This window comes from Pelobates fuscus, chromosome 7 (genome assembly GCF_036172605.1).
Source record: "Pelobates fuscus isolate aPelFus1 chromosome 7, aPelFus1.pri, whole genome shotgun sequence".
Lineage (NCBI taxonomy): Eukaryota > Metazoa > Chordata > Amphibia > Anura > Pelobatidae > Pelobates > Pelobates fuscus.
The window spans coordinates 82,226,937-82,371,115 of NC_086323.1; the positions used below are offsets into that span (position 1 = coordinate 82,226,937).

The 144,179-nt window shown below is 41.1% G+C and overlaps 1 protein-coding gene across 1 annotated transcript; it reads right to left on the reverse strand.

The window, feature by feature from the left end:
• Positions 1 to 45,199: 45,199 nt before the first annotated feature.
• Positions 45,200 to 102,472, reverse strand: AGL (amylo-alpha-1, 6-glucosidase, 4-alpha-glucanotransferase). The gene is made up of 34 exons (XM_063426142.1): positions 102,397 to 102,472; positions 101,927 to 102,076; positions 90,060 to 90,270; positions 82,385 to 82,551; positions 81,558 to 81,761; positions 80,892 to 81,073; positions 80,286 to 80,397; positions 78,444 to 78,567; positions 77,762 to 77,864; positions 76,351 to 76,448; positions 75,586 to 75,725; positions 73,068 to 73,255; positions 68,168 to 68,291; positions 66,683 to 66,846; positions 66,417 to 66,518; positions 66,038 to 66,193; positions 65,417 to 65,567; positions 64,559 to 64,683; positions 64,353 to 64,465; positions 63,841 to 63,975; positions 62,953 to 63,083; positions 61,043 to 61,179; positions 57,871 to 58,004; positions 57,229 to 57,404; positions 56,516 to 56,618; positions 54,422 to 54,647; positions 53,185 to 53,296; positions 52,022 to 52,157; positions 51,706 to 51,818; positions 50,383 to 50,594; positions 49,232 to 49,329; positions 47,864 to 47,951; positions 47,641 to 47,774; positions 45,200 to 46,160 (listed from the first exon to the last, which is right to left on the reverse strand). Exons 2-34 carry the CDS (start codon positions 102,006 to 102,008, stop codon positions 46,043 to 46,045), a joined length of 4,599 nt encoding a protein of 1,532 aa, XP_063282212.1. The 5' UTR covers positions 102,009 to 102,076; positions 102,397 to 102,472; the 3' UTR covers positions 45,200 to 46,042.
• Positions 102,473 to 144,179: the final 41,707 nt, after the last annotated feature.

A 144,179-nucleotide genomic window follows, 5' to 3' on the forward strand; every position in this document is an offset into this window, starting at 1 on the left:
CCCCCATCCCACGTCGCTGAAGGGTTAAAACCCCTTCAGACACTTACCTGAATCCAGAGCCAATGTCCTTTGACGCTGGGTAAGGCTCCGCCCATGCTCCTCGGCGTATGTCGACGGGGGAAACCTAATGCGCAGCAATGGCCGCGCGCGCATTAGACCTCCCCATAGGAAAGCATTATTCAATGCTTTCCTATGGGGATTCCAGCGACGCTGGAGGTCCTCATGCACAGCATGAGGATGTCACGAGTGGTGTACCTTGTCAAGCATGTGTGCACCCAAATTCAAGACAGAATTGTTCTCTCTGTCCCCCCATTTAGAACATAAACTGCTCTTTTGCACCAGTTTGTGTTAGCTCATTATTTGTCTAAAAATAAGAAGAAAATATGAAAATTAACCATTTTTACACTCTATATCATCAGAAAAATATATATTTTATATAATTTTTGTATTTTTAGGTTAAGGTTAGTTGGCAAGAATTAAAAAAAGGCATTTGGGTGGGCGGGGCCTGACTGCAGAGCTGGAAGGATGCAAGCCCTTGCAGCTCCAGCTACTCGAGAAAGAAAAAGTCGAATTTCACAGCTAAAACGGCGATTACTCAACACAAAAAGGCCACCAGGTTAGAGATGACATTCAGGGGCACAGAATTATGCCACACAAGCGACAGCCAAAGCAGCATGCACCTGGAACCATGGTAAGGCCTACCACCAGTATAGGCGCAGGAGGGACGGCCGGCCTCACGCTGCCGTAACTCATCGAAAATCAGCACGAGAGCCCCTCTTCCCCCCCTTTGGACCGGTGGGGGTTATCCGGTCTACCCCCATGAGTCCCCCCCCCGCACAGCTATGACCAAGCAACAACACAGCGAAACCCCGCAAAAACTCCCTATGTGACTCACAAAATGGCGGATGGCTGCTCCACCTATGACACAAGCAATGCGGAGCATGAGACGGAGCTCTGGCTAAACAAAATATTCCAAGCCTTCTGGCAGAAACTAGAGGCACGCATGAACCCTTCTACGCCAGAGACTGTGCTCAAACCTGTCACACTGCTCACCTCGAAGAGACAAACGGACGGCCACCATGACCCACCTTAATAACACCACCACAGCAGACAAGCACCCACAAGGGGCCACCTCTGGAGCACGCTCCCGGAACCGGCCTAACAGAAAGCGCCACAGACCTCCTCATCCTCGAGACTTGGGGCGGCAGGAGCTCTGGCGGGGCGAGGCTGACCCGAGCCGGCTAGAGGGGCAGACAAGCACAAGGCCCTAACATGCGGCAGAACACAGCAGGCCCTCCCGGAGTTTGGGCAGACCGCAACAGTGCCACGTGGCGCGTCAGGCAAAAGAACCCGCTGGGAGGATTCTAAGCTTCTCACGGAGAGCACTCCCGCTCGACACAGAAGCACAAGCAGCATCGAGGCACCCAACGAGCCGATACGCCGACCCACTCTGGGTTCAGCGGTCCCAGGGAATAACCTCGCAGACATCACTAAACCAGAAGTGCTCACCCCGCTTGCCTGGATGTCGCCGGACAACAAGTCTCTCAAAGCTGGACTCAGACTCACCCTGGCGGGGAATTGGCTGACCAGGGTGCAGAGCATTGCAAATTACCTTGACTGGCATTATACCCACCGTTACTTGATGAGTATATTTCTGTTGTTCTCTGTTGGTATATTCTCCCATGAATGATACATTTATGACATACCCAGGGGCCTAGTGGGGGGCTTTCTCACACTGTGAACAGCTCATTGCACCAACGATTTTCTATTTACCGCCTGTTGATAACCTGATGTAGTCACGCAAATAGCATAAAATCGACTAGACATAACTGCCCAGCTTACTATGCTTTCGATAACCCAAATGTAGTTAATGCATAATCATCGTTTAGTTAATGCATAATCGTTTAGACAAAGCTGACTAGCTTACTATGCTGTTGATAACCCATTGCAGTTAACGCAAATAGTTTTTAATCGATTGGACATACCGTATTTGCCTAGCCTACTATGTTTCTTTTAAAACAAAAAATGTGCAAACCCTTCATGCCATTGTTTAGCCTATGTTTATATACAAAAGCACGCTGTTGTGACGTATGACTATGTTTTGTAATCACCTGCACGGCAAAAATACAAAATTTACAAAAAAAAAATTAAAAAAGTAATTTGAATTTTAGTTTATTGGATCGGTAAAATAATAAATATGAATAAAATGACTATACTCTGTTGAGTGCAGTAGTGGAATAACAGGGAATAGTTGAGTGACAAGGACAACCCGGTCTCTCACTCTAGCATGGTTGAATAGTTGTAGTGGTAACATTATCTATCAGAGAAAAAAAAATTATACTGAAGAGGGATAAATAAAATGAAAGAAAAATATATGAGTATGCATAAAACCATTGAAAAGCGATATATACACTCCAAAACAATGGGTGACTCACTAGATTGTAGACCAACAAAACTAGACACATATAGTGGGGTAGCGCTAATTACACTATCAATATCATATGGATTGAAAATGTATTAAAAGAACAGTTATTAAAAACACACACTAATAAAGATAATGTTGAAACATAAGTAACCCAGACAATAGTACATTCGCAACAAAAATATTGTACTGGGGAGACCTGTCAGTGCTGTTCTGTTTTTTTTTTTAAATTGATGGAGAATCAGTATTACGAGACATAAAAGAAGTAAAAGGCTCAGAGATAGTGAATAATCAGATCGAGAAAAAAAGGGCCACATTTAAAAGTGAGGAAGACAACCACAGCTAGATGTATAGAGTGGAGCACATATAACAAATTAGCTATAGATGTTTAAAAATAAAAAATATTAGACTTCCGAATTCAGATCGACAGAATTGAATTCATATAACTGTTTATTTCAGTTGAATTATGTTAATGAAAAATAAATGGGAAAGCCAATCAGAGATCCAGAACAGCAGGAAATAAAGGGATTATAACTTTGCTGACATCCTGACAAAAACAGCTATAATATTACCTGGCCAGTGGCTACATAATATGAGCTATTTTTGCAATGACAATTGTGAGTTGACAAAATGACATTATTATATATCTGGGTTTTAAAAACAATAGGAAGTGAGAGAACTTTTAGAATGATTGACTGTAATTGGTTTCACTATGCTATCTTATATTAACCTCTTAGTAACCAGACCGTTTTTCAATTTTCTTACTGTTAAGGACCAGGGTTGTTTTTACATTTCTGCGGTGTTTGTGTTTAGCTTTCATTTTCCTCTTACTCATTTACTGTACCCACACATATTATATACAGTTTTTCTCCCCATTAAATGGTCTTTTTAAAGATACCATTATTTTCATCATATCATATAATTTACTATAAAAAACAAATATTAAAATATGATGAAATTATTTTTTCAAAAAAACTTTTTCTAACTTTGACTCCTAAAATCTGTTACATATCTACATCCGCCAAAAAACACCCATGCTAAATAGTTTCTAAATATTGTCCTGAGTTTAGAAATACCCAATGTTAACATGTTATTGGCATTTTTTGCAAGTTATATGGACATCGCCAGATGATATGCTATGATGTAGATTTAGTATTTGTTTAAGACACATAGGTATGTGCCTAATAAGAGGAATTTTGATCTCATACTTAATGGCGTACTGACTTCCTCCTACATTCAGCAACTGAGATTATGATGTCTGATGCTTCTCCTTTAACTAGAAAGATAATGACACATATGCATAGAATATAGATATATTTTTTATTTTGAACAAATATTATTGTATGTAGAACTGTTTGATATACAATTCCATATGATATACAGTGTATGTTTGCAGTCTATTTCACTGCTCCTCAGATATTCATTGATCTGACTCTCATTTTATATTTAGTTTTGTTCACATATTTTTCACTGTTCATGTATTCTTTGCACTTATGCACAGTTGTTTCACTGACAGATCTTATGTATCTTGGGGTCTAGAATGATTCTTTCCTCCATAATTAGTGTTCATTTCCTACTCTCCGTTTTCGTTGGAGATAGGAGTATCTGCACTGTTTGTCGGGTTGCTTAGCAACCCGGTCACATGCACGTCCTTGAATGTCATGTGTAAGCCCCCACGTGGTTTCTCGACTTCCGGGTACCTCGGCTCGTCGGGTGCCGGATCTTCTTATTGGAGTATAGACACTGTCTGTAAGGTTGCTTAGCAACCAGGTCACATGTACGTTTTCTTACGCACTCTCCATGTGGCTTCCTCACTTCCGGGTTCTTCAGCTTGTCGGCTGTCTGATTTTCTAATTGGTAAGCGTTATTACACTCATATGTATATATTGCTCACGATAATAATGTTTCACTGTGATCTTGATAAAGACCCCAGGAGGGTCGAAACGTCGATTTTTTTGCACAGGATTTGCATTATGCCTTGATACAGTAAATACTATTTTTCCACTGAACATAAGTCCTAGTGTGCTCCCTTTATTTATTAGTATATATTTTTGACGCGGGATTGCACCTAGGCAGTTTTGATTTTGTTAAAAGATTTACAGGAGGAGTGCCTTGCTTATCTATTTTTTTGTATTATTTTTTAAATTCTTTATTTTTGAAAGTGCGTAGATAATTACAAGTTTCAATACCGGCATAGAATGTTACAGTAGTCGACAATTGGTGACATTTCAGTGTCAGTTTCAAGATACGTTGCACTTTTTTTTTAAGTAAGAAATTCGAGAGTTAGCATAGATAGGCATAACAGAATAAAATAATAAAATAACAATCAGGTTATACATGCTTGTCTAATAACGATTTTGCATGAGATCCTAATGCTAGGGTTAGTCGTGAATTGCGAACGATCAGCACAATTTCTAAATGCCTAGTCCCTCGTGGGTTACCTGTAGGGTGTCAATAAGCTTTAGGGGACAAGCCTGCAATCACAGGGTAAACCAACATGTCTGCTTATTAGTCAGGTGCTTTGCGTCACAGGTTTTATGTCACAGGTGAAAAGCTAAGCATGTCGAGATATAAACAGGTATATAATATGGTTCTTTTCTAACCTGCGTGCGGGCTAGTAGGCCTGTGTGCGTGATGGTTGTCAGGCTGGAACATGGTGTATATGTGTTGTATGTCAACAAATAATGGAGTTTAACCGTGGTATGCGTAGTCACACAGGTTTTTCTCTATGATTATTCCGGGGTCAACAGTTAGTCGTCTGGCTAAACAAAACATCCAACTTAACTAATACGACAGCTAGGGGAAACAGGCTAGTCGGTTCGATAGGGCGCAAGGTTGCTATAAGAAATAATAATGCAATAGTGTTAGACATATCTAATAACGTCTGGCGTGAAGTCAGGCTCAGGTAGAGATGCAGGGAACTTTGCATTGAACACATGCTAGGGGCTACGGCTTCATTCATTAAAAAGGTGTTGTCAATGGTAAAGACCTCAAGCGAGACAGCAGGTAGAGACATCCCCCTGTATGTCTGCTTGATTTTAAGTCCAGGGTTAACCTATACCTTCCGGGCAGGCTGCACAGTCCAGTACCATGTTGATCTGGCTGCATGGGGCCTTGGCGTCGCGGATCATGGATGTAGCAGGGACTATGCCTTTTCCTCCTGGTCCGGTGCGAGTGCCTTGGGCGGTGGGGATGCATTCTTTGTAGTGTGACAGTTTCTTTACTCTCCATGCTGTTTGGCGGGTATGAGACTCTCTGTGTCCCCCTGATGTAGAGATATGGCCCTTCAGAGTGCTGTATGCGGCTGTGTATCGCTGCACTTGGGTAGAGCGTCGGTAGGTTTTCTTGCTGTCGCTTGGTGCCGGCCATGTGTAAGCCCCTCGAGTGTGCTGTTTCAGCTTGTGGAGCGGCTGGCTGAATTTGGCTGCTTTCCGAGCTTGGGGGTGTTGCTGTCTCCTGTGCCCCTTGCTAGTTCCTTTCAGCTTGGGTGTTGTTTGTTTATGGTTGGGGCTGTGTGGTAGCCCTTTGGGTATTTTCACCCCTGCCTCCTGGGACTGGGCCTGCTGCATCTTGTCAGCTAGCTTTATCCAGAAGGCTGCAAAGGTATGTTCTAGCCGTGTCATTATATTGGGTACTTCTTCCTTCCCGTTTGCTTTACACGTGGCGTCCGCCATTTTGCTATGCTCTAGAGTTGTAGGCCTGCTGCGTTGGTCCGTCGTTTGTTTCCTGGGTAGCCAAGCTTTCTCCCAGGGTTGGACCGGGATAACCCCCACCGGTCCGGGGGGGGGAGGGAGCTTCATGCCTCCTGGGCTGCTAGCGAGAGGACGGGGAAAGCGGCCGTCTCTCCCCAGGTCCGGTGCCTGCAGGCCGCGATCACGCATCTTTGGGTTCCGTGCTCCGATTTTCTTCCGAGTGGTATCGGAAGGTTCGGTGGGGCACACTGATCTCAGGCAGGTTAGTCTCGCGGGTGTGAGTGCCCGTTTTGTCGCTTTTTGTGCGATTAATCTTGGTTGTCTGCAGGAGCTCTGTGACCATGCGTCTAGTCAGGAAGCTGGTCAGGCTCCGCCCCCCCTATTTTTGTATATATATATATATATATATATATATCAAAATATATGCTGTACCTTGCACACAAGCTATCAATTACTGCCAAAACCGGGTGCATTACCACGGCCAAAAATATCCAAAATACAAATAGTGTGGCTGCACTCACGGAAGTTTTCTTGTTAAAATATAACTTTTATTGAAGTTCCATAAAAATCGACGTTTCAGTCCATCATGTGGACTTTCATCAGGATATATATATTTTTATATTCAATAAAAGTTATATTTTATCAAGAAAACTTCCGTGAGTGCAGCCACACTATTTGTGTGTGTATGTGTGTGTAATTTAATTCTAAGTATATTTTTATATTAATATACGTATATATTAATATATAAATACACTTAGTATGACATTATATATACACATATACATATATATATATATATATATATATATATATAAGATATATTTTATAGAGATATAAGATATGTATATATATATGTTATACATTTTTTTTTATATTTACTAACATATATTTTTTTATTTTACAGATGCAGGGAGACTGCCTGTCAGTTCAGGAAGTCCCCCTGCAGGCAACACTATGGATGCCTATTGCGGCCATGTGACTGCTTTTTCAGAGCGATAACATGGCCCGTGGGGACCTAATTTGCCCAGGGGAGACTGTCTGGGCTGTCAGACAGTCCCCTCAGACCGGGAGGAACACCGATCGGCGGTGATCGGGTAATTAAGAAGGACTGTGAAGACGTACTAGGTCATTAAGGACTATTTTTTGTCAGACGTACCTAGTACGTCCTCGGTCCTCAGAGTGTAGGAGTCATTTAAAGTCCAAAATACGGGATTTACCCATAAAGGAAAGAAAGAAGTCAGTAGCCAATTGACCACCACCCAATCACCCCTTCTACCCTGACAAGAACAAAGATTTCCCACACATCCAGTATGTAGCGTCAATACACAGTGCGCTATAAGCTTCTCCCTGCTGTGTCTGTAGGGGGAGTAGGCATGCAAGAGTCAGCCAGCCAGGACAAAACCACTTTAATGAATGTCATTTGAAAAAGGGAAAAAACAGCAGGAGAGGCAATTTACTAAAAACATTTTTAGAAACCACTTTGAAGGGAGAGGTGGGTGGCCAGTTGCGGAGACATTTGTGAGCAATGGAGATTCAAAATGTTCCCTGTAACATAGAACACAGAACACTTGCTTACGTAGGAGAGTGGTTAGTAGACATGACAATACCTGCTAAACATCATACTCTCTGTCTCATACTACTCAGTAGGAGGCAAAATAGGTACAGACAGGTAAGATCTGAACATTTCACAGGATCAATTCTACTTTTGTGTGCTTCTGCTTCACTTTCAGCCACCAAATTGTAAAAAACATAAAGGCAAAGTGAACTCTGTAACGAATGTGGACTCACAAGTAAAGAAAAAATTGTTTGTGGTGTGGTGTGTGGGTGTGAAAAATATTGGCCTTTTATTATTGAACCACAAGAACTTCAGTCTAGGCATGACACATTTGCTAACTGTGGTTTTAAAAATGTCCCTGCAGCCTAATTTATGTTGGTGAGATCACATATAAAATTACAGATCATTTATCAAAATATAGTTCAGACATTCGCAACAAAAAAGCTGAAAAAACAGCACAAGCTCATTTCCTTAAGTGTAATAATGCAGTTAAAATTATTGCCACAGTTCCTAACCAAAAAAAAGGGAAGTGGATATGCAGAAATGACTTAAAAAACATAAAGCCTTCTGGATTCATACGTGGGACTGCCTTGAACCAAAAGGCTTAAATAGGAACCTATTTAAACCTGTCATTATAATAAATTACACGTTTATTATGATAACATCAACTAGTTCATGTAATTTTTCTTTCTTTCTTTCTTGAAGATTTGTAATATGCCTAAATATGTACCATGTAAATCTCTACTTTAATATAACATTAAGATTATGACTAATAAAGGTCAATAAGAGTCTAAATCATTAGCAATCAATGAATGATGGCTTTGCACCCTACAAAATACAAATTAAGGGATAGCACAAACACAAAAGAATTCAGTTTTTTTTTTTTTAATTCTTTATTTTTGTTGTGCTTGATGGTGACAACTGTGAGACAGTATACATGAGAAATTTTACGATGGGTCAGACAAGTCAGAATAATTTAAATGTATACAGATTTCAGCACATTTTTTCTTTTAAACACAGTAATAAACTATGGTCACAGCGCAGGTAGCGTCTAACAATTAAGCACAATTATTGTGTGGACAGGTCATGTGTCTATTATAATGAGTCGAAGTACATGTGTCGGTAAACAAGCTAGGTAACATGCTCAAGTTGAGTACTATTAAATGGTGAAGATAAACAAGGCTAGTTAGATTATCTATCGATATATATCACTGGGTTCTGACGAAATAAACATAAGGTGATAAAATTTTAAAAAATAAGAGGGTAAGTAAGGAGGAAATCCCTAGGCATAACATTGCTAGTTAACATCAAGTAACATGCTAGGTCTGTTGTGCTTGGTAGCTAATAAGGAGACGTACATCATGCTGTCTAGATAGAACTAGTGTTTGCTGGTCGATGCTACGGTGGGGAGTTATACTTATGCATGGTATGTCGCTGAGTGGGTACGTATTCGTATTGATAAATCTGGTTACACATGCTAACAGTCTTTTTTCAAGAGGTAAAAGTACTTGCTAGATAAGTGCAGCGGGTTGTCCCGGTTGCAGATCTCCTTGCTTGGTGTGGTCGCGGGCTGCTGGTTTTCCTGTGCGGTCGGTCTGCTATGTCCGCCATGTTGGGTCTCGTGCTTCGCCGGTTCCTCCATCTGTCTCGAAAAAGGCTGTGCCTCTCTGGGATCTGTGCTGAGTTTTGGTAAGTAGGCGGGGTAGCTTTTGGTGTTTGCTCACTGGTTGCCCCCCGATGGTCTTTTTGGGGCCTTGTATGCTCTCTGTGAGGTTCCATGCTTCTGCCTTTGGAGCAGCCCGGTTCGGATGCCTGCTCGTCTTAGGAGTGGGATCCGGGAGGATAATTATGTCCATCCCTCCGACTTCCCCTTTTGGGTCCTGTGTTGTGCCGTCTGGTGGCGTTCCCAGTGCTGATGGCCATAGGAGCGCTTCCAGCTTCTCCAGCTTCTCCCAAAAAGCGCTGAATATGCCATTGAGACGGAGCTCGGTTTCTTCTCTGGCACTGCACATGGCTGCGGTGTGTGGGCCAGACGCCATTTTGTAGGCCTCATTAGTGTGTCAGGTACGCACCGATGGAAACGTCGCTTGATGGGTATCTACTTGTGCACCCCGTTGTCCCCTTGCATTTGGTGGTCTTTGTGTGGCTTTGGGTCGCCTTTATAGTACTTTAGTTTTTTGTTTTTTTTACGTCTTAGACCGGAGCTGCCGAGGCAAACGTCTATCCAGCACAAAAGAATTCAGTTTTAAATTACAAAGTAACTTTAAATCATCTATCTTAGCAAACTAATATTGGGATTTGGTTACACCATATCGCCATGTCATGTAAAGCCTACCACTACCTCGCAGTATCCTGATATCAGTACACTAATACTACACTAATACTACACTAATTTTAACATATATTTTGAATGTATTGTGGTCTTTACAGCAGTACCACTGTTCAGAAATGCTTGTTCTGGACTTTGCATTATATCATTCTACACATGAAGATTCAGTTCAGGCAGAATTGCAATTCATATTCAGTTTGATCAATCTGGTGCATTTGAATCACAATTTATCTGAATTTTGATTAAACTAAATAATGTGATAGCTGGTTCATTTGGAATTCAAAATGAGCTTTGTGGTGGCTATTGTGATCAGATACTAGTAGTTACTGCGTGCTAGCAGCTACTGGCACTTAGCACCAACGTTGAATCACTGATTTACAATGGAGGAGTTGTTTTTTTGTTGTTAAAGGGAAACTATAGGCACATTCTTCCTGGCTTCCGCTGGTTCCCTGTGTTATTATACACATTACTGATTGACTCTTTAAGATGTCTCAGTAGAGTTTGTGGAAATTGTATATTTATGCACTCTAACTTCTGTATCATGCAGCTACTAGCATTCACAGCAAAGCTCTGTCTGCCTTGGAGTGATTGTAGTTCCTACATGATTGCAGTTCACAGTATCTGCAGTTTGCTCCGTTTACTGTAGTGCAGTAGTTTGGGATGTCAATGTGCTACTTTCAAAAATAAAATGCAATTGGTATGTTTCTCAACAGAGAGTGATAATGGAAGCAGTAATCATCATATGGAGTTCACAATCAAACCCTCACATATACTCAACCAGACATGCGTAAAAATGAGTTTTGTCCATAATCAAACCGATTAGTTGAAATCAAAAGCCTTTTAATCCAAACTTGAATGAATCAATATGTCTGGGAAATAATGATTTTGACGAATCGATTAGTTTATGGATGTAACAAAATTTTGCACATGTCTATTCTCAACTTAGCTGAAAGCGATGCACTTACTCACTGCTTACATTATCTCTGCAAGATGAACCGGTGTGGAGGCTTAGTGAGTTTTCACGATAATCTCGTAAAATAGAAGCAAAGCTACATAGAATTCTTACTCATAAACTACTATGAACACTAGTGAATTGTATTGAGTAAGCACGTTAGGCAGTGCGCTAGCAGACCTAATTGTGAGTCTTCCACAACATGACAACAAAACATACATAATATATACTTCTGGAATGATTGTAGGATAAAATAAAAAAATTGAGTATTATGTGTACAGGATATGAAGTAAGTAATCACTATACTGTACACACAATGCGGAAGAACTGACCAGCGGGCTGTTGCTTTATATTAGCAGCTTGATAAATTAACAGCGGATATTTCACCATTGTATACACATTGTATATTGTTCTTTTGAAGTGATGTGCAAATTCCTCCATGTCACTTGGAGAGTAATTCAATATTTCAAGCCTTTTTTATGAGAAAGAACATCAGCATCCTGTTCTAATTCATAGATAATGAACTTGTTCACCTTCCCCATTCAGACTGTGAAATGCATACCTCCATTGGTAGCTGCAGTTTCAGAGCTCACACCCTAGACAATAACAACGAGCTCTTGTGACATATTCTCAGGTGACAAACCTGGATAGATACAAACCAGGCAACAAGGCACCATACAATAAGGCAAGAGTTGGGTTGGTTGGCAGAAATTAAAGGAACACTCCAGACATAAAGTTTGCTAGAGTGCTTTATGTGTCTGAAATCTGTCATATTTGTGATAGTTTATAAAAGTGCCGATTTGGAACTCTTATAATTGGGGTGGAAACACCTCCCTTGCGGTCACTCAGAGAGCCACGGAGGTTTTCTACTGCTTCTGTTAGCTCCACAGAGCATAGCTAGAGCTTGCCTGCTTCTCAAAGAGCTGTCCTCTCTTATTGACAGTCAGGCAGGTGTTGCGTAATTTAATTATTAAAAAAGTGAATTTCTCATAGAAATCTGCCCTTTTATCAACTGAGATGAAAATAGCATACTCCTCAGCAAGCTGAAGTGCTTTACGGGTGTGGAATGGTCGTTTAATTGGCTGTTAGATACATTTACTGGTTTTGTGGAGTTTGGCCACTTTGGCTTGATGGCTGGTTAGACTGATGGTATGAAATTCCAAAATAGAAAAAAAATAAAACGGTGGAATAATTATGTGTCACATGTGTGTTCATTGTGATTTGTATCTGCCACTGCAAACATGCACACAAGTGAGTGTAACCTCAATAAGCAATAGAATACAACCAAATAGTACATCTTAAAGTAGACCATTGTTTGGTAAACGAATATCTTTGGTCAAAGAGCAGATATACCATGGCTTTTGTTGATGAATAGGTTTTTAAGAGGTCAGTAAATTGACTTTTTTTGTGGTTTTAATTCATCAAATGCTTAATCAAATATTACAAAAAAAATATACTAATACATTAGAGATTAAATTATTTGTGGTTTCATGCCAAGGTGAACTTAGTTACTTTTCTCATTGAGTGAGGAATTTCAGTGACATGTTAAAGGGACTATAGTCACCTGAACAACTTTAGCTTAATGAAGCAGTTCTGGTGTATAGAACAGGCCCCATGCAGCCTCACTGCTCAATCCTCTGCCATTTAGGAGTTAAATCCCTTTGTTTATGAACCCTAGTCACACCTCCCTGCATGTGACTTGCACAGCGTTCCATAAACACTTCCTGTAAAGAAAGCCCTATTTAGGCTTTCTTTATTGCAACTTATGTTTAATTAAGATTTTCTTATCCCCTGCTATGTTAATAGCTTGCTAGACCCTGCAAGAGCCTCCTGTATGTGACTAAAGTTCAATTTAGAGATTGAGATACAATTATTTAAGGTAAATTACATCTGTTTGAAAGTGAAACCAGTTTTTTTTTTCATGCAGGCTCTGTCAATCATAGCCAGGGGAGGTGTGGCTAGGGCTGCATAAACAGAAACAAAGTGATTTAACCCCTTCAGGACCGGCCTGTTTTTGCGATGTTTGTACGTTAAGGACCAGAGCAGTTTTAACACTTTTGTGGTGTTTGTGTTTAGCTGTAATTTTCCGCTCTCTCATTTACGGTTCCCATACAAGTTATATATTGTTTTTTTCAGGACAAAAGGGGCTTTCTTTACATACCATTATTTGTATTATGTCCAATATTGTATTTAAAAAAATAATAAAATATGGTGAAAAATTTAAAAAAAAAACATGTTTTTGGACTTTTACTTGAAAAATCTTTTACTTATCTACAAAAGCTAATGAAAAAAACAGCTAAATAGATTCAAAATTTTGTCCCGAGTTTAAAAACACCCAGTGTTTACATGCTTTATTGCTTTTTTTTGCAAGTTATAGGCCTATAAATACAAGTAGGAAATTGCTGTTTCAATATATATATATTTTAAATGTATCAATAGTGACCTTGTAACACCGTTATCTGTCATAAATCCCCGAAACACACCTAACATGTACATATTTTTTTTAAAGTAGACAACCCAGGGTATTCAAAATTGGGTATGTCCAGTTTTTTTTAGTAGCCACTTAGTCACAAACACTGGCCAAAGTTAGCATTTATATTTGTTTGTGTGTTAAAAATGCAAGAAACGCTAACTTTGGCCGGTGTTTGTGACTAAGTGGCTACTAAAAAAGGCTGAACATACCCCATTTGCAATACCTTGGGTTGTCTTCTTTTGCAAATGGTATGCCATCATGGGGCTAATTCTCATTCCTTGGCTACCATACGCTCTCAAAGGCAACCTAACCAATCCGACAAATTTCAATAAAAAAAAAAAGTAAAATCAAGCCTTATATTTGACCCTGTAACTTTCACAAACACTATAAAACCTCTACATGTGGGGTACTGTTATACTCAGGAGACTTCGCTGAACACAAATATTAGTGTATCAGAACAGTAAAATGTATCACAGCAATAATATCCTCAGTGAAAGTGCTGTTTGTGTGTGAAAAATGCAAAAAAATTCACTTTCACTGACAATATCATCGCTGTGATATGTTTTACTGTTTTGAAACACTAATATTTGTGTTCAGCGAAGTCTCCCGAGTAAAACAGTACCCCCATGTACAGGTTTTAGGGTGTCATAGAAAGTTACAGGGTTAAACACAGTGCTAGCAAATTAAATTATCTGGACTTTCGGCCTGGGTTGGCAGGCAGGTCCCTCAAATTGCAATCATTAAAATTACTTAATTAGGTAAAAATATTACATAAATACACATGTAGAATTTTAATATATATACATATTTATATATTTGACGTCTACGTGTATATTTATGAAATTATTTATGTAATTATGTATATGGACATATGTATATTTCGTATTGTTTTTATTTATTTATTTATACATAGATATATATATCATTACATTCTAAGTATATTTTGATATAAATATATATATATATATATCAAAATACTGTTAGAATAAAATTGCATATATAAATATTTTTTTATAATTATTAAAAATTATTTTTATTTTTTGTTATTTATTTTTATTAACATATTATTTGTATTTTATAATAATATATATATACCATATATATAGCAATTATATATATATTGTATATATTCGTGTGTAATTTAAATATAAGTGTATTTTTATATTAATATACGTATATATAAATATAAAAATACACTTAATATGACATTATATATATATATGATACATATACATATATTATATATAGATATAATACATGTATATATATCATATATATATACACATATTATTTATTTATTTTTACACTGATTTTACACTGGTTTTTTTTTTACTTTATTTTTTGGATTTTTTACTTGCAGGGAGACTGCCTGTCAGCACAGACAGTCCCCCTGCAGGCAGATACAAAGACCCCTATTGCGGTCATGTGATCGAGTGATCACATGGCCGTGGGGTCCTGATCTGCCGAGGGGGGACTGCCCGGGCAGACAGGCAGTCCCCCTGGACCGGGTGGAGCACTGATCGCCGCCGTGGGACCGACGGCGATCAGGTAAGTAGCCCCAGACCGTTATGACGGTTCAGGACCGTCAGCGGTCCAAACGCACGTTTTACCGCTGACGGTCCTGAACCGTCAGCGGTCCTGAAGGGGTTAACTCAAATATGTCCCTAACATGTTCTTCTTACTTTGCCTTGAAATGGATGGCAAATGTTACCAAAACTAGAGATAAGAGTTAACAGTAGACTACGCACTATAAGAATATATTCAAGGCACCATGTTAAACACCAAATGTAATCAGGTTTATAATCAAAATGTCAAGGGGCTCAATTTATAATGACGCTTTGATATCTCCTGTGTAGTGATGTACCGAACTGTCCGCCGGCGAACAGTTCCCGGCGAACTTAGCGTGTTCGCGTTCGCCGCGGCGGGCGGACACATGCGCAGTTCGATCCGCCCCCTATTCGTCATCATTGGGCAAACTTTGACCCTGTGCCTCTCGGTCAGCAGACACATTCCAGCCAATCAGCAGCACTCCCTCCCTTCCACACCCTCCAACCTCCCTCCCAGCATCCATTTTCGATTCATTCTGAAGCTGCATGCTTAGTGAGAGGAGGGAAAGTTTAGCTGCTGCTGATTAGATAGGGAAATTGATAGCTAGGCTAGGGTATTCAGTGTCCACTACAATCCTGAAGGACTCATCTGATCTCTGCTGTAAGGACAGCACCCCAAAAAGCCCTTTTTAGGGCTATAACATCAGGCTGCTTTTTTTTTTCTTTCTTTCCTGTGTAATGTAATTGCAGGTGCCTGCCTGCCAGCTTCTGTGTGAGGTTCACATTGGATACTGTGCCTACTTGCCCAGTGCCACCACTCATATCTGTTTTAACAATAGGTTAAGCTTTATATTTAAAATAAATATTTTTTTTTCACTGTAATAGACGAGCAGTTGCCTGCCTGCCAGCTTCTGTGTCAGGTTGGATGCCTTGCCCATTTGCACAGTCAGTGCCACCACTCATATCTGTTTTAACAATAGGTTAAGCTTTACATTTAAAATAAATATTTTTTTTTCACTGTAATAGAAGAGCAGTTGCCTGCCTGCCAGCTTCTGTGTCAGGTTGGATGCCTTGCCCATTTGCACAGTCAGTGCCACCACTCATATCTGTTTTAATAATAGGTTAAGCTTTACATTTAAAAGAAATAATTTTTTTTCACTGTAATAGAAGAGCAGTTGCCTGCCTGCCTGCCAGCTTCTGTGTCAGGTTGGATGCTTTGCCCATTTGCACAGTCAGTGCCACCACTCATATCTGTTTTAACAATAGGTTAAGCTATACATTTAAAATAAATATTTTTTTTTCACTGTAATAGAAGAGCAGTTGCCTGCCTGCCAGCTTCTGTGTCAGGTTGGATGCCTTGCCCATTTGCACAGTCAGTGCCACCACTCATATCTGTTTTAACAATAGGTTAAGCTTTACATTTAAAAGAAATAATTTTTTTTCACTGTAATAGAAGAGCAGTTGCCTGCCTGCCAGCTTCTGTGTCAGGTTGGATGCCTTGCCCATTTGCACAGTCAGTGCCACCACTCATATCTGTTTTAACAATAGGTTAAGCTTTACATTTAAAAGAAATATATTTTTTCTCACTGTAATAGAAGAGAAGTTAGTTGTCTGCAAGCGTCTGGGTGTCAGGCCTACTTCAGCGTGTGCTCTGCAGACCTGTGCCAGCGTGCTTTGACAGTTGCCAATCATATCTGGTGTCTCTTTAGCGTGCTTTTACAAAGAAAAAAGGTTTATAGTGTAAGCTAATAGCAGCCAGTCAGTGTCCTTCAAAACCAAAATGTATTTTTCACTGTTATAGATTGAATAGCAGTTACTTGTCTTCAAGCGGGTGTGTCAGGCCTACAGTGTGTGCTCTGCAGAACTGTTCAAGTGCACATTGCCAATCATATCTGGTGTCTCTATAGCGTGCTTTTACAAAGAAAAAAGGTTTCTAGTGTAAGCTAATAGCAGCCAGTCAGTGTCCTTCAAGCGGCTCTCTCAGTCCTTCCTTCAGCGTGTGCTCTGCAGACCTGTGCCAGCGTGCTTTGACAGTTGCCAATCATATCTGGTGTCTCTATAGCGTGCTTTTACAAAGAAAAAAGGTTTCTAGTGTAAGCTAATAGCAGCCGGTCAGTGTCCTTCAAGCGGCTCTGTCAGTCCTTCCTTCAGCGTGTGCTCTCCAGAACTGTTCCAGTGCACATTGCCAATCATATCTGGTGTCTCTATAGCGTGCTTTTATAAACAAATTTTTTTTTTCACTGTTATAGATTGAATAGCAGTTACTTGTCTTCAAGCGGGTGTGTCAGGCCTACAGTGTGTGCTCTGCAGAACTGTTCAAGTGCACATTGCCAATCATATCTGGTGTCTCTATAGCGTGCTTTTACAAAGAAAAAAGGTTTCTAGTGTAAGCTAATAGCAGCCAGTCAGTGTCCTTCAAGCGGCTCTCTCAGTCCTTCCTTCAGCGTGTGCTCTGCAGACCTGTGCCAGCGTGCTTTGACAGTTGCCAATCATATCTGGTGTCTCTATAGCGTGCTTTTACAAAGAAAAAAGGTTTCTAGTGTAAGCTAATAGCAGCCGGTCAGTGTCCTTCAAGCGGCTCTGTCAGTCCTTCCTTCAGCGTGTGCTCTCCAGAACTGTTCCAGTGCACATTGCCAATCATATCTGGTGTCTCTATAGCGTGCTTTTATAAACAAATTTTTTTTTTCACTGTTATAGATTGAATAGCAGTTACTTGTCTTCAAGCGGGTGTGTCAGGCCTACAGTGTGTGCTCTGCAGAACTGTTCAAGTGCACATTGCCAATCATATCTGGTGTCTCTATAGCGTGCTTTTACAAAGAAAAAAGGTTTCTAGTGTAAGCTAATAGCAGCCAGTCAGTGTCCTTCAAGCGGCTCTGTCAGTCCTTCCTTCAGCGTGTGCTCTGCAGAACTGTTCCAGTGCACATTGCCAATCATATCTGGTGTCTCTATAGTGTGCTTTTAAAACCAAAATTTATTTTTCACTGTTATAGATTGAATAGCAGTTACTTGTCTTCAAGCGGGTGTGTCAGGCCTACAGTGTGTGCTCTGCAGAACTGTTCAAGTGCACATTGCCAATCATATCTGGTGTCTCTATAGCGTGCTTTTACAAAGAAAAAAGGTTTCTAGTGTAAGCTAATAGCAGCCAGTCAGTGTCCTTCAAGCGGCTCTGTCAGTCCTTCCTTCAGCGTGTGCTCTCCAGAACTGTTCCAGTGCACATTGCCAATCATATCTGGTGTCTCTATAGCGTGCTTTTATAAACAACATTTTTTTTTCACTGTTATAGATTGAATAGCAGTTACTTGTCTTCAAGCGGGTGTGTCAGGCCTACAGTGTGTGCTCTGCAGAACTGTTCAAGTGCACATTGCCAATCATATCTGGTGTGTCTACAGCGTGCTTTTACAAAGAAAAAAGGTTTCTAGTGTAAGCTAATAGCAGCCAGTCAGTGTCCTTCAAGCGGCTCTGTCAGTCCTTCCTTCAGCGTGTGCTCTGCAGACCTGTGCCAGCGTGCTTTGACAGTTGCCAATCATATCTGGTGTCTCTATAGCGTGCTTTTACAAAGAAAAAAGGTTTCTAGTGTAAGCTAATAGCAGCCAGTCAGTGTCCTTCAAGCGGCTCTGTCAGTCCTTCCTTCAGCGTGTGCTCTGCAGACCTGTGCCAGCGTGCTTTGACAGTTGCCAATCATATCTGGTGTCTCTATAGCGTGCTTTTACAAAGAAAAAAGGTTTCTAGTGTAAGCTAATAGCAGCCAGTCAGTGTCCTTCAAGCGGCTCTGTCAGTCCTTCCTTCAGCGTGTGCTCTGCAGACCTGTGCCAGCGTGCTTTGACAGTTGCCAATCATATCTGGTGTCTCTATAGCGTGCTTTTAAAACCAAAATTTATTTTTCACTGTTATAGATTGAATAGCAGTTACTTGTCTTCAAGCGGGTGTGACAGGCCTACAGTGTGTGCTCTGCAGAACTGTTCAAGTGCACATTGCCAATCATATCTGGTGTCTCTATAGCGTGCTTTTACAAAGAAAAAAGGTTTCTAGTGTAAGCTAACAGCAGCCAGTCAGTGTCCTTCAAGCGGCTCTGTCAGTCCTTCCTTCAGCGTGTGCTCTGCAGACCTGTGCCAGCGTGCTTTGACAGTTGCCAATCATATCTGGTGTCTCTATAGCGTGCTTTTACAAAGAAAAAAGGTTTCTAGTGTAAGCTAATAGCAGCCAGTCAGTGTCCTTCAAGCGGCTCTGTCAGTCCTTCCTTCAGCATGTGCTCTGCAGACCTGTGCCAGCGTGCTTTGACAGTTGCCAATCATATCTGGTGTCTCTATAGCGTGCTTTTTACAAAGAAAAAAGGTTTCTAGTGTAAGCTAATAGCAGCCAGTCAGTGTCCTTCAAGCGGCTCTGTCAGTCCTTCCTTCAGCGTGTGCTCTCCAGAACTGTTCCAGTGCACATTGCCAATCATATCTGGTGTCTCTATAGCGTGCTTTTAAAACCAAATTTTTTTTTTTCACTGTTATAGATTGAATAGCAGTTACTTGTCTTCAAGCGGGTGTGTCAGGCCTACAGTGTGTACTCTGCAGAACTGTTCAAGTGCACATTGCCAATCATATCTGGTGTCTCTATAGCGTGCTTTTACAAAGAAAAAAGGTTTCTAGTGTAAGATAATAGCAGCCAATCAGTGTCCTTCAAGCGGCTCTGTCAGTCCTTCCTTCAGCGTGTGCTCTGCAGACCTGTGCCAGCGTGCTTTGACAGTTGCCAATCATATCTGGTGTCTCTATAGCGTGCTTTTACAAAGAAAAAAGGTTTCTAGTGTAAGCTAATAGCAGCCAGTCAGTGTCCTTCAAGCGGCTCTGTCAGTCCTTCCTTCAGCGTGTGCTCTCCAGAACTGTTCCAGTGCACATTGCCAATCATATCTGGTGTCTCTATAGCGTGCTTTTAAAACCAAATTTTTTTTTCACTGTTATAGATTGAATAGCAGTTACTTGTCTTCAAGCGGGTGTGTCAGGCCTACAGTGTGTGCTCTGCAGAACTGTTCAAGTGCACATTGCCAATCATATCTGGTGTCTCTATAGCGTGCTTTTACAAAGAAAATTTGTTTTTCACTGTTATAGATTGAATAGCAGTTACTTGTCTTCAAGCGGGTGTGTCAGGCCTACAGTGTGTGCTCTGCAGAACTGTTACAGTTCACATTGCCAATCATATCTGGTCTCACAGTAGCTTGCACGCATAGTACCACTAATCCCAAAAAAAATGACAGGCAGAGGCAGGCCACCCCGCAGGGGCCATCGTGGTCGTGGTGCTGTGATTCCCTTTTGCCCTAGAATAATGCCCAGTTTTCAGAAGCCACGTACCCTGAACTTGAAAAGTTCTGAGGACATGGTTGACTGGCTAACACAGGACACCCAATCTTGTACAGCCTCCGCTCGGAACCTTGACGCACCATCCTCCTCCAGCTTAGCTTCAGGCACCTCTCAAGATACCACTCACCCGCCTGCCGCCACCACCAAAACTAGCACCACAGCCGCTTTACTTGGTATGTCAGAGGAGTTATTCACACACCCGTTTGAAGAAATGAGTGATGCGCAACCATTATTGCTAGAGGATGTAGATAACAGGGATATGTCTCAGGCAGGCAGCATTAAACACATGTAGGTACGGTGTGATGATGATGATGTTGTACCCGCTGCTGCTTCCTTTTCTGAGTTGTCAGATACAAGCGAAGCGGTTGATGATGACGATGCGTCCATGGATGTCACGTGGGTGCCCGCTCGGCAAGAAGAAGAACAGGGCGAAAGTTCAGATGGGGAGACAGAGAGGAGGAGGAGATGAGTTGGAAGCAGGGGGGGGTCGTCGCAAGGAGCTAGTGGCACAGTCAGACAGCATGCATTGGCACCCGGGGTCAGCCCGACAGCACGCCAATCAACGCATGCTGTGTCCACCATCAGAATGCCGTCATTGCAGAGCTCAGCAGTGTGGCATTTTTTTTGTGTGTCTGCCTCGGACAACAGCGATGCCATTTGCAACCTGTGCCAAAGGAAACTGAGTCGTGGGAGGTCCAACACCCACCTAGGTACAACTGCTTTGCGTAGGCACATGATCTCACATCACAAACGCCTATGGGATCAACACATGAGTACAAGCAGCACGCCTACTCTAAGTCGCCATCCTCCTCCTGGTCCAGCATCTTCAGCCACGTCAACCACTGCTGTCCTTCTTGCCCCCTCTCAACCATCCGCCACTCCGTCTCCCGCCTTGAGCAGTTCCCGCTCATCTGCCCACAGTCATGTGTCTGTCAAGGACATGTTTGAGCGTAAGAAGCCAATGTCACCAAGTCACCCCCTTGCCCAGCGTCTGACAGCTGGCTTGTCCGAACTATTGGCCCGCCAGCTTTTACCATACAATCTGGTTGAGTCTGAGGCGTTCAAAAAATTTGTAGCTATTGGGACACCGCAGTGGAAGGTACCCGTCCGGAATTTCTTTTCACAAAAGGCAATCCCCAACTTGTACTCGATTGTGCAAAAAGAAGTCATGGCATGTCTGGCACACAGTGTTGGGGCAAGGGTCCATCTGACCACTGATACCTGGTCTGCAAAGCATGGTCAGGGCAGGTATATCACCTACACTGCGCATTGGGCAAACCTGCTGACGGCTGACAAGCAAGGAATGCGTGGCATTGCAGAGGAGTTGGTGACACCGCCACGAATTGCAGGCAGTCCTGTTGCCACCTCCTCTACTCCTCCTACTCCATCCTCTTCCATAACCTCCTCGGCTGAGTCCTCTTGTGCTGCTGCGTCTTGCTCCACATCAACGGCACCCCCCCAGCTCCCCAGGTACTATTCCACATCCCGGATACGGCAGTGTCACGCCGTCTTGGGTTTGACTTGCTTGAAAGCAGAGAGTCACACCGGACAAGCACTCCTGTCCGCCCTGAACGCACAGGTGGAAAAGTGGCTGACTCCGCAGCAACTGGATATTGGCAAAGTAGTGTGTGACAACGGAAAAAAATTGATAGCGGCATTGAAGTTGGGCAAGTTGACACATGTGCCGTGCATGGCACATGTGTGTAATCTGATCGTACAACGCTTTGTGCATAAGTACACAGGCTTACAGGACGTCCTGAACAGGCCAGGAAGGTGTGTGGCCATTTCAGGCGTTCCTACACGGCCATGGCTCACTTTGCCGATATCCAGCGGCGAAACAACATGCCAGTGAGGCGCTTGATTTGCGACAGCCCTACACGTTGGAATTCAACACTCCTAATGTTCGACCGCCTGCTCCAACAAGAAAAAGCTGTTAATGAATATTTGTATGACCGGGGTGCTAGGACAGCCTCTGGGGAGCTGGGAATTTTTTTGCCACGTTACTGGACGCTCATGCGCAATGCCTGTAGGAGAATGCGTCCTTTTGAAGAGGTGATAAACCTAGTCAGTCGCAACGAAGGCACCATCAGCGACATCATACCATTTGTTTTCTTCCTGGAGCGTGCCCTGCGAAGAGTGCTGGATCAGGCTGTAGATGAGCGTGAAGAGGAAGAGGAAGAGTTGTGGTGACCATCACCACCAGAAACAGCCTTATCAGCATCACTTGCTGGACCTGCGGCAACGCTGGAAGAGGATTGTGAGGAAGAGGAGTCAGAGGAGGATTGTAGCTTTGAGGAGGAGGAGGAGGAGCAAGACCAAACACAACAGGCATCCCAGGGTGCTCGTTGTCACCTATCTGGTACCCGTGGTGTTGTACGTGGCTGGGGGGAAGAACATACCTTCAATGACATCAGTGAGGAGGAGGAACGGGAAATGAGTAGCTCGGCATCCAACCTTGTGCAAATGGGGTCTTTCATGCTGTCCTGCCTGTTGAGGGACCCTCGTATAAAAAGGCTGAAGGAGAACGACCTGTACTGGGTGTCCACGCTACTAGACCCCCGGTATAAGCAGAAAGTGGCGGAAATGTTACCGAATTACAACAAGTCGGAAAGGATGCAGCATTTGCAAAATAAATTAAAAGGTATGCTTTACACAGCGTATAAGGGTGATGTCACAGCACAACGGGAATCTAACAGGGGGAGAGGTGGAAGTCATCCTCCTCCTCCTCCTCCCAAGACCACGCTGGCAAGGACAGGACGCTTTAAAGACGTGTTGTTGATGGAGGACATGCGGACCTTTTTAAGTCCTATGCATCGCCACAGCCCTTCGGGATCCACCCTCAGAGAGCGACTCGACCGACAGGTAGCAGACTACCTCGCCTTAACTGCAGATATCGACACTCTGAGGAGCGATGAACCCCTTGACTACTGGGTGTGCAGGCTTGACCTGTGGCCTGAGCTATCCCAATTTGCGATAGAACTTCTGGCCTGCCCCGCTTCAAGTGTCCTGTCAGAAAGGACCTTCAGTGCAGCAGGAGGTATTGTCACTGAGAAGAGAAGTCGCCTAGGTCAAAAAAGTCTAGATTACCTCACCTTTATTAAGATGAATGAGGGATGGATCCCGAAGGGACTGACACTGGGCGATACATTTGCTTAAAAAAGGCCTGATGAGATGAGCTGCCTTGGGCTAAAAATGGTCCACACGCTGCTGTATTTTAGCTCTGAATGACGTTTGACTTGCGTGACTTATCCGCCACCAACTAGGGTTCAAGCCGCCATGTTTTAGGGCTCTTTCTGCCTTTGAAACAAACATCAATTTTTCTGGCCTCTGCTACAGCAGCGGCTGCAACAATACCAAATTTTTCAGGCATGTATACATGCCTAATTTTTAGGCCCACTGGTGCAGCACTGTGGCTTCAAAAACCAAACCAAAAAAAAATCCTCCAAGATGGCACCAATATACCAGTGGTCTAAGCATCTTCCCACCTTGGCCTAAAAAGGGGAGGTGATTCAACAATTAAAAATCTCTGCCATTTACACGTCCACTGATAGGAGACGCGGAAGGTATTAAACTGATATGAACAATACTAAACTCACCACTCCTATCTGGTGGCACATTAGCTTGCCCGCGCAGTGCCCCAAATTTCAAGTAAGAGGACCGACCAAGCATCTTCTTCCATCTCCCTGTTACATAAATCAATGCCATATCCATAGAAATTGTAGAGAATATCCAGGATAGTTTTACAGGGCCAAATCATGTCGCCTGTTGAAAGAGGTGACCTTGCTCGGGTCCCAGGTGTGCGGTTCCTAAAATGGCTGCCATATACATGTCCTCTGATAGGAGACGCGGAAGGTATTAAACTGATATGAACAATACTAAACTCACCACTCCTATCTGGTGGCACATTAGCTTGCCCGCGCAGTGCCCCAAATTTCAAGTAAGAGGACCGACCAAGCATCTTCTTCCATCTCCCTGTTACATAAATCAATGCCATATCCATAGAAATTGTAGAGAATATCCAGGATAGTTTTACAGGGCCAATTCATGTCGCCTGTTGAAAGAGGTGACCTTGCTCGGGTCCCAGGTGTGCGGTTCCTAAAATGGCTGCCATATACATGTCCTCTGATAGAAGACGCGGAAGGTATTAAACTGATATGAACAATACTAAACTCACCACTCCTATCTGGTGGCACATTAGCTTGCCCGCGCAGTGCCCCAAATTTCAAGTAAGAGGACCGACCAAGCATCTTCTTCCATCTCCCTGTTACATAAATCAATGCCATATCCATAGAAATTGTAGAGAATATCCAGGATAGTTTTACAGGGCCAAATCATGTCGCCTATTGAAAGAGGTGACCTTGCTCGGGTCCCAGGTGTGCGGTTCCTAAAATGGCTGCCATATACACGTCCACTGATAGGAGACGCGGAAGGTATTAAACTGATATGAACATTTACTAAACTCACCACTCCGAGTGCTGTTATTTATTAAATTTTTTTGTGGTGAGGCTTTACAGGACAGAGTGCTTCTCCACGGGACATGTTAACTCACGGGCAGCTGGCTCATCAAGGAACCAGAGCAGCTTGAACGAGGTGACCTTGCTCGGGTCCCAGGTGTGCGGTTCCTAAAATGGCTGCCATATACACGTCCACTGATAGGAGACGCGGAAGGTATTAAACTGATATGAACAATACTCCACTCCTATCAGTAGGTCCGTCCCATTGTGATTTATGCCCCCCACCCACCGCGCAGGGATGGGGGCCGGGGGGGAGGAAAGTAGGCCCCCCCATTGTGATTTATGGCCCCCACCCACCGCGCAGGGGTGGGGGCCGAGGGGGGGAGGACAGTAGGTCCCCCCATTGTGATTTATGGCCCCCACCCACCGCGCAGGGGTTGGGGAGGACAGTAGCTCCCCCCAGTGTGTATCATGGGCTTTGAGGACAGGTGTCAATCCATACCTGCCAAGTGACCCTATGTAGGGGTAACAGTCCCTATTCTGCTCTGTGTCAGTGTGTATCATGGTCTCTGTGGACGGGGAACAGTCTCTATTCTTCTCTGTGTCAGTGTGTATCATGGTCTCTGTGGATGGGGAACAGTCTCTATTCTGCTCTGTGTCAGTGTGTATCATGGACTCTGTGGACGGGGAACAGTCTCTATTCTGCTCTGTGTCAGTGTGTATCATGGTCTCTGTGGACGGGGAACAGTCTCTATTCTGCTCTGTGTCAGTGTGTATCATGGACTCTGTGGACGGGGAACAGTCTCTATTCTGCTCTGTGTCAGTGTGTATCATGGTCTCTGTGGACGGGGAACAGTCTCTATTCTGCTCTGTGTCAGTGTGTATCATGGTCTCTGTGGACGGGGAACAGTCTCTATTCTGCTCTGTGTCAGTGTGTATCATGGACTCTGTGGACGGGGAACAGTCTCTATTCTGCTCTGTGTCAGTGTGTATCATGGTCTCTGTGGACGGGGAACAGTCTCTATTCTGCTCTTTGTCAGTGTGTATCATGGACTCTGTGGCCGGGGAACAGTCTCTATTCTGCTCTGTGTCAGTGTGTATCATGGTCTCTGTGGACGGGGAACAGTCTCTATTCTGCTCTGTGTCAGTGTGTATCATGGTCTCTGTGGACGGGGAACAGTCTCTATTCTGCTCTGTGTCAGTAGTGATGTACCGAACTGTCCGCCGGCGAACAGTTCCCGGCGAACTTAGCGTGTTCGCGTTCGCTGCGGCGGGCGGACACATGAGCAGTTCAATCCGCCCCCTATTCGTCATCATTGGGCAAACTTTGACCCTGTGCCTCTCGGTCAGCAGACACATTCCAGCCAATCAGCAGCACTCCCTCCCTTCCACACCCTCCAACCTCCCTCCCAGCATCCATTTTCGATTCATTCTGAAGCTGCATGCTTAGTGAGAGGAGGGAAAGTTTAGCTGCTGCTGATTAGATAGGGAAATTGATAGCTAGGCTAGGGTATTCAGTGTCCACTACAATCCTGAAGGACTCATCTGATCTCTGCTGTAAGGACAGTACCCCAAAAGCCCTTTTTAGGGCTATAACATCAGGCTGCTTTTTTTTTTTTTTTCCCTGTGTAATGTAATTGCAGGTGCCTGCCTGCCAGCTTCTGTATGAGGTTCACATTGGATACTGTGCCTACTTGCCCAGTGCCACCACTCATATCTGTTTTAACAATAGGTTAAGCTTTACATTTAAAATAAATATTTTTTTTTCACTGTAATAGAAGAGCAGTTGCCTGCCTGCCAGCTTCTGTGTCAGGTTGGATGCCTTGCCCATTTGCACAGTCAGTGCCACCACTCATATCTGTTTTAACAATTGGTTAAGCTTTAGATTTTAAATAAATAATTTGTTTTCACTGTAATAGAAGAGCAGTTGCCTGCCTGCCAGCTTCTGTGTCAGGTTGAATGCCTTGGCCATTTGCACAGTCAGTGCCACCACTCATATCTGTTTTAACAATAGCTTAAGCATTAGATTTTAAAGAAATAGTTTTTTTTTCACTGTAATAGAAGAGCAGTTGCCTGCCTGCAGCTTCTGTGTCAGGTTGGATGCCTTGCCCATTTGCACAGTCAGTGCCACCACTCATATCTGTTTTAACAATAGCTTAAGCTTTAGATTTTAAAGAAATCTTTTTTTTTCACTGTTATAGAAGATCAGTTAGTTGTCTGCAAGCGTCTGGGTGTCAGGCCTACTTCAGCATGTGCTCTGCAGACCTGTGCCAGCGTGCTTTGACAGTTGCCAATCATATCTGGTGTCTCTTTAGCGTGCTTTTACAAAGAAAAAAGGTTTCCAGTGTAAGCTAATAGCAGCCAGTCAGTGTCCTTCAAGCGGCTCTGTCAGGCCTTCCTTCAGCGTGTGCCCTGCACAACCCTGCCAGCGTACTTTGACAGTTGCCACTCATATCTGGTGTCTCTATAGCGCGCTTTTACAACCAAAATTTTGTTTCCACTGTAATAGAAGAGCAGTTGCCTGCCTGCCAGCTTCTGTGTGAGGTTCACATTGGATACTGTGCCTACTTACCCAGTGCCACCACTCATATCTGTTTTAACAATTGGTTAAGCTTTAGATTTAAAATAAATAATTTGTTTTCACTGTAATAGAAGAGCAGTTGCCTGCCTGCCAGCTTCTGTGTCAGGTTGGATGCCTTGCCCATTTGCACAGTCAGTGCCACCACTCACATCTGTTTTAACAATAGCTTAAGCTTTAGATTGTAAAGAAATCCTTTTTTTTCACTGTAATACAAGATCAGTTAGTTGTCTGCAAGCGTCTGGGTGTCAGGCCTACTTCAGCGTGTGCTCTGCAGACCTGTGCCAGCGTGCTTTGACAGTTGCCAATCATATCTGGTGTCTCTTTAGCGTGCTTTTACAAAGAAAAAAGGTTTCCAGTGTAAGCTAATAGCAGCCAGTCAGTGTCCTTCAAGCTGCTCTGTCAGTCCTTCCTTCAGCGTGTGCTCTGCAGAACTGTTCCAGTGCACATTGCCAATCATATCTGGTGTCTCTATAGCGTGCTTTTAAAACCAAAATTTATTTTTCACTGTTATAGATTGAATAGCAGTTACTTGTCTTCAAGCGGGTGTCTCAGGCCTACAGTGTGTGCTCTGCAGAACTGTTCCAGTGCACATTGCCAATCATATCTGGTGTCTCTTTAGCGTGCTTTTAAAACCAAAATTTATTTTTCACTGTTATAGATTGAATAGCAGTTACTTGTCTTCAAGCGGCTCTGTCAGGCCTACAGTGTGTGCTCTGCAGAACTGTTCCAGTGCACATTGCCAATCATATCTGGTGTCTCTATAGCGTGCTTTTAAAACCAAAATGTATTTTTCACTGTTATAGATTGAATAGCAGTTACTTGTCTTCAAGCGGGTGTGTCAGTCCTTCCTTCAGCGTGTGCTCTGCAGAACTGTTCCAGTGCACATTGCCAATCATATCTGGTGTCTCTATAGCGTGCTTTTAAAGACAAAATTTATTTTTCACTGTTATAGATTGAATAGCAGTTACTTGTCTTCAAGCGGCTCTGTCAGGCCTACAGTGTGTGCTCTGCAGAACTGTTCCAGTGCACATTGCCAATCATATCTGGTGTCTCTATAGCGTGCTTTTAAAACCAAAATTTATTTTTCACTGTTATAGATTGAATAGCAGTTACTTGTCTTCAAGCGGGTGTGTCAGGCCTACAGTGTGTGCTCTGCAGAACTGTTACAGTTCACATTGCCAATCATATCTGGTCTCACAGTAGCTTGCACGCATAGTACCACTAATCCCAAAAAAAATGACAGGCAGAGGCAGGCCACCCTGCAGGGGCCGTCGTGGTCGTGGTGCTGTGATTCCCTTTTGCCCTAGAATAATGCCCAGTTTTCAGAAGCCACGTACCCTGAACTTGAAAAGTTCTGAGGACATAGTTGACTGGCTAACACAGGACACCCAATCTTGTACAGCCTCCGCTCGGAACCTTGACGCACCATCCTCCTCCAGCTTAGCTTCAGGCACCTCTCAAGATACCACTCACCCGCCTGCCGCCACCACCAAAACTAGCACCACAGCCGCTTTACTTGGTATGTCAGAGGAGTTATTCACACACCCGTTTGAAGAAATGAGTGATGCGCAACCATTATTGCTAGAGGATGTAGATAACAGGGATATGTCTCAGGCAGGCAGCATTAAACACATGGAGGTACGGTGTGATGATGATGATGTTGTACCCGCTGCTGCTTCCTTTTCTGAGTTGTCAGATACAAGCGAAGCGGTTGATGATGACGATGCGTCCATGGATGTCACGTGGGTGCCCGCTCGGCAAGAAGAAGAACAGGGCGAAAGTTCAGATGGGGAGACAGAAAGGAGGAGGAGACGAGTTGGAAGCAGGGGGGGTCGTCGCAAGGAGCTAGTGGCACAGTCAGACAGCATGCATCGGCACCTGGGGTCAGCCCGACAGCACGCCAATCAACGCATGCTGTGTCCACCATCAGAATGCCGTCATTGCAGAGCTCAGCAGTGTGGCTTTTTTTTGTGTGTCTGCCTCTGACAACAGCGATGCCATTTGCAACCTGTGCCAAAGGAAACTGAGTCGTGGGAGGTCCAACACTGCTTTGCGTAGGCACATGATCTCACATCACAAACGCCTATGGGATCAACACATGAGTACAAGCAGCACGCCTACTCTAAGCCGCCATCCTCCTCCTGGTCCAGCATCTTCAGCCACGTCAACCACTGCTGTCCTTCTTGCCCCCTCTCAACCATCCGCCACTCCGTCTCCCGCCTTGAGCAGTTCCCGCTCATCTGCCCACAGTCATGTGTCTGTCAAGGACATGTTTGAGCGTAAGAAGCCAATGTCACCAAGTCACCCCCTTGCCCAGCGTCTGACAGCTGGCTTGTCCGAACTATTAGCCCGCCAGCTTTTACCATACAATCTGGTTGAGTCTGAGGTGTTCAAAAAATTTGTAGCTATTGGGACACCGCAGTGGAAGGTACCCGGCCGGAATTTCTTCTCACAAAAGGCAATCCCCAACTTGTACTCGATTGTGCAAAAGGAAGTCATGGCATGTCTGGCACACAGTATTGGGGCAAGGGTCCATCTGACCACTGATACCTGGTCTGCAAAGCATGGTCAGGGCAGGTATATCACCTACACTGCGCATTGGGTAAACCTGCTGACGGCTGACAAGCAAGGAATGTGTGGCATTGCAGAGGAGTTGGTGACACCGCCACGAATTGCAGGCAGTCCTGCTGCCACCTCCTCTACTCCTCCTACTCCATCCTCTTCCATAACCTCCTCGGCTGAGTCCTCTTGTGCCGCTGCTTCTTGCTCCACATCAACGGCACCCCCCAGCTCCCCAGGTACTATTCCACATCCCGGATACGGCAGTGTCACGCCGTCTTGGGTTTGACTTGCTTGAAAGCAGAGAGTCACACCGGACAAGCACTCCTGTCCGCCCTGAACGCACAGGTGGAAAAGTGGCTGACTCCGCAGCAACTGGATATCGGCAAAGTGGTGTGTGACAACGGAAAAAATTTGATAGCGGCATTGAAGTTGGCCAAGTTGACACATGTACCGTGCATGGCACGTGTGTAATCTGATCGTACAACGCTTTGTGCATAAGTACACAGGCTTACAGGACGTCCTGAAGCAGGCCAGGAAGGTGTGTGGCCATTTCAGGCGTTCCTACACGGCCATGGCTCACTTTGCCGATATCCAGCGGCGAAACAACATGCCAGTGAGGCGCTTGATTTGCGACAGCCCTACACGTTGGAATTCAACACTCCTAATGTTCGACCGCCTGCTCCAACAAGAAAAAGCTGTTAATGAATATTTGTATGACCGGGGTGCTAGGACAGCCTCTGGGGAGCTGGGAATTTTTTTTGCCACGTTACTGGACGCTCATGCGCAATGCCTGTAGGCTCATGCGTCCTTTTGAGGAGGTGACAAACCTAGTCAGTCGCAACGAAGGCACCATCAGCGACATCATACCATTTGTTTTCTTCCTGGAGCGTGCCCTGCGAAGAGTGCTGGATCAGGCTGTAGATGAGCGTGAAGAGGAAGAGGAAGAGTTGTGGTGACCATCACCACCAGAAACAGCCTTATCAGCATCGCTTGCTGGACCTGCGGCAACGCTGGAAGAGGATTGTGAGGAAGAGGAGTCAGAGGAGGATTGTAGCTTTGAGGAGGAGGAGGAGGAGCAAGACCAAACACAACAGCCATCCCAGGGTGCTCGTTGTCACCTATCTGGTACCCGTGGTGTTGTACGTGGCTGGGGGGAAGAACATACCTTCAATGACATCAGTGAGGAGGAGGAACGGGAAATGAGTAGCTCGGCATCCAACCTTGTGCAAATGGGGTCTTTCATGCTGTCCTGCCTGTTGAGGGACCCTCGTATAAAAAGGCTGAAGGAGAACGACCTGTACTGGGTGTCCACGCTACTAGACCCCCGGTATAAGCAGAAAGTGGCGGAAATGTTACCGAATTACAACAAGTCGGAAAGGATGCAGCATTTGCAAAATAAATTAAAAAGTATGCTTTACACAGCATATACGGGTGATTTTACAGCACAACGGGAATCTAACAGGGGGAGAGGTGGAAGTCATCCTCCTCCTCCCACGACCACGCCGGCAAGGACAGGACGCTTTAAAGACGTGTTGTTGATGGAGGACATGCGGACCTTTTTAAGTCCTATGCATCGCCACAGCCCTTCGGGATCCACCCTCAGAGAGCGACTCGACCGACAGGTAGCAGACTACCGCGCCTTAACTGCAGATATCGACACTCTGAGGAGCGATGAACCCCTTGACTACTGGGTGTGCAGGCTTGACCTGTGGCCTGAGCTATCCCAATTTGCGATAGAACTTCTGGCCTGCCCCGCTTCAAGTGTCCTGTCAGAAAGGACCTTCAGTGCAGCAGGAGGTATTGTCACTGAGAAGAGAAGTCGCCTAGGTCAAAAAAGTCTAGATTACCTCACCTTTATTAAGATGAATGAGGGATGGATCCCGAAGGGACTGCCTTGGGCTAAAAATGGTCCACACGCTGCTGTATTTTAGCTCTGAATGACGTTTGACTTGCATGACTTATCCGCCACCAACTAGGGTTCAAGCCGCCATGTTTTAGGGCACTTTCTGCCTGTGAAACAAACATCAATTTTTCTGGCCGCTGCTACAGCAATAATAATTTTTTCAGGCATGTGTACATGCCTAATTTTTAGGCCCACTGGTGCAGCACTGTGGCTTCAAAAACCAAACCAAAAAAAAATCCTCCAAGATGGCACCAATATACCAGTGGTCTAAGCATCTTCCCACTTTGGCCTAAAAAGGGGAGGTGATTCAACAATTAAAAATCTCTGCCATTTACACGTCCACTGATAGGAGACGCGGAAGGTATTAAACTGATATGAACAATACTCCACTCCTATCAGTAGGTCCGTCCCATTGTGATTTATGCCCCCCACCCACCGCGCAGGGATGGGGGCCGGGGGGGAGGAAAGTAGGCCCCCCCATTGTGATTTATGGCCCCCACCCACCGCGCAGGGGTTGGGGAGGACAGTAGCTCCCCCCAGTGTGTATCATGGGCTTTGAGGACAGGTGTCAATCCATACCTGCCAAGTGACCCTATGTAGGGGTAACATTCCCTATTCTGCTCTGTGTCAGTGTGTATCATGGTCTCTGTGGACGGGGAACAGTCTCTATTCTGCTCTGTGTCAGTGTGTATTAGGGGTTTTGAGGACAGGTGTCAATCCATATCTGCCAAGTGACCCTATGTAGGAGGAACAGTCCCTATTCTGCTCTGTGTCAGTGTGTATCAGGGGTTTTGAGGACAGGTGTCAATCCATATCTGCCAAGTGACCCTATGTAGGGGGAACAGTCCCTATTCTGCTCTGTGTCAGTGTGTATCAGGGGTTTTGAGGACAGGTGTCAATCCATATCTGCCAAGTGACCCTATGTAGGGGGAACAGTCCCTATTCTGCTCTGTGTCAGTGTGTATCAGGGGTTTTGAGGACAGGTGTCAATCCATATCTGCCAAGTGACCCTATGTAGGAGGAACAGTCCCTATTCTGCTCTGTGTCAGTGTGTATCATGGGCTTTGAGGACAGGTGTCAATCCATACCTGCCAAGTGACCCTATGTAGGGGTAACAGTCCCTATTCTGCTCTGTGTCAGTGTGTATCATGGTCTCTGTGGACGGGGAACAGTCTCTATTCTGCTCTGTGTCAGTGTGTATTAGGGGTTTTGAGGACAGGTGTCAATCCATATCTGCCAAGTGACCCTATGTAGGAGGAACAGTCCCTATTCTGCTCTGTGTCAGTGTGTATCAGGGGTTTTGAGGACAGGTGTCAATCCATATCTGCCAAGTGACCCTATGTAGGGGGAACAGTCCCTATTCTGCTCTGTGTCAGTGTGTATCAGGGGTTTTGAGGACAGGTGTCAATCCATATCTGCCAAGTGACCCTATGTAGGGGGAACAGTCCCTATTCTGCTCTGTGTCAGTGTGTATCAGGGGTTTTGAGGACAGGTGTCAATCCATATCTGCCAAGTGACCCTATGTAGGAGGAACAGTCCCTATTCTGCTCTGTGTCAGTGTGTATCAGGGGTTTTGAGGACAGGTGTCAATCCATATCTGCCAAGTGACCCTATGTAGGGGGAACAGTCCCTATTCTGAGCTGTGTCAGTGTGTATCATGGTCTCTGTGGACAGGGAACAGTCTCTATTCTGCTCTGTGTCAGTGTGTATCAGGGGTTTTGAGGACAGGTGTCAATCCATATCTGCCAAGTGACCCTATGTAGGGGGAACAGTCTCTATTCTGCTCTGTGTGAGTGTGTAAGGGATCATTAGGATAGGTGTCAATCCATATCTGCCAAGTGACCCTATGTAGGGGGAACAGTCCCTATTCTGCTCTGTGTCAGTGTGTATCAGGGGTTTTGAGGACAGGTGTCAATCCATATCTGCCAAGTGACCCTATGTAGGGGGAACAGTCTCTATTCTGCTCTGTGTCAGTGTGTATCAGGGATCATTAGGATAGGTGTCAATCCATATCTGCCAAGTGACCCTATGTAGGGGGAACAGTCCCTATTCTGCTCTGTGTCAGTGTGTATCATGGTCTCTGTGGACGGTGAACAGTCTCTATTCTGCTCTGTGTCAGTGTGTATCATGGTCTCTGTGGACAGGGAACAGTCTCTATTCTGCTCTGTGTCAGTGTGTATCAGGGGTTTTGAGGACAGGTGTCAATCCATATCTGCCAAGTGACCCTATGTAGGGGTAACAGTCTCTATTCTGCTCTGTATCAGTGTGTATCATGGTCTCTGAGGACGGGGAACAGTCTCTATTCTGCTCTGTGTCAGTGTGTATCAGGGCAGGGCTTTGAGGACAGGTGTCAATGTTAGGTGATTTCTGCCCTTTATGGATTAAAAGCAGACTCTGCATCAACTGTGCAATTTTCCATGGGAGTTTTGCCATGGATCCCCCTCCGGCATGCCACAGTCCAGGTGTTAGTCCCCTTGAAACAACTTTTCCATCACTTTTGTGGCCAGAAAGAGTCCCTGTTGGTTTTAAAATTCGCCTGCCCATTGAAGTCAATGGCGGTTCGCGCGGTTCGCCGGTTCGCGAACATTTGCGGAAGTTCGCGTTCGCCGTTCGCGAACCGAAAATTTCGGGTTCGCGACAACACTATGTGTCAGTGTGTATCATGGTCTCTGTGGACAGGGAACAGTCTCTATTCTGCTCTGTGTCAGTGTGTATCAGGGGTTTTGAGGACAGGTGTCAATCCATATCTGCCAAGTGACCCTATGTAGGGGGAACAGTCCCTATTCTGCTCTGTGTCAGTGTGTATCAGGGGTTTTGAGGACAGGTGTCAATCCATATCTGCCAAGTGACCCTATGTAGGGGGAACAGTCCCTATTCTGCTCTGTGTCAGTGTGTATCAGGGGTTTTGAGGACAGGTGTCAATCCATATCTGCCAAGTGACCCTATGTAGGGGCAACAGTCCCTATTCTGCTCTGTGTCAGTGTGTATCATGGTCTCTGTGGACGGTGAACAGTCTCTATTCTGCTCTGTGTCAGTGTGTATCATGGTCTCTGTGGACAGGGAACAGTCTCTATTCTGCTCTGTGTCAGTGTGTATCAGGGGTTTTGAGGACAGGTGTCAATCCATATCTGCCAAGTGACCCTATGTAGGGGGAACAGTCCCTATTCTGCTCTGTGTCAGTGTGTATCAGGGGTTTTGAGGACAGGTGTCAATCCATATCTGCCAAGTGACCCTATGTAGGGGGAACAGTCCCTATTCTGCTCTGTGTCAGTGTGTATCAGGGGTTTTGAGGACAGGTGTCAATCCATATCTGCCAAGTGACCCTATGTAGGGGGAACAGTCCCTGTTCTGCTCTGTGTCAGTGTGTATCAGGGGTTTTGAGGACAGGTGTCAATCCAGATCTGCCAAGTGACCCTATGTAGGGGGAACAGTCTCTATTCTGCTCTGTGTCAGTGTGTATCAGGGATCATTAGGATAGGTGTCAATCCATATCTGCCAAGTGACCCTATGTAGGGGGAACAGTCCCTATTCTGCTCTGTGTCAGTGTGTATCAGGGATTTGACTATCTTTATTCAGATTGAAAAATTACAATTCCAGGAAAAATTTAACAAACATTTACAAGAACATGTTATGCACATCATAGAAACAACGTAAACCTCTTTAAAGCCACAAACTTAAGACAAAAAATACGTACACACAATGTGTAAGGGTTTGAAAGAATATTCTGAATCCTTACACGTTTACTTTATCGTTTGTTTGATTTTTGTGAACCATATATAAACTACAAGCAGCGTGAAAACTATAAAAACTCAAGTGGCCATGCTGATCAAATTAAATAGTATGCTTTACACAGCGTATAAGGGTGATGTCACAGCACAACGGGAATGTAACAGGGGAAGAGGTGAAAGTCATCCTCCCCCTCCCACGACCCCGCCATATCTGCCAAGTGACCCTATGTAGGGGTAACAGTCTCTATTCTGCTCTGTGTCAGTGTGTATCATGGTCTCTGAGGACGGGGAACAGTCTCTATTCTGCTCTGTGTCAGTGTGTATCAGGGCAGGGCTTTGAGGACAGGTGTCAATGTTAGGTGATTTCTGCCCTTTATGGATTAAAAGCAGACTCTGCATCAACTGTGCAATTTTCCATGGGAGTTTTGCCATGGATCCCCCTCCGGCATGCCACAGTCCAGGTGTTAGTCCCCCTTGAAACAACTTTTCCATCACTTTTGTGGCCAGAAAGAGTCCCTGTTGGTTTTAAAATTCGCCTGCCCATTGAAGTCAATGGCGGTTCGCGAACATTTGCGGAAGTTCGCGTTCGCCGTTCGCGAACCGAAAATTTCGGGTTCGCGACAACACTACTCCTGTGGTTCAGCTAACATTAGAGGTGATGTTTGAGTGTTGATCGTGGTTGTGAAAACAATCCGGTGTTTTATAAAACTAAAAATCACTTGTGCATGCTTACTCCCTAATAAATAGTATAACACTACGTCAATATTTGTCATATCTATTTAAGGTGGTCGGCAGGGCCGGTTGCTGTTTAGATGATAATTTCAGGCAAGCAGTTTCACTGGGAACTGAACATTCTTTTTTTCAAAAGATTTTATTTTAGCCTCTTTGTTATAAAATTTTAACAGTTACCACTTATATGAGAACTGTTTCCTAACAAGTATATTGTATCATTTTGAGAAGACTTGATACTCCTCCCCACCCCAGCCCCCCCCCCCCCCCCTACCCCTCTCTCATTTGTAAGCAATTGTAGGAGATTATTAATATATTTTTTTCTCCACTGACTACCGTTCAATTTACTTATGTACTGGTCTGACCAGTTTTCATAAGTTCTTAGCGCTACCGGTATTGTTTATGTTTTATATAACTATGCAGTTCATAGTAACTGAATAAGGTTTACTGAACAGACTGAAAGCGGCATAGTAGCTTGTAAAAGCCCTTGGTGCAGATGGGACTTGATGATACACTGGATGCAAATGATCTTTTTACTGCAAATACTGCAACTTTCCATTACACATCCATGGACCGAAAACAGTGTGGAATTACTGTGGCATTGCTCACTTAAAGGGACACTATAGTCACCTGAACAACTTTAGCTTAATGAAGCAGTTTTGGTGTATATAACAAGCCCCTGCAGCCTCACTGCTCAATCCTCTGCCATTTAGGAGTTAAATCCCTTTGTTTATGAACCCTAGTCACACCTCCCTGCATGTGACTTGCACAGCGTTCAATAAACACTTCCTGTAAAGAGAGCCCTATTTAGGCTTTCCTTATTGCAACTTATGTTTAATTAAGATTTTCTTATCCCCTGTTATGTTAATAGCTTGCTAGACCCTGCAAGAGCCTCCTGTGTGTGATTAAAGTTCAATTTAGAGATTGAGATACAATTATTTAAGGTAAATTACATCTGTTTGAAAGTGAAACCAGTTTTTTTTTCATGCAGACTCTGTCAATCATAGCCAGGGGAGGTGTGGCTAGGGCTGCATGAACAGAAACAAAGTGATTTAACTCCTAAATGACAGTGAATTGAGCAGTGAAATTGCAGGGGAATGATCTATACACTAAAACTGCTTTATTTAGCTGTAATTTAGGTGACTATAGTGTTCCTTTAATCATGAGTTGGATCTGAAACGTGTGCTTACATGCATTTAGTAAGGTGACCAGATTCGATTTTTAACATGGTGCATGGAGAACACTTTTTCCATAACCATTGTTAAAATATTGCTGGTCCACCTATATTTCAGAGCAATTCTGATCCACTCCCTCATGCACCAATAATTGTTGGACTAAACAGCATATAATTTGTATAGGTGTAGTCAAATCACCCTGTTTGTTGTTTGCAAACTAACAAGAAGTACAATATATTTCGAAATTCAGTTTCATGAAGCAAGTTGCATCCTGTAGATTTTGCAATTTAGCAAACAAGTTTAGCTAGTGTTCCATATGTTAGCAAATGAAATCTAATAAAACCTCAGTTGTAAGTTAAAAGGAGGGAGGGGGTGGTGTAGTGTTTGTGTGTCCTTCTTAAATACCTGAGTTAGATGTTACAAGTGGCAAAGATATTAGGGACATTGGTGAGGACCCCAATCATTATATCCATAAGGCAGCAAATCCTATAGATGATTTTACATGGTGTTCTTCTATAATGATTATAAATTCTCTGGTTTGTTACAAAAAGGTTTCTCTCTGTAACCAGAGGGGTTTCAGTCACACTTTACTGAATAGGCCCACCAAGACTAAAACAATGGTTTGAGGTTGCTCTCTCTCTCATGCAAAGGGAGCTTGCAAGCATTTCCCATCATTCCTGCCCTTTAGTGGTATCAGTATGATGTGTAAATAATAAATGGTTTATTTATAATGGTACTAAGTTAGTAAAAAGCTTAAGATCTGAGTGGAGATTGAGTTGTTATTGTTCAGTGATCTGTTTTGATTTAATTCCATAATGGTCATACCATTTAAGAGTATCACATGGTAACTATTTATATAACATAATATCACCTACACACCTTCAGCCATATTGTTAACAAACAAAAACTGATCAGCCACAATATTAAAACCAGCTGCCCAATATCCCCCTAAGGTCTCCCTTGTGCTTCCCAAACAGCTCTGATGAGTCAAGATATGGACTCTACAAGATCTCTGAATGCCCTGTGGTACCTGGCACCAAGACATTAATAACATATCCTTTTAGTCCTGAAAGTTGCTATATGGGCTCTCCATGGATTGTATTTGTTATTACTGTACATCCCACAGACGCTTAATTGAATTGAGATCTTGGCAACATCATGACCTCTTTTCATATCCCTCAAACTGTTACCGAGTAAACTAGCAGAAGCCAAACACAGAGAGATGGATGCAGGTCTTCAGGAAGTAAGACGTCTTTATTAACATATCGATTGGGCCTCAGATGAACTACTGTTCCAAAAATATTTGAGAGACCAACACATGGTGTACATTCCTTATATAGCTACACCCACATATACCTTTAACCAATCAATGAGCAGAATATAGACTTGTACATCTGGTCAAACCACATGGCTCATCCAAGACAAAGGAAATAAGTGCAATTTCAGTTCCTGCATTCCTGCACATGCTCAGTACATTGATGACAGTATCCTAGCTACGTGTAGCTAACTGACACAACACACATATGCCACATGGAAATCTTGGCCTACTAAATTTTGACCATGCTGGATTCCCATCACAAAACCATTCCTGAACATTTGTTGCAGTGTGACAGAGTGTATTATTCTGCTGTAAGAAGCCACTGCCATCAGAGAACACCAGTGCTATGAAGGGGTGTACATGGTCTGTAACAACCTCTAGGTAGGTGGTATGTGTCAAATTAACATCACCTGAATGCCAAGACCCAAGGTTTCCCTGCAGAACATTGGCCAGAGAAAAACAATGCCTCTGCAGACTTGCCTTCTTCCCACAGTGCATCCTGCTGCCATCTCTTTCCCCAGGTAAATGACGCAAATGTGCAAGGCCTTCCACCTGATTTAAAAGAAAGTGTGATTCATCATACCAGACAGCCTTCTTCCATTATAAAGGGATGAAGGGAAGCAGCACTTTCAAAGTGTTCTCAAATCTGTATAGTGTTGAGGTATTGTGTAATGAGAAAAAAAAAAAAAATGGAATATAGTGTAGTATCTCTTGAAGCTGATGAAAAAATAAGTAACACCATTTTTTGGCTTATGATCAGCTCCAGATATTCGCGTTTGTGAGGTATGATCCCTGTCTGTGGATATGTGGATGGTTCCAGGGAAATCTGCCACTCTTGATGCCAAATGGGATGAAAATAAATGGGGTGAAAATAAAAACAGAAAAGAGCGCTCTCTGAATAATTAAAATAAAATAAATAAAAGTAGTTTTTTCTCAATCCTACACAGCACAGGTGGTATCTTTCCCACAAAGGAAATAAAAGTGTGATTAAAGCAGTAAAACTAGTTTTATTTAAGACAGGAAATAATAAAACCTATATATATATATATATATATATATATATATATATATATATATATATATATATATATATATATATATATATATATCATAAAAACACAAATGTGTTTCACCATATAGGGCTTTTTCAAAGTGTTCTAGCTCAATGGACCAGTAATGTTTAAAAAACAAATGGCCAGATGATGTCAAAGATCATGTGACCAGCATATAATTACCTTAAAACATAAAATTAAATATTCGACTACAGAAGGGTATGATAGTATATGTATAATGTGACCCGATAATTCAAAATTTAAGTTTGAAGCTGAAATAAAATATATAGGAGAGAAAGGGGGCTTGGTGACCTTAAAATTGAAAACCAAGATGGCTGCCGAGGAAGTACCAATATGAACGACGCCAGCCAAAAGCACATGGCTGGTGCGGCTAAAATTACAGAAAATAGTGATAATAGGTATGATGGGTGCATAAAGGAGTAGGGAGGTGCCCTGTGTGCAAAATTGCTCTAAACGAATTAGAGGAGAGCGGGGGCGGCACATAGAACTTGGTATCCATCTTAGTTTTCAATTTTAAAGTCATTGTAACAGATCACCTGGCACCCCAACTGGGCACCTGCTCCGACAGATGCTTCCTAGCTGATGCTGAGGACTATAAGCACTGGACACCACACGCACCAGAGACTCCACAACCGCCATAGCTTAACTGGAATCTCGCCGTCTTCCTTCCACCTCTGGCATCCAAGACCGTGTGGGAAAGACCTCTCCTCCAGGTGAGCGTAGCAGGAACAGCTCTTAGAAGAGCTAGGAATTAGAGCCCAGGGGAGTATACAGAGTATAGCAATCCCCAGTGTGAATATAGCAGTTCCCCTCCAATCATGAGACAAGACTACGTGTTGAGGGTCAAACAGGAACGCTTTTCCTGTTTGACCCTTTTACACAAGTTTCCCAACAAGGTTGACGCCCAGGTGGACCTTGTTGGGCACAGCAAAATTGATCACAGGAACCGCACTCACTCCCAGCGGCCACAGGTGCTCCGGAACAGGACCAGCAATCCCAACACGTCAAGGCAGCAAGAAAGATTCCCAGGCACTCAAAACGTGAAAGCCCCAGGCAGATTTATTGCAACAAAATAGACAGCTGTCTATTTTGTTGCAATAAATCTGCCTGCGGCTTTGAGTGCCTGAGAATCTTTCTTGCTGCCTTGTTGGGCACAGGACACAAAACATGCAAGCCAAAAAAACAGCGTAACAATGAAAGACACTCCAACATACATTACACAATCCCTCCCCTCTGCCTGTGATACAATTAAGGTAGATAATACAATAACTTAATTATCCCTAGAAAGAAAAAACACACATTTACACAAAGTCTAAAAAACACCCCAAATCCCATGATAGCCCTGATCTGAGTGAACAACATATCCAAAAATCACCCAGATCAGAGCAGGGGTTCAGGAAATTCCTGGAAGTCTCTTTTTGACTGACCGCACGCATGGTTTCATGCCCAAAACAGCTCCAGAGAATCAGGGCTTGTGGCCTGTCAAGTTTGGTAGTTTGCAAACGAACAAACTACCAAACGGAGTCAATAGTCTTACCCTGGAGCTTGTTCCCTTCACCTAGACCATGGGTCCTCAAACTCCACCCCCCCAGATGTTGCTGAACTACAACTCCCATTATTCTCTGGCTATCTATGTAATTCAAAGAATCATGGGAGTTGTAGTTCAGCAACATCTGGGGGGCCGGAGTTTGAGGACCCATGACCTAGACGAATGATCTCACCGAACAGTGCCCTTCTAAACTGAATAGAAATGAACGCAGGCGATGATGGAAGTTCAGCAGTTTTCGGGAGTTTCTGTATCCGATTTCAGTTCCATGAGTTTCATGCCCAAACACCACTGTGTGCATTCATGCGAACAAGATGGCCGCCACCTTGTGGTTGTTCATAGGAATCGCGGCCACCCAGACGAACAATTAGAACACTGCGGTGAGAAACGTTCCAAGTTGTTAATAGATGTTAACAAGCTTGCTCGGTTTTTCGGTAAACGAACCATATAGTCCCAATTGCACAAACATAGCCTGTTTAAAGTATATTAACCAGTTCTGTTGCAGGGGTCATAGTCACAGGGTAAAAGGCTGGCAAGTAGTCCCCTCCAAACACCAGTGGCGAAGTTTCTTTCGTCACAGTCATCTAGTCCCCTTTTAAAATTGAAAACCAAGATGACACCAAGTTCTATGTGCCGCCCCTGCTCTCCTATCTGTGACATCTGACTGTTTTGTTTTTTAATTTGTTTTGCTAGTTTTTAAACAGGACAGGTCTATTGAGCTTTTTTGCTATATATTAGTTTTGTTAAATAAATAAATTAAATAAAACTAGTTTACTACACTTGGACCTGATTTTATCTCTGAAGATTTATCCAGAGGATTCACACGTTTATTTCCTTTGTGGGGAAATACTACCTACTCTGTGTAGGATTGGGCAAAACCTACTTTTGCTCTCCTTATATCTATTTTATTCTAATTATACAGAGAGCACTAAAACTATTCGGTTTTTATTTTCATTCCATATACTGATGAACTCCTACTGCCACAACGCTGCACACTAATGATAAAGATCCCTGCATGTTTGGCATCAAGAGTGATGGATTTTTCCTGGCAGAATCTTCATTTAAATGACTAGGACCATCCACATATTCACAAGCGGGAATCATATAGCCCAAGCGCACATACCTAGGGTGGATCATAACTCAAACAAATTGTAAGTGTTACTCTATTTATTTTTTCATCAGCGTCAAAAGATACTACACTATATTCTGTTTTTTTTTTTACTCATTACTACCTCAACACTATATGAATTTGAGAACAATCTGAAGGAGCTGCTTCCCTACACCCCTATATGGACAGTACCAGGTCACGGCCAGAAAGAAGAGACTCTGGGAAGCTGCCACATTCATAGAATAAATTTGCCAAAATCCTATTGTTTTATCAACATTCTTCCATCACTTCATAGGCCAGTTCTGACACTCATTGAAGGTGATTTCGGTGGTGGACAGGTATCATCATGAGCACTCTGACCAGTCTACACAGCCTCATAAGCAGCAAACTGTGATGCACTTTTCTAGCATGACCGGCATTAACTTTTTTCAGCAATTTGAGATATAATAAGCTCTTCAGTGTGATCGGACCATATAGGCTAGCCTTTGCTCCCCATATGCATCAATGAGCCTTGGGTGCTCATGACCCAGACGTTGGTTCACTGGTTGTCCTACCTTGCACCACTTTTGGTAGGTACTAACCACACTGCATATCAGAAACACCCCACAAGACTTACTCTTTTGGATATGCTCTGACCCCGTCGTCTAGCCATCACTATATGGTCCTTGTCAAAGTTACTAAGATCTTTATCTTCCCCATTTTTACTATTTCCAACACATGAAATGACTGTTAACTTGCGGTCTAAATATTCAGGGCCAGATTAAGAGCCCAGTGGGCCTCATGCTGACAATTATGAGGAGCCTTAATACAGAATTTTATCGATCAAAAACACTAAAACAGTCATACCTCTGAAGCGTTATGTATCTGGAGGAGATGTTGCCGGAGGGAAACTCATAGGATGCAGCGATAAGAAAACTCAGTTTCTCTTAAAATATGCTAATCTCTCTCTAATTCATGCTTTCATCTTTCAAGTAAATCCATACCCCCTAACAGCAGTGTCTAGTGAAGCAGGAAGTCAATGGGCGGTGTAAAAGGGTGGGTCAATGACGCGGATCATGTAACCAGAACTTCCAAAAGGCATGAACATGCCCATAAAGGAAGCGTGTCTGCCCAAAGAATTGGAAGGTTAGTCTGGCATGAATGCATGTCAGGCTACCTGTCAATCATGCATGCTGGCCAACAGCATTGTGAGCTTGGCATAAATGCGCCTAATGATGCGCTTGCTCCATGCTTTCTAAAGACTGTCCCCTAGCACTCACATGTCCACTTGTCTCCTTACCTTCTTACTAGCAGGCAGAAGCTCCTGTTATACAGTCTGAGACAGAGAAAAGGTGGATGTAGTGAGTGTAGAAGTAAGGGAAGATGCCACAGTGTTAGAGAGACCAAAGTCAGCATTACCTTAACTATATTCATTGTCAGCCAGTCCACACAAGTTAGGGTTGCCACCTTTCTTGGAAAAAAATACAGGCGTTACTAATTTGCATAACTAATTATGTATGCGTGACATCATAAAATCACCAAAAAACTACTTACAGTTTGATTCTGATGTATAGATGGATTGCTCCCAGTGTCCCCTAGTGCCTGTTTCCCCATGTCACTAGGGGACACTGTGAGACATGGGGACACTGAGACACTTGGGGACACTGGGAGACTTGGGGACACAGACTGTGTATTACAGTGTCCCTATGTATCACAGTGTCTCAGTGCCCCATGTCTCCCAGTGTCCCCTAATATCTGTGTTCCCATGTCTCCCAGTGTCCCCATGTCACTAGGGGACACAGAGACATGGGGACACTGAGAGACATGGGGACACAAACACTGGGAGGCATGTGGACACTGAGAGACAAGGGCACACAGACACTAGGGACACTGGGTGACATGGGGACATAGACACCAGAGACACTTTGGGACATTGTGTCCCTATTGTCTTAGTGTCCCTATGTCTCCCAGTGTCCCCAAGTATCAGTGTCCCATTATGTGTCTGTTTCCCCATGTCTCAGTGTCTTCTAGTGTCACCATGCGTGTCTTTTCCCCCATGTCTCCCAGAGTCCCCTAGTGTCTCAGTGTTCCCGTGTCCCCATGCGTGCCTGTGTCCCCTGTCTCCAAGTGTCCCCAAGTGTCTCAGCATCCCAAGAGGTCTCCCTGTGTCCCCATGTCTCACAATGTCTCCTAGTGTCTCAGTGTCCCCATGTCTCCCTGCAGCCTTTACCCCATCCCTCACTTCCCTGAGCTGTAGGCTGCCTCTGCAGGCTGGGAGCTGCTGTCTGGACTCTGTGCTGTGTAGCTGCTCCCCCGCAGATCAGTAGAGAGATGCAGGTATATGCTGTAACTTCCTATCCCTGCCTCTCTCCACACACATCGGTGCTGGTATTGCAGAGTAATCTCTATTTATACTGAGAAAAATACCGGCATTTTTTTTGCTGGTATTACTGTAATATCGGCACCGGCCAGGCAGCCTCAAACAAATACCGGCCAGGTGGCAACCCTAAGGGTAGTGTGTAAATCAATAGGCCTAATTCCATTGGCCTGGGCCTGGAGCTGCAGCTCCATCAGCCCCTATGTTAATCCGGCCCTGAATATATCCCACCCCTTGACAGGACTGGTGTTATTCACATTACCATTCAGTGGTTTAAATGTTGTTGTTGTTCAGTATTTAGTGATAATAAAACAAAACAACATTTTGTGTTTTTAAAACGAGAAAAGCAAAATTAGGTCAAATAATATCATACATTTTATTCTGGGTATTGCACAGATACAGACTGGACAATAAACAAACAGTAATTTGCAACATAATCTAACTTAACGATCACACTGTGTCTATTCTACAAACATCCTTCCTACTAAAATACTTATTACAAGAAAACAGTCATATATTCTATGTTTTAAATTATTTATATTTTATTTTACTGTGCACAGTTTGCAAATAATTCCTTTAAAATGTTCAGACAAACTATTGGCTCAGCTCCCACTTACACACGGCAAAATCCAATCCTATATCCAAACACATGTATCTTTCTTCTTACAGTGGTAAAAGGGAATTAAATTTGCTTAATTCTCACTTAGTATCTGAGCTCATAACTATATCTTTCTAAGTTACACAAGGAATATGACATGATCCATAACTAGACATTATCAGCCAAGACATTATTGGCATTCAGGTTTTCAGAATTGTGTTTTTGTATTGAATAAGAACAAAGGGAAAAAACAAAAAAAAAAAGATTAACACTAGAGTTAAAGTGAGGTGTAAACTCATTCAAATGCAGGTAAATGTATGACTGTTGAATATCATAGCTAAACAGTGTTCCATGCAGAATAAACAAAGCAACACATAGGATGCCATCTGTCTCAGTGACTAAGTATTAACAAGTAGAGGTTTGGAGACAAACAACTTGCTGTGATGTGTAAGTCAAGTTCCAAATTATGTCATCACATAAAACACAGTTCCTCCCCTAGAGGTTGCTATTATCTATGCCGACCATCTGCTTCTCAATAGCATCTTATTTTCACGAAGGACCTGGGACATGATGAATCGATGAAGCATGGAGAGAAGAGTGATTTACAAATCATACAGAACCTCCAGCACTACAGAAAGTGACCAGGCCTGGGTTTCACAGCTAAAAGGACAATATTGACCGTTCTCATTGGTCAGTTCCGGGAGACCTTTCCAGGAAGATCTGATGAGAGAAAGCAATAATTAATCTTTGCAACACACACACAAGTATACATTACCTGAAGCAACTAAAGTATTTTATGATCAATTAAAGATAAGATCAAGATTTCTTTCCTCAGCTAATTTGTACTTGATGTCACCTTCATTTCCAATGACGTATAATTGAATCTTTCATAACACAAGTCATGTTTTTAATGTTATTTATACTTTTGATGAGGTATAAACAAATGCTGTTTCCAATACAAGTTAGGGTATGCTTAATATTAAAATGAAGTATGACAACTTTAATTCAGGTGATTAGGCTATATAAATAAGTGTGTTAATAAATCTGCTCTGAGTTTGCTTGTTTTTTGGTATCCTGAAATATATATATTTGTGGCATATTATTATTTCACACAATCAGCTTTATAACTCCTTAACTCATTTTCACCTAATCTATGTAAGCTCCAGCAGCACTGTAAAATAGGTTAATAGCATATCTGAGTCACATCTCGAAACACAGTAACACAGCAATTACAATTAAAGGTGGTTTAAGTTTTGTTTTTGAAACATTCATGCTCATTCTAGAGTCATTTACTTTTCTTAAAAAGTTTTACATAACGGTCTTGTTCTAAAAGAAATTAAATTAAAAAAAATGTGTCATGGTTACTCCAACCCTTTTTGAAAATTATAACGTTTGACTTTGAAGCACTTCTAACTAGGTCCCTCCTGGCGATCCTTTCTCAAAGAGGAGCATTTAATTGGACCTTTCTCACCAGCTCTGTGCACATGCGCATGCTCATAGCCATGGAAGGGAGGGAAGAAGGATGGACATCTGAGGGCTTTATTTAAATATAAACAAAAATTATTAGATTACAAAACAAAGGGAGGTAAAAAGACCAAGACCAAGCTTCCTCTTGCAGGCAGTGGAGAAGCTGACCACATCTGTCGCCAGCGCTGACGAAAGATGTAATTGTTTGCCAAGAATTTACATCAGACAGCCGGAACTAGCCCCAAGCACATAGTGTAAATATTCAGTATGTGCAGGGTTTCAAGCAACAAAACTACACATACAGACTCCTACCACCATGACCACATTTAAAAGGAAAAGTGGTCTTGGTGATTAGAGTAACTCTTTAATGTCAATGGGAGTTTCAGATGTCCTTTGTGTTGTATTTTACAGTGAAAAAGGTATACAGCAACTTTATGTATTCAGTAACAGCACATAAGACATCATGTGGATAAGGGTTAACAGGAGTTAATATATTAGCCTTCTGAGGGTCATGTGCTTGCCTTCATGCATAGGATATCCATTACATCCCATATAAAGGGTCTCAAAATTACAAAAGAATGACATTGGAGCTAATCTGCTTGTCACAATATACACAAACGAGTTGGGACCAAGCATATCAGCTGTGTCTCGATGAATGTAGTGCAATACAATATAAGTGCTCATATTTAATAGGGGGTCAATCGCCCCTTCTCAGTGTAATGTGTTTTCTTACCTTTCTAGATGCGTGTAATGACGAGATAGGCAGTTTTTCACTAAAAACACTGTCTTTTGATACGATTCCTGGCTGATCTGCTTTGCAAAATACAACTTAGCACGCAGGAAATACCCAATGGGCCAAAGCCATTCCTAGAAAAAAAATATGAAACCATATATTATGTTTACTGTTCTTAGCACTTAATGTTTGAACGCACAAATAATTTTGAACACAGTCTCACCGGTCCTTGATGGTAGTTAAACCCTTTCGCACGATTATAGTTGTCATTATCCAAATTGTTGTCATAGACTCCACAGTACACCATGTCACTGAAAGAACAAGGAAACAAAAACCTCACTCATCACCTTTTAGAATAATAACGGATTTCCCAGAATTTCAGAGCTTGACAGTTCATAATCCAAATTAAGCAAAACACCTGTGCTATTAAGTATCACTCCTTTCAAAATTCACAGCAACAACTCCCAACAAGGCATGACTTAAGGATCGCTAGTCAAAAGCACACATAGATAGTTTACTATCTCAGTTTTAACTATGCTAATAAAACATACCAATCGAAGACTGGATTTATTATGTCTTCTAGAAAATATTTGGATTGCCGGACTGTGGTGATTGCAGGGTTTGCGCTGAATTTCGCTGGATTTGTGGCAATCAGATTACGATACATTTTAGAATGAAGAACAGTGTTTACTTTTCCGACCAACATCTAAACCAATCCAGTGTTAATCAGAATATACTCTGTGCACTGGAATGAGTTCTTGACTGGTCAAGTCAGCATAATACCAATATAGAAATGATTATAATTAAAAACAGAAACATATATATATTTTATTTTATTTTTATATATATATATATATATATATATATATATAATATATATATATATATATATATATATATATATATATATATATATAAAATATATATGTTTCTGTTTTTAATTATAATGTTCCTTTAATGTAAATATGTTTTCTTTAGTTGGCTGAGCTAGAATAAAACTTCTATTTCCTTATCTTTGAGGTTTAAACTAAGTTCTCCACAATATTTTTCATAAAAATATATTTTATGTAAAATATAAGAGTCATGTAATAAGGAATTAAATCAACCCTCACCCACTGGAAGAACAGTTATAGAGAGTGAGACAGAGGGAGATAACGTAACCAACTTGCTCATAATGTAAGTCTGTATTTGCCAACCAGCAAAAAAAAAAAAAAAAAAAAAACATTTTTAACTAAAATGTTATTTTCTCAAATTCTATAGACTTCTTAAGCACACTGGTTGGTTTTAGGAATGGAGTTAAATGTGTTTTGCTTCTTATTTTTCTGGATATTTAAAATGACAATGTATCTAAATAATACAGTGAGGTGGATAATAGACAGTTAAGTTTTGCTTGTGCTATTTCCTTAAGTAGTTTCCATCATATGTATAACTAAATCTCATATTCACTCTATTACATCTTTAATAATTTCTACTTTTCTTTGAAGGATCTATATTCCAAACAATTCGTCACTGAATACAGCATAATAATAAAAAAAAAAAAAAAAACTTTGTAAGGCAAGAAAGCTTTGAAATGAGTAAGAAATCCACATACTCTGGGTCCAGTGTTTTCATTCCTAAAGGACCCAGTAGCTTTTTCTCAACCACCTCCAGCGCTTTCCATGCTTTTTGTGGAGTAAACAGCTCTGGGGCCTAAAATACAAAAGAGAATGGTTAACCTTCGTCAAGTGAGATCCTGTTGTCCAAGTTAATATTTGAGCCACAAGTGATGGCTGCAAGGAGGATTAGAAGAGATGCACCTGGCACCACATGTGTATCAACAAACTATAGGCATACTTGGAGGTTTAGTGGAGATGTTTGTAATTGCATTTGTTTCTATACCTATGTGAGCAGAGGATTTAAATAGTTGTTGGATCAGTTTCTACAGTCCCCTAAGTGTAGCCCATTCTGTATATATAGTATTGTCCTTTGTGTCTTTTTGCAGCCTGCTACCTTCCGACAGCATTTAAGATGGCATTCCCATTTACAATTTAAAGTCAGGTGGTGATGTAATGCGACATAATTTGTAGGGCACCAAAATAAAAATGCAGAAATAAATAATATCCCTACATCACAAAGATAGATGCTACTTGAACATACTTTCAAATTTGGATTTTAAATAAAAATGTATTGAAAAGATGAGACGTTGCACTGAATGTAAATTAGATACAATTAGTTTACTTTTGCCCAATGGAAAAAAAAATAAATATATATATATATATATAAATAAAAACAAAAACTTTGCAAATTAAAATAATTTATGTTTGTGGCACTTGGGCCCATCCCTCATTGTATTTCCCAATTCTATTTCCAGCTTCCCTCAGAATCTATGATGACATCAGATATATGTAAAATTCTCTACACGCATTCACCCACTTCTATTGATTTTCTTAATTCTCAATTTAAAATAATATTGTGTGATAATGCTAAATAAAAATAACATTTCTATTCACACCAAGGCCAAACTGGAAGAGTAACCTTTCTTGTTCCTTAACTCTGGGTTATCATGAAACTGAATTACAGGGTTTACCTTCATTGTTAGACTGCACTAAATAGTAAATTGGTATTTCCTATTACCTTAGTTTTATCATAGCAGTGACTACAGGTTCAATCTGGTTACGTTACTCAGCTTTGTATAGGTTTAATCTAGACAAACATATTTACATTTACAACAGTGATTTTTGTACAATCCCAAAGTACACTTACCACGACCATGGCAATAGGGAAGTTTGGACGGAGTTGATAGTCACACCAAGGGCTTGATGCTCCATAACTGTCTTTGTAAATCTCACGCTTATGGACCAGATCAGGACGTTGCTCATTGGGGTCAGATGGATTATCGGACACATAGAAAAGCTTCTCAAAGTGGTCTTGGATTTGTTGGTTCCATTCAGAAAATGTCAACATAACCTCTTTTCCTAAGTTCGGATGAAAAAATAAAGATACAATAGAAAACTGCATACCGTGGGATTTGTGGCAATCAGATTACGATACATTTTAGAATGAAGAACAGTGTTTACTTTTCCGACCAACATCTAAACCAATCCAGTGTTAATCAGAAGATACTCTGTGCACTGGAATGAGTTCTTGACTGGTCAAGTCAGCATAATACCAATATAGAAATGATCCTCCAGTGTTACGAGAAGAATAACTTGGCAAAGCAGTCTTCAAACACTTAGCCTTACAATAAACGATATTATGCCACAGGATATAGGATGCACTGCAGTGGTTAAGTGATGCAAAAAGCATGAAACATGAAACATGTTGGCGGGGATACCTTTCATTATAGCACAGAAACTGTGAGCACCACTTATAATATGATCATTAATGGATGGTTTCCACTTGCATGAAATATTTTTCTTGAGGAAATTCATGATCTATAGTTAAAAGGATTTAAAAGAAAAATTGTAGATCACGGTAACTAGGTGACCTTATTAAATTTATAAAATGAATGTTGACAGTGTGGCCTAAAAAGTATTCTCTCTGCATTCCTTACAATACACACTTTATTATTATTTATTTACTACTATCCTTATATATAGATCCAATAATTTCTTCAGGGGTGAATAAGGCCCAACCTAAATGAGCTTACAATCTATAAAGAGTGAATAACCCCGACCCAGTCCATGAAGTTAACATTTCAAAGCACCCACATTAGCTGATCTGTTGGAGAGAAAAGGAGATAATCCACAGCGCGGCTGAACAAGTTTAAAGTATCAATCTTGCTATAGTTATCCATTTTAAATGTTTACAACCAGCTTGGTATACTTTTAAATGTACAGATAAGCCTGAACATTCCAATACTAATAATAAAAAAAAATGTTTCTGACTCTGCAAGGGACATCTTCAGTTGTTGTTGAACTACAAATCCCATGATGCTATGCTGGACTTAAAGGGATTGTAAGTTAAGTGCTCTGGATATTGCTTGTTGTCACTTCTCTACACAGCGTCTGGGAAATAGCAGTTAAGTACACAAAACAAAGTAAGAGTTATAATTTGCCAGAGGCGAAGTACTTTTCTGACACGTACCTGCTCGTTGCACCTTGACTCCTTTGAATGGATAGACATTTTTCTCACTCAGACTCTTCAACCAACGCACGGTAGATTTGCTAAGGCCAATGATTTCTACAGCTGAGCCATCTCTACAATAGAAAGGAATAAAATTGCTAAGTAGTGCCACCCAGTGGATGAACACAGAAACAGCAGTTATAGAGGGCTAGAAGAGCAAATAGTACTGAGAGCCAGTAGGTAGTGAATCCATAAAAGTAGGTAGTGAATCCATAAAAGTGCTGTACATTTGAACACCCCCTTCCCAAACCATGTAGAGAGCAGGGGTTTCTGGTACCTTGGAGTTGCTGGAATTCCTTTATTCCTTGCTCTTTCACTCTCCCCCATCTTATCCATCCATGTTCCACAGTTTAATCGGTTCCCCCCAAATACAAAGCCAGTAACTGGATCTACACCAGCACTAATGTTGAAACCTGTGAGGAAACAAGTTGGGTTACATAGCGGGCACACAAAACGGTAGGGAATTTATATTGCTATTGTGAGCAGGGCAGGAAAAGTGTGACACACTAACAGACACCATTTGTGCCATCAGGCTCTCTGTATACTGTAGAATAGCAGGAACAATTCTGGTCACATGTTTTGGAGCAATTACCTCTAATCTATTCCCCTATATTTATCCAATATGCACGGAAAAATAAATGTGTTTGGCCTGACGAAAGGGCAAAAATACTTATGGACCCCTCTCTGTCACATTACAGATTTTGCCTTTTAGCTCAAAGAAGCCAGGTGAATTGTTAGCATAGGACTCACCCAAGAGGTTTGTCTTGAGGTAGCATGTGAGCTTACACTTTAATGTCCATTGGGATAATACTAAAACACCTCCAGTTATTTAAACGTGCATAGGGATTTGGGATAGTACACAGGTACATTTTAGTTTTTTGGGGGGAATTTATACGTATTGGGGCTATGTACAAGGTCGCCCAGGAGTAGAGGGAGCTTGAGTGCAGGGCTTAATTTTGAATGTTTGGGTTTATGGATTTAGTCTGGGCTCCACTTCATTTCAACCTAAAGCAAGAGAGATCATCAGCTAATATTGAAACACTTTCTTTAGTCATGAATTTTTTATAAGACACAAAAAGTAATTTGAGCCAGATATTCTGAATCAAAATCCTTTTTATCAACACCCAAACAAATTGATATGCCGGGATTTACCTGTGAAGTCTTAGTTATTGATTAAGATTCCACAGATAAATCCCAGCCAAATCGTTTCATTTAGGAAGGATTAGAATGATATTGATTTGTATGAAATCAAGGGAATATTTACGGAACTCTAATATCCATTGCACTCTGTTGTTATTCCATGAGAGTGCCTTAGCATTTTACAAAAACCAAAGCCGTACAATACAATCTCGTTAGAACCTGAATAGAATCATTAAATAAATTAGTTGGCCAAGCAAAGTGGGGAATAACTCTGTTTCAGACAGTATAAATAAAACATGCCTTCATCTCGCATATTCCGATCTATCTGAGGACCAGCATTTCTCTCTCTGAAGTTGATCCCCTGTGCATGACGCTGCACTGCTTCCTGAATAACCTGGTAGAGAGGCTGATCCTGTGAAAAAAAAAAAAAAAAAGTGTTATTCCTTATCTTTTAGGTAACAGTACATTTGAACTAAAATCAACAAAAACAGACAATGCTCGCTGGTATGCAAAAAAGTAATGATGGTCCAGGCACTCAAGTTTAATCCAGTGGGCAGATTTATTGGAGCCGAAACGTTGTTTCAATTTTGCTATAATAAAATAATACAATAAATCTGCTCACTGGATTAAACTTGAGTGTCTGGACCATCAGTAGTTTTTTGCAAATCACATTGTGAGGATTGGCCAACCTCAGACCCGGTTGCACCCTGGGATCCAGGACAGTGCGGTACCCATATTGGTAATTATATTAATGCTCGCTGGTATGGCAGAGAAAGCATAAAGAGAGGCAAACACACCGTGATACCAGTGACTAAGCCTATGTTACTTCATCTGCATTACGGTTTTCTTTGCAGCACCTTCACCCCAGGCCAGGTCCACCCTACACAATCTTCCAGCTCAAGACAAAATTCAGATTATTTTAACACCCCATGTACTTACTGGACTTTCAATCTCTACTAATGATACAGCATTAAGCAACAAAACAAAGCAAGCATAAACACTTTAACAAAACTAGCAAAAACTAGACAACTAAAATCAATATGGAGAGGTAGACTCTTCAGTAAAGCAGGTTACAGGGACAGTTTATATTTTACTGATCAGCTATCTTATCGAGTATAAAACATTAGATAAAAGGACAGGAAGTTAAGAAAAAACAAACCAACAGAGCAAAACAATTGAATGACTTTTCAACAAAAGAAATTACCTTTATCAAGAGGTCAAAGATAATGATTGCCCTATTACTGATACCTTGCAATGTTATGCCCTGTTATCTGACTTTCTTTGTGAGCTTACTAGCAATGGCAAGTCCTGTTTCTTTCTTAAATGTATTCTAGCCCAGGTGAATAACTTACATGGAAAATAAAATTAGCAGTGCTTTCTTTTCAACTTAAAAATACATTATGCAATGCTGGTGTATTTTTTTTAGCAAGAGTACTGTGATAATGTTAAATCTAGAGATGTACAACTCTAAATGCAAATGCTGTATACTGTGTTGTGTTATTACTAAGGAAACGGAGGAAATATAAATGTCACTTACTACTTCTCCAGCAGACAAGGAAGGAGAATCATCTGTTGGGTACATCCTGGAGACGGGGCACTGCAGGATCGCTAAGCCATTAGGGACAACATTACAGTAGTCCTGTATACACTGCAGCCACCACCACACTGCATCACGACAGTTATACCTGGAGTATGTCCCCTGTCCCAGTAAGTTGGGTATTAGCCCATGTCTTAAAGTACCAGCAAAAGATAGGATAATGTTCCTGTAATATCAATGCCAAAAATAAGCACACAAAAAAAAAATTTAACAAACAAAAGGATAATGTACAATTATGGGATGTGTTAGAACATATTATCCCCCTTCACACTCCTAAAAAAAATAAAAAATTTGGTAAACACACAAAAAATATATTGTATTCCATTCATTTGTCATGCAAGTCTCATTGGATGCTAAATCTTGGTTTTGACTGATTACATAAATAAAAATAGCAGAATTTTTTTTGTAATCAATTTATATTTTCCAAAAAAGTATTTAACACTGTATAGAGTTCCAGGACAATCAATGTTCTACTTTGCTTTTCAAAAATGCTTCACACAAAAGCTTGTATCATTGTTAGGATATAATCTAATCTTAAGTGGAAAATTAAGGATTTGTGAAGATATGACTGACACTTGATGATGAAGCACCTCTCCAAATGACAACACATTCTTTGAATTGTGAAACTGCAATATTTCATATCCCAATCCAATAGACTGATCTTGCTCATCTTATCTATTTTGTTGTTGTTTATATTAAGGCACTGTACACTAATACACCCTAGGAAATAGCACAGACATCGTTTTATTTATCATTCTAACCGTTACTGAAATTTTTAATCAATAAATAAATGTGTGTATCATCATTTCGATTGTTGCCTTGATCATATTTTTTGCAATGTCAACAACAGGAAACATGTATGCTGCAAACCTAATTAAAGACAGATCCAGCTAGAGCAGTGTTCTGCAACCTTTTAGTACCCGAGGCCTGGCGAAAAGAGGAGAAATATTTAACGGACCGGATTCAGAAAGAAATAAAAACCAATGGTATGTGTGAGAGGTTCTGTGTGTGTGTGAAGGGTGCAGTTTGTGTGTTTGTGTATGGGGGGCAGTGTGTGTGTGTGTATGTATGGGGGGGCAGTGTGTGTGTATAGGGGAGAATGATTGTGGGTCTGTGGTGTTGGAGGGTAGATTAATAAATGTATATATTTTTTTAATTTAAAAAACAATTAGTAATTTTGATATCCCCCCTTTCTGCTTACCTTTGCCCGGGAAGGCTAGGACATTTCCTGCAAGCCCTGGTGGTCCGGTGAGGAAGTGGTGAGAGAGAACTCTAGTAGCCTCAGGAGCTGTTAGAGTTCACTTTCGCGAGATTTGGAGTGTTGCTGTGGTTACTGCGGCAACGCTCCGAGCTCGCGAGTGGAGAACCTGGCGGAGCTGCAAGTTAGAACTCCCGTGTCCTATCTCCCTTCCCTGCTGGCTGCCAGGATTACACTGCTAGCAGGCTGGGGAAGGAGATCTCTGATCTCCCCTCCGATCCTGCAGAGCAAGCAGGGGAGAGGGAGGCAAGGTCCCTGGTGCTATGATCATAAGATCATAGCACTAGGGAAATATTTTGTGGCAATTTATTGAAGGTCCGTGAAAGCTTTCACCCGACAGTATAGTCGGGTGAAAGCTTTTGCGGACCGGCAATAAATTCTTGCGGACCGGCGCTGGTCCGCAGACCAGTGGTTGAAGACCACTGAACTAGAGAACACAGTTTGAGAGCTGACAGATAATGATTATTTATTGCATGTACTTGAAAATGCACTAGTGCTGTCTCAGTACTAATCTTTCCATATGTTGTCTAGTATTCTGTCATAGATGTTGGTTGACAGCTAGGATGCACAAATGACCTCATTTACTTTTGTCACTATCTAACTGAAGTAGTTATAGTGCTTGGAGTTCCCTGGTGCCATCACTGTATTAAGTGTTTAAATTGTTTTTCAATTGTGGTAGGACTTCTGAAACTTGCTTACATATGATCTTGGAGGAGTCTTGATATATACATAACTGACAAATGCCTGCAATGTATGTACATCACTTTGCGACTTACCTGGCCTCAATGTGACGTCCAGTGATCAACAGCAAACCTCTTAAAGATATAAACGTGTCCCTACCCCAGCAACGGAAAATTCCAGAAGAGAAATGGGGAAGACCTGAAATCAAAGTGAGCCAACAATACAATTAGGATTGCAGCTTAGACATTAAACAGACCTTAAATAAAAACATTGAGGTCAAGCTCAAAATCAATTGCACTAAAAAAACATTATTAGAAACCATTACAGCGCAAACTTATAAAAGAGGACCTGTCACTTTTCCAGAATTTACAGCATTGAATGCAACATGGAAAATCTCCTATGATCAGGCAAAACTCTTAACACGAGCCTGTGGCCTGGTGAAAAAAGGTTAATGATGGTTAAATGCCTATAAATCCTACTGAAACAAACAAACAGTCTTGTTCCAACTATCGATTTTTTTTTTACTGGCCAGACACTACTTGCCACACACTGTGATAGAGTAATGCTCAGCTGCATGCTTCTGTACTCTACCAGCAAACAGCTAATATGTGGGTAGTTTGTATCTGCAGCAGGTTAATAGTAATAGGCTGCATATTTTAAGCAAAAGGTGATACACCTGGTGGTAATTTGTAGCCGCTACAGGCTACTGAATGCTGTTAATAGCGACAGCTTGTGAATGCTATTTACTGACAAGACTGCTGGCTGAGATGGGAAACAATGTTTAAGTTGACATATAAAATAATATTACCAGCCGCTAAGGAGGGGCAGCATTGCTCTTTCTCCTGTGTGATATTGTTGAGGCGGTATGGTACGTCCGTCAGAGATGGAGACAGTACTGGAAGAGCTGGGAATCTGCCAATTCCACACATCTGCACAGATCCCAGAGCCAAGTGCTTTACTAAGGTGGATCCATTCTGAACAAAGCTGTGAAAGAAAAATAATATGATCAGATACATAAAACTAGTTTAGCTATGAAATGTGCAATACTATACAGAGCAGTTACTGTGATTGTTAAAACACAAAACAAAAAGTAATTTAGACTCCGTTTATACTAACAATACTTCCACAAGATTTTAAAGAAAAACATATTTCTGACATATTATAATAGCACTCAAGTTATCTCAGATGCAATTCCGTAGAAACATTGTGTGTACATAAATACATGGTATCCTGTCAATCATCGTAAAATTATTACTAATTTAAGGTTATCATGGAGAATTTAGACTTTGTCATTATATCAATGTAACAGTATCAACCTAAAAGTCCAGTTAATTTTCTGTATGCAAAAGCATAAACTAAGTAGACCGTGATTACTGTTTATCACTGTATGACTGTGAGGTGTAAGAAGACTGAATACAAAATAGTCAATAATGGTTGAAGTATTACAGACCTGGACATTTGTTTCCATGTGGCATCGAGAAGGGTAGTGTAGGCACCGACCAATATAGCATCAAAGTAGCATGGGATGAGATAGCGTGGTATCTGCTTTAAATAGGTAAACATTGCCTCCAACCATTTACCAACCTGAGCACAGGGGAAAAATACCAACTTTATCATTAGCTTTATTAGAGGTAGAAAAAAAACAAAAAACAAAAAACACCTAAAAAACACCACAGACCGTATGTAATAGACATGTACAGCACAACCCAACATAGTTGATAAATGAGCATCATCAATAGCAACATGATAAAATCTCAATATGTACATGAAAAAAACAATCACCTGATAGGATTATAACCGTTAGATCACTCTCATTTAATATAATGCAAATACATATCCTGATAAAATCAAAGCTAGATATTTACTTAAAGCGTGTTAAACCAGCACGTTTACCCAACCTGAAATATATGTATTTTATAAATACTAATTTTTATAGTGTTGGAAATTTGTGGAAATTCCAACCTTGTCAAGGGATATACAGAGACAAAGTGTGGACTTTCTTAGATTCTGGACAGAGTTACTGTGTCAATCCCAACAGCCGTCACCAGTGAAGGCTGCAGGGAATTGGCTCTGTCTATTAAGGACCCTGCGGCCTCGTTAGATCCTCAATAGACCTCAATGCTATACTCTTTCGCATGCTCTAAAGTGACAGGAGCCGAAGAGGAGCAAAAGAAGGAACATGGTGGTGCACACAAGGGACAGGTTCAGGCTAGTACCATTCACTTCTACTTGTCCCACCCAGCCATCACATCTCCAGCCGCCCATTGTCACCGTCTGGGATCTGTGAAAATTCGGCAAAGTCCCCAGACTGTAAGAGTGCAGTTTTAAGATCTGTGGCTTACAACCAAAATGTAATAATACAACCATGTGGCATAATGAGGACTATTTTTTGCATGACATTTGTTGCTAACTACTTCATCATGATGTTCAATTAAAGTGAAAATATATTAAAAGTGGAGTGCAAAAATACTTATACAGATGACTGCTATTGTTGGTCAAGATAATGCCAAAAAAAAAAAAAAAAAGGATAAAAATAGATAGTGTAATTCTGTTATAACCTGTGTACATCCACATATCACTATAAAGTGCAAAAATGTTGAAACAATATGAAAAAAATTTATTCCATAAATAAGATAAAAAGCAGTAAAATATTAGTATATTGCACATAGACCTATATTTCACATACAATTATATTGCATTATGTGTATGCAAATATATGAAGTATAGGCTCAGACCTCCAATCAGTCAGTGTAATCCAAGACACTTGCGTGATGAGGTTTTTTTATGAAATGTATCCTTTGATGAATGGAAACAGTGTGTTAATTTATAGCCTGTTTAAGCAATGAAGGGGTTAATGGATGGTTTGATGAACAGCCTTAATGAACTTAACAGCAATTATGCAAATTAAAGACTTGGAGTTATTTCCAATGCAAGGTGGAAAAGACTCAGCACGATCTGCCCTTAAATACCCCGATCAAAGATGGAAGAAACTATGACTCACGTCCTGACGAAGATGCAGGTGAATCGCGTAGAAGTGCGTAGTGACGCCACACGGTGGGCGGAGACAAAGTCAGTAAGATTCTAAGCATAGCTGTACTGGAGACATACATGAGAAAACTCCATTACAACGAGGGCACCTCCTCACGCAAGTGTCGTGGATTACACTGACTGATTGGAGGTCTGAGCCTTTGTGAGTAGCGGTGTCATCCGCATATGCTCACCAGCGATCTCTAGTAAGAGACAGTATATCTCACCTCTTTTACTTTGTTCCGTATGTGCAATATAGTTCTATGTGCCATATATTTGCATACACATAATGCAATATAATTGTATGTGCAATATAGGTCTATGTGCAATACACTAGTATTTTATTGCTTTTTATCTTTTTTATGGAATAAGATGTCAAATTGTTTCAACATTTTTGCACTTTATAGTGATATGTGGATGTACACAGGCTATAACAGAATTACACTATCTATTTTTATCCCCTCTTTCTTTTTTCACATGTCGATGGAATTATCTTGACCAACAATAAGTCATCTGTATAAGTATTTTTGCACTCCACTTTTTTTTTTTGTCAATCTCTTTTTATTGAAATTTGTCGTTTTTTATTGCATCATTGCAGGTCATGTAACATAAAGAAAGTAAAATATAAGTATACATATGTTTGCAAAACAAGGTGTAGATTAGTCATAAAAACAGTATGTATCACAGAAATTGCAGACCAGCATTGGTACATTATCAGGAGTGTGTGAATTGCTCTGGGAGAATGGTCATGTGGTAAATTCAACCGGGTTGTGGAGTTATGGGCTTCTTCTAAATGTACTTTTAGCCCAGGAGGGCCTTGGGGGGGGAGTGAGGGAGAGAGTGTGGGCTGGCAGTGGAGTGACAGAACACTCCTTCTTAGAGGGGAACCAGTGGACTGGGTATGGCTCAAAGCAAACAAATTAAAGAAAACACATCTTTAGCTGAACAATGTATGTTCTGGTTGCTGCTGCCTATTCGGCTCTCAGAGAGGTCAGGCATCCGGTGCGGGTGGTTGGTTGGTATCCTGCTTGGGTGCGGGGAGGCCCAAGGCTTTACAGAATGTCGGGGACTCAGCTAGTGTGAAGAGTTTATGTACAGTTCCCTTAAGTGTGACCTACAGGAATCTGGGAGATCTTCAGTGATATTCTATTCCCGCTTCTCTGAGGATGCTGGTGACTGGGTTCAGCGATCTGCGCCATTGTAGTGTGGATCTGGTGAGGTCTTGATAGATGGAGAGTTGTGCTCCATCAAATTTTCCGTACCACTTTTAATATATTTTCACTTTGACTTGCTTTGTGCTAGGGTTTAACCCTTGGGTGTAAGGCACTAAAGTGTGTAGCTGCAAAATTGTATCTATTCTATTGAGTTTCACATACATAATTACTTGAAACAATTGTGGAATTCAAAAGGGTTTTTTGTTTCCATTTATTCTCTTTTGAATGCTATTTTTTTTAGCGCTTTTTTTATTTTTTATTTGACTTCATATGATGTTCAATTAGAGGTGCCATTGGTTAGTCTGCAATGATGTAGGATGACTGTTTCAGTATGCAATCACCTGCAATATTAAGTAAATAGCAAATGGTAATTTAACTCACTTGTGAACATGCCCCTCCACGCGAAATGAGACGATTACTGACATATTCAATCATCCAATCTCCAGACCTGAGATTATCACAAAAGGGGTGTCCAAGATCATTCTTAGGTCTTATATCCACCATTACGGACATTAAACCTGTAAGTACAAAGTGGTTACTTAGCTCTGCAAATGCCATTGGAATTCTTGGAAAATTATATTAAATGAATTATTATTTACAGAAAACAGGGAAGCCACCTTAGAAACAAGGATTGTTTGCCAAATATTCTATACCAGTTCTATTCTGCCCTCCACCAATATTTGCTCCGTTGGCAAATATGAGCAAAGAAGGTGTGGCATTACTTACCTACCTCCAACCGCGCAGACCTCTTCCTGCCACGTGGTCGCGCAACGGGACGTCTACAAATGGATGTGGATGTGACGTCACGCTCACTCTTAAAGTGACCCCGTCATCATTGCGATCCTAATCTGACTTGGATGCAGCGTAGGCACCAACCAATGTATGATTTATTTTATCCTGACCCGGTTTCGTGTTGTATTTATAAGTTAAATCCATCCATTCTAAGGCTCGGTAATACGTCTTTCGGATCCACCTTTTGTGGGATTCTCTTTCCTGCGTGTTGGGGTACAACTCCCGTGACAGATGGCTGTGAAAGTTGTGTTTATTATTTAATATTATGATAAAAAAAAATACACAACAATGCTCTGCTCTCATGGATATAAGCCACACGTATATTTAACAAAGATTTTTTTTATTTATTAACATTTGTTGTAATTGAATAGTTTGATATCCATGAGAGCAAAGTATCTTAGAGTATTTTTTTAACAAAAGATCAAAGGTAAAACAATAAGGACAATACAGCTTTTTTGCTCCTATTAGTGGAGGGCACTGTAAATATCACCTTATGTTGCATTCATGAAATATATCTATATATACACACACATATACACACACACACACACACGCGCATATTTCTGTACATTAAGGATAACATTCCTGTGTTTACTATACCAAATGTAAGGTCTTTATTCTAGTCTTTCAGCTTCAGATTATATGAAATTGTTAAAGGGACAATTTAAGAACCAAAACAATTTTATTCTAGAGAAGTGATTTTCTGCAGTCTGGCAATGTTTACATTTATCCATAAACAAGACTCTATTGGTTGTCAGACTGATGGCTAATAGAGGCGCCTCCTCATTGAAGGTTTTCCATTTTTGAAGGTCTTCACATTCAGCAGCATCACACCAGGCATGATGACACCAAATGCAGTGCATTTGTCTTGTAGAGAACAATTGCATTCAGTGATTCTATATGACAAGCATACAACAACTGGCAGAGTGCAGCAACTGCTCCGTATGTGCAAGGTCCCCAATGCTTCTCTTTAAAAGGAAGCACGGTATTGGGCTTTTAAAATCAGGATGATTTTACCATGGGAGGATAGAGGCTGTCGAGAGGAGATTGTCTTGATGCTGGATTGTATATCAAGAGTGTTTCATTAAATGAATGATGTCTGCAAAATTACCAGAATGGGGATATACAGGGTGTAAACAGAGTGAATTTTTCTTTTCTCTTCTCAAATTTTTTTAAAAGATGGAACTCGAATGGTAAGTTCAAACGTTACTGAAGATTAAATATATTGCTTGTAAATAAAGAGTTTGTCATGTCTTATTTTAATCTTTAAATTGGTTGAAGGAGCCTTTATGTTTCACAAGCATAAGAGGAGATTTGCAGTGAAAATGTGGCCAACCATGTCTGACCTTTACACTGTAAGAGCAGAGTGACATGTACAGGTCAATAACCAGGAAATAATGTGCTTTCCTTATAAATACAGCATTATAATTTTGCTCCGACTATGACATAAGGAATATATTTCTTATATGAATACAAATGTTTTCTGAATGACGTTTTACCTTGTAGACCAGCATATTTCAGAGGTGTCCAGTTAGGGATGTTGTAACTGCCTCCACCATCCTCCTGCTCTTCCGCATCACAGCGATACAGTACCTGGTTTAGTTCCGCCAGAGACAGCTTGGAGGCGATACTACAGGAAAATGTGATGGTTAAAATATGCAGAGCAACACATCCTAGGAAAAATGTTATAATGTCCAGGCTATATCAACAATATGTCACTGTTAGGTAAGCCCTACTAAACATGCAATAATTAATAACTGTATAAAAACAGTTAAAGGAACATGCTAAGCATCATAACTAATACAACTTGCCCTGCTACCCTTCCCATTGTATGAGTGCAGTTCTTTAAAAATGTGTTAGTATATACTGCATCACATGGTGGCCAGGGCACTTACTAAACTTCACAGGGCAGTCACTATGTACAACTATACCATCAACATGACTAGGGACATCATGAAAGGAAAAGGTACATAACTTGCTAGCAAAATGCATGGATAAAATAGTATGCCCTATAAAATATCATATCAAGCCACAGCCAGAATTCTTTAACCTTGATATTTTGTGTTTAACCCACTGTTTTCATAAACCTACTTGATTTCACCTGCTGCTACCTACCCTGCTATAAACTGTAAACTAACTGCATGCCACAGATAACTTACAGGTTTATGATAACATGCAAAACATTTACCAATATGGTCAAGCAAGAAATAAAATATGTTGCTCTAGAAATACACCAAATCTCAAAAGACGCAAAAACAAAGTGTTAAAAAAATCACAACAAGATTGTGCAGCATGCTTATAAAGCAGATTCAATTATGTTTAATGAGTATCAGCCTTACTAACTTAACATGTGAAAGATCTTGGGCATGCAAGAATATTATTCTCACCTTGCAAATGGAATTTTCAGGACAGGAGGTGCTTGGTCATCCTGCAGGCTGCCAGAAGTAAAGTGGGGAGTGAATTGTATAAGGTGACTGCGCAAGGCAGCCAGAGCCTTCTGAGCTTTGGGATCCAAACTCACCCTGTGAGTAGAGAAGAATCAATGAATGTATATATTCCTACCAAGTAGGCCATTTTACAACATAAGCACTGTGTGATAATGTGGAAAAGGGGAAAAAGAGCTCATAATGTCACGCTGACCATTGAGGACTTCTAAAATGATGATTACTGTGTCATCCTCGCATAGGACATGGACACTGCAGTTTCATTCAAGCAAAACAGTTGCTGCTTTGTGCATTTTACTTAATTATTCTATATATCTGAATGGCATAAATATATGGCAATAGGCATGAGTCTACTCATACTCCTGAATCGTAATATCTAAGGTAAATACAAATGCTTTGGTAACATTGCTTTCTATACACAGAGAAACATCTACTGCAGAACACAGGAAAAATACCTGAAAATAATCACGCTTCCTGGGGTCAAATTCTCAAAGTCTATTTCTTGGACAAATTCACTGGGTCCTTTTGTGGCGATACCAGCTTGTCTGACAATCTTGCTGTCACTGAGCTACATAAAAAAAACAAAAAAAAAAAAAAAACACAAATGGCTTGTAAAAAATGGTATGTTTGTACAAGTGATCAGTGAGTGAACATGTTTTACCTGGATGTTTTCCCGGATTTCCACTGTGTATTGCGGCAAACCGTTAATGAACTCTAGGTCCTGCGCATAAGGCTCAGCTTTCCGATCTACTGTTCTTGCTTCCAAAATCACCTCCTCAATTTTACCTAAACAGATTATCATGTCGGTAACCAACTTTCTGCTTCCCCAAGTCAATCAAATAAAAAATACACAACTACCTTGTTTCTTTTATAAAAAGCACGTGTTAGGGATGCAAAAACTTTTCTGAGAAATATCCCATGACAATGAGGTGATAGAACATTTGTTTGACCAGTAATTGCATTTTTCGACATGTCGCACATTTAACCTCCCCTCTTCATTTCATTACACGTCTTGTCATCTTCACAACAAATAAGCAATTACAAGCTACCATTAGTTAAATACATATGCCTTACTCACTTTTATGTTTTTATTGATCTGTCAAACTAAGCCTACACCAAATATACCGTTTATTCTGGAACTTTTGCCTTCTTACACTGATCTTAATTAGCACACCATCTGCTATCTAGTTTGACTTTATGAACATGTTTGCTGTTTCCCCCTCTCCTGTACTTGTTTATTGACTTGGACCATTGGATTAACAAACAGTTAATGGTACATTCCATACCAATAAATAATTTGCCATTATTGGCTCATTTTCAATAATGACTCTTGCAAAAGGAAATGTGCATGGTTACTTTATCCTGGCATTACGTAAATGTACTCCAAAATGTAGCTTTGTATGTGACCACGTTATGTCTGCTTGACATTGCAGAAATGGATGCAGAAAAAAAAACTTAAATCTATTTACAGAAAACCCAGGGCTTCTTTACTAATGTTGTCCATAAGCCACAACTGTACCTGGAATGCACATTTGTGGGACCTCCTTGCTGTAGAATGAGGTTTTGGGATCTCTAAATGCCGTCCTCGATACAGCAACAACTGATTGGTGTGTATGGGGACAATGTCGGGTAACTGCTACAATATCCTCGTCTACCTGATCAACATACACCTGAGTAGGGGATAGAGATACAAGTGTTGAGTGTTGTATTAAACAAGGATAATAATGAATTGGTAGACATCAGAAAATAAAATATTCTAGGAGAGAAGAAATTGAGAACATTAAATCAATGGTGAATGGTAAAATGAATGAAATTATTAGACTAATCTCAGTATTAATCGGCTAAGGAAATTCTAGGAAAGACTTGTGTAAAAGAATTAGATCTTTATCCCATAAGCAATGTAAGAGTGACTGTCACCTCCAAGGAATTTTATAATGTATGTTAACTTGCCAACTATTTTTCTATACCTGCTAAATAAAGGGAAAAAAAAAATATATATATATATATATATATATATAAATATATATATATATATTTTTTTTAATGAAGCACCGTATGAAATAAGTTAACATGAGTTATGGATATACTTTAAAACTGATGCGTACGAAGTGCATTGGTCATAAGAAAAGATGAGAAATACCTGAATGAATCCGGAAGCAGCCAGCTCTTGGTGAAGTTTGTTCAGTGCCTTCTTGCCAGCAATAATACCACTCTTTTCATTAACTTCCGCAGGATTTAGAGACGCTAGCTTGGGATTCCACTTTGTGTAAAACCTTTCCTCGGAAACTACAGAAATCTGTCAGGAGGAAACAGTCTGTCAATGGATGGATTTTAGTTTGACTTGAGTGTTACTGTGCATAACAAGACAGCAAATAGGAGAGGAGTACAGAATGAGGAATTGAGTGTAAGCTAAAATATATCATGGCATGCAGAAAGTGTGTGTGTGTGTATACATTATATATATAGATTAAAGTCACAAATGCCATTTGCTCTAGAGATATGTAAAGATAATAACGAACCTGATGAGGCACCAATTCATCGTACCCACGGGTGCTGCCAGTAGCACAACAAGCCATAGAAACTATGGCAGAGCTGGGTAGTGCATCATAAGCAGACCGATGCTGGAGGAGATAGATGAAAATGTAAGACCAATCCAATGGGCAGCAATGTTATTATACATATTAAAACTAGGCACATAATAAGCATGTCAGCTCCTGTGATGCTGACTTTTGCACTAAGACATCCATTCCACCATGGTTGTTACTGAATGAGCATAGCTCCTTACCGCTATTGGACTCTCGTTATCATGTGTAACATCCATGAAGAGCGCATGAGCAATACTGGGAACCAAAGGTCGGAGGCAAGGCTGTACAAAAGACCCCACTGGTTCCCCTCCAAAACGATACACCAGCCGTCCCTCCTCGTGGCTGTTATAGGCACTCATAGCCTCTGTGAGGGGAAAAATATGAACTATTAGTCCCAATTTGCTATTGTAGGATTCGGGTTAAACATTATTTTTTAAATAATGCATACAAAGGTCACTGAATACAAAATATGTTAGGCAAAAGAAGTAAGTATTATCAATAGGGTACTACTAGATTTGTGAGAGTTTAAGGATCAATTCTATTTACAATATGCTAGCATGCTTGAGCTATACAAGAAAATGTACCAGTGTTGTGCTTGACTTATGCAATATTGTGCAAGTATCATGTTTCTATATAATGTATTAGACTGAATAAGGCTCATTCCCAGAATACTACACTTTAATGACTACTGCTTTCAAATGTAGGTTATGCAGAGTATACAAAAAGTACTTAAGATTAGAGTATTCTACAGAACAATAAATGTTCTGATGTTGTATTTAGTATGTACATCCATTTTTTGCTTTAGTTTCAAATATTGGTATAATCTCTACTATAATGTCTTCTTATCAACTTATTTCTGGTAATCAAATAGCAGTTCAGCCATAGAAAACTTTCATTGAATTACCAGATATATGCTTCTCACTTACACTAAAATCCAGTCCTTAGTGCACTCCAAACTAGTGGGGTTTGTCTTACTATACATGGGTACATTTTATTTGAGAGTTGTTGTTTTTTTATTTTGTTTCTTTAATTAATACATAGGGGGAAAAAATATTAGCACTTGTCATAACTAAGATTAACATCAAGGACTATAATGTACTCAAAGTGTAGATATTTCCTCCAATACACTTCAAAGGAGCCTTTTAACAACATGAATCCACTTGATGTCACAGTGCTGGGTAGCAATGTAAAAATGCACTGAGATACATGAACTCGTAACAATCCAAAAGAGAATTAAATTGAAATCTATACATTTGCTAGCATTTTCAGCTAACACAATGTAGAGATAAGATGTAACGATGTTTAATTTAAACCCAAGTTGTTTATACCATGACAGGTACACTTTAAAGTAGGCCTCCCTTAAGGACCATGGATACACTAAGATATTCACTGAAAATAGATATTTAATCTAACAGAATGATACTCAGTGGGAAAATCAACTTGGAAATGACTTGTGAATTATGTGGAATTCCTTGTTCAGTAAATAACTCTGCTGTAAGCGGCTCTTAAAGGGACACTACAGGCAGTGTTTTTTCATTTTTCTCTGTAATTTGTTCATGTTGAGAAATATTGGAAACGTCTTGTATAGCTACTCCCAGACACATATCAGGTAACAATTAAACCCATGCATTATAAAGGCAGATGTTGATGCTCGGTTAATACAAGCAGAAACTGAAGCAGCCTACCTCTGATTAGAGAATTAATGCCCAGTCTATTGACAAACACATTGTCCAGCTCTTCGCTCCCAGTGAACAGTTCAGCCATTACATACAAATCTGGTTGGATTTTCCTACCAACGTCCAGTAAGTACTACAGAGAGCACAGCCAAGTGAAGAGCAGGAAAGATGTAGAGGACAGATGAGGAGATAACAGGGAAAGGTAGATAGGAGGATAGAGAGATACAGCGAGGGTGAGTAAAGCATTGAAAAATAAAAAGGAAGGTTAATAATGCGCTAAGCAGAGTAGGGGTGAAGTGTAGGGCAAACAATCATGCAGATAATGCAAGGCAGGCAAATCAAAAATGAATGACATGATGCAAGGAGAAGAAATAGTATTGAAGGAGAGGAATAATTCAGGAAGACAAAGAGAAAAAAAAAACAAAGCAACATTTAGTATTTGGGTTAAGCAATGGTATATTTCATAGCAGCTGCTTCCCACACAATGAATACCTCGTATGAGGCTGGTTATCCCCAGGCGGTTCACAAACACATTGTCGATTAATTCGCTGCCCGTGAAGAGTTCAGCAATCACATAAAGATTAGGTCTGACTGAGCGGGCTGCGGCCAGCATCGCCTACAGACATAAAGTGTTGTGTGTAATAATACTAACCATAGACAGCTCAAAGGAACAGACTCATAGAGCCACACTGTACGCAGACAAAGCTAATATAAATACACAAGCCTTCTTTATTATACTATATACAGATCAAGGAAAAAGATACACACAGAGTCACAGTATACACTATGAAAATAATACTTGCAGATTCTGAAACATCCAGAACTTTATAGGAGCCATACTGCACATACAATGAGAATTCTGAAACATACCGAACTTTATAGGAGCCATACTGCACACAGACTGAGAATTCCGAAACATACCGAACTTTATAGGAGCCATACTGCACACAGACTGAGAATTCCGAAACATACCGAACTTTATAGGAGCCATACTGCACACAGACTGAGAATTCCGAAACATACCGAACTTTATAGGAGCCATACTGCACACAGACTGAGAATTCCGAAACATACCGAACTTTCTAGGAGCCATACTGCACACAGACTGAGAATTCCGAAACATACCGAACTTTATAGGAGCCATACTGCACACAGACTGAGAATTCCGAAATATACCGAACTTTATAGGAGCCATACTGCACACAGACTGAGAATTCCGAAACATACCGAACTTTATAGGAGCCATACTGCACACAGACTGAGAATTCCGAAACATACCGAACTTTATAGGAGCCATACTGCACACAGACTGAGAATTCCGAAACATACCGAACTTTATAGGAGCCATACTGCACACAGACTGAGAATTCCGAAACATACCGAACTTTATAGGAGCCATACTGCACACAGACTGAGAATTCCGAAACATACCGAACTTTATAGGAGCCATACTGCACACAGACTGAGAATTCAGAAACATACCGAACTTTATAGGAGCCATACTGCACACAGACTCAGAATTCCGAAACATGCATAACTTTTTTATTTTACTACTCTTCATATGCTCTTGCTTAAGGACACATGACATGTGTGACATGTCATGATTCCCTTTTATTCCAGAAGTTTGGTTCTTAAGGGGTTAAAGGACCACTATAGGCACCCAGACCACTTCAGCTCAATGAAGTGGTCTGGGTGCCAGGTCCCTCTAGTTTTAACCCTGCAGCTGAAAACATAGCAGTTTCAGAGAAACTGCTATGTTTCACTGAGGGTTAATCCAGCCTTTACTGGCTGTCTCACCGACAGCCGCTAGAGGTGCTTCCGCGATTCGCACTGTGAAAATCATAGTGAGAAGACGCTGGACGTCCATAGGAAAGCATTGAGTAATGCTTTCCAATGGTCTGTTTGAATGCACACGCATATCCACTTTCACAGCCGACGTTGGCAGGGGGAAGATGGGTCACCAGCGCATAGGGAGCCCGGCACTGGAGAAAGGGTTAAGCCTCTTCAGTCCAGCGGGAGGGGGGCACCTAAGTTTGTTTTTCCTGGCACTATAGTGGTCCTTTAACTATTGAAACTTAAGAAGGATGTAGGGGAACAAAACATATGTGGACTGGCGGACCATGAAATTAGTTCATGTAAAGCGGACTTTGCGCACAATACAAATGCTCTTGCTGCTTCGGCAACAGTAACACTGTGGCATGTTCCTTTTCTTCTACATTCACTACATACAACTTTTCTCTGTCCCAGACTGTAGACAAGGAGCTTCTACCTGCTAGTAAGTAGGTAAGGAAAGAAATGGACAAGTGAGTGCTAGGGAGATTGTCCTTAGAAAGTGTAGATCGAGCACATCATTAAATGCATTTATGCGAAGCTCAGTGTGCTGTCTGCATAGTATGCCCTTAGTTGGCCAGCCTTCATGATTGGCAGGCAACTTGACATGCATTCACACATGGCTGTCCTTCCAATTCTTCATGCAGACACGCACCCTTTTTGGGCATGTTTGCCCCTTTTTGGAGGTTCTGGTTAAGTGATTTGCTTCAAAGGCCCAACCTTTTACCTAACTCACCGACATCCTGCTTCTCCGGACATTGGTGTTAGGGGGTATGAATTTACTTGAATTTGAGTTTCCCACCAGCACCACCTGCACCGGATACATGACGTTTGGGAGGTATGACTGTTTTAGTGTTTTCTGTTGATAAGATTCTGTAATTAGGCCCATGAGGCTCAATGGGATCTTAATCTGGTCCTGGAGCCATACAGCACACAGATTGAGAATTCTGATACATACTGAGCCTTCCAGGAGTCAGACAGCACATAGACCGATAATTCTGATACATGCAGAATCTTACAGGAGTCATACAGCACACAGACTGAGAATTCTGATACATTCAGAGTCTTAGAGAAGCTCTAATGCACACAGATTGAGTATTCTCAACATACAGAACTTTATAGGAGCCATACTGCACACAGACTGAGAATTCTAATACATGTAATATCTATTCTGACATTAAATATTGATACACGTAGGACATAAGAGCCACACTGAATACAGTCTGAGAATACTAACACATGTAAATTTTCTTTAACTCTACATTATACTAGGTTGCATATTGAAGCCAATATTTGATTGAACTTGCTGCAACCTGCTGAGTTCCCACTGACATGAATGAGCAAACAATTAATTCCTTCATTCAAGTCAAAAGACGTATACATCTTCACTTACTTAAGCAACATGGTAAACAGTGAATTTGTTCTAGCAAAGCTCTAAAACCCAGGATTCATAAAATAAAAGTTTCCATTGGGGCTACATATGTGGGACACTATGGAAACAGATGTAGTCCATGACTTAAATTGTTTGAATCGACAAAAAACCTTTTCAAATGATTTATCTACAAACATTCCCGTAGACTTTAATGGTGATTTCTGCAGATAAATCATTTGAAAAGTATTTGCTCACAGATTGGAATCATTACTGATGCCGATTCAAATCTGTGTGCGTGGAGAGTCCATAAGATACTCCATAAACCTAAAGCATTTCAGCTTGCTGAAGTTCTTCATTTGTAAAGAGTGTGTCCAATTTTTCATTTTACAAAGTGATGGCAATAGAAATTGTCACTTTTAAAAAATAACCATGTTACACCTCCTAGGCTGTCATACAACTGCTGCTGTTACTTCCTGGTTGTTTAGCACAGTGACATTTTGAGCACATGCCTTGCATGGATTTCTCACAGAGCTGCATTGAGAAATCTGTGACTGGACAGCCACAGAAGGCCTGAGCTAGGTTAGAATGGGAGGGATTGCAAAGGCTTTGGCAAGAACAAGAAATCTGCAGCTTTTTGCAAGTTGGTTTCAGATATACTTACTATGGGAATATGCGTAATCAAATGCATACATGGCTTATTTTTTTCATCAGGGTATACCTACTAAATTTTTAAAAAATATATACAATAATTTTTTTTTCCCATTGGAGTGTTCCTTTAAATCAAGGCTATAGTCTGATATTCATTTATATTTTGTAAACAAAACCTTTAGCCATACAAACAGCATATACACAATGTCACATTTCTATGTATACAGAAATATACAGCACTAAATATAAATAACCACACAAGTCCGTAGACATTTTAATATAAATATATATATATATATATATATATATATATATATATATATAATTACCCAGCTTCTCACAAACTCATTTTATGTACTAAAGTGAGGTCAACATCTTCAACATCCCTCACATAGACTTGCACACAGGCTCTCACTTAAAGAAACAATATATGCACCATCATCACTACAGCTATTTTTTCACTGTGGATATTAGCGGTCCAAATACATCCAACCGTGGATGGCAATGAGGCAATGATGGGTTGCATGTGTTAGAATAGCCCTTTAAGATCACACATTCTTCTTTGTTTACTATAGGTAATTTTAATTATTTGTCTAATCAAATGTTGAGAAACAGATTGTCTGCTTTTTAACAAAGAAGAAACCTACAGGGATAAATTGCAAACCATTGCATATCCTATGATTACTAAGCATCAGTCTGACTTGAGACTCCTTTTTAGTTACTCAAACAAAACCTGTCTGTTTCTTACTCACCCCTCTACCACTTATAAGCATCACTCATAGCTCTCTCTGTTTGATTCATTATGCAGCATGATCAGTGGTCCTTCATCAGTAACACAAGAGACCCTTTTCACTCATTACTTAAAATATCTTGCAACTCTTCTCTATACACCTTCACATAATGTACTGTGACCTTTCTTAATTCTCAATATGACTTTTCTCCTTTTGACCAATTATAAAATGTCATTGTTTTGATTTTTCCATGATTTTATAATTTCAATGCTCAAAACTGCCAACCCCTGGCACATAACAAACCTCACATTGGTTTAAAGTTTCTTACCTCCGCAACATGAATGGGTGTAGAGTGGCAGTTGTCCAGGCGGACTCCATGGAAATATTTGGCAGTGATTTCTGTGTACTTCTTCATGTGTTCCCAAAGGTAGGGACTATCTGCTGGTTTGTCACCATACCTCAATTTTACACTGTCCCCCCAACAGATCAGCTCTCTACGAAGGTAGACATTGGAGTCTGAAAGAAGGCAAGATTTTACACGTTTTATTACAAGTTGTTTCAAATGAAAGTACTCTGAAAGTTACAATAATACATGCATTATTGTAAATGTCAGTACTCCAACGACAATACATTTAGAATGTTGGTTTGTTTTTTTTAACCAGAGTTACATTAACAAAAAAAATGGTAATTTAGGCAATTTAAATTAAATACCATCAGAATCTCACATCTCACCTAGCATTCATCAGTTAGTCCTAACTCTGGTTCCATATTATCTCTAGTATACATCTTTTCTTATATGACAATACTCTCCTACCTACTCTCACCTTTCTGCCAGATGTTTAAACTTGTTGCACCTAGCCACAGAAATTACTTAAAGGACCACTCTAGTGCCAGGAAAACATACTCGTTTTCCTGGCACTAGAGTGCCCTGAGGGTGCCCCCACCCTCAGGATCCCACTCCAACCCGGCTCAGGAAAGGAGAAAAGGGGTAAAACTTACCTTTTTCCAGCGGTGGGCGGGGAGATCTCTGCCTCCGATCCTCCTCCGTTCCGCCCCGTCGGCTGAATGCGCACGCGCGGCAAGAGCTGCGCGCGCATTCAGCCGGTCTCATAGGAAAGCATTTACAATGCTTTCCTATGGACGCTTGCGTGCTCTCACTGTGATTAGCGCCTCTAGCGGCTGTCAGTGAGACAGCCACTAGAGGATTTGGGGGAAGGCTTAACCCATTAATAAACATAGCAGTTTCTCTGAAACTGCTATGTTTATAAAAAAAAAAAAAGGGTTAACCCTAGCTGGACCATTAAGCTGAAGTGGTCTGGGTGCAATAAATGCTATCTGAAACAAATATATGCAGAGAAGCCTGTCAGATTAAACTTTGTGGTGCAGATTAAATTGTATGCCATTTTATTGTACATTAAAGGAACACACCAAGCATTATAACTACTACAACAAATGCAAGTGGTTATGATGCCAGAGTGCCCAGGTGAATTCAGCACCTAAAGGAGCTCAGGGGAGCCAATACTAGCTCCATGCAGGAGTTTCCGGGTGTCCTGAAATCTGTAACTGTTGCCAGATAGACACCAGGAAAGTTGTCAAACTGTTCACCAACAGTAGTTTGACTACTTATCCTGGGAGAGCACTGGGGAACTCCTAGCACCATAACCACTACAGTGCACTGCAGTGGTAATTGGAGTGTTTCTGTAATCTGTTTGAAAGCCTGCTGACATCACTGGAAAGAAAGGTACAAGGAAGGAAATAATCAAGTTGCATTTATAAAGCATTGCACACACTGCTGCTCCCAAAAATATGACAAAATACAAAAATGTATGTTCACTATTTTTAGAAAAACAAAAAGCAAGTTATAGCTTAATTTAAAAAAAGATAGATGTTCTGTCCTTGGAACCCTTGATTGTCTCGCTGAAACGGGTCTGCAGGCCCCTACCTAGTGGAGGGCGGGGTGCAAAAAGGTTTAAATTGTGGGTGGTAGGGGTGCACTGGGTGTGCGGTGTGGCTGGAGCTAATTCTTCCCTTTGCTCGATCTTCTATGCTTTTATTTAATCCTAAAATGGCTTCAGCCATGGTTGAGCTAAGTTTGAAAAAATCTTGGCTATGCAATTGCCTGTTTTTACTCACCGACTTTCTTTCACCTATCTGGTTGTCTCTTTAATAGCATTGAAATCAAGATTTACAAAATAAATAAATAAAATGGGTTTTTTTTTGTTTGTTGTTTTCATCAAACCAGATTTAATTGTGCATTTATCTGTAATCATCACTTGAAGATTGACTTTTTAGGGTTTATGTGAACATTTTAATATTGAATTAACATTTTAAACCCTTCACATGGGGTGCAGATTACAATAATAATGAAATGATATGATTCTCAGATAATAATATATCAGCAGCTAATCACAATGTGGGATTTTCAGTCTGACTAGCTTCCAAGCTATTATGACCTACTATCTACAAATTATCTCGAGTTAGAGTAAATGTTATTAATCTTTTCTAACAGTTGTCATTGATAAATAACTATAAAACATAACAATATCATTTTCGAATACAAACAAGTAATGAACATAGTACAATTAAGAAAAAAAAAATTAAGAAAATAAAAAAAATATATATATAAAAGTAAAAAGAAAAGAAGGGGGAGCGGGATGGACATGATGGACATTTTTGTTGATAATAAAAATACATCAGTAATATGTATACTATTCAGCAAAAAATTGAAGAACAGATACCTTACAATATCACCTCTACGGTTATGAATCTGATGTACAAAACGTGAATAATTATTAGTGGTTCAGTGATAAAGTTCTCGAAGACCCTATAAGTCATTAGTCACATACCTGGTCCTGCAAAGTTTTTCAGTGGGTCGTCCCCCATAACCCACCCGTTATGAGCCATGAAATAACAAGCTTTGTCTGCCTGATGCATCAAAGGCTCTTCCTCTGCCAAAGATATTTCTTCAAATGGGAAAGTAAAGTACCTGAAAACAAATGGTACAACATGGTAGAAGGTTTCCTTAGATTACTAACAGATTTTTATGAAACAACTGATCATTTCTCTACAGGCCCTTACGACAACGATTGCTAGTCTTCACAGAGCAGTGTATATCAGACTCATGGAGAGTAATCCACCAGTATTCAGGGTCTGTGCACGTCTTGTATTAGGATCATTCCCAGATGCCTCACAAACTAAGACAGGCCAACCTCAAATTTAATGTATAAAGAAACAAATGTCCTGGCATTCCAGGTTTAATCTAATGCATAGTTAATGGAAAGACAACGTTTCAACTAAAAATAGTCTTTCTCAAGCCAAATTAGACTCATTTTAGTCAAAATGTTGACGTTCCATTAACTCTGCATTAAACTGATCTCTGAGTGCCTGGACATTTGTTTCTTCATGCAGAGTATCACAAACGGACTAGAAAGCATACCTCAAAGCATAATGAGTTTAAATCTTGCCAACTAGTTAGATTTATATAAGGCTCAAATAAGGAAAACCTGATCTTTCCTGTGAAGTGTTTAACTATTTTGCATGAGGAGAATGTGATGAGTCAATGTAGAACTAGAATTCATAGAATGGCAAGGACCATACGCATAAGCTAATACCTGGTGACCATGGGATCTTTCTTTGTTACTGCTCCAAGCTTTGGCCCATGACCTGCCAGTCGTTCGTACGTCATGGTACCCAAAATGCAATTCACAGCCTATGAAAGGAAAAAGTAACAACCAAAATGTTTAAACAAAGGTTCAAACACAAAATAGATCAACAACAAATGCAAAAATGTGTGAGAGCAAAATAAGGCATTGTTTAAACTACTTTGAACATGTAACAGGATTTATATTACATAGTATGGATGTGTGATATAACACTGGGCATTGATTACACAGAGGATATATATTACAATTACGATACATGTATTTTAGTAAACTAATGACAGTGAGGGGTTCTAGACACACTATAATAAGCTGCAAGGCCAAAGATTATGCGATTTATAAATGCCTGCAGAAGCCCTCTATTACATTATTATCCCCTAACACATGTCTTGTCATTAGGTATCTTGTATATTACATTTTATTTTTAGGTTAGGGTTAGTGTTAAGTGTTATGGTAGTGCAGTGGGTAATGTAATGTCATCAATAACGTAAATTCAGATACTTCTCATTGGGAAACATTGCACCAAATACATCATCATCTGTGCAGTACAGATTTTAAAACTGGATTAAAATAACAGGCAGATCACGCAATACAAAATCAGTAAGATTAAAATAATTACAATAAAAATAAAATTATATATATATATATCAATCAGATTTTTGGGAGCAGATGACAGCCAAATGGCCTATCAAGTGTGCCCAATTTGTTTTTGACAATGTTCTTTGTTATTTTAAATGTAGTTTTCAGCTGAGGACAGCAGGCTGTATACTTGCCAATTCTTTCAAAAATATCTTCCACCTCTGATGAAAGGTTACTCCAAGTATCTGCCACTACTTCTGAAAAAATGTGTTTGCTGGCGTTACACCTAAATTCATTTAAACCTTTTTGAACACATTAGAATGCTCATATTTGATGTAGGACAATATCTGATATGTGGCAATTTTTTATGTTTTTCAAGCTGTACATACACATATAAACACCTCCCAACTGTCCCTGGTTTGGAGGGATTGTCCTGAATACACAGTTGTGTCCAGACACTCTAGGTCTGTTCTCTCGTGTCCCACATCTAGGGACAACAGGGAAATGTCATGAGCACAGGAGCACTCGGCCCATGGTCTGCGCTGAACTGGGCTGGACAGAAAAACGGTCTGTCAGCCTGCCATGCACACAGGCTTATCACAAATGGACCCGTCCACTGTACACATCACATTGTTGAGAGGATTAGATACGTATAAATACGGAGAGAGAACATATCAAGGAGAACTATTACACCCAGTATTGTGCCAATTTAAAGAGCACTGTAAGTCAGCACATCATTTCTCCACATGACTATTCCACTGTATTTTAGGCTGCAAGGCTATACCTGGTCATGATGAAAGTTAATCTGTTTATGTTTTTCTGCATTCAGCTCCTCAAGCCTCTTGCGGAACCAGGTACAACATTCTTCAATGGCAGCAGGCCCATTACTGCAACGAAACATAAATTAAAACACTAAACTGGACACTGTTTCCAGTCTGCTGATGTGCCAGTCCTTACCATCACTTTTATTTTGGTAACCTTTATTAAATGCTTTCAATGCCCGTTTACTTTATCTTAACAAAAGTCACAGGGCGGACTAAAAAGCTGATGTGAATACTGTATATGGTTGGAGGCTGCATGCATTAATATAGCAGTGATGAAAATTCACATTACATAGTCTCATCAAGTTACTTGCCAATTGCCAATGCAGAATTTTCATTTACCAATGCTTACTTGCCAGGAAATAGAATTAAAAAAGTGTACACCTCACTAAAAGGTTACTCAACCTGTACTTCAAGTATCAAACTAATTCATAAAAATTAACGGTAAAATAATCCATGAGAAGATTCTGATAACCTTTGCAATTTATTTTGCCGTAGGGCTATTTGCGATTATACGTTTTAAATATACAAGCATGACAAATGATAACATTAGAGTAGAAATAACTCTTAAAATAAAGACAGTCTGTTGCATTACAGAAAAACGTGTAAGTAGCCAAGTGTATGCAATATTTGAGAGCATCCTACCTGTTCGGTATGAAAGTGTGGAGAGCAATCTCCATATTCACAGAGCAGCCAAAGCGCTTATATTCTGGGTCTTGAATTATCACCAATTGCTTTGGGTCCGATTTACCTCCCTTCTTCTGTGCACCTACAAATAAATCACAACTTTAGGAGAATGCATGTCGATGATACAATACTTATGTCTGGAATGATAATAGGTTGGGTCCAAAGAATTATCCCTGGCAGTTCCTAGAGGGTAGGAAATAATGTCAGGATAGAACAGGGAGACAATACTGCATACCAGACTAAATGTGGACTGGGCTATTCCAAACAGAAGCCTGCCTGGTGATTGTACAGAAATAGTTGCTGCTGCACATTCAAAGCAGATAGGTTTGCCTCCACAAGTCTAATAATGAGGCACGAGACCAGAGACTCTAGTCAAACCTTGTAGGACACCAGCAAATGTGTTTTTTTTGTTTGTGTCTGCTTGTTATTTAATACTTTGGTTTTCCAATTGCAAGTCCATTGACTTGTGTTAAATGCATGCATTATATATATATATATATATATATATATATATATATATATATATATATATATATATATATATATATATATATATCTATATAAAAATAAAAGTGCATTTGATACTTTTCATTAAGTTACTTGTTCTTTTCTGGCACATAATGTAATTTAACACATGTTTTACCCTTATTTGCTCAGTAGATATGCCAATTTGCTAGCGCACACACCTACATAATTTGCTGATTAAATCCTTGCCTTATTAAGAACAAATATCATCTTAAGGTGTGTAATGTGTGCTATATTGTTGGAAGAATGTGAAATGTTTCCAAAAGTCAATGGATTATGAATATAGCTTCATGACTATGATTTCACAAAATATATTTAAGGTGTGAGATAAAAGCATTTATAATTGTAAATCAAATTACGTATGTTGCATGACAAGTAGCAGAAAGGGAATGGCTACCTGGAATTTGCTTAATTGAATCACTGTTGAAATTACTAGAGGTTATATAAAAAAAAATTAAAATAAAATCAGCAGATCTTTTCCTAACATAAGCCATACATCTGTAAAACATTACTGTAGTTTTGCAGGGCTTAATAAACACTAGCATTCACCACCAAATTATAACCCTTTTAGACATTAATCAGTTAAGCATTTGTGTTGAACGTTGTAGTACATATGGCCATAAATGATACATTTTGCATTCAATTGGTTTCTCTTCATGTGTTTATGAGCATATCAATAAACAAGGAGCTTGGCATCAATTTCGTATATAGATTTGTTTTTGTTATTTTTCTCACCTTTATTTATTTATTTTAATGATTTCACACTATAGTTTACATAGCACTATTATCAATATTATACCACTTTTATTTACTAAAATATTGTTGAAGTACTTGACATCATATTGTTATTTTTGATTTTATGTGGAATTTCTCTTCATCACGACAAACACAAACACAAACAGCATTTGTTACTTTTATGACGGTACACTATTTATAGAGGATTACATGGATTCCTGCCTCCTCTCACTGGTAGCATAAGATGTTTGGTACTTTGTTTCATAGTTTTTTAGTTTAGTTTGCCAGCACATGCCTCAACATGTCAAAGCACTTTCATGTTTGCTATTCGAAATGACAAAGCACTAGCTGTTATAGATATTTACATGACAAATATTGGATTATGTAGAAAGCCTGCAAATTCAAAATAACTAATATTATACAATCCTGCAATATAGTAATTCTGTAAAACTCTATATAAATATAATTAATATTTTGCCCACAGGTTACCAATTACAGGGATATTTTCATATGGTTTCCATTAGCAGTCATGTAGCATACCTGTACTGAGCAGAGCTCTGAATTGTTCCACAGCTTTGGCCACATTTATCTGATAAAATTCCCAAAGCTTCAGTTTGGGGAATATATCCTCCCATATTATGCCACGGACACTCTGCGGAGAAAAGGAGGAATAGGTTATGATATAATCAGATATCTCCTACAACAGATACTTCTTTAGTCAATATGAATACAAAAACCTAAGGAGCGGAATGCACTAAGAGCTGAAATCAACTATCGTGATACATTATAAAGCTGTAAACACCATATATGGATTTATTAATCGGTATTAGAACATAATAGACTGTCCATACTTCATTATGCAATACTGGAAATGTGTAACGTGTTTTTTTGTGAAATAAATATAATCTCTGTAAATTCAATCAATCCCTGTCTTTAATTCTCCACTTGTTCTTTACATGACTGAGTTGTCAAGGGTTTTGGGTTATGATAGAGTTGAACAATGGTTTTCTTTATTTCGTATGGTATTGGAGACTGAATGTAACAATCGATGAAGTGGTTAAAATGAGCTTTATCACATTGTTTGTATTCCAGCTCCATGCTACTCTAGAATCTTCCAGATTTCACACGTGGCAGAGCCACTCTTACATTGAGCTGCTGTTCCGTTTCTATAAGAGCTGGAAGGCCTCTTGCAGCATATTTTCCTTGAGCCACATCACAGGTCAGATGCCAGAGAGCTTGGTCCAGCAGCCATGCGGGCTTAAGATGAGGAGAGTTCACCAAGTTGTAAGCACACTCTGGATGCTGCTGAATCCATTTGCTGTTGGCGGCTGCACAAAGAAAGTTATTGAAGTTGCCAAGTTAAAAGAATTATGAACATGGAATGCAATTTGTTTCAGTGATATGATTTTACATCCCACCCCAGCCATGATCATCTTTCTACCAACACTACTCTAAAGATATATAGGCTCACTGCAACTGACACAAGATAATTCCATCTACATATAAACCATGGAATTAGACTTTAGGGCCAGAACAATTTCAGTGGCATGAGGACGCCAAACTGATTCTGGGAGGGAACCAGTATCCAGCTTGATTGAGGATGCCCCCATGTGTTCAGCTACAGTAGAGACTCAAATAAAGCAAACAGGGATTCAAGAGGTATGTGTAAACAACTTCACAAACAGTAAATTTGTCAGATACTCTTCACCCAGCTTAACTCCTGTGCATTCCATTTGACCTTAAACGTGCTAACTCTGTGGTGTCTGCTTTATCTTGTGATTAGATATGTTGCCTAGCCTGTGTTGCTCTTACCTGTATGGTTATATACCACATCAGTGATACTCAGCATATTCCACTCTCTTCTCATCTTGTCTACCAGTTTCCCCACATCGCTCCAATTGTATGTCTTGTCAGGCCTAGAAAAATCAGGGTTCAGCTGCAGCTGATCAGCCAGAGAATAACATGAGCGAGATATTCCCAAAGTTTGAAGCGGGGTAAAGTGCACCATGTTGTAACCTAAATACAAAAAACTATTATTTTAAAAAGCCACATAGGATAGTAAGCAGACAATACATAATGTGAATGTAACATTTTGTCTGGATTCTAAGATCAAATGCATTTTATGAAGTAGAGGTCTAAAATATTACAAAAATAAATTAGTAAATGCGCAAATTCAATATTTCAGTTAAAGAAGTTATATTATAAATATAAATGTCAATATATGTGCAATTACAGCAATGTACAGCTCCCCTAAATCCCTTGATAAGAGGAAGGACTGACATGCTTTGAGACCAAAAGCACTGAGCATGAATTTCTTACCCTCCTGTACACTGTTCTAGCAGATGTAAATGGCAGGTGCACATTAGTAAAACAGGGCTGTACAGCAGTGTACTGCGTAAATTACCAAGTGCCTATAATAAAGTGATTTTATAACTTTTGATTTATAATTTGTGATTTTAGAAGTGTTATCACCGCTAGACTCAATTCCACTGTTATTCAAAAAGCCTATGTTTCAATGTGTTTGATTTCTCGAGAAAAGGAATAACAAAGTGCTTTAAATTGTATGTGTTCCTATTGGAGGGTTTTTATAATGTTGTGAATTGTTCATGTGTTACAATAGTTTAACTCTATGGATTTACCAGACTCCTTGGCCACCCGCAGTCTGTCCTCCCATTCATCAAATGGACCCAAGCACTTGGACAAAAAGGTTTGAAGTGTGATACAGTCCAAGTGCAGAACATGGTTATCTGCTCCAACTCGCATGATTGGATCAACTACTATGTACCCTTCACCACTGCTCTGACCACTGCAAAAAAAAAAAGCAAAACAAGCACATGGATATTAGCAAGGAGAAAAAAAAACAAAACAAAACAAAAAACATTCACATAAGTCTTAACAGCAAATATATAAAAAAAAAAAAAAAAGGAATTTTTTACTGGATTGGATCCAATCCCAGCATAGGTTTTCGGAGTTGCCGTTGGAGTCCTTCCTTCACTGCCAGCTCTCCTAAACAGGTCACACCACCTCCTCCCAAATAAAATCCTCACAAACTCGCTTATACACACCCCAATCAGGGTCTGGAAACAAGCCCAATCTAAGATGGGAGCTCACCCTTAAAAAAATCACTGCACTTGCCTCTCACTCACAACACTGACTTTGCCCAGGGTACTGACATTCACAATAAAAACGGTATTAAAAAAAAAAAAAAAAAAAAAGGAATTTTGCACAACACAAAGAATGCCTGGATGGTGGTGGTGGGAGTGTAGAAAAGAGGTCACTTTAAAAGCTAACCCAAATCAGGCATAACTTGTGGAAATCATAAATTGAGAAAAAGAAAAACTAGAAACTGAAGTGGATGTTCAGTGGTTAAAATAGGCAAAATTTAAGGTTTATACAAAATAGCTTTATTCTGATATTCAGATAACAAAATTGGTACAAAATTGGATACAATCTAGTGATACCAACATATGGGCTTGAATAAATAAAACTGATGTGTAGGTTATGGGGGGGACTGGACTGGACTTGTTCAAGTTTGAAAAGTACCAGTTAGGTTGAAACGTTGCCGACTGTTGGGTTTCATTACATTTTGCCATCATCAATTTCCTGGAGTGCCTGGACCTTTTTTTCTCCTTTATCCACTGTAATTGGGACCTGGTGCTGGTTCCTGGTTTGGTTGCATCCAGGATTATATGTTTTGGATAGAGTGCAGTTCTGGGTTTGGTTTTGTTGGCCTCGAGAAATAGTCAGAAAAGGAGGCTAATGAATCCAAAAGCCACACGCAGCAAATAACCGCGCTGCAGCGAGATGTAACCTCCCTGCAACAACAGTACCTGCAAACGGAACACAAAATGGCGGCGATGGAAGACACGCGGCGGGCCCAAAACCTCAAGATCCGGGGAATAGTGGACTCTATTTCGGACGCCGAGGTACCTCACCTCATCAGACGTCTGGTAAGCACGATTCTCCCCGCGAGACAAGCCAAGGGAATGAGCATTGAAAGCGTATTCCGAATACCCAAACCCGCGACAGCCCCAGCGACGGCACCCAAGGACATTATTGTTAAATTTCACAAACGTCATGACAAAATGGCAATAATGGCCGCCGCCAAAGGAAACACACCTTATACCTTCGAGGACATGTCCCTCACGTTCTATACGGACCTATCTAGAGGAACTATGCAATGGCGCGCATCCCTCAGGCCACTCACCACCTTACTCCGTGCACAGAATATAACATACCAGTGGCGTCCACCCCGCAAGTTACAGGTGCTCCATGGGAATGATACCTACCTAATCGCCGACCTCCTAGAAGCAAACAGGCACCTAGCAGCATGGGGCCTCCCCCTCGACGCCCTACAGCGGCCTAGCAGACCCGCCAACGCCCATACGTGGAATCCAGCCACATCAGAGACATTTGTTCCGAGGGGATCCCCCCAAACGGCATGATCAACGAGCCCCCCTTGACACCGTAGGTGGACTTACGGACCCACACCCCTCATTTCCTGTGCTCCCGTGGGCAGTGTGGTCTGTTGTCCGTCTCAGAAGCTACCCCATGAAGCATACCGGGAACATTGAGTGACAGACGGCAGCTGCCTGCACCCCGGTTACCGATCTGGTCGCAGTACGAGCTGCCTGACGTTCCTGTGGGGATATGGTTGACTACAAGCCCGAAGACGCGAATGTGTCAATTTGTTTGTTTTGTTCTCATTGTTGGACTCGTTTTGCACATCCACCCAGAAACAGCTAGACACCGAGCTGCCTAAGTATACTGTTTGAGGACTACCTTGCCCGACTACTCTCCTAAATCTATGTCCACGCTCAGGTCTCCTGTTTAGAACCAGACTCCTTATCTAAATGTGCCCATTAATTTAGCGGGATCAGTAGCGCATGTTCTTAGGCTTTTACTTAAGTCCCTCACGCAGTTACATAAATATGTGTTCTCTTTTTGGCCCATAACTCACAGGCCTCTTAAGGTTGGGGCTGCAACTAGATAAGTCTTGTAGCGCAATGGATTAAGGGCAAGATCGTTGTCTCATAGTTGGGTAACCCGACAATTAGTGCCAGTATACTGGGACATGACCCTCAGGCTGCCACTAATTCACACAGAGAGCTCAGTGTCCTAAGACTCACCCAAATGACATTGCTGTATTACTGTATTATGTTTTTGCTCTGACCGGTTAACCTGGACTCTCTCGTTACGCACTCACTGGATATCGTTTGATGTTTATATTTTGTTCTCAGGTATCACAGCGTGCTAAATACTTGGCACTCAGAAGTAGCATGTTTTTCCTGGGCTTACCAGGTGCTCCAGCAAATTAGTCACAGGTCTGACTCTCCAATTAATGCCCACCCTTTTTTATTTTTATTTCCCTTTGCCTACTATAGCATCCGCATAGATTTTAAACGTGTCGCCTTTCCACTGCTCTACCCAACTCCCCAGCGTAGTCCACATGCGGGGTTAAGCAGCTTTAAGAAGCTTCAATCTAGTATTTAGAGTAACTCACACGCTAGCAGAGACCAATCTTTTTCATTCTCTTTATTAGTGAAGCGACATCACTGTGTACAACCCTGTGTAACCTCATCCTATACCCACCTAGTATGAACCCTGCTCAGGATAACCATACCACAGGCTGCGCTGGCTAAGTAAAATCGGGCCACAGCATTTAAAAATCTTGAACTACTCTCCTGCTATTTCTATGATATAGTTACCACAATCTTGACCTAGATAGCCTTACAAAACTTGTTTGAAAATCCTGTTATAGATAGTTTAAAAAACAAAATGGTGCACCGTGAAAGTATTGCCTTATTGCTTGTAAATTTGTGTCTTGACTCTCTTGTCAATTGCCGTTGGGGCATGGCAAGCTGTTTGTTCTTATTTGTACTACAAAAATAAAGAATTAAAAAAAAAAAAGAAAAGGAGGCTAATATTGGTATAAGTAGTAGATTGGCTACATGGAGAGACGGTAAGTAGATCAAAATGTAATATTGGGGGGCTGAGCCTAGCGCTTGACCATCATGGCCGCAACATTGCAGAGCTCCAGGCAATCGACACATAATCTAAGCCAATCTGAGACTCCACTGTGCCATCGGAAGAACTAACCACATACTCGGGACACACTTCGAGGACAAGCCACAAGCTGATGCCTTTTTTGTTCCTGCAAACGGGTAAGAAGACCCAACGGAGAACTGGGGCCTACATCGAGTTTCAAACCACGAAGCTCGCTCTGGAGAATACAGCACAGAGAACACGTAATGACACCCACCTGCTGACCGGCACCACCGAGCTGGACAGTTACAATATGGGCAGACAGTCCCAGAGGCCTCCTCCGACCACCAGCAGAGACACACAGGACATAGGTGACTTGCTCCAGCGACCGATGGCGCCCAAGATGGCGGCCGCGCCGGACTGCACACTGGTCCCTCAAGACGAAGGAGAACAGCCTATGTATGTGCCAGAGCTCTCGACCACAAAACTAATCAAGGGGACACAGGCAAGTCGGGACACACCCACCCTGGCTACCAAACAAGACATTGCTGACCTGCTCATGGAAATGAGGCAAATACACGCAGCGGATCTTGAACTGATCAGGACCGAAATACAGGCGGTGACCGCACACACACAGGCCTCAGAAGAGGACATTATAGACCTGAAGCAGGAGGTAAAGGGGCTAAAGGAATATTTCCACCATATACAGGCTTCCCAGTCCACCGTCACTACAAGGTTAGCTGTGGCAGAGGACCGCAACAGATGCGCTAACATAAAAATAAGGGGATCCCAGACAGTGTTGACTCTACTGAACTGCCCCAATACCTCAGACGCCTCACAGCCACACTCCTACCACACGCTCAAGCTAAAAAGCTTGTGCTGGACGGCTTCTTTCGGATCCAAAAGGCTAGACAAGCGCCAGCCGCTGTCTCTTAAGACGTCATCATACGGTGCCATTCTGCGGCAGACAAAATCAGGCTCCTCGCGGCAGGCCGGGGATAGATTCCGCTCACCTTCGAATCATCCCATCTAACCTTCTACCAGGACTTAACACAAAACACTCTATAGTGGCGCAGGTCCTTAGGCCAAGTTACAAGCCAACTGCGCAAAGCTAAGATTGACTATAAATGGACTTTCCCAAGGTCTCTGACAGTGACCAAAGAGGGAACCACACTTAGTCTCTTCTCGCTACAAGAGGCCGAACAGTTCCTGCAGGCGTTGGGGATCCCCACACGAGCCCAACCAGAGGCGACCCCCACGACATCACACAGAGAAAATCACACAGAGAAAACGACACCTTTCGTCCCCAGGAACACGGAGAGGCATGGGGCTCCGACTTGAACTGTCTCACCGAAGCAAGCATTCAATGTCCTTTTTTATTTCATCTTATTATGTTTCGTTTTCACTTATAATACCTAGCTTCAACACTATAACAGGAGCTCGCGCCAACCACAGGAGCGCTGCAGACTCCCAAGAGCTTAAATTCTCCCCCCCCCCCCCTCCGCACGCCCCTACGGTAAGGGGTCAACACCCAACCTAACTGACTCACACACAGGCCCTATAGTACCCAAAGGGTGACAAACACTTACCCGCAAATCGGTCAGGACTGCCGACACCACACACTCTTCATCACAAACACCCACAGGCGAAACCCCAACTAAGAGAAGACAGTCTCACGCATAGTAAGCATTACTACAGGCTGCACACAGGTAGTACGCATAAACGACAACCCCACGACAGACAAAACACTGAGAATAACTATGTCTACCTACACTCTAAATCACTGCATCACTATGCACCCGTTGTTATAATTAAAATGTTAAATTATCATACCCACTAACTATTGCGCACTATTACTAAGTGCACTATTCCAGACCAGGTGTCTGACACCCTGTCAAACATACTAGACAAGTATACACAGGCTAGCGAGATACTAGTGGTTTTAGTTGGGTATCAAGAATGTTTCCCTAGCTTGACCTCAGTTAACACATTAATAAAAATAACGTGCAGAACTCGCAGATACTACACGATGTAGGTGTAACTATATGATGAACGTATGTCTAAATGCTCTGTGTTGTCATATGTTGTTCGCAACTCCCGGGCGGCTGTTGTGGCCACACAGGCTGTACTGTATATTATCTTGCACGGAAAAATAAAGATAAAAAAAAAATTTTATATTGGTGTAATCAGCTAATTACCGGTAAGTCTAAAGGGGGTATAGGAATAACTGTGAAACTGACGTCACTAACGTGCCGAAGTCAGTTAAGCATGCTGCACTGAGTCAGCTCATACATATACGACTGCTCATTGTTCAATAGAGCACATTCCACTCTTTGATATGCAAGTAACCAACAGGGCTAAGAGGATAGGGACCTGTGATAAAATGTCCCCTAATTAAGATAAAAGTGTAAAAAGAATTTGTGTCCAAAAGAAAGATGTTCTAAGACATTCAAAGTGCCACCCTTGTTCAAGATGGCTGAATAAATCTTTTTTGTGCTCACATCTATTCTTGGATTTGAAAAGCTGTCCCTTAAACAGATGAGTTCGCACAGTGTAGGAAAGGGATTTCCCTTTGAGACAATTAGCATGACACTAAGAAATAAAAACCTATTGTCTAGTACATCCAGGATGTAATTACTGGCATATGGGTTAGTACAATACAAATTATAAAAACTGTAAAAATGTGAATGAGATAGCAGTCAGGATAGTATTCTTGCTTGCATAATTGTAGCACAAAAAAAAGGTGAAAATATTTTGAATGTTGCATTCTGGTTAAGAGATTTAGAGTAAATCCTGTAATTGGGAATTTAAAGATCTAATGTTGAAATCCACCTTTTCAAAGGAAACTCTTAGCAATCCCACCTGTTAACAGATATCATTGTACCACACACCGTGTAAGACAAGACATTTGAGTAACCCAGCTGTCCAATAATTAAGAGAGACTTAAGCTTGGCACCGTCAAGACAAAATAAAACCATTTGCATTTGGTGAATATAATCGGTTTCTTAATTTACAGTCACAGTATTAATTAGGATAAAACATTCTAACTATACATTTTATGTTAACAGCACTATTTAAAGGAATACTATGACCTCTGAAGTCCAAATAAAGAAATAAGAAAGGAAAGTTGAAAGTCAAATTGTTTAATTGAAACAATGAAAAGTAAATTTGTTGAAAGTAATATTGTCTAAGATTTAAACTCATATCATAAATCTTTAAGAGGATGTGCATTTAGCTCATACATATTATATGTGTTAGGGTAAATGTATGTGTGCTCTCAATATATACTTCTTTTAAAGGTAGAGCAACTTAAATTTTAAAAGCGGTTATGGAGCTGTTGAGATTGTTCAACTGTGCTACCACAAAGTGACATAAGGAGGGAGAGTTTGGAATACTTGTATGCCCCTACCCCTTTGCCTCCTATGAACCACCAGTCAGCAGGAATGTCACAACGAGGGGTCTTTGCAAGTGAGGTTAAATGTACACTCACTTATGGACAGCTTTGGCTGCTCTAGATCTCAATAAGTGGTAATAGCTACTAAGGAACCAGATGCCTCATTATATGTGCAGATAGGACTAGAAGGATTACAGAATGAAATAAATTAGAGGTATTCTCTCCAGTCTATTGTCAGTTAGGCCAGTATAAAAAGTGTGCAAGTGACCCAGGACTTATGTTTAACTGTTGGGCTCCCCAATCACACTGCTTCCTCCATTATGAGTTTGAGATATAAAAATTCTATCCTATTGCCTTATCCAAAACATGGTTACTGATGGATAAATTAGAGAGATGGTAAGAATATAGGCATATGGTTGTTTTGCTTAAATATTGGGACAGAGGCCCTGAGTAGCCTCATGCTTCAATACTTTGTTTTATTACACTCTCACCCTAGGCACACTGAATGAGGTAAATAGCATCCAATGAAGTGAAAGAGTGGGAGCGGAAGCAAACCACAACCAGCCCCAATTAATATAGTGAGCACCTTTTATTGTCCCTCCTTCTCGGACTATTGCAACATATAGCTTAGCTCCCCACAAGAGCAGGTGAGAAAAGAAAGACTAATTCCAGAAAAATAGGGCTCCTTCGCCCCTCGGAATAATTCTATGAGTTTTTGTTTGTTTTACATCTGTGCTGGAAGCTCTTCTAGCCAATGGATCTATGTATTTGTTTAGAGTTAAGGATGTCTCCAGCGCTCCTCAAGATGAAGTTTTAAAAATATGGCCTTTTGTAGCGTAAAAAAGGAATGAATGATTGTGTCCAATTCGGGTCTTACAGCTGAGGGTGTGATTTGCATGAGCACGAGCCAGACATATCAAATCCTTGCCACTTACGACTGGTTGAAGCGATACTGGAATGAGCCAGCGATCTTCAGATCCAGTTTGCAGAACTTATCAGAGTCCTCCTCTCGACCTGTTGGGTTGTGCCACTGCAGAGGGTGGAAGGTGTGACGGTCATATGTACTGCCAGGCAGTGGGTAGTTAGAATATACAGTGACATCCTTTCCTTGCAGTGTGGGGCCTAACCTGAACTGCAACTCAAAGCCTGGGGAGAGAGGAAAAGGTAAAACCAGTTAATAAACAGAAAACAACTTCTGGAAGTTTCTTGGTACTTCAAATTTAGATTTTTTTCTAGTTGTTTAATTAAAGATTACTGTTATCACAACTTACTCTTCAGTACTTTAACAGGTATTATTTTTTTTTTTTTTTTTTTTTAAAACAGTACCAGGGGGAGATATAGATGTTATATATATATATATAATGAGGCAAAAAGGTGATTATTTTTTAAACTAATTTGCATATGCTTAGTTAAAATTTATAATCACTAGAAAGACTAGCAATCCATGGCAATGCATGATGTAACTACTTACCGGTACATAAATGTGCCCAAACTTAAATAGTACTACTGGTAAATTGCTGTAAGGCATGCTAAACTCTTTGAACTTTGACATAAAAAAGACGGGTTACAATGCAACTCATGGTCAATAATATTTGTATTTAGTGCATGTTTTACCAGGAATTTTAGACAAAGATGCATGACTAGTATTATACGATTATATGCTATTTATTTTTCTATGCCTTTACATGTTTAAAAATCTGAAATTAGGGGGGGGCGGAGCCGGGCCACGAAGCGGAGAAGTCGCATGGGACTGCAGCTCCCGCAGAAAAAGCAAACTTTCACCCATTTCGGCCCATTAAACCTCTCTCAAATCATCACCGGTGAAAGGGAGAGCCGGCAGAACCGATATGGGGCGTAAATCTAAAAAAGCGAAGCCCGATCAGCCGAGGCAGAGCCAAGACATCGGGGCTCTTTGGAGACAGGCCCGCGAGGCGGCAAGGCCCAAAATGGCCGACCACACTGACACGTACTCCGACTACTCGGACGACTTCTATCAAGAAGGAGAAGTCCCAATGACCGCACACTTACCTGCACAGGGGACTACTCCTCCAGACCCGGACAACGCTCCGGTGACCACCGCAGTACTAAAAACCCTGTTGGCGGGCCTCCAGACCACACTACAGGCGGACATGGCTTCCCTGCGCACGGAGCTACAAGGCATGAATGGCAGGCTGGGAACCCTGGAAAACGCCTCTGTGGCGCGAGACGCGCAAATCACAGCAATGCAGGCGGAAATTACTAAGCTACAACTCAAAACCTAGGAATATGATCGAAGGTTCACCGCCGCAGAGGAAGAGCGCAGGGCCACTAATATCAAGGTACGGGGGCTGCCGGAGGATATACCGACAGAGGAGCTGCCGCACTTAGTCCGCAGGCTCCTGACGGAACTACTCACACCGAAACAATCTAAATGCATTCCAGTCGAATCCGTATTCCGGGTCCCAAAACTGGCTAGAGCCCCGGCTTCTGCAACCCGTGATCTCATAGTCCGTTTCCACCACCGCAAGGACAAGGCCACACTCCAGGCAGCACTTAAGAACAGAACTCAGGTTTCGTTTGAGGGTCATACATTAACCTTCTTCGCTGATGTGACTGGCGGCACGCTAGCATGGAGGGGGACCCTGAAGCCATTCACTACCCTCCTCAGGCAACGGGACATTAAATACAGGTGGCGCTCTGACCGATCGTTAATTGTCAGGAAAGGGGAAGACAGCCACGTGGTGCACTCGATGCAGGATGCAAGAAACATACAGCACATCTTAGGCCTACCCCAAGATGCGATCCCTGGACCGGTACACCAAGAGAACCCACGCCAGCAACACAGATGGGACCCAGTGCGCTCCAAAATATTTGTACCACGCGGACCAGAACAGACCACCGCCGAAGATAACGGCACTTGAAGGGGCCCTGAGGACTTTCCAAATGCAGATCACTCTGAACGGGACTATAGGCCACTCGGCCGCACTAAGACACTATGACATATTACACGGGCCACTCAAGTTCAATGAGTGACCTTAATGTTATTTTAATGTGAACTTTAATAATGCTCATTAGTTGTATAGCAAATGTCCACACACTACAGCTCACTTATGCATACGCCCACACCGGCGCCTCATCTGATCCAAACTACTCTCAAACGCACCTAGACATACGTGGGGCTCCTTCCCTCCCCCCCCTCCCCGGCCGTGGGTGGCCGCGGGGGGGGGGGGCGGCGAGGCAGTAACCAGGTACAGCATACCCAACTTTGCAGTCAGTGACACGTTTGAGCACAACAAGAAATGCTTCACAATTTCTACATCCACTACATAGTTTTATACCATGTTTTATTGTATTATATTATATAGTCCAGAGACGTCTCTCTAACATGTGCACACTTTCTATATAAGTGAAAACAAGCGATACTAAGAGGTTAACAGTTTAGAATTTTTGTTTTGTTTTATCTCAATGTAACCTATATGCATTCAAATCTCGCTCGCCCATTAAGGGCGTAATACACAATGAGCTAGATGTTACCTGGGCACCTAAACCAACGTGATACTCTCGATTACTCAAGGCTAATCGCCTAGCTGTAATTCATACATTGTACTTCATTTATTACTACCAAGCCTATTACTATGCTCTTCAAAACAAAAAAAACAAAAAAATTTGTGCAATTCCCACCGGCCACTGTATTAATCGTATGTATCCCAGTTTTATTGCACGCTGTTGTGGCGTATGTGACTCGTATGTAATATCTTGCACTCCAAAAATAAAGAATTCAAAAAAAAAAAAATCTGAAATTAAATAGTCTCTTTCAAGGAAAAAAAAAGTGTCAACTTTCGTATTACTTCCTATTAGTGTGGAAAATATTAAAAATGGATTTCCAAATGTAGGACACAAACATGTGAGATATTTCAATGCCAGGTAGTACAATTCTATTTCTATGCCAGAATGCAGCCAAAAGGCTAAGGGTTCTTTTCCTGTACTAATTGTCTCTTTCCATTCAGAAACTAATAGATTTATATTCATTGCTTTACCGGAAGAGGGGATATATTGTGGATTTAATAACGCACTTTAGCACTATTGGTTTGACCCCATCAGCGATTTAAAAAAAAAAAATGGCTGTTGGTGTGATTCTGAGAAATTCACAATTTTACAATTTTATTTTATAAGGTTATTAGACCCAGTGATCTATTCACTAACCAGCAACTTGTTACTAGAAGGATAAAAAAATAAAACATGTGGTCCTTATTGCAACAAACAGAGCATCTGTTCATACCGCGGAGGATGTCTCTCTGGAAGCCGGTGATAACGCAGGACTGAGTTCTGCCCCCCAGTGAGTATTGCCTCATTCTGGGTTGGGGACTTTGTTCTTAGCTTAGGCACCTTGCATTAATGCCTTTTATATTTTAATACCTTCCTCTTAGCAATTTAAACCAATGATCAATTGGCATTTTGTTTGAATTTGTATTATTTTAGTTTATACGACTGTGTATTGTGGCTCCGATATTTTGCCCAGTGGCCTTTGTATTAATATAGCTTTACTCATCTTTCATGCAACAAAAAGCCCATAAATGTAGGTATTTCCTGTTGTTCTGGTATGTCAAAGCTTTACTTGCTTGCATGTGTTTTTTTTGATAATCTTGGTTAATCTTAATAAAAAAAATTGATTAACAAAACAAAACAAAAAAAAACATTATTTGCATCCATAGTTACACAAATTTTCCACGCCGGTACTCCACTTGCATGATGCAGTTACATGAATAGATCCTTAAGGGTTCTGTGGGTCAGGGGTCTATGTTCTCGTACATAATACAGAACTTCTCATTAAGGGTTATTCAGTTTCAATCCATTAGATGAAAGCAGTATGAAACTCTCAAAGGTCACCTCTAGGCCCCATTCCAGTCTGCTCACCGCAATGACCGCTAATATTAGCCTTCACTGCAAGGGTATATGCCACTGGTGTCCTGTTTCTGAGGGCGATGACACCAGGAATATTTGTCCTAAATTAACTTGGCATTTTACCAACCAGAGAGTGCAATAATCTAGTATAAGGTCAGATTGGTACTGTACAAAATGTTTGTCAATGTGTATCTATCAATCTGAGAGATTTCATAGAAGATTTAAATCAGACACCATACACTGAAATGATTTAACGGTCCGCTAGCTCTTAGTGCCTTATTACACAGATAGGGATATTCACTAAAACAGGAATTCTCAGGAATTAAAATGTGATTTCAAAATTTTACGCCAAAGCAGAAAAAAAAAAAAATCTCAAATTCTGTAATTTATCCAGCCCTGTTATTTTATCCAAATATTTAAAATACCTTTTCTCAGTTTAGGTATAAAAAAAAACAAAAAAACAGCATAGTTAATTGTATCAAGTAATCACAATGGCCTATTACATATGTGAATGATAGAAGACTGCAAACATTGCAACATTATATATGGTAGCTTAGATTACGGTGACATGCAATGCTCTATCATAGATGGAGACTTGTTATACAGCATGCTATGCTCCATTAATACAAAAATATTATAAATCATGTATTTATTTCAGACAACACATATTTAGCTAGCATATATTGTAAACTGATATTAAACTACAAGTATTACATTATTAACCCAGAGCTAAAACGAGACACCAGTACATACATATAGTTCTACCACATATGGGTGAGCTAACAAAGCCCAAACACTGCTTTAATTTACCATGTGAACTGATAGTATTATATAAAAAAAAGTTATAACACTTTTGGCTTAAAACATGCATTGCCACGGTTTATTATGTATGGCAGACTGATATTTTCAACCATAGTGATCACTGAGCCAACAGACTGCTCATTCATATGATGAAATCTAACACCTTCCCTGGATTGGCACCAGGCCATTTAAACTGCACATATAAATTATGAGTAGTAGTATTGGTATTTATATAGCGCCAACTAATTCCGCAGCGCTTTACAATATTATGAAGGAGAGGGAGGGGGAGGGGCTTTTACAATAAATGAGACAATTACACAGTGACACAGTAACAATAGGTAGATGATGGCCCTGCTCAAACGAACTTGCAGTCTAAGATGAGCTGAATACAAAGGACAGCCAACTATGCAAATTATAATTTTGGAGGGTTATTGGGCAGCACAATAAACATAATTTTTCCTGAACAGTAAACACTGCTCTGTCACTCGGTTGTGCAAGGATTTTATAAATAAAAAGGTAAATGGCCTGAGAATAGACTGTGTACAATACAGTGTTGCAATGGCAGTAGAGGTAAGTTTAAACTTACCTCCAAAGTATAAGAATGTGCCACACTCATGCATGGCAGAATCCCTAACGCAACACATACACTGGCATTCCTCCAATTAAACATGTATGTATTTATGGTTCCAGGCTTGACTCTCGAAATTATTGTCAATGTGAGTCTACGCATTGAGAGCTTGACATATCGATCCATAATGGGGAATCAAACAAAACAAAAACAAAAAACAACAAGTCTAACACTCAGCTATAACCTAGATAGCAGTAGCATTGTGAAATTACAGCAAAAAACAAATGTGAGGAAATCAACAGCAAAAAACAAATGTGAGGAAGGCTGAACTTGATGGACGCAAGTCTCTTTTCAGCTATGTAACTATGTAACCTATGTGAAAATATGTAAATAAAAAAAAAAACGCATTTAACTAAAGGAAAATAATTATGTGCATGAGCAAAATATCTGGTTCTTATGCAACACTTAACAACAGTTCAATTGCCCCATAATAATTGACAATCCAGTGAAGAGGGAAGACTAGAGGGTCTGTGTTTTTGACTCCAGCTCCCATCTATATTGTGTGACAAGCACAAGTGGCAAGAGAAAGAGACAGACAGTGCAGAGGACCTGTCATCTTTGGCACTGCAGCTTCTATCTGTATTATGCCACAAGAACGAGAAAGAGGAAGACATTGAACAAGATTTGGGCTGCAACTCCAAATTATGTGAAGTGGTAAAACAGAAGAAGACTGGGAGAAGCCATGCTATGGAAAAGCTGTAGCTCCTATCTACATCACATGACAAGCACATGAAACAGGCAATCTGGGGAGAAGACATAAGTTATGAGTTTTAGTAATGGATTAGTGTGGCATGCGCTAACTTTTCTCTATTGTATCAACAGGAGAAAGTACAGTGTAGCCATATTATTAAACCCCCCATTATTGTATCAGACAATGGTTTAATATTTTTTGGGATTTAGAGCTGGTTTAGTGTGTTGTGGTGAATTTTGTATATTAGGTAGAATAAACATCATGTCGCAGATTCAGAGTGAGAGCTCATCACACATTCCAGCTTACAGTAAAAAGCTGAATGAGTAAAACAGAAATACACCTTGGGGAGCGACCCTTCCCCGTTGACCCAAATTCTCAGAAATAGAAGGTTCCTTCCTGGAATGAGGGTAGAGACTTCAGGGGAATAGAGGCTACAGGGCTACAGAGGTACATACATTTATATGTCAATGGAGACATAGTCACATATGACTAACTCCGAGCCAAGTCCCCACTCCAGACGAAGGACTATTTCCGCTATCTGCAAATTAGAGGTCTTGCATGCACCAAGAAAGTACGCGCAGCATATGCTAACGTTTTTTGAGAAACTGTGTCTTGACGAAACAAACCGGACCAAACTCATTACTCTACTTTACCAACACATTAGTTCTGAATCAGGTGATTGGGGGACAGGGAAAACTATATCCATTTGTGGTGGCAGTGCCCCAAGGTCAGAAACTTTTGTGGGGAGGTAATGGACCTCAGCTCTAGAGTCTTACAGAGATGGTTAGAACTAGACCCTTGGAGCAGTCTGCTTTCCAGACCCACAGAAGGCCTCAATAAACACGAACAGAAACTATTCAACATGCTGAATCTAGTAGCACGAAGGGTACTGACACAAAAATGGGCAAGCCCAGAGTTACCGCACATCTCCATGTTTTTTTCAAACTACCTTATGGGCAAATGAACAGCACAGGCCGCAACACCACCGTCACCTTCAATAACGTCTGGGAGCTATGGGAACAATACGAGGAATAACCTCGGATATGGAGGGGGGTTATACGGGACACCTATCGCTCCCACCCACATAGAAGCCTGATAGCATTGACACATAGAGTAAAAGGGTAAAACATCCGGTAATGCAGAGCTGATTCTTGTATCCTCAGTTTATATTTTCTCCTGTTCATGTTATGTCTGTAGTTACAGATAAAAAAAAAAAAAAAAACCTTGACTGACTGTGAATTTATGATGCCATACATGTATTTCACCAATCACTTTTCAATGCTGTATCACAGTATGACTGAGGTGGGTTTCGACATGTGGCGTCTGCACAAGCCTCCTTGTATTGCACTGTCTCAGTCTACGTCAATGCAAAAATAAAGAATAATTTTTTTTTTTAAAAAAGCTGAATGAGTCTGTATTTAATGTGGCATATTACAAAAATCACAAACGTAAGCATTGCTGATGATAATATGAAAACAAATAGAAAATAGAAGATTTCCTGATTTTAGGAAATCCTTGCATTCTTACACTAACACAAGAAAACACACACACACACACGATAAAAAACGGTGTTATATTAAAGTGTGTGTTCATTACAAATTAGGTTATAGGGAGAAAACAACCACCAATTACACCAGCAATGGCTAACTGTGCCACCCAAGTTGTACTTTAACTACAATTCCCATGACACCAATGTGCAAATATCCTTTTTATACTATATAATTATTACATTTTATCTTATTAGACTTTTAGATAACTTTCCTATGTGCTTTAATCCTGCATTTTATGATGCATGGAACGTTGCATAGAATATGTAAGAAAATCTTTTTTGATAGAGTTGCAAGGATAACTGAATGAAAAAGCAAAAGTAGCCAAGCAAACTAATTATTATTAAAAAAAATATATGTATTTAGCGCCATCAGATTCTGTAGCGCTGTACAATGGGATTAAACTAATTTAGTTTTTCTGGGCAGTGAATCAACAGGAAAGAGAGGGGTAAACGGTTATAAAAGCACAGGTGGGGGAGGTAGATTTGAACTGGGGTGAGATTGCCCATTGTCTTCAGATGTTGTGGGGGAGGAATGTGTGAATGGGTTAGTCAGATCTCAGATGACACTACACAAAAGTATATACCTGCAATTTAATAGAAACCTTATTCAAACAGAAATGTGCTATTAGTAAATATGCTCTTGCGATGCTGTATATCATATCCACATTTAATATGCTACACACTGCGAAATTATAATATATAAGGTTCCGACATATTCTGCATTGTTGTATTACCCCATTGTTGTGTAAATGTTGGGCATATTATCACAGCAAGCAAGGGGATTACAACAGCACCCAAATCATTGCGATAGAGCTCTGTCTTCATTCCATTGAAATGTTACAACAGTTCTTTGTGGCATGTTCTTATTCAATATTACATTTTATGCAGAATGCCATAAAATATAAATAAATGCCACCCACCTTATGTGCAAATACAGATAAGCAATACTTTTTGGCATGCAGATAGCTTAGATGTTGTATACAAGCTCCCAAGAAACATTTTCAATTTGATATTTCCAGGGAAATAAATAAATCTATTGCCTTTCTTTCTATTTAGAATCACAACCCATTTTACTAAAATAACTCAATTGCAATGTTAAAGGAAAACTATAGTGTTAGGAATACAAAATTGTATTCTTAAACTATAGTGCCCTCTGGTCCCACCACCTCCCCATTTAGGCATATAAATGGTTAAAACCAAAACAAATAAAAACTTTAATGGCTTGCCCAAATCCAGCGCAGTCCCTCGGCACTGGGTCACACCCCACCTCCTCCAAAGTCATCCGATGGAGGAACCTAATTTGCACGCGCAGCAAGAGCCGTGTGCGCATTATTCCTTCCCTATAGGAAAGCATTGCCTCAATGCTTTCCTACGGGGTTTCTCTGACGCTGGACGTTCTCATGCAGAGCGTGAGGACATCCAGCGGCATTTCACAGAGTCAAACTGTGTGATACTCCAGGAAGCACCTCTAGTGGCTCTCTGGTGGACAGCCACTAGGGGCAGTCTAACCCTTACAGTCTAAAAAATTTTTTTCTAAAATTGCAGTGTTTTACATTGCAGGGCTAAGGGAACGGAGGCACTGAACCCAGACCACTTCAATGAGATCTCCTATCTGAGGACTTTTCTGCTCTCCCTGGTCAGTCAATGCCCATGGCTGAGCAGCCTGGTGAGAGTGCAGAAAGATGCAAAAAAATGTTTTTCCTTTTTAGCAACACAAACAATATTTAAGAGTGTAACAAAATACAACATACATATTTGCGGTGTTGCTGCTCAAAATGTGACTTGAACATCCTTTGAAAGGGGCACTCTAAGCAACATTACCACTTCAGCTTGATGGCGCGGAATTAACACTTTTGCTTTATCATGTCAGTCTCGTTTAAGACAGCACTGATTGGACGAGAGCTCTGAGTTAACCCAGCCCCTGCACTTTCAGCCAATCAATGTATCCCGTTGGAACAAAATTGGCACTGATAATCCTGAAGTGTTAAAGGCATACTATAGGCACCAAAACAACTTAAGCTTAATTAAGCAATTTTATTGCATAAATCATGTCCCTACTACTCAATTATCTGCCATTTAAGAGTTAAATCACTTTGTTTATGCAGTCCTAATCACACCTCTCTGCATGTGACTTACACAACCTTCCTGAACATGCCCTGTAAAGAGAGATCTAATGTTTAAACTTTGTTAATTGCACATTCTGATTAATTTACAATTTCTTATGTCCTGCTCTGTTTGTAGACACTGAAGGAGCCTTCTGTGTGTGATTAAAGTACAATCTACAGAACATGACATAAAAACTCCTGAAGAAAGTTTTTTTTTTTTTGAAAATCCGTTTATTTGTTTGTAGATCATCAAAAGTGAAATAGTAAGACTCGCAGGTCTAATCATGCATAAAACACGTGTATAACATAAGTAAGAAAAAACTCTGTGTTCATGAGAAAAACATACAACTTGTAGGCCCATTGGCCAGCTAGTTTACGAGATTAGTGGACACATAGGTCCGCATCAACTTTCCGGGGAGTAGGTCCAGTCAACCTCGTCCCACCATAGGGAACATATATGCTCATTTCTGTTATAACATTGAAAGTAACAACGTACTATTTTAGTGAAACTCCAGGTATCAATCCCAAGCGGGAGCTTGACATAACATGTAGCTTAAGTCTAGTGCTCGGAGTCTTGAATTTCCCAAAAACTCCTGAAGAAAGTTAACATCTATTGAAAATTTTAAAAATTCATTTAATTCAGGCTGTGTGTGTCACAGCCAAGGGAAATTAAATGGACAAGTTATCATAATGAAGTGGTTATGGTGCATGGAGTCAATGAGTATTGGGTCTCCAATCACTGCTAAACAATTTACTTACTATTTAAATTGCTGTTGACAAAATTGGGAGAAAGAGTTATGCTCTATTTCATGCCCTACCAGGGGGTGGCAGGCAGTGATAGGCTGAGAGTGTCAGATATATGGCAAAATGAATATCTCAGTGTAATTCCGCACTGCTAACTCAAATAGATTTGGTATTCAACATTAAACAATCATTCAAAAACAGTCTGATATTAAACTGGGGGATATAAAGTACCATATATAGGGGTATGTAATGCATAGCTCAGGGTAAAAGTAAGCTGTCAACAAGGATATTGCACTGCAAGGGTTATTCAGTAAATGTGAGAAAGGTTGGTGCTTTAAAGTGAATTTAAAATGTTTGAAATTCACTCTGAATTCAAATTGAGTTCCCGACAATGCACACTGTAGTGTAGTGACCCTTATATACCATATTTTGAAGCAGATGACTCTAACCTGTATAGAGGATTGTATACATTTCACTTAGCAGTGGCGACTATCAGAATATATAAGGACTTGTTTAATCAATGTTCACTGTGAATTGTTACACAATGCTGGGCAATCACATTCTCATTCCTCTTGAAACATCCAATAATAAGATCTTCACACAGACCAGTATATCCCCTGGAGCTCTATTAACATTAAAAAGGATAAGGATTTCTTATCTGCATGCAAACAAGGTGGAGACTGTTGAACACAACAGGTTTAGAAAGACTTCCTGTGGTTTATTCACTAAACAGGCAATTAAGGAGAACTCATGAGCCAAAATAGCAGAGATAAATTGAAGAATGTTTACAATTTTACTTTGGCCTAAAATTTTACATTTGCTTTTCAAAACCACTCTCTATATATGATTTTTTTTTTTTTTTTTTTTAAACAATCTGCACATTGAGAAATTGGGGACAGCCTTAGTTCTTTAGTCAAAGGTTCTTGCAATATATTTTCATAAATTAATGAATAGGGCATTTAAACTGTACTGCATCTGGATATTGATAAGGCTTGGATTTAGTTTTCTATGTGGCCTTATCATCTGCAGTGTACAATTTATTTTACATTCCTCCTCCCCCCTACCTCTTCACTTAGTAGACAGAGGTTTAGTTTGCAGCTTATGAATTCACATCATTTGCAATTTAAACTGATCGTTCGGTGGTAAAACACATTTAAAGTAAGAGCTCCAGATGATCAATCATGTCGTTATTCAGCTCCACAGTGCTATATGCAACCCTGTCAGAGCTGGAAAATTAATAGGTTTGATTGCCTGCTAATACACATTAGATTTCAGAGTAGACTTAGGATAAATTTATCTCTGGCAACTGAAGAGCAAGCACCCATGTATGCCTTGGGAATAATCGGTTCCGTTACTAGAGAGAAATGTATATCTGGTTGTAGAATCCAACCCCATTCCTTTACCTTGCTCCAGACGAAAAAGCCTCTTCTCCAATTTCTCCATATCGCTGAGGAACAGAACACGGACCTGCTTAGTGTGCTCCATTGTGATTCCTTGACTCTTGTTTCTTTCTTAGACCACAGGTAATTTTGACATGAAAATAGAATTGATCCCTGAACAAGAAAGAGAAGAACAGTTTAATGCATCTTAGAAAAGTCACAAAACCTCCATCTGATTTCTGCAGCAGAAAACTTACATCTTCAAAACCGGTCAGCAAACAAAAATGAGAAATCTTATGGCTGCAATGGTAAGGATATGCTGTATTGTAGGGTCTGCACTATCCAGCATCAAAGTGTGCAAGGTGTGATGCATGCACAGGAGCAGTCAGATACACAGTGTCCCTGAGATGCATTCCTTTAATGCTGTGTTTGGTGGAAGGCATTTAAACAATGTTTGTTACCCAGCAAACAATCTAAATATATATGGATCTCACCTCCTCCTCACGTACACCCCCTTCAAAGACCCTCCAAATGTCCCTGAGACTCACACAGAATGCAGGACATGCAGACAGAGCAATAGAGTTTAGGATAGGACAGAGAGCAGGAGCCTCCCACTGTACCGAGGTCATCACAGCCCTCCCACTGCATGCACAGTAATAACACATACAGTCACAGCTGAGCCCTCCCTATCCTGGCAAAACATTTAACACACATTCACAGCACAGGTTCCTTATGCGTTTACACAGATCTGCTAGAAGCACAAATGGTGCTATGAAACAGCTCTACTCCTCATCAACAACCCCAAAGTAAGAAAACACAGCCCTGTTATTTCATTCAACACAGCAAGAAAACAGCTCAGCTCCCTCTCTTAAAGCACAAGGCAAACGCAGCTTTGACTGTCACCATTACAACTTATATCCTGACAAGCAAAGACACCATCAGAGCAAGCACTGCGCTGTCACCACTGCAAATTCACACCCTTATAAGTACAGTGCAAAGACAGCTTGGCTCTATCACTGCAAGCAGAGCAATAAACACGACTCTGCTCCGTCTGTACAAACACAGCTCTGATCCAACTCTGCAAACACAGCTCTATCACCATAACCAACTCACACCCCTGTTTTTTGCATATAAAATAAATCCAAATGTCTCAGGTCCAAAATACCACACTAGTTACATAGAGCCCAGCACTGCAATCTCATTGCATGTACTGTGCTAACAGATATATATCGTTTGCTATTGGTTTCATTCCAAACTGCAATTCATCCGAATTTGCACCAATCGGGTGACTGGACGAATACCCGATTGCAAGACCGCCACGAAGATTAATCACAAAACAAGTTACTTGCGCAGAAGACGCGCATGTTCTTTTGATTCAGAATTCCATCCTTTACCAAAAAAAAAAAAAAAAAAAAACATTGATGGGGGGAAGGATTGATGTATAGAGGACTGCCACTAAATGTTGATTTTATTCACAGATCAAGTGAGAAGTGAGCAAAAAACAGTAAAAAATAAATGTAAAAAAATCTATCTTTTTAAATTATACATTTAAAGGGATCCTGTAGTGCCAGGAAAACAAAGCCATTTTCCTCGCACTATAGGTCCCTACAGTGCCTCTCCCCCCCCTTCAGTCACTTACCTGAATCCAGCGCTGGTTAAGGCTCTGCTCACGCTCCTCCCTTGCCGACATCAGCCGGCGGTGGAGTCCCAATGCGCATGCGCGGCAATGTCCACGCTCACATTAGGATTTCCCCATAGGGAAGCATTTATCAATGCTTTTCTATGAGGAAAAATCTGATGCTGGAGGTCCTCATGTAAAGTGTGAGGATATGCAGCATCAGTTAACAGGCCAAAGGTTCCGGAAGCCCTCTAGTGGCTGTCTGGTAGACAGCCACTGGAGGCAGACATAGAGCTGCAATCTAAACATTGCAGTTATCTGGAACTAAGTGCAAAAGGAACACAGCACCCAGACCACTTCAATAAGCTGAAGTAGTCTGGGTGCTTACAGTGTCCCTTTAATAAACATATACATTGGAGATAAAAAAAATTGTACTGTTCCTCTTTTTCCATCTATTAGCTACTTTTTCACACTTGATCTGTTAACCAAATGGTGGGGCAATGTGCCCATCTGTGTACTGCAACATATATACATAATATTTATACACATATACTTCTATTATGTAAATATTTAGCAGTACACTTATTGGCCCATTTTCAGGCCCATTTGGTTCACCTGATTCGTTTTCCCAAAACTTTTTTCATAAATACGAGCTGAGCCGCAATATGACCAAAATTCTGCCATCCTGAATAATCGTTTTTTTCTAAATTTTATTACCTGTGCACCAACCTGCTTTTTACCCATTAACACAGCATGCATACACTGATCATCCGCAACATCAAAACCACCTGCCTAAAATCTTGTTGATCCTTCTCGTTGTCAAAACAGCTCTAATGCTTTGAGGCATGGACTCCACAAGACCTTAGAAAGTGCCCAGTAGTAATAGGCACCAAAATTTTAGCAGCTGATCCTTTAAGTCCTGCAAGTTGCGAGGTGGGGCCTCCATGGATTGGATTTGTTGTTCCAGCACTTCCCACAGATGCTCAACTGGATTGAGATCTGGGGAGTTTGGAGGCCAAGGCAACATCTTAAACTCTTTGTCATGTTCATCAAATCACTCCAGAATAATATTTGCAGAGTGGCGTGCATTATGCTGCTGACATAGGCCACGACCATCAGGGCACATCATTGCCATGACGGGGTGTACATGTCTGCAACAATCTCTAGGTAGGCGGTACGTGTCATTGTAACAGCCACATGAATGCCAGGACCCAAGGTTTCCCAGCAGAGCATTGCCCAGAGCATAACGCTGCGTCAACCTGCCATTCTTTCCATAGTGCATCATGCTGCCATTTCTTCTCCAGATAAACGACGCACACACACACACCTGTCCATCCACCTGACCTTAAGAAAACCTTTTTCCATTGCTTCATGGTCCAGATCTGACACTCTTATCCCAATTGAAGGGGCTTTCAGCATTGGACAGGGGGTCAGCATGGGCACTCTGACCAAACTGAAATGCACTGTGTGTTCTGACAACTTTCTACCATGGGCACCAATTTGAGGCATAGTAGCTATTTTGTGTGATCGTGCGATCTTCCCTTTCCATGTACAGAAGTGGGAATTCAAAGTAAATTTCACATTTAAGGCCAGAGTAACCAAACTGAAAGCATTACTGATACTGAATTGTTTTACCTTTTATTTTTACCTTAAATTTGGAATTCACTTTAAAATTAACTTGCAATCTCAATTTAGTGAATAGTCCTGTTATTTTCTCTGATTTAGTTCAAATATTATGCTATGGTTGGAAAAGTAGAAGGAGCAAAGTACATGTCATAATCTGAGTCACACATATCTCAAGATATTCTCCAGGGTTAATTAGCATGTTTCATGAAATCATACTCTTTGCTTCAGGACACCTCTCTGATGAGCATGTGGAGGTAAGATTACTTCTTCCACTCAAACATGACATATGATGGTTAGAAATGGTGTCTATTCATGGAAAACATCATATTCTATCATATGTCCTGAACGTCTCTCCTCCTCAGCTGATAGACCTAAACAATTCATTGAATGGATAAAGCTATGCTCCCTAAACTCTATATTAATTTCTAACTGCAGTATTAAAGAGCAGCCAACCTTTGTGCCACGGCAAAATTCAGCCACCTGAACTATATAATTCCATCACAAGAATTGCTATTACCAAACTGCAAATCTACTAGTGTTGTGGAGACACATTATGCAACTAAAGCACTAGGGTAACATAGACATGTGAAATAGACCATACCCATCTCTGTCGGCATAAAGAACCATACATCTTCAGATCAAGCATAATGCCAGGATAAATATATAACTAGTAAAATCACAACAAAGTTTAAGGAGTTTTCCAGCTTAGTACAGGTCTTCTGTACTAGCCATAAAAAATATACTTGTTCAGGGCATCAAATATGTCCCTAACATGTTCTTCTTTCTTTGCCTTGAAATGGATGGCAAATGTTACCAAAACTAGAGATAAGAGTTAACAGTAGACTACGCACTATAAGAATATATTCAAGGCACCATGTTGAACACCAAATGTAATCAGGTTTATAATCAAAATGGCAAGGGGCTCAATTTATAGTGACGTTTTGATATCTCCTGTGGTTCAGCTAACATTAGAGGTGATGTTTGAGTGTTGATAGTGGTTGTGAAAACAATCAGGTGTTTTATAAAACTAAAAGTAGAAATCACTTGTGCATGCTTACTCCCTAATAAATAGTATAACACTACGTCAATATTTGTCATATCTATTTAAGGTGGTCGGCAGGGCCGGTGGCTGTTTAGATGATAATTTCAGGTAAGCAGTTTCACTGGGAACTGAACATTCATTTTTAAAAATATTTTATTTTAGCCTCTTTGTTATAAAATTGTAACAGTTACCACTTATATGATAACTGTTTCCTAATAGTGATGTCCCGAACTGTTCGCCGAATTGTTCGCCGAACTGTTCGCGAACAATAGCGTGTTCGCATTGGGCGAACATATGCGATTTCCGGTCCGCCCCCTATTCGTCATCATTGAGTAAACTTTGGCCCGGAACCTCACAGTCAGCAGACACATTCCAACCAATCAGCAGCACACCCTCCCTCCCAGAATGTGTCTGCTGACTGTGAGGTTCGGGGTCGAACAGTTCGGGACATCACTATTTCCTAACAAGTATACTGCATCCTTTTGAGAAGACTTGATACTCTTCCCCCCCCCCCCCCCCCCCCCCCCATTTGTAAGCAATTGTTGGAGATTATTAATATATATTTTTTTCTCCACTGACTACCGTACAATCAATTTACTTATGTACTTTTCACAAGTTCTTAGCGCTACCAGTATTGTTTATGTTTTATATAACTATGCAGTTCATAGTAACTGAATAAGGTTTACTGAACAGACTGAAACGGCATAGTAGCTTGTAAAAGCCCTTGGTGCAGATGGGACTTGATGATACACTGGATGCAAATGATCTTTTTACTGCAAATACTGCAACTTTCCATTACACATCCATGGACAGAAAACATGGTGGAATTACTGTGGCATTGCTCACTTAAAGAGACATTATAGTCACCAGAACCACTACAGATTAGTGTAATGATTGTGGTGTCTATAGCATGTCCCTACAGCCTAAGCACTAGAGGCGCTGAACTTCCCCATAGAGATGCATTGAATCAATATGAGGGAATGCCTAAAGTAGATGGAGTGCTGCACACAAATGGTGTATACGCTGGAGCTCTGTGGAAGGGGGTCCACCACCTACCATGAACAACTTAAAAATAGAAGTCTAGAGGTGTCACAATGTAGGATGAAAATAAAAATACTATTTATTTTCGTTCAAAAGGACCAAAAAAAAAAATGCTATGTAATTTCAGCTGTTACATCTTCTCACGGCCAAAGTTGTATGTTGTTGGGTTTTTTTTGTCCTTTTGATCCAAGATAAATACTATTTTTGCTTTCACCCTACATTAAAACGCCTGTGGACTTCTATTTTTTGAGGAAATGATGACTGGCGCAGCACAGCATTTTGCGCAGTAGCTTTCCAATGCTTTCCTATAGGAATGCATTGGTTTGGCTATCATCAAGATTTGAAGACTTTGAGGCCGAGTAGGGATCGACCGATCTTGATTTTTTTTTTTAGACCTGATAATCTGTGAACTTTCAGGCCGATAGCTGACAACTTACCGATATTCTGTACATTTAACATTTTTAAAAAATAAAACTATTTCTAAAGGTACACAAAAAATAGAACAAAAAAGCGCAATATAAAATTAAATCGTCTGTATAACACCAAATATTAAATATTATTCCGCAAACCTATGTGATAGAATGTTCAAAAGTAGATAAATGTCAGCGCTGTGCAATAGCCCCAAATCAGTGTTTGTGGGGAAGCTGGGTATTGAGGTGAATGTGTGATTTCCACCTCCACAGCGGTGGTTTAGAAAATTGGGAGTATTCTGTGTAAACTTTGTTTCCAACAGCAGTGATCACAGTAACGTATCTTCAAAGTTACAAACCAAGCAGAGAAAGTGCCACACAGTTTATTAATATCATATAAAAATAAAACTCCAAATCCTATAAAAAAAACTCATACACAGTAAAAAAGATGGTGTTTAAATCCTACTTTTCATCTAAGGATCCAAACAGAGTCCAGGATATTTAGCAGATAAGCAGTGTGCTGAAAGTATTAACACTCCCTTGGTGCAGTAGAAATCCAGTGAAAGTATTACCACTCCCTTGGTGCAGTAGATATCCATGGATGTGTAGTGGATGCAGTGTGTGTAGTGGATGCAGTGTGTATTTGTGTAGTGTGTATATAATGAATGCAGAGTGTGTATTTGTGTAGTGTGTGTGGGTATAGTGAATGCAGTGTGTGGTGTGTGTGTGTTCTGTAGGTATGTAATTGGCCAGGGAGGGGGGCTATGGCATTCCCTGGTTGTCCGGTGGCATGGACTGTGCAGTGGGGGCCCGCAGCAAGCTCTTACTTACCTTCCCAGCAGCTCCACCATCTAAATCTTGCAGCCTGCGTGGCAACGCTCTGACGGCCGCGGAACTCGCGAGAGTTAGACAGGGGAGCTGAAGGGAGCTGCTGGGAAGGCCCCCGATACCGATATTGCCGAAAATAAAGAATATCGGCCGATAATATCGGCCAGAACGATAATCAGTTGATCCCTAAGGCTCAGCCAAGCGGAACCGGCTACAGCAAGACCAGAGCGGAAAAGGTGAGTAAAATCACTTTTAATCTCCAGAGAGAAGGAAGCCAGGGACCTAATGCAGCATTCCAGCACTATAGTGTCAGGAATACAAGTTTGTAATCCTGACACTATAGTGTTCCTTTAACCTAGTGAAGACCAGGGAACCTGTTTAGTACTAGCCAACTGTACGGGGGATTAAGTACCATGGACACATCAGGAATACCTACTTGTGGCTGGAATTACACTAGCAGCAAAACATATAGATCCAGGATAATAGTTATCATACAATAGTTACCATGAACATTCTGGGACACCAAAAATAAAGAACAATGAATCAAAGAGAAAATACTTCAGGAGAGCACCTAACAGATAGCATTAAAGGTACTGCGTGAATATATTTTTAAGGAATAATGTGATATACTGTTCAAATAATATTACTTTATATCTTGTCTCACAATGTTAGTGCAGTGCTAACACGCACTTCTTAGTTTTTGCACTACATAAGTGTATCCTTACATAAAACATACAAACAATGGTTTTTTTTTACGATACTAATCAGTATAATGTTTGTCCATCACACAGCATGGCTTTTATGAAATGCACAAACTAATCTGTATAATGTTTAGCTCTCACAATACACATATGGCTATTACTATTGTGGATTGCACAATACAGAATGTTTACGCTGCACACTAAGTGGTGATATCATTATATGGAGCTATGCAAGTTTTGTGTTTTGCACAATATAGACAGACCAATTTGAAGTCTCTCTTCATGGTACCATCCTTACACACAGGCCAGCACTCTAATTTCCATAGTGCTAGCCCAGAAACATTGATTAGCCTCCACCCTGAAATCTTTAAACATTTACTCTAGCTTTGTGTTTCCACATTGGTAAACATCTCAGCTCTTTCACTGCGTGCAAGGCTGATTGATTCATTGGTACACAAGTTGATTCTCCCCCATACACAGCACTACAACTACTGCTCATTTCAAACTGCTGTCTTTCTACCTGAAAACTGAAAGAAATTTTTAGGATAAAAAAAAAAAACTAAGGTGAAGAATGGTTCATTCACTTTCTTTTAATAACATTATCCAGTTAAGTTCCAGCAGTGATTATTTTGCAGTTATTAAAATAAACTAAGAAGCATTTTAAACAGCTGCTTGTTTATTATATGTTTAGTCCCACCACTATATTATAATATTTGACTGTTGGGGGGGAGGGGGGGGCAGAACTGGCAGTCATACTGTCAAGTCGCACATTGCTGTATCTCTGAGTGCAACTTAAAAATTACCTAAAACACGAGAGATTCAGCAAATATTTGGCATCCACTGCATCTCCTACTTACCTAGAGACATGGGACTTTGGAGCAAGAAGTGCAAGCCTGATCGATCACCCACGATTGCCAATATAGGCGATCTGCTGTGGAGGCTGCTTTCCTTGCAGAGGCCTGCCATGGCACCACTCTTAAATGTACCCTCCCGCACTACTAGTGAGGAATCCCTGACTGAAGAAATGGCCGGCAGAACCCAGCTAGCCAGCGGGAAAAACTGCTATGTTTACATATGGGTTAATCCAGCCTCTAGTGGCGCTTCCGTGCTTCTCACTGTGATTTTTCACAGTGAGAAGATGCCAGCGTCCATAGGAAAGCACTGAAAATGCTTTCCTATGGACTGACTGAATGCACGCGCGGCTCTTGCCGCGCATGCGCATTCAGCCGATGATGTCGGAAGGAGGAGGAGAGTCCCCGGCGCTGGAGAAAGGCAAGTGTTTAACCCCTTCCTACCCCTAGAGCCCGGCAGGAGGGGGGCCATGAGGGTGGGGGGACCTATTAACACTATAGTGCCAGGAAAACGAGTTTGTTTTCCTGGAACTATAGTGGTCCTTTAAAGGGACACTATAGTCACCTGAACAACTTTGGCTTAATGAAGCAGTTTTGGTGTATAGAACATGCCCCTGCAGCCTCACTGCTCAATCCTCTGCCATTTAGGAGTTAAATCCCTTTGTTTATGAACCCTAGTCACACCTTCCTGCATGTGACTTGCACAGCCTTCCATAAACACTTCCTGTAAAGAGAGCCCTATTTAGGCTTTCTTTATTGCAAGTTCTGTTTAATTGAAATTTTATTATCCCCTGCTATGTTAATAGCTTGCTAGACCCCGCAAGAGCCTCCTGTATATGATTAAAGTTCAATTTAGAGATTGAGATACAATTATTTAAGGTAAATTACATCTGTTTGAAAGTGAAACCAGTTTTTTTTTCATGCAGGCTCTGTCAATCATAGCCAGGGGAGGTGTGGCTAGGGCTGCATAAACAGAAACAACGTGATTTAACTCCTAAATGACAGTGAATTGAGCAGTGAAATTGCAGGGGAATGATCTATACTGTGATGTAATTCCAGTAAAATACAAGTTTAGCAGGCTAAGATTGCCACAAGGCATATGTATGTATATGTGTTTGTAGTATCAGTTAGTTAATTACACGTAGCTAAGATACTGTTATCACTGTACTGACCAGGTGCAGGAATGTAAGAACTGGAATTACGCGTCCCTCTCCTTTGTATCAGATGAGCCACGTGGTTAGACCGGATGGATGAGTTTAGACTCTATTTATTAAATAGGTTAAGGGTATGTGTGGGTGTAGTTAATTGTGGGAGGAGCTACAGTGCTATATAAGGAATGTACTCTATGTATTCAGTACTCAGACTTTGCTGTATTTTGGTGACGCTAGTCCCTCTGAGTCCCGATCGGTGATCCAATAAAGAATCTCTTCCTTCCTGAAGAAACCTGTGTCCATCTCTCTGTGCTTGGCTTCCGTCAGTTTCTCCGGTATCATTTGGTGCATTGGCCGGGAAGCTCATCGTTCAACGGTAGCTGAGAGGCAGAGGCGTGAGACGGTCTATCTTTGCCCACGTTCTCTACGGCTGCACCCCTGAACTTCTGCGTGGACCTCCCTTCGTCTCGGCGCCACTGGTCTGTTGTCCAGGAGATCATCGGCCTCTACGTGAGAAGTGCTGGGGTGTCCCCGTCGATGAGTGTGAACTCAGGTTCAGGAACGAGGAGGTAAGACAACTGCTGTTTTAGACGGCAGGACCCACTAGGGGTATACCGATTGTGCGGTAGGCCCAAAGGGGTTTTGAATCTGTGTATCTGCCCCCTCTGTCGGAGGGAAGGAGCGAAGGCGCACCGCTCGATCGAACGCTCTTTAGTCAGACCGTTTGATTTGGTTAGTCAGGCGGGGTCCTGGTGTAAATAGCCCTAGCCGGACACCGGTGTCTTGTCTAGACTAGCGTTCTAGGGTGTATATTACGTTCGCTAGGTCGGAGGGACCGGGAGACTAAGCGGCGCCTGTGTAAATTCGGTTCGCTAGTTCTCATCCTATCTGGGCTAAGTGGGAAGGCGTGTAAATTTGGAACCCACTAGACTTTTGATAGTGCGACTAAGAGGCGCCTGTGTAAATTCGGTTCTCTAGCTCGCTATATATGTGGTGATTGGGCAGTGTGGCTAACCAAAACGGGTGTATATAGTTTTAGGTAGTCCATTCAAGGTACTGGCCAATAGTTTAGTTGGGAATTGTAAATGTGTTAACGATTGTTTTAGTAAAGTGTATATCTTGTTAGATAGCGCGAGCTCAGCCGTCTAGCGAGAGTGTTAATAGTGTGTTGCTGTATTATAGTGCACGGTACCATAACCCTGTATATTTACTGACATTATATAATAAGTACTAATCATTGTCGTCCATTGCATGTTTAACACCATAACCACTAATAATTGTATTGTGACCTTAACTTGTGCTTTGACCTATGCTAACCGTACTGTAACCGCTATTTGTAAAAGACGATGTTACTGGGGTGTGTTATAGACGGGTAATTCGTATATAGAGAATTATAGCGTGGGTGACTGTATAGTTACGCCAAAGGGCATAATATTGATTATATAGTGACTGGTGTAACAGCTGTGTGTGTACGGGAATTCCCTGAGTGTTTATTGTTATTGTGTACGTTTCACTTGGTAACCGTACCACGTGGTGCTGTTGCCAGAGGAAACGGGTGTGACTGTTGAATAGTACGCGTGTATAGTATTCGTTGTCGACGACGTTCCATTGTTAAGTATGGGTGCGTCGCAGTCAACGATTCCGGATCCCTTAGGATGTATGGTTAAGAATTTTAAAAAGGGATTCAAAGTTTGTGATTTTGGGGTAAAGATGTCTCCTGTACGTTTGGTCACTTTGTGTACTAGGGAGTGGCCTACTTTGGTTGCGGCATGGCCGCCACGTGGCAGTTTGGATCCAACTCTGGTACAGCGCTTACACGTGGCTGTATCGGGTAGGCCTGAACTTTACGGCCAGTTTCCTTATATTGACTGTTGGAGACAGGCCGTAAATGACTCGCCAAAATGGCTCCAGACATGCCACGAGGAGCAGTGTCGCCTCATGGTAGCTAGGACTTGCTCGTCCACTAGGACTGGTGTTAGGCCCATTTTGGACACGCCCCCTGAGTCCGAGATCCCTTTGCCGCCCCCTTACTTTCCGTTAAGAAGAAGTGACGCAAACGCAGGAAGTCCTGCACCCCTCCCCTCATTACCCTCATCCACTTCCGCTTCCTCCTCCAGTACAGGATCCACCCCCCCTCGTACTAAATCTCCCCTTCCGGAACCAGAATCCACCCCCATTAGAAACGAATATCCTGATTTGGCGCCACTTCAGACTTCCGGTCAAGCTTCATCTAGCTCGGCTCGAAGTGTTTTATTTACGACCTTTTCCCAAAACCGACCTCCCACATCCCCATACCCTATCTCTCCCCGACCGGAACCCATGACTGACGCCTCTCTACGTAGCCCCATCCAAACCCGACAGTTGACTGGTGCCCAACAATTAAAGCACTATCAGATGCCTCTTCGTCTGAATCCCGGGTCAGCTTATATCGATGCCGCAGGTCAAATGGCACACGCTGACCCAGTCTTCGTATATGTCCCATTTACCACAACCGATCTTTTAAACTGGAAGACCCATAATTCCTCGTATACTGAGAAACCACAAGCTATGACTGATCTGTTCACCTCAATAGTACAGACGCATAATCCGACATGGGCTGATTGCCAGCAGTTACTAATGACTTTATTTAACAATGAGGAAAGGACAAGAATAAATCAAGCAGCCATTAAAGCATTAGAGGATAGAGCCCGTGCTTTGAACCAAGCCAATCCAGCAGCATGGGCCGCGACACACTATCCCAACACCGATCCCGATTGGAACGTAAATGGTGCTGATATGGTTCAACTCAGAGCCTATAGAGACGCTATAATTGCTGGCATGAAAGCCGGAGGAAAGAAAGCCATTAACATGTCGAAGACAGTTGAGGTGATCCAGAAAAGCGATGAAGCGCCCAGTGTCTTTTATGACCGATTATTGGAGGCATACCGCTTGTATACCCCCTTTAATCCGGAAGACGCAGACAATTCCCGAATGGTTAACTCCGCCTTTGTCAGCCAAGCATACGGAGATATTAAGCGCAAGCTACAAAAGTTAGAAGGGTTTGCAGGTATGTCCATCACCCAACTAATGGAGGTAGCAAATAAGGTCTATATGAACAGGGATACAGAAAGTAAGAAAGAGGAAGAGCGCAAGATGCGTAAAAAGGCTGATATGCTAGCGGTAGCGATCGCAGGCGTAGATAAACGGGGCCCAGATAGAGGCAATAATAGATGGAGTAGGGAGCCTTTGAGTAGGGATCAATGCGCGTATTGCAAGGAAGAAGGGCATTGGAGGAACGAATGTCCGCAAAGAGAGCAGTACGAGAGAGACCAACCCAGGGCAGGCTACGGAAACTTTAGAGGTAGAGCGAGAGGTAGAGGAGGCCCCGGAGGGAGTAATGGTTATAGAGGGAGTAATGGGAACAGAGGAAGTGTTAGGGAAGACAGGTATATTCCAGCAGCGCAAAGGTCCCGCGATAGAGAAGGTAGGGACTTTGTAGGATTGGCTGACACTGTCATGGAGGACTATTGATACCGACCGGGCTCCATCCCCCTTGGTCGAGCGGAGCCTATGGTCGATGTATCAATAGGGGGGAAAAGGAGTGCGTTCATGATCGACACTGGTGCTGAACATTCAGTGGTGACTAATCTAGTTGCTCCTCCATCTGGAAGGACTATTACTGTGATAGGAGCAACTGGAAGAAGTGCTGAAAAACCGGTTCTTAAAAGTCGACTCTGTACATTGGGAGGCCACGTAGTAAAACACCAATTCCTTTATATGCCTGAATGTCCAGTCCAATTGCTGGGACGTGATATGCTATCAAAATTACAAGCGCAGATTACGTTCCTACCAAATGGAACAACATCCTTAAAGTTTAATGGACCTTCAGGTATTATGACTTTATCCGTACCAAAGGAAGAAGAGTGGCGACTTTATACAGTGTTGACTAGCCAAAACCCTAGGAGTGATGAGACATTGTTTAACATACCAGGAGTTTGGGCAGAGAACAACCCACCAGGACTGGCCCGCAATATTCCACCAATAAAAATTGAACTGAAACATGGGGTTTATCCAGTGAGCCTAAGACAATATCACATTCCGCAGAAGGCTAAGAAGAACATCCAATCCTATCTGGATAAGTTCATACGGTATGGTATCCTAAAATTCTGTACTTCCCCCTGGAACACCCCATTGCTGCCTGTTCAAAAGCCCGGTACAGATGAGTATCGACCTGTACAGGACTTAAGAGCAGTCAATGATGCGGTTGTTAGCATACATCCAGTTGTACCCAATCCATATAACCTGCTTGCTTTAATTCCGGGCGGGGCTACTTACTTCACAGTCTTAGATCTCAAAGATGCCTTCTTTTGCCTCCGAATTGCCGCAGAAAGCCAATGTATTTTCGCTTTCCAATGGGAGAACGCTGTAACGGGCTCAAAACGCCAAATGACTTGGACAAGACTGCCCCAAGGGTTTAAAAATTCACCTACCCTATTTGGTTCAGCTCTAAGTCAAGATCTACTGGATTTCGAGTCTATCCCAGGAGAATGTGTATTGTTACAATATGTAGATGACTTGTTGATAGCAGCAGTTACAAAAGAAAAATGTCAGCAAGCAACGCACGATCTACTACATATTCTCTGGAAGGCAGGATACAAGGTGTCCAGGAAGAAGGCTCAGTTGTGTTTGCCAACTGTCAAGTATCTGGGATTCCATATCTCTGAAGGTCAAAGGATTATGGGGCCAGAGAGAAAAGAAGCTGTCTGCCAAATACCAATACCCAAGAATAGAAGACAAGTGCGAGAATTCTTGGGGGCAGCAGGCTTCTGTAGGATATGGATTCCCAGCTATGCGATACTGGCAAAACCTCTGTACGCAGCCATCAAAGGTACAGAGCACGACCCCTTCTTATGGACCCAAGAACAGCAAACGGCATTTGAAGATGTGAAGAAGGCTTTGATGAGTGCCCCAGCATTAGGTCTACCTGATCACACACGACCATTCTACTTATATGTACACGAGCAAAGAAGAATGGCTGTGGGAGTATTGACACAGTACTTGGGATCATGGCAAAGACCTGTTGCCTACATGTCTAAGCAACTGGATGCAGTGGCCAGCGGACTTCCACCTTGTCTAAGAGCCGTAGCTGCAGCCGCCCTGCTAGTAGCTGAAGCCGATAAACTCACTCTGGGTCAAGAACTTTATGTACGAGTCCCACATGCAGTACAGACGTTGTTGGATTACAAAGGAAATCATTGGTTTAGTAACAGCCGTATGACCAAGTATCAAGCAATGTTGTGTGAAAACCCAAGAGTGCATTTAGAGACTGTAAACACCTTAAATCCAGCTACCCTTTTGCCGCAACCTACTGAAAGTCAACATGATTGTTTGGAAGTAATGGATGAAGTATTTTCAAGTAGACCAGATCTTCGTGATTTTCCCATCCAGAACCCCGATGTTCAATATTACACCGACGGCAGTAGTTATGTGAAAGAAGGGATCCGCTATGCAGGATATGCAGTGACAACAATAGACAAGGTGATAGAAGCTCGGCCACTGGCGAAAGGAACATCAGCACAAAAGGCAGAATTAATAGCACTAACACGAGCGTTACAATTGGCTGAAGGTTTAAGAGTAAATATCTATACGGACTCTAAGTATGCGTTTTTAACCACTCATGCCCACGGAGCTTTGTATAAAGAAAGAGGACTACTGAATTCAGAAGGCAAAGAAATCAAGTACGCAGCTGAAATCCTACAACTATTGGAAGCAGTGTGGGAGCCGAAAGAAGTCGGTATCATACATTGTCGAGCGCATCTGAGAGGAGATGGTGATGTAACCAAGGGAAATCGGATGGCAGATAGTGCAGCTAAGCGTGCTGCTGAATCAGGAAGACAGGAGTATGTGGGGCATATAGCTGCTCTTATACCAACTCCACTGTCCCAATGGACTCCAGTTTATACAGCTCAAGAAGAGGAGTGGTTAAAGACTGAACCGGGAAAGTATTTGGAGAACAAGTGGTATCAGCTAGAAGATGGAAGAATAGTCATACCAGCATCACTAGCGGTAGAAATTGTCCAAAATTATCACAACGGGACACATTCTGGGAGAGACAGTACTGAAGAATCTCTCAGGAAACATTTCTACATACCAAGATTGTCCAACTTGACTCAGGCCATTGTACGCAGATGTGTAACGTGTGCTAAGAATAATGCAAGACAAGGACCAGTAAAGCCACCAGGAGTCCAGTTTATGGGGGGACTCCCCATGTCCGATCTACAAATAGACTTTACAGTAATGCCTAAATCGGGTGGACATCGTTACCTGTTGGTAATTGTGTGCACCTATTCAGGCTGGGTAGAAGCATGTCCTACTCGTACAGAGAAAGCAGGAGAAGTTGTAAGATTCCTGCTACGAGAAATAATACCCCGATATGGACTACCCTGTTCTATAGGATCGGACAATGGTCCAGCTTTTGTTCATCAGTGCCTACAACAACTGACTCATATGCTTGGTATAAAGTGGAGGCTTCATACTGCATATAGACCCCAGAGTTCTGGTAAGGTAGAGAGAATGAATAGAACTATAAAGAACCAGTTGGCTAAAATGTGTCAGGAAACCCAACTTAAGTGGAACGTTCTCTTACCCATAGCTTTATTGCGAATCCGCAGTACCCCTACCAGAAGGATGGGCCTCTCTCCTTTTGAAATCATGTATGGGCGACCACCTCCCGTACTTGGTAACTTAAGGGGGGACTTGAGTCAGTTGGGAGAAGGAATTACCCGGCAGCAGGTTGTAGAGTTGGGTAAGACTATGGAGGAGGTACAGAAATGGGTACAAGATAGATTACCTGTGAATATTTATCCCCCTGTTCATAGTTATCATCCAGGAGACCAAGTGTGGATTAAAGAGTGGAATAATGTACCGTTAGGGCCCAAGTGGAGAGGTCCTTATGTTGTTCTTTTGTCTACCCCTACAGCGATAAAAGTAGCCGAAGTAACTCCGTGGATACATCACTCCAGGGTTAAACCAGCAGCAGTCGATTCTTGGCAAATTACAGCAGATCCAGAGAATCCCTGCAAGATCCGGTTGAAACGCACTACTCAGTCGGAGTAACGAGGAATTATTGTGGATTACAAATTTTATTGTTACAGGTGTGAGTGAGAAGGCCATAATAAAGCCTGTCCGCTTACCAACACATAGTGTATAAGCCAGGAAAGTCTCGAAGGGACACCTGTGAAGACGAGCAGAACTCCATTCCCTGCAGCCCTCACACCTGGAAGCTGAGGTTCCATCGCACGGACGAAGACTGAGGATGACGGCGAAAGATGTGCTTTTGATTGTGTTTATTTATATGTGTTTTTATATTCAGGAAGGTAGAGGTACCGACACTCCTAGCTGTGAGGTATGCATTAAGACTACGAGAACAGGTAACCATATTTCCCAAACCCTAATTTGGCATTCACAATACGAATGTAAAGGAGAGGTATCAAGATGTAGATACCTAAATATAGACTATAGTGTGTGCCATTTAGGAGTAGGAGAACCTAAGTGCTTCAGTCCAGAGTATCAACCTCGTACAATTTGGTTGACTCTCAGGAATGGAGATCCTCAGGGGACCCTAATTAATAAGACGGTGTTAGAATCCGTACATTCTTCGGGTGTTCTGCTATTTGATGCATGTAAGGCGATATCAAGTGGTAGAAAACCGTGGAATGTATGTGGGGATCTTAGATGGGAGAGGACGTATGGGTCTAATGATAAATATATTTGTCCCAGTAGTAAAAATAAATATGTGAGTCCTAGATGCCCAAATAAAGACTATAACTTTTGTCCATATTGGTCTTGTGTGGGGTGGGCGACTTGGGGACAGACAGTAGATAAAGACATGATAGTGACTAAGTTGCCGACTAGCCCTTATTGTAAGTCTATGGAATGCAACCCAGTCCATATACTTATTAATAACCCCGACAAGTTCCTAGATAAGTATGGAAATTTATTTGGGTTTCAGATATACGGGACGGGTTTAGATCCTGGGACATTATTGTTTATAGGAATAGAGACTGATACGGTATCCTCCCAGACTCATCAAGTATACCATTCCTTTTATGAAGAGATGAGTATAGATAATAAGATCCCCCATAACGCTAAAAACCTGTTCATTGACCTAGCTGAAAGTATTGCCGGTAGTCTTAATGTTACCAACTGCTATGTGTGTGGAGGTACTAACATGGGAGACCAATGGCCTTGGGAAGCAAAGGAGGTAATGTCCGGTTCTGAGGCAGTTGACCAACTAATATCTACACAAGCCGATTATCATTTGAGTGTTAGAGGTAAATCTGAGTGGAGATTAAAGACCTCCATCATAGGTTATGTTTGCATAGCAAGGAAAGGAATAATGTATAATACTTCTGTAGGAGAATTAACTTGTCTAGGGCAAAAAGCTTATGATGATGATACTAAAAATACAACTTGGTGGTCGGCTTCAAATGTCTCAGAACCATCTAACCAGTTTGCTAGATATGCCAGTTTAAAGGATGTGTGGTTTGATTTATCCATCACATCTACCTGGAGAGCCCCAGCAAATTTGTACTGGATCTGTGGTAAGAAAGCCTATTCGGAGTTGCCACAGGACTGGGAAGGGGCATGTGTGTTGGGTATGCTCAAACCATCCTTCTTCTTGTTACCGATTGAAACAGGTGAGACTTTAGGTGTTAAAGTGTATGATGTGAATCATAGGAAGAAAAGGGGACCCTTAGAGATAGGCACCTGGGAAGATAATGAATGGCCTCCCCAGCGTATCATAGATTATTATGGGCCAGCCACGTGGGCAGAAGATGGTACCTTTGGTTATAGAACCCCAATTTATATGCTCAACCGTATTATAAGATTACAGGCGGTGGTTGAGATTATTACTAATGAGACCTCACAAGCACTCAATCTTCTAGCGAAGCATAATACCAGGATGAGGACAGCAGTGTACCAAAATAGATTAGCCTTGGATTACCTTTTGGCAGTAGAGGGAGGTGTATGTGGGAAGTTTAACCTGAGCAATTGCTGTCTTCAAATAGATGACGAAGGGCAAGCAATAGCTGAGCTTACTAGCCATATGGTTAAACTAGTGCATGTGCCTACTCAGGTATGGAAAGGGTACAATCCAAGTAGTTGGTTTGGTAGCTGGTATGAGTGGTTTGGAGGGCTTAAGGCAGTGGTAGGTGGAGTCCTACTGATTTTACTGTTGTGTCTACTCCTACCGTGTCTTATACCCTTAGTAGTTAGGTCTGTGCAAAGCCTGATAGGAAGTATAGCAGAGAGGAAGGCTGCTGCACAGATAATGGCGATATATAAGTATAAGGCTCTAGATCAAGGAGAACCAATGCAGGAAGATGAGTGTTAAAAGATTCACATCATAAGATAAGTCTGGTCTGGTTCATGGTAACCTGAGGTATATGCAAACCAAGGTTAAGTGATGCCTCAAGTAATTGTGAAATATCAGAGGCATCAAAGGGGGGAATGTGATGTAATTCCAGTAAAATACAAGTTTAGCAGGCTAAGATTGCCACAAGGCATATGTATGTATATGTGTTTGTAGTATCAGTTAGTTAATTACACGTAGCTAAGATACTGTTATCACTGTACTGACCAGGTGCAGGAATGTAAGAACTGGAATTACGCGTCCCTCTCCTTTGTATCAGATGAGCCACGTGGTTAGACCGGATGGATGAGTTTAGACTCTATTTATTAAATAGGTTAAGGGTATGTGTGGGTGTAGTTAATTGTGGGAGGAGCTACAGTGCTATATAAGGAATGTACTCTATGTATTCAGTACTCAGACTTTGCTGTATTTTGGTGACGCTAGTCCCTCTGAGTCCCGATCGGTGATCCAATAAAGAATCTCTTCCTTCCTGAAGAAACCTGTGTCCATCTCTCTGTGCTTGGCTTCCGTCAGTTTCTCCGGTATCAATACACTAAACTGCTTTATTTAGCTAAAGTAATTTAGGTGACTATAGTGTTCCTTTAAGTCTGGCCACTCTAAGACCCGGTAAGATGTTCATTAGTCCGTTCCTTGCTATCCTAAACTTTGCGTGATAGGGTTATACTTTGTGTTAAAAGGTATGGAGATTGTGAAATAACTATGAAATTTATTTGCATAAATAAATTTATTTATACATATACCATGTATAAACTAAACATGTCAAGGTTGATTATCTCAGACATCTCAAGTCTCTCAGAGGTTCCCTGACACCTGCAAATCATATTCAATATCCCAGTAATTTCACACACACAACCGAACATACAATGTTGTGTGATTTGTGTGATTGCCAGCATTTTGCATATGATTTGAGGCCCCCGCCACAATACTTGCTGTAACTGGGAAAGTGAACTCTCTGAAATGCATTTTCGAATGTTGGGATGTCATCTATTTTTGGAGTGTGTGTGTTAACAATATAAAATGGATTAGTTTTAGTACAATGGAAGCTTTTAAAAAATGTTAAGGGCTTAAAGTAGACTAGAAATCTATGCAGGTTTTTTTTCTGTTTGCTTATAATACACTCCATACACTGCACAATATTAACAAGGAATGCCAGTAATTCAAAGTGAAATTCAAAATTTAGACCGTAATATATCATTAATTAAAATTAATGTGATAAACGCAATGTAACATCCCATTTCTTTTTTTTTTATTCTTTATTTTATTCGTGCATATGAGTAACAGTAGGATGTGCACTGCCACAACAGCTGGTGCCACCAGGTTGATATTCACATATGATCACATGGCATTATTAAAACATTGCACTTTTTTTTTTTATAGGTACATAAGTAAACAGGATTCATTCTTAAGTTTCATTACAACAAAACAGAAAAAAAGCTAAATAAAAAGAATAAAACAGCATGAAGGTAACACTATCTTGGCTTGTGGTATGACAGAGGAAGAATGTGACTGGTCTCCACAAACTAGCTAATATGCAGTGTACAGGCTGTGTGGTTGCTGAGAGTAGTGTGCTGCATAGCCAGGAAATAAGCCAGGCTGAATAAGTTACAGAAAAATACGCTGGGCTGTATACCGCACAGTTTTAAGCATAGAGATGAACCACAAAGTTTCCACAATAGCCACAGCAGCTTGTATCAACCTATATCAACATATAATGGAGTTTAACAGTGGCATGCATAGTCACAAAAGTTCCTCCCTATACTTATGCAGGGTTCAACAGTTATCAGTAATTGTCTAGCTAAACAAGACATCCAAGTTATCCTATACGATAAGGTACTGTAATATTGTAACACGCTTGGTATGTTTCAGGTTTTATATTTGAGGTACCAACAGAGTAGTATGTTTGGCTCGGAAATATAATTTGAGAATAATGCTAGACAGTGCTGCTCGATTGTCTCGAGTGTGTTAGGTAGGGGGATGAGCAGGAGATGGATATTTCCTTTGCTTCAAGGAGGGAGAGGGGGGACAGGTTGTCAATAGCTGGAGAACATAAGGCAAAACAAATAAATAACAAACTTAACCATGTCCCTGGTCAATATGGCATGCATAGGGGCCGGCATGTCGGGTACCTCTGGCGTGACTTGTGCAGCAGGAGGTACGTCCGCGATCAGCCGACCCCCAACAACGGGAAGTGCAGAGACCCTGGGGGGTGAGTAGCAAAGTCCCACATGCCGTCTGAGAGATCTGCCATCGGTGTGGAGACTTGTGCATGTAGGCACTGGTCAGCTGTGTCATCCCTGATCCGGGCTGTAACGCAGGTTTGTTGTTGGCTGAGTGTGTGCTGATTGTCAGTTTGCCACTGCTCTTCAGGTTTGTCTTGGCGGAGCCGGCGGTGCGGTGAGCGGGTGACGACTTTGGGCTTCCTTTTTGGTCATGGTGCCATGCTGGTTGTGGGCACCTGTGGCCCTGGAGGGTTGTGGACGGTGCGCCTGAGCCTCCCGTAGGTGGCTGTGGAGCCTTTGCATGGCTTCCAACAGGCCGCTTCATGCGGGTAGCGCCCTTTCGTCGCTTCGTTTGCTGAGTCCCACCGCCGTGCACTCTCCTCCGCATCAGCAGCGCTGTGCTTGGGCGTCTCGGCTGCTTTTTAGGGGGTGTGCTATGATTCTTTTCCGTTGAAGAATGCATCGGTCTGGGATGTGAGCGCTTTGCCTCCAGTCATTCCCAGAAGCACAGGCAGACCGCATCAAATTTAGCCTTAAAGGCAGTCTCCCATTCCTCAGTGGTTTGCTGCTTCAGGCTAGTAGCCCCACCGTCGGCCATCTTGGCTGGGCCTCGTGGGCCAGTCTGTGTGGTGTGGCGCTGAGTTGCTTCCCAGAGGTGGGTGCTCGCCATATGCTGGTGGACCGGGATGACCCCCGCCGGTCCAGAGGGGAGGGGAACTGGGACCCTTCCACACCAAAGTCCTCGCCCGTGGCGGGGGGAGAGCGGCCGTCTATCCCGCTCCCACCTGTCGGGTAGGCCTCCGACGCTTGTCCGGTATATGTTGCTCATTTTGCCGCTTGATGGGTATCATTGCACTCCGCTTGCTGTTCCCTGTCTATTGCTGGGTCTTTTGACCCGATTAGTCTCTGTTTTGGACGGGAAAGGTGGCAGTTTTTGCGGATTTGTGCCGGAGCTCTTGAGGTTGTCTACCACTCGGCTCTGCGGTCAGGCCCCGCCCCCCCCCATTTCTTAAACTTTTATTACATTTAATTAACTTATTGATGTATTTTTTAAATGATGTGTATATTTTTATTTATTTTTTTGAAAATTTCAATTTTAATTCGGGCTGAGCAGCAATGTGGAGTGAGACACTACTGTTCCCCGATTAACCGCTGCTCAACCTGTTGCTGTAATTGCTTTGTGTAAAACTGCAGCAGTAGGCAAGTTAGGTTGAGCACCACTTCGTCAGATAACAGTACACCGAATATGGCTTGTCAACCAGCTAAAAAGTGATATTCTATATTAAAAAAATAAAAAATCTATATACATAACTTGAATTAAGTTTCATTAAATATAATACATTTTAAAAAAAAAATAGATGTGAAAATCTGAGGACAGTTGTCTTTTCCGATATGTACATTGAAATTAAAAATATCAAAAGTGATTATTTAAGGGACACTCACAAAAATCTTTTCAGCTACAAATTACCCCACCCCCACTGAGTGATATTCTAAATAACTAAAACCGCATGTGATGCAAACACTGAAAGCCGACCACTATTCAAATAGATTGCCCTTTAGTTAGTTCCTACTTGGGTCTAAAATCAGTTTATAGCTCACATGTGCCATTACAAAAAAACTATAGCATTTGCAATTTAGTCTGATCCCACCCAAAGGGGTAGTCCAAAGGCATAATGCAGACAACTGCTTATGCAAAGGAGATACAGCAATTTAATTGTTTTCATTGTGTCTTTTCTGTAAAGAATGTGGCTGATACCACTTTAGGCACAGATGTGGGTCCACATCATTGTTAGCCTTTTGAAAGGTGAAGGACTAATTTAGAATTCTCAGCCACTTACTGGATATAGAGAGAGATATAGATATATATATATATATATATATATATATATATATATATATATATATATATATATATATACACACACACACACACACACACACACACACACACACATACTAGAGATAGACCGATAATCAGTTCAGCCGATATTCTGGATTTTGGCAAATGTCGGTATCGGCCACTAATGTGAGAGGCGGTGGTGGCCCAGCGCATGCAGGGCCGGCGCATCCATAGGGCGGCACAGGCGGCCGCTTTAGGGCGCACCGGCACTGGGGGCTCAAGAATAGAGTGCCCGGCAGGAAGGAAGCGCACAGCGCTCCCCCCTACCGGTCACTCAGTGTAGCGTGGTTGAGCAGAGCGGACCACGATACAGGGGCTTCAGTTTTCTGTAACTGGCCGGACTGGCAGAAAGTGCTTCCTGAGAGGGCACTTCCTGTCAGTCCATCCAGGTACAGGAAACTGAAGTTCCTGTACCGCGGTCCGCTACGCTACAAGAGAGATAATGATGCACACCAGGGAAGGGAAAGGACCGCTAAGGAGGGGGAGGCACACACTAAAAGACAGGGAGGGAGAGAGGTGAGGGATGAGGGCCATTAAGGGACAGGAAGGGGAGGGGAGAGTAACACTAAGGACAAGGACAGAAGTTGAGGGGAAAGGTGTTTAACACCTCTAACATTGCGGCTTTTGATGCCCTGAACACAAATATAAAGCTGAGCCTGTCGTTGTGAGAGGAAAAGACAACAAAGTGGAACATATCCCTGTACATATCCCTGAAGAAGTCCCTTATATATTACTTTGGACGAAACGCGTTGGATATATGGACTCACATTGTTCTTAATTTTTTATTTGAAATTTTATTATGTTTTGATCTCTTCTGGTCGTGTTACTCCTATTTGGAATTGTACTGTTCGTTCCATGCTGCTTTGGAGTTCCACAGAGAGTGGAGATATGCTCAGAACTTCCTTCTGTTTGTAAGTGTATCCAATAAATCTATTTTGTACTTTTTATAACATACTTCACCATGTATGGCTTTTTTTATCCATTTCTCTAAAGACATATACCTACTCGAACTGTGCATTTGAAGCTACTATCAAAGTTCATACTACACATACCCCAAGGGGGTGAGAGGCCTGATTTTCACCTTTGTTTGTGAGTTAGATATCACTACCACTTATTCACTTGGAATATATCACAGTGTTATGCTATGATCTATATATTTTGTTTTTTTAGATTCTACTACCATTGTATATAGAATATTTCTACTCTGGTCTTATTTTCAGGTTGTATACATACGTTGTATGCTTATTGAGTGTGGGTTCCACTTTGTTGTCTTTTGTTTCACTATTTGGGTGATCAGTGAGGTTCACCTAGGACCCCTTCAATCTAAAGATTTATTATCTGTAATTAGCTAGTATACTACTTTGTTTTCACTTTGTCGTTGTGAGAGGGACTTGGTTCTGGCACACCACAACCGTCTTACCTGTGTATGTTTAACACCTCTAACATTACGGTTTTTGATGCCCCGAACACAAATATATATTTCCATGTGCCTGTACTCCAGTAGGTTTTCTATTTAAAGCCCGGTGCTTGTCCGCAATAACATATAGTTGTAGAGAATGATAGCACTCCAAGGTCTTGTTAAAAGTAAAACTTAACTTTTAGTCAGGTTGTTACCATTAAAACAAATCATTTTTTTTTTTTTTTTTTTTTTTTAACAAGACCTTGGAGTGCTATCATTCTCTACAACTATATGGTTATTGTGGACAAGCACCGGACTTTAAATAGCAAACCTACTGGAGTACAGGCACATGGAAATGTATATATATATATTTTTATTATTTTATTTGAAATTTATTTTTTGTGTTCGGAGCATCAAAAGCCGTAATGTTAGAGGTGTTAAACGTACACAGATAAGACGGTTGTGGTATGTATGTATGTGTGCGTGTGTGTGTGTGTGTGTGTGTGTGTGTATATATATATGTTATATACACACACACACACTTTTTTTTTTTATTATTATTTTGTACTCCCGAAAGAGACCAGCCGCACAGCCTGATTTCATGGAATTCTTTTGGGCAGGAGCCCCGTGTGTAGTTGGTCAAATTATGACCTCCATGGAAATCCCGAATCCCTGAACCAATCTGGGTGTTTTCTGGATATGTTGATCCCCAAGATCTGGGCTATCAGAGGATGTGACTGTTGTGGGGTTTCCATGTGTTTTAGGGGTACTTCTGGGAGGTTGTAAAATGTGTTTTCTGTGCCTGGAGATAACTGAGTTTAGTATAGTTCCTGACTCAATTATCTCCCAGAGACAGAAGAGGGATTATCTTGTTTTATGTGGGAGTGTCCTGGACCTGAGAGCCAATTATTATTATTATTATTATTATTGCCATTTATATAGCGCCAACAGATTCCGTAGCGCTTTACAATATTTTGAGAGGGGGGATGTAACAATAAATAAGACAATTACAAGAAAACTTACAGGAATAATAGGTTGAAGAGGACCCTGCTCAAATGAGCTTACAGTCTATAGGAGGTGGGGTATTAGAAACATTAGGATAGGAAATATCAAGTAGGAATGAAGCAGAGCTGGAGGAGAGAGCAAAGCACTATCCCATAGGAGAGCAAGAGACAGGTATGTAAGGGAGAGATTACTCTGGGAGGCCATACGCTTTCCTGAAGAGATGGGTTTTAAGGCCCTTCTTAAATGATTGAAGACTAGGGGAGAGTCTGATGGCAGTAGGCAAGTTATTCCATAGGAGAGGAGCCGCCCGTGAGAGGTCCTGCAAGCGTGAGTTGGCCGTACGGGTGCAAGCAGCAGTCAGGAGGTGGTCGCGGGCAGAGCGGAGGGTACGAGGAGGGGCATACCTCTGGATCAGTGAAGAGATATAAGAGGGGCTGGAATTGTTCAGTGCTTTAAATGTATGGGTTAGCACTTTGAATTGACTCCTATAGGATACAGGGAGCCAATGTAAGGACTGGCAGAGGGGCGAGGTGTGAGAGGACCGACTGGATAGGAAAATCCGTCTAGCTGCAGCATTCATTACAGACTGTAGCGGGGCAGTACGGCTTTTGGGGAGACCAATCAGGAGAGGGTTACAGTAATCCATGCAGGAAATTACTAGAGCATGGACAAGCTCCTTGGTAGCATCTTGCGTAAGAAAGGGGCGGATGCGGGCTATGTTTTTGAGTTGGAACATGTAATCATGTGTATGTTTATGCTGTAGTCTACCCTCAGGTCCAGTGGGGAATGACCCTGGAATATGTTTGAGTAAACCCCTTGCATGGGGACTGACATAAAAGGCTGTGTGTGGCTCCCATTAAACAGAACGCTTTACCCCTTCATGAAGTCTAGGCTCATGTTTGGGAGATTTGAGAGCTATATTCACTGGGGATTGCTATTATCACTATACTCCCTTGGATTACAACACTTGCTCTTGTAAGAGCAACCTGCTTTGCTCTCTGGACTAGGAGAGGTCTACCCACTGGACGCTGGATTCTGGTCTTGGGTCCAGGGTGGGTGGAGGACAGCGAGACCCAACCAAGCTGCGGCAGTTTGTGGGGTTTAGGGTGGTTATGGTGTCCGATGTGGTGCTTATGGTACTCAAGCGATTGGCGGAGGTCACAATAGATATACCCAAAATGAAAACTTGCATGCATTTAATTATGCATTTTTTCATTGGGTGCATATATAAAAACAGCTTGCAAAACCTTCATATTCTTATTTTCTGCATTTGCAATCATTACTCTTCTAACCCTGCCCAGACTCTCCGTGACTATCCAATCACAGACTTCTCAAAGCAGTTCAATGAGAAGTCTTTGCAAACCAGGAAGATATATTACCTGTTGTCTGCTTTAAAGCCAAGGGGGTGTAATCAGATTAAAGTTTAAAGATTAAAAGCTTAAAGTTTAAAGCTGTTGCCAGAGGTGTAACACCATCTTTTGCAATGTCATTGGGATGCTATCAGCCAACTCTAGTTTCGGACTAATAATGTCAATTATGTGCAATTTACCATGCATAGAATTGCATAGAATTGCAATCACTATCTGAAAGTCACCAGCTGACGTTCTCAGCCAATGAATGCCCAACAGGATCGAAATACAGTTGTGCAGAAGCAAGATGCCGAAAATCCTGCTTTAGAGCAGAGCAGGAGCCCTGCAAGACAAAAGTAAAGGACAAACTAATGCTAAATGATCAGGATATTATCTAAGAGGGAGAACATACACTGATAAGGCACAAAATTAAAAACACCTGCCCAATATCATGTGATTCCCCCTCATGCTGTCAACACAGCTCTGATGCATCAAGGCATGGATTCCGCAAGACCTGCGTTTTGGTTGGCACCAAAACATTAGCGGCAGATAATTTAACCATCGCAAGTTGTGAGGTCTGGCCTCTAAGTATCATATTTGTTCTTCCAGTGCATTCCAAAGTTGATCGGATTGAGATCTGGGGAATTTGGAGGCCAAGGCAAAACTTTGAGGATCAAACCATTGCATCTATGCAGCCCTATACGCAGCAAACTGCATTGCACTGTGTGTTCCGATACATTTCTACCATGGGCAGCATTATGTTTTTTATTTTTTTGGCAGCCTGTCAAGCATTGTTAAAAGAGCTGTGCTCTTTTTAGTCATTTAACATAGAATGTAAAGGAGGAAAAACAGACTCTGAGGGATATTTATCAAAGTGTTCTGAAATAAGTAAAAAGTAGAAGATTCACCAGTGGAATGCACCTACGTGCTCCACTTTAAGTATTTTGTACAATTTTTCAAAACACGACACTGATAAATCTCCCCCTCTATTTAGGTTTCTCTTCCTCCAAAAACAACGTGTGCCCTGGCTGTCTCTGTACAGAACACGATTGCGATGTCAATTGCTCAGTCCTTAATATAGATTAGAAAGAAAACTGAGCATGGCACAAAAAAAAAAAAGTTAAAGGGACTTTTATGTTTAGTAAATTGTACAATTCCCAGTGAAGAGGACTGTTCTTATTTTTTTCTAACTGAATATAATCAAACACAATATTCATACTGCTTTAATTTTGTGGTTTTGTTTAGTAATTTTGTTCTACAAGAAACAATGTGACATGGGTAATAATGAAACTAAAACTGAAGGCTGCACTGTGATAGGCTATATAACAGCCTGAACCCTAGCAACAAAGCTCTATAAACGCAGGGAGACGTGGGTTTGACGGGGATTATCAAAAATGGTTACTCTGCTACCCTTTAAAGCCCTCTTGATGATGATGATGATGATGATGATGATGATGATAATAATAATAATAATAATAATAACAATAACAACAACAACAGGACGAAAAGCAGGTATGTAACCCATTTCCAATATCTGCAAGGGTATGCTAAAATGTGTATGCACTATTTTATTAACTATGATTGCCAGTGTATTTCAATATTGTAGTTTTGCATTTTATGTTTCTTATTTTACTTGATTATCTGTCTTTTCAGTAAGAATGAGAAAGGAAAAAAAAGATAGAAAATCAGTAGTATGTGGTTGTTTTATTTTTGTACCAAATATATTCTTGATATATGGTTATTCGTGGAAAAAAGCCTTTTATTTTGTAAATAACAGACAAATAGAGTTTTCTGTTTGTGGATACTTACTATATTCACTGTTTGTTTACTACTTCAGAGGCAGATTGAGCCAAATTAATTGTAATAGTAATGGTTCTGAATGGTCTAAGCCAGTGATGGCGAACCTTTTTGAGCCTGAGTGCCCAAACCGCAATACAAACCAAACTTTTTTTCCTTAAAGTGCCAACACGGCAATTAAACCTGAATACTGAGGTTTACGTTTAGAAAAAACAACTCATACAATTGTCCAAACTTATTAACATCTTTTGTTTTAAAAGAAGAACACAACAACAGAGAGTTCAATGATACAAACTGTTTTTTATTGAAAAAAAACTTGAATTCAAGTAAATTAAAGGGACACTATAGTCACCTAAACAACTTTAGCTTAATGAAGCAGTTTTGGTGTATAGAACATGCCCCTGCAGCCTCACTGCTCAATCCTCTGCCATTTAGGAGGTAAATCCCTTTGTTTATGAACCCTAGTCACACCTCCCTGCATGTGACTTGCACAGCCTTCCATAAACACTTCCTGTAAATAGAGCCCTATTTAGGCTTTCTTTATTGCAAGTTCTGTTTAAGATGTTCTTATCCCCTGCTATGTTAATAGCTTGCTAGACCCTGCAAGAGCCTCCTGTATATGATTAAAGTTCAATTTAGAGATTGAGATACAATTATTTAAGGTAAATTACATCTGTTTGAAAGTGAAACCAGTTTTTTTTTTCATGCAGGCTCTGTCAATCATAGCCAGGGGAGGTGTGGCTAGGGCTGCATAAACAGAAACAAAGTGATTTAACTCCTAAATGACAGTGAATTGAGCAGTGAAATTGCAGGGGAATGATCTATACACTAAAACTGCTTTATTTAGCTAAAGTAATTTAGGTGACTATAGTGTCCCTTTAAAACACACTGGTGTTCAGTGGTGCTTCACCTAAAGACCTATTCCCACCTATCCACCTGCAGTTTGCACGCATCTTACATGCTGCTTTGGCACAGTTTACATCAGAATTACATCCAGTTTTGGTGCAGCTTTGTATGTATGTCAATGGACATGCATTTTTCATCAGGTTTCTGTCAGTCCAGCTGCACCAAAACTGCATGTAAACTGTGCCAAATATGCGTACAAGGGGATACTAAACTTGTAATATGATCACATGCCAGACTGAAATTGTATGAGGAGCATCGCCTCCTCCTCCAATCCCCTTCCAGCAGCTCTTATGGTATTGCAGAGATGGATCGATGTCAAGGCATCCTGCAATACCTCCCCTCACATGGTGCCCGGCAGTGAGGCAAAGCATCGGAAGCCATCAGGCAGGCTTCCGATGCTCTGCCTGTGCGGAGTGCCTCGAGGGGTCGAGGCACTCAGTAAAGATTAAAATATTAAATTTTTTTTTAAATAGATTATTATTTTTTTTAAACTAACCCCCTTCCCTCCCTCTCCCTCCATTCCCATGTACTTACCCAATCGCAGCCGTTCCTCCACCGGCGATCAGTGTTCTTCTTCACTGGGGAGACTGTTTGACAGCAAATTAGGACCCCCAGGAGCCATGTGATCGCTCTGAGAGAGCGGTCACATGACCTCAATAGGAGTCCATAGTGCTGCCTGAACTGACCGGGAGTCCCCCTGCTGACGAATAAAAGGTTTTAATATAAAAAAAATAAAAGTTAAGAAGTTACACACAAAAAAAATAAAATTATATATATATATATATATATATATATATACACACACACACACATATAATGTGTGTGTGTATATATATATAACATCATACTAAGTGTATTTTTTTATTAATATATACATATAATATAAAAATACACACGTGTGTGTGTGTATATATATATATATATATATATATAAAAAAAATTTAATATTTTTTTAAATTATATATGTAATGTTATTCTAACTGTATTTTGATATTAATATTTTTATATATATACACATGTGAAGGGTTATTCAGGGATTCCTGACAGATTTCAGTGTTACAATGTAACTTGTGTTCATTTTGAAAATAAAAATGGTTTGGAAATAGCAAAGTGCTACTTGTACTTATAGCCCTATAACTTTCCAAAAAAAAAAAAGCTAATAACAACATGTTAACATTGGGTATTTCTAAACTCAGGACAAAATTTAGAAACTACTTAGCACGGGTGTTTGGCAGTTGTAGATGCATAAACATTTTGGGGGTCAAAGTGATACCGGAGAAACTGACGGAAGCCAAGCACAGAGAGATGGACACAGGTTTCTTCAGGAAGGAAGAGATTCTTTATTGGATCACCGATCGGGACTCAGAGGGACTAATGTCACCAAAATACAGCAAATTCTGAGCCCCGGACAATAGTGCAGGCTCCTTATATAGGCACATAACTCCTCCCATATTAAGCTCCACCCGCACATTCTCTTAACCAATCAACACAAATAAGAATTAACTTCCTGTTTGACCGCATGGCTTGTCCAGCACAATGGAGGAGGGGGAATACTATATCCTGTATTCTTGCACATGCTCCGTACACTACTGATCGTATCTTGCCTCGTGCAACCAACTGATCGATACGTCAGCATATGCACGTACACATGCCACGTGGTAATCTCGGCCTACTAAATTTATTTTTACCGAGATTCCACCACAAAAGTTCGAAAAAGTGTAGTTTATCCCGGTCCCCACTTGACACTAATACACACCAGCGTGATTCATTGGTACAATACCTTTCCCGACTCGGGAGGCAGTTCACCCCTGAAGCCGGGAAGGGAGTGCCCTGACCCTGTTGAATACGTCTTGAAGCCACTAGATGCACACAGAAGGTACTTGTTTTGGTAAGTACCGTCTGCTCTCCGCACACCTAGACCAGGGGCCACAGCGGGAAAGACCCCTCAGCGTCAACCATGCGAGCAGAGGACCGGCTGCAAGTTGCGGCTTTCCACCATCACAGCCTTCTGTCTCACCCCATCAGAGAAGGATTGGGACTCTGTGAGCCTGCAAGCCCATGGTTTGAAGATGCCATCCAGAAAACCGATCTGGGGCTTAAGAGGTGCCCAGCGTCATATCTGAACTACTGCTACTCCCAACACTCCTTTGTACCTTGTCGATACCTCAGAGATTTTTATCATTTGTGTCCCATTTATTTGTATTTCTATTCTCCTTGCCTTACTGAGGTTTTGTGTAGAGAAGTGTGACCCAGTGGTTCCCTGAGTGAATTTTACTCATAACTATATGCTACTCTCGTTTAAGCTATCATTCATCTACTATACCTTAACATGCATATACGTCCTGGATACTCACCTTGGCTAATCACTCCCATGCTGTCAGTTAGAGTACTTAGAGCTCAGCCTGTTATTTCATTATTGTTTACGGACATATGTTTATCGTGTCCTCTCTTCACTATGTACCTAAACATTTTGCCGACATCTACATTGCCACAAAGTTCAGGATCTCATATATGTTTTATCGATGTTGCTTCTGCTGTTGGGGCTAAGCAAGCGTGTTTGTTTGTTACCTGTGCACAACAACAAAAAAAATATTTTTTTTAAAAATGTTTAACCCCTTAAGGACCAAACTTCTGGAATAAAAGGGAATCATGACATGTCACACATGTCATGTGTCCTTAAGGGGTTAAACATTAGATCTCTTTTTACAGAAAGTGTTTTAGGGAGGCTGTGCAAGTCACATGTAGGGAGGTGTGACTAGGGCTGCATAACCAAAGTGTTTTAAATCCTAAATGGCAGAGAATTGAGCAGTGATATTGCGGGGGCATGATCTATACACAAAAACTGCTTCATTAAGCTAAAGTTATTGTTTGCCTATAGCGTCCTTTTAAACTCTCGTTTGTCCATTAATATACACTATATGGCCAAAAGTATGTGAAAACCTGACCATAACACCTATATGAGCTTACTGGGCATTCCACTCTAAACCATGGGCATTAATATGGAGTTGACACCTCACCACTCTTGCATGAAGGCATTCCACAAGATTTTGGCTTGTATTTGAAGGTAAGTTGTGCACATTCAGCCATGTGAAGTCAGAATTCAGATTGTCTAGTATATAAACTACAAAGTAGTGATTTATGAACCAAATTTAAAGGCAAAAAATGTTTTGTTGTTTTTATATATTTAAGTGCATTAATTGGAAAAGAAGTCTAATAAAAAATAAAAATTATACCAATGAAACTCAAAATGAGAGAATTTGCTTTTGATTTTGCAATTTGCCAAGTCTTTCTGACAAGGCTGTAAGCTTTTTGAAAAAAATGTTAGCTTATTGGAATCAGAGCCTTAATAAAAAAAAAAAAAAAAATTATATATATATATATACACACACACATTTTATTATGTATTTATTTATTTTGGATTCCTATTTTGTTTTTAAATTGTATTTTGAATCTACCATGCTGTTTTCTTCATATTTAGATACAAACTTTCAGCACTCCACTTTTTATAAAGAAATGATCAATGTGTCTGTTGGAAGAGCTGCATTCTTGCCTTGCACATTGAAAAGCCACAATGATTCTACTGTCAACTATAAAGTTCTCTGTCAGAGGAAAGGCAACAAAATGGAGAATCTCGTGGTATATTTCCAGGACGGGCATAAAGAGTTAAATATGAATGACGGTTTTGTGAATCGGACAAATATGTACTGGATGCAGTTCAACAATGCTACACTGCAATTAAGAAATGTCAGTGTAAATGATTCGGGAGAGTACACTTGCTGGGTGACAGGAATGACAGACGACTCACAATCTGTACGCGAGCAATGTCAAGTAACTCTGAATGTGCAGCCAGAGAGAAGAGGTGAGAGAAATTATTATAAAAGATTGTTATAATATATTAATATATCACAACATTCAAAACAAAGCTCTCCATGACTGGTAAACAAGTACACAAGAAATAATATTTCAATAAGTTAGGACTCTTTAGACAACTTATTTTTTTTAATAATAAAAAATATTGATTTGATAAAATAAAATGCAAAAAAACTTTCCTGTTCTAAAATGTATTCCAAAATATGCAATTAAGTAATATTTCTTTATTCCAAATCAAACAGGCAGCCAGCAGAAGCTGTGGTTGTGTTGGTCAATCTACCTACTAAGCCTCACTATAGTCCTATGTTTCCTGAACAGATGCATGCGCCAGAAAACAATGCAATCAGAAAACTGCGGGTCAATTGTATGAAAGACTAGACTATCAGCCACTGTATTATTAAAAATGTATTCAGAAATTAAGGTTTTGGCAACTATCTCACAAAAGCTTTCTTATAATATGTTTTGCATATATTATTTGTATGCAGTGTTTGAATATTTTAAGAGTTTTACTTTGCCATTTGTCATAATGTCCTATAAATGTCCAAAACCAATATACAAGGATGTGCTCTAATTAAATCCTTAGATCAGAGGGTTTTTGAGCCTTGGTGTCCAGAGCAAAAATTAGATCCCCACTAGTTGGACTAGGCACACTTAGAATATAATAAGATAACCAAAAAGAATTTAGAATTAGTATAACAATGTACACTTAACTTGCTAAGGACATTAGTATAAACGGGGGCAGCTACCCCATTAAGGCTCCTACTGAATAGCCTTTTCTTTAACCAATGTGCAAAAAATATATACAAATGGGCTTTTCCAAAATAGTGTCCTAAATAAACACTTAGTGAAGTACTGTTACATTGTATATAGTGCCATAGTTATAGATTACACTCACAATATTTAAAAAAAAAAAAGGAAAAGCCTTCAAACCACTCAGGGTTTTCGGTTCGAATTCTCACTAGAACAGTCAAGAAAGAACAGTGCAGGTAAATGTATCTATTCCAATGTTTTATAAATATCAACAAAAAGGTCCTACGCGTTTCATCCAGTTGCCGAACTTTGTCAGGTTCCTCGTATATTTAAAACACATAAAACAAATATTGCAAACAAACGTGACCAGATACACAAATGTGTCTAGATATATTTATTTGCGATAATTTGTTTATCTAGCTCTTTGTTTGTGATGTTTATTTTATGTGTTTATTTATTTTTAATGCGGCCCCTGAAGAAGTCCAAGGCAACTGGACGTGGTTTGAAAGCATTTGATTTCCAAAATCTTGTAAGTGCGATCTATACTTATGGCACAATGTAACAGTAATAATAATAATACTATGTAACAGTACTTCACCATGGTGTGCATTACTATGCCTAGCTAGAAAAAGATGAAACCCTATTTGTATATATTTTTGCACATTTTTAGTTTAGTAAGGATGTTATTAATCTATTGTAGGGACTTTGTCTTCCACGTGAAAAGGGATACCTGAAAAGGAACACTCTTGATTTTTTTTTTAACAATTTAGTAGATATACCCAACATAGATAACATGCATGTATTTTGTTCTGCATGTTTTCTTTAAGGGTATATGAAAAAACAGGTTGTAAAAGATGCAGACCTGCTGTTTGAAGCCTTCACAAGCCCTCCTGCTACCCTGACCTATTATGTCAGCACTTTCGTAAACGGTCACAAACATGACAAACACCAGAGATAAAGTCTTCAGTGCCAATATCATTATCTCCAAATCTGTTAAAAACTTACAAGATTATACACTAAAGTGAATTTCAAATGTAGGGTCACAATAGCAAAACTGGAAAAAGTTCGGCTGCTCTGTCCTTAAATTTCCCATTTTCACTTGATGAATAACCGTATTAATCCATGTTTCCAAGCAGATGAACATGCCAAATGCATCATAATGAGATGAACACAAGTTTCATAGCACAGTGTATATGATTATTTAGACTTAAATAAACTCAGGTCATGCGGCTGCTGCTTTAAAGGGAATACTCCAAGCACCACGACCAGATCAGTGATTTGCTATGAAACGCTGAATACACAGATATTAACCCCACCTACAGCATTGTCATTATCCAGCCCAGAACATAGATCTGGGCTGGCTAATATCACTCCTGTGCAAAAGTGGTGTCTGTCACCTGCATATACAACATGCTGTCTCTAAACAGCCAATGGTAGCATGGTTGCCCTCCTCTGTGCTAATTCTGTACTTACTTAGTTGAAATTAGCCAAGGTTAGATGGGGCTAAGAGGAGAAATAGATTAGAGGTACGTTTTAGTTCATTTTCAAAAAAATTAAGTTTGGGGGGAGGGAACCACATCAGAAAGAGTCTTGTTAAAGAAAACCAGTGATTTATGGAAATACTGTTATTTTGGTTGGACTAACCCTTTAAGTGACAAAATCTCCTATTCCAATGGAATACTCCAGCATTATAAATAGATTTGAGTGTTCTGTAGTTATTTAGCTATTACTCACACATAATCCAGTGGCACAGCAGTCTCCTTGGAGTATTGGGATTCATGGTGCACACACAGCAATCACCTTAATTCACTGGCACTGCTTCTCATACAGCATTGAAACCTCATATCTGCTTTGAGCATATACACAAATGTGTTGAAGAGTAATTAGACAGATGGGAGGGTGTCAGCTCAGCTGAGCACATCATGGGAGAAAGCTTTGGACTGTTGATCTGCAGCTTGTGCAGTTTATGCACACTTAGATATATTGCCTGTAACTGTTCTACTAGCCACAGTTATTACTAGGAATCAGCTTGTATGCTTAGGGTAAGGGACAAAATGCTAGCTTAATTTTACACTTACAAGGATAAATAAACAAAATTAAGTTTTCATTTGCCCTAATATAAATAAATGCTGAGACTAATCTTATTTATATCCATTTTATTCTGTGCTACTAATCATAAATATCTACTTTGTTTGATTATCAGAGTACTGATGATGTGACATTTATATGAAGTTGGAAATAAATTCTGTATTTAAAATTGGAATGCCTCTTTATTAAAAGGTGATAAGGTTTTATTTACAAAAAATATATTAATGTGCAAAAAAATGAAACCACTTTATCAGCATTTCTGGTAAATCAATTAAATTTAACACACTAAGTACCACAGATAGGCGGTTTAACCCCTACCAGTAGAGTGCTGGACACACCTTTGAAGAGGAATTAAAATACAATATATGTCTGTCAAGCAAGCGTGGACACTGGGATTACACAAATAGACACACCACCAGTTACCCATAATGCATCAGACACACACCCACTGCAAAAAAAAAAAAAAAGGAAGTAAATGAATGGCAACAAATACATCTGTTCTATGTCAACGTTCTACAAAAGTATCAGAAGATGGCCCTAGATATTCACAACAGCAGCAATAACGACAATGGTATACTGCATGCAACATTCTATACCAGTAATCTGTATACACTGCTCACCTTCCAGTCACCTCAGCAGCTCCCAGAACCACCCCCTTCCCTGTTTTGTCAACTGCATTTGAGCAATAAAGTTCATTCAATCTTTTTTTTTTTTTTACTTTATTAATCAACCTCAAAACAAACATCAGGGGCTTTCCAGTCTCCTCCAGCAGAGAGCCGCGAGCTTGGTGTATATTAGTGTTGTAAATACAGACACGGTTACAATGTCGGCTCACTCCGAGGCTGAGTCTTTCAGCACCCGGGGCAGATCCTTTGGCAGCTGTTGATGCTCTGCTTGCTGTCTGTTTTCTGCTATGGCTTTATTTGCTGCTGTGCTCCTCCCACCTTTGCTGATGTTATAGGAAAAGTGACAGAGCTGGTTTAAATTTAAAGGGACACTATAGGCACCTCATTGTAGTGGTCTGGGTGCGTATCTCATTGTCCCTTAAAGGGATTCTCCAGTGAAAACATATTCGTTTTCCTGGCACTGCAGGACACTGCAGTGCCCCCTCTCCCTCCCACCCCCTATCCCAAGTTGCTGAAAGAGTTAAAACCCCTTCAGTGACTTACCAGAGTCCAGCGATGTACCTCGGCGTTTGGTCAGGCTCCGTCTACTCTCCTACCCCGCCGACGTCAGCCGGTGGGAGAGACCGCATGCGCAGCAATGTTCGCACATGTGCATTAGACCTCCCCATAGGAAAGCATTATTTAATGCTTTCCTATGGGGGTTTCAGCGATGCTGGAGGTCCTCGCATAGAGTGAGGACCTCCAGTGTCATATAACATACTTTTCTGATAGACAGCCGCTAGAAGAGGACTTAACCCTGCAAGGTAATTATTGCAGTTGATGAAAACTGCAATAATTACACTTGCAGGGTTAAGGGTAGTGGGAGTTGGCGCCCAAACCACTCCAATGGGCAGAAGTGGTCTGGGTGCCTGGAGTATCTCTTTAACCCTGCCATAGTAATAATTGCAGTTTTTAGTAAGCTACAATAATTACTATCCAGGGTTAACCACCTCTAGTGGCAGTCTACCAGACATTTTTCTCACCATTGAATGGTATTTCTAAAGATACCATTATGTTCATCATATCATATAATTTACTATATTTTTTTTTATAAAATATGATGAAAAATTGAAAAAACACACTTTTTCTAACTTTGATCCCCAAAATCTGTTCCGCATCTACAACTGCTAAAAGAAAACCCGTGCTAAATAGTTTCTACATTTTGTCCTGAGTTTAGAAATATGTTAACGGTTAATATGTTACTAGCTTTCTTGGAACGTTATAGGGCTATACATACATGTAAGACATTGCTGTTTCATAATATATATTTTTTAAATTTATCTGTTATTTGTCAAAAATCTCTGAATCACTCCTCACATGTACATATTTTTTTTTTTTTAAAGTAGACAACCCAGGGTATTCTATATGGGGTATGTCCGGTCTTTTTTAGTAGCCACTTAGTCACAAACACTGGCCAAAGTTAGCATTACTATTTGTTTGTTAAAAAAATGCAAAAAACAATTATGAACGCTAACTTTGGCCAGTTTTTGTGCCTAAGTGGCAACTAAAAAAATTACCGAACATACCCCATTTGCAATACCTTGGGATGTCTTCTTTTGCAAATGGTATGCCATCATTGGGGTAGTTCTCATTTCTGGGCTACCGTACGCTCTCAAAGGTAACATAACCAATCTGGCAAATTTCAGTGTGAATTAACGAAAAAACAAGCTTTATATTTGACCCTGTAACAAAAACACTATAAAACCTGTACATGGGGGGTACTGCTATACTCGGGAGATGTGCATAAAAATCTGTGTGTAGCAGAATAAAAATCAGTTGACTACCAGAACTGTGTGTCGTCCAGTTACTGGGGAAATGAGCTATAATAACTGACCAGCGCTTTCTTCCAGCTCCAGACGATTCCAGCAGAGATATTGTATCCTAGGATTACAGCTCTGCTACAAAGAACATTCCAAGCACCATCACCACCAAAGAGTACTATAGTGGTTATGGTGTCAGATGTGCTCTGGTGCCTCCTCCAACTTAAGTTGTCAAATATTTTTTTTTTTTTACCTGCAGTCCACCTGAAGCCTATACTGCCTGTGTATCAGCTAGACTCTCTCTACCTGAGCGAAGTCCAGCTGTCTGAGACTATTCACCTGATGCAATGAAAGAGAGGAGGAACATTGCCATAGAAAAATAATGGTTAATTATTTAAAACATAACTTTTAATAGTGAAAAAAATTAAAGGTGATATTAAAAACTAATTACTCACAAAAGACCTCAATATACAAAAAAAGGAATATAGAGAGATAAAATGTGTGATAGATATAGTAAAGATTGGTAATGAATGTCCAACTCTAATACAGAAAATTTTATCATACTTACCGTAATTTTCCTTTCCTGGCTATTATTCATGGCAGCATCACTTATGGGTAGCTCCGCCCTAATCAGGAACAGGACAGGACCAAATCAATTAATCAGGACCAGACTGGGGTATAAAAGGTCCCTCCTCCTTCAATCCCTCAGTCGAGTCCCAAAGATCATAATAATCTTAAGGGGGGGTTGCTGATGCTGCCATGAATAATAGCCAGGAAAGGAAAATTACGGTAAGTATGATAACATTTTCTGTATTCCTGGCTAATCATGGCAGCATCACTTATGGGTAATACCCAAGCTTCACCATAGGGTGGGACATACACAAATAACAGAACTCCAAACCAGATAATGCTGAAAAAGATTAATTTAGTTAGATTCCACAGAGGACAGAACGCCTCTACCAAAAGCAGTAGAGGAAGATGCCAAATCCATTTTGTAGTGTGTGATGAAGGTTAGAGGAGAAGACCACGTAGCTGCCTTACAGATGTCGTCAGATGGAACTTCTGCCCAATTAGCCCATGATGTTGCTAAAGCCCTTGTAGAGAGAGATTTGATCCTACTAGGAGGAGCAAGGTCTTTTAACTGATAAGCCCTGATTATAGTATTGGAGATCCAACGTCTCCAGGTGGAAGTAGAGGCTGTCTCCCCTCGTCTGGGACCAATCGGAAGAACAAACAGCTGTTGAGACTTCCGATTGAGTAGAAACCTCTACGTACTTGAGTAGGCACTGCCTGAAATCCAATAGATGAAGTTTCACTTCCTCTGGAGTAGAAGGAGATTGATAAAAGGAAGGAATAACAATTTCCTGTAAGATGTGGAAATTTGAGACAACTTTCGGCAGAAACTCTAGTCTGGGTCTCAAGATCACCCTGTCGTGGAACACCTGAAAGTGAATTTCATTGCAGGAAAATGCATGAATTTCAGACATGCGTTTTGCAGTAGTAACAGCCACCAGAAACAAGGTCTTATATGTTAGTAAGACAATACCCAGCTCATCTAATGGAGCAAAGGGGTTTTCAGACAATACCTCCAGTACCATAGGAAAATTCCACGGAGGAGAGTAGTTCCTATTTGGAGGTCTTATACGGATTGCGTTAAAGAATCTAGCAATTAGAGGATCCGATGCCCATGACTTGTTGCAGAGAGCAGATAAAGCCGATGATGGGACTTTTAGAGTACTCAGACTCAGCCCCTTCTCCAGACCTGTATGAAGAAAATGTAGAATGTTGACGCTAGATGGCTGAAGAAATTCTACATCATTCTCTTGAGACCAGGAACGAAAATCTTCCCATATTTTATGGTAGCAAGATGAACTAGATCCTTTTCTGGATTTAAGGAGAGTAGCCACAACTGCTTCTGAGATCCCTTGAGCTAGTAGTCTCTCCTTTTCAAGGGCCATGCCCCCAACTTCAGCTGGCTGGGGTTGGGATGAACAGCCGGCCCCTGAGTCAAGATGTCTGGTCTGTGAGGAAAAGGCCAAGGAGGTTCCAGGCTCATTTTGTTCAGTAGGAGAAACCAAGGTCTGCGAGGCCAATATGGGATGATGGCAATAACCTTGAGATCTTCCTTCCATATCTTTCTAGGCAGTCGGTAAATCCTTGGTAGGGGAGGGAATGCGTACCCCAGATCGAATTCCTATGGACGAGACAGGGCATCCTGTCTTTCTGCTTGATGATCCGCATGTAGGGAGTAAAATCTTTTCACCTGAGTAATGTTGTATGAAGCCATCAGATCGATCTGAGGTACACCCTACCGTAGGGTGATCAAGTGGAATAATTCTGGGTGCAATTTCCATTTTCCTTGGAGAATCCTTGTTCTGCTGAGATAGTCTGCCAACAAATTTCCCGGCCCCGGTAGATAAACCGCTTTTAAGCCTTGTAAATGTAGTTGCGCAAACCTCATTATTGGGGACCATTCCATCAAAAGAGCACAGCTTCGAGTGCCTGTAACGAGAATATACCCCTACACGCAGGATCCAGCTAAACAGAAGGCAGAACAGAGGAGAGATACGTGTACCGGACCTTAGAATGGCCGGACTCGACGTATATAGGAGAAGTACAGAGTCAGGAACAATCCGAGGTCAAGGGCACAAAGAGACAGCGTAAACGAGGACAAGCCGGGGTCTGGTACACAGGAAACAGCAAGCCGGCAAACAGAACAGACAAGGATAAAGCAAAAACGAAGTCAGAATACAAAGCCAAGGTCAAATACGGAGGAACACAACTGAACACAACAAGCGCTAAAGGGAACTGTAGCAGAAACCACGATAGGGCAAGGAACTAATGGAAAAGGGTAAGTATAAATAGGTTCAAAACTAATGTGATTGGCTCCTGTCATTTCCACACCCCCAAAAGGTAAGTGTATGGGGTGTGTGGGATGACAGGGGCCAATGGGAGCCTTTTGGCAATTTAGGCTCCCACTGTCTCTTTAAGAGTGCGCCCGAGACTCGCGGCGCGCTCTTAGATTCAGGCGGGACATGTGACCGCATCTCGCGGTCACTGCCCGCCTTCCAGTCTGAAGCGTCGGATGAGCCGCGCGCGGCTCGTGCAGCCGCAGGACCGCGCGCGGCTTGAAGAGAGGACCGCGGCCGGCCCCTGGAAAAGGTGAGTAACGCTACAGTACCCCCCCCGAGGACACGCCCTCCGGGCGGGCAGGACTAGGTCGGGCAGGAAAACGTGAATGGAAAGAACGCACAAGGCGGGGAGCATGAACAGCATCAGCAGAAATCCAACTGCGCTCCTCAGGCCCATAACCCTTCCAATGAACCAAGTACTGAAGCCGACCCCTAAGGAAACGAGAGTCAAGAACAGCAGACACTTCGAATTCCTCGTGACCCTCCACAGAGACAGGAGGAGGAGGATGAGCATGCCGGGTATAGCGGTTGCGTACGTAAGGCTTTAACAACGAGGTGTGAAAAACATTAGGTATGCGCAGATTCTTAGGCAGACCCAAGGCATAAGAAACGGGATTAACCTTATGTATAATACGATAAGGACCAATGAAGCGGGGAGCCAATTTCATAGAAGGCACCCGGAGGCGAATATTCCGCGTGGAAAGCAAAACTCTGTCCCCCACAACATAGGAAGGAGCCGCTCTGCGATGCTTGTCAGCCTGAGCCTTCTGGCGAGCAGCAGAGTCAACCAAAGAACGCTGAACCTGCTCCCAAGTATTACGCAAACCAGCCAAATGCTCATCCAGAACTGGCATGCCCTGTGAGGAGAATGCAGCCGGGAGAACAACGGGATGCTGGCCATAGACGACGTAAAAAGGGCTTTTGCCGGAAGAATCATGAGTGGCGTTATTCCGAGCAAATTCAGCCCAAGGAAG

What these genes read in the sequence shown, in the direction of transcription:
- AGL (XM_063426142.1), bottom strand. Translation starts at nt 102,008, where the DNA reads ATGGAGCACACTAAGCAGGTCCGTGTTCTGTTCCTCAGCGATATGGAG. An exon ending in ATGAATTGGTGCCTCATCAG is followed by an intron (nt 66,194 to 66,416) that starts GTTCGTTATTAT and finishes TCCTCCTGACAG; the next exon opens with ATTTCTGTAGTTTCCGAGGA. An exon ending in AGTCAAGGTGCAACGAGCAG is followed by an intron (nt 50,595 to 51,705) that starts GTACGTGTCAGA and finishes ATCCGAACTTAG; the next exon opens with GAAAAGAGGTTATGTTGACA.